The sequence below is a fragment of the Lemur catta genome, chromosome 1 (assembly GCF_020740605.2).
Source record: "Lemur catta isolate mLemCat1 chromosome 1, mLemCat1.pri, whole genome shotgun sequence".
NCBI lineage: Eukaryota > Metazoa > Chordata > Mammalia > Primates > Lemuridae > Lemur > Lemur catta.
The window spans coordinates 121,964,545-122,108,723 of record NC_059128.1 but is presented as its reverse complement, the minus strand read 5'-3'; the positions used below and the strand labels follow the sequence as shown (position 1 = coordinate 122,108,723).

General features: G+C 37.4%; 1 protein-coding gene across 9 annotated transcripts; it reads right to left on the bottom strand.

Annotated features, from left to right (window-relative positions):
* Positions 1-22,901: 22,901 nt before the first annotated feature.
* Positions 22,902-140,691, bottom strand: ARHGAP12 (Rho GTPase activating protein 12). 9 transcript variants are annotated; one of them, XM_045554177.1, is made up of 20 exons: positions 140,566-140,691; positions 120,668-120,709; positions 117,825-118,579; positions 76,425-76,703; positions 69,845-69,985; positions 68,605-68,685; positions 61,761-61,886; positions 58,041-58,115; positions 57,699-57,713; positions 52,412-52,473; positions 47,084-47,165; positions 40,460-40,561; positions 37,889-37,987; positions 35,200-35,302; positions 33,704-33,820; positions 31,934-32,032; positions 30,034-30,111; positions 29,794-29,928; positions 29,448-29,550; positions 22,902-23,115 (listed from the first exon to the last, which is right to left on the bottom strand). In XM_045554177.1, exons 3-20 carry the CDS (start codon positions 118,500-118,502, stop codon positions 23,112-23,114), a joined length of 2,379 nt encoding a protein of 792 aa, XP_045410133.1. In that variant the 5' UTR covers positions 118,503-118,579; positions 120,668-120,709; positions 140,566-140,691; the 3' UTR covers positions 22,902-23,111. The 9 variants fall into 9 exon arrangements, with proteins under 9 accessions (XP_045410133.1, XP_045410078.1, XP_045410087.1 ...); XM_045554122.1 differs by lacking the exon at positions 22,902-23,115 and adding an exon at positions 27,124-28,657; XM_045554131.1 differs by lacking the exons at positions 22,902-23,115; positions 140,566-140,691 and adding exons at positions 27,124-28,657; positions 124,517-124,541.
* Between the last annotated feature and the right edge of the window lie 3,488 nt (positions 140,692-144,179).

The following is a 144,179-nucleotide window of genomic DNA, read 5'->3' as shown; positions in this document are numbered from 1 at the left end:
AATGATTTGCCTGGGGTCTTGAAGCAGGAAGTGGGTGAGCTGGGACCCAGGAAGCCACTTGTGTCTGAGTGCCGGGCCTGTGTGCCTTCCTCTCAGCAGCTCTACCAACATTTTGGCCAGTCACCAGGTCATTTTGGGCCAACTCTTGTCCCAGGGTCCACTCTGGTGTCCACAAGGGAAAGGGGCAGACATGCCTGGTGGCACTCGGCAGCCCGTGGTGACCGGGAGCTGGCAGCAGCAGGAGCACCCCCCACACTGCTCTCGGGAGTTTACTCCACAACCCTAGCAGGGTCACAAACACAAATGTCCCTGGCCAGGTCTGAGCAAATGATATCAGATCCTCTCCAAGATTTGATAGGGGATGAGGCCGATGGCACTGAGATTTGAAAGTAGTGCGAGAGCCATGACAGGGACATGAGGAGCTAGAGGCAGACAGAGACATTTCTAAGTGCCCTGTGGCACAGTGAGCCGCGGGGCCGACGCACCTGCTTCCCTGCCCCAGAGCTTGGCCCACCGTGGCTGTGGGCACGGGGTGCACGTGAGTGCTCGCATGTGAGCATGCATTGTGAGTGTGCATGTGTGTGTGCGCGCGTGGGCATTGTCAACGGAAAAGAACCTGAACTCTGTAAAATAATTTAGAGGCCTATTCTGAGCCAAGTGTGAGTGACCGTGGCCCAGAGCCACACCCAGGATGCCTTCAGCAAGTGGGCTCGCTGTGGTTAGTTTGGTTTTACACATTTTAGGGAGACGGGAATTCACGTAAAGTCATAAATCAATCCATGGAAGTCATACCCTGGTTTGGCTCAAAAAGATGGGACATCTTGAAGGGGAGAATTACAGATTATAGGAGGGTTTAAAGATTCTTTGATTTGTAATTGGTTAAAGAAACGAAGCTTTGCCTAAATGCTTGGAATGCTTTAAGTTTAGATAAGGAAGTCTGCTAATCAGAGACAAGTCAGAAGACATAGATTCACAAGATCTTTTGGGTAAATTGAGGAGCTGCAGGTGTGGTTTGAGCCTTGTCTTGCATAGCCGTAGGCCTATTAATGAGTGACAAAGGACATCCCCAAGAAGGGACGGGGCATGATGAGGCATGTCTGACCTCCCTTCTCAGGGCCAACAACTCGGCTTTAGGGTGTTTCTGGGGTCCCCTTGGCCAAGAGGGGGTCTATTGTGCTGGCACATGTGACTGTGCAATGTGAGTTTGCACGTGCGAGTGTGCAGGAGCGAGCATGCATGTGTTTGCGAGCGTGTGCATGCATGCATGCATGTGTGTTTTAGAAGACGAAGATTCTCACCAGCCTGGGTTGAGGATTATGCGCTAGTTTGAATCCCTAAGGGCCAAACATGTGCTCTGTCCTCTCCCCAGCTCGGGGCCTCAGGCTAAAGTAGCCTATTTTATGGATGAGAAAAAAAGCCGGATGCAAATTTAAGAGGCCACCTGGAGAGTTGATTATGATTTTTAAGAGCTAATGCTGCCACCCACGACTCACTGTTTAGGAACGGCCTTTGCTCGCCATCACTGCCGTACACTGTGTGTAGGACACTGTGTGTTCATGGGCCACCCAGAGCACTGGCCGGCAGGGCCGGCTGCACTGATCAAGGTGCAGGGAGTGGCGAGGGCCCCACGGCTCTGCTGGATGAGATGAGAGCTGAGACCAAACAAAGGCAGAGAAGGCAGCTGCTCCCGCGCGCAGCTGTGCAGTGCCTATTGAAGGGGACAGATCCCGTTAAGTTATGCAGCCAGGCGCACACAAGGAGCCAGGCCCCCCCGTAAATCAACAAGAGGCCCACAGCTTTGGGAAGGTTCCCGCAAGCCTGGGGACCGGAACAGGCCCACAGGCTGGATGGAGAGGAAGGAAAAGGAGGAAGGGGGTGTGCGGTTATGCTACAAGGGAACACTGACAGCCACGCGCTGAGCGGCAGGTGTGGGGCAGGAACCCCAGGGACCCCCACTTCCCCCTCTAGAGCCCCTGGGAGAACTTCTGGACCCCTAGGGCGGCCTGACTTGAGCCCAGCCTGGAGCAGGCAGCCCGCCCCACGCAGACTTGGCCCCACTGTCCGGGCAGCCTGGAGGGAGGCGGGGGTGGGGCTCCCTCGCTGAGCGCCACCGTGGACTCTTCTGTAAAATGGGGGCACCAGGTGAGCTCCCTCAGGTCCTCCCAGCTCGCCCGGTTCTCTGGTTCCAAAACCGTGCAGCGTGGACGTGAGATTCCTCCTGGGCAGAAGGGAGACAGGAAGGTCCCTCCACTCCGGAGCGGGCAGACAGCAGGCAGGGCGCGCCTCCTCCAGGCTGCAGACGGGTTTCCGACAAGGCCGGGCCTGCCCCAGCTCACGATGAAGCTGACAGCGGAGCCCAGGTCTCCAGGGCCCGCCCAGTGCCCGATGCGCAAGGCGACCAGGTCAGGTCCTCCCTTGGTGGCTGCAGAGTTTCTGAAATGGCACTTGCTCTCTGAAATGATGAGGGCAAAATAAAGCCTAACAGGTTCATAGCTTAAGACAGCGGTGGTTGGGTGAAAAAGAAAAAAAAAAAAAATCAAGCCGTCAGCTGCAGCGCTTGAGGTTTGCTTTGGCCCCCCCCCCCGCCCCCCGCACCCCTGCGCACAAAAGCAGGAATTAATCACGCTATTCACGGAGCGGCCGCCTCCCCCGCCAGCACAGGCGACGCCTCCACGGGCGAACTCCAGCTCGGGAAACACGGCGGGGAGGGGGGGACAGCGGCCTGGACAGGGCGGCTCCTCACGGCCACCCGCCGCCTTTGCAATGCGGTGTCGACTCACGGCAGTCTGCTTCCTTCCTTGGGGTCAAAGTGGTTTTAATATTTAGAAAGGCAAATTCTCTTCTGACCATAAATGAAGATCTTTTCAGAACTAACGGGCCAGTTGCCTGACTGTGCAGACGTACTCACGCCACTGCGCTGTGTGGACACCTAAAAACGGTCAGTTTGATGTCATGTATATTTGCCTACAGGTTTTTCAAAAAAGGAAAATTAAAACTAAAGGGAATAAAGAAAGAACTGTTCAGTTGTTCTCGGAGGTGGCCCCTGCGCTCACAGAGCGTGGGAAAGCGCTCGGCCCAGAGAGGGAGCCGCCTGAGTCCCCGCCCGCCCGCGTCCCTGGGCTCCGGGCAGCCCCTGGCACGAGCTCCGCGGGGCCTGAGGAGGACCTAGCTGAGCCCCGAGCACTGAGGCCAGGCTGCTCCTGCACTGAGTCTTGTCGAAGAAGAGGCTGAGTCTCAGAAACCACGTCTCATGGCCACAAGCCCTGTAAGGACAGAGTGTAAAACAGCCATGCAAGCAATGCATTCAGCAAATGTCTAGAGTGCCTGCCTGCCGGGCCGCGCTAGATGTAGACCAGACCACAGCCTGCCGGCACCCCGGGGAGCTGCATGCAGCACCGTCCGTGTGGTCGTGGGGTTGACCCAAGGGCACCCGGGAGGGACACTGTCTCAGGGGATCAGGTGTGAGGACCTCTGCCGAGAGGAGCCTGCGGCATACAGTGCATGCCCAAAACACGTTATTTAAAAAGAATACATGGTGGGTTCTTCAGAAAGTTAACCACAGAAGGACCACGTGACCCGGCGATCCCACCCCCAGGTGGAAACACACACTTGTGCGCGGATGCTCGTGGCGCGTTATTCACAGTTGCCAAAAGGCAGAGGCGGCCCAGTGTCCATAGACAGATCAACGGGTGGGCAAGGTGTGGTGTGTACATGCCATAGCGTATTATTTAGCCATAAAATAGAATGAAACTTGGATACAAGCTACAGCATGGACGCACCCTGAACACATTACACCGAGTGAAATAAGCCAGGCACTAAAGGACAAACGTGTGGTCGCGCTCACCCGAGGTGCCCAGAGCAGGCAAACTTACAGAGACAGACAGTGGACTAGAGGTCACCAAAGCGGGGAAGAGCAGAGGGAAGTTATTGTTTGATGGGCACCGAGCCTCTGTTTGGGATGATGGAAAGTTCTGGAAATAGATGGTGGTGACGGTTGCACAACATTGTGAATGTACTTAGTGCCACCAAAGTGTACACTTAAAAATAGTTAAAATGCCAAGTTCTATGTTATGTATATTTTATCACAATAAAAACATTCCTCCATTACTTAACTCCTCAGGCGGAGAAATACACATAATTTGTGTCCGTTTTCTCACTCCCAGGTGAATGTGAGAAGAGTGCCACAGGCTGGCAGAGCTGCGGTGAACAAGCAGTTTGGTAGCCTTTGGATTTCCGCGACGGCATGCCAGACTTTCAGCCCAGGCTGCTCACTGAAAATAAACTCTTTAAAAGCACCAATAAGCTGACTAGATAGCAGCTACAGGCTGGAGTCTGAGGGGAAGGAGGAGCCCGGAGAGGCAGCAGGACCTCAAAGCACCCAAGCTGCCTCGAGCCTGAGCGCTGCTGTGGAGGTGGGCAGGCTCAGGCTGCAGGTTTACCACCTCTGGGGTGAGGAGACAGAGACCCAGGCCCGGGGGCCGAGACAGAGAACCTACCAAGACCCACCCCACAACTGGAGGCCTATGTGTGCACGGATGAATCACAAGCAAACCCACTGGGAAGACCCCCTTGGCAGCAAGCAAGGCAGGGAAAAAGGAAAGGGACCACCACGTGCCAAGCCACCGGCCCTCCAAGGGGTCGGCAACTTAGATTCACTGGCAAACTCAGGCTAAGACTCTGGTCCGAGGCAGCCCCAGATGGGCCCAGCCCACTTGGCAAGCACTGCGTCACGTGGTACTAGCAGCTGCCACCAAGATCGTCACCCCACCCACCACCACCACGCTGCCTACTTCCTTCTTTCCTGCCCGCCACCCTCCCTAGTGTCCCCCTGGGTCCTGAAGGAGCTGTGTCTGCCACCCTGGGCCTTTCCCAGGGGCTCAACATTCCTCCGCCACCAGACAATTCCCACTCACCCTTTGATCTCGGCCCCAGTGCATTTTCTCAGGAAAGCTTGCTCTGACCCCAAGTCTAAACCAGGTCCCTTTGTAAATTGACCTTTATAAACCTATATTCCTTGCTTTCAGAGTACTTAAATCAGTTTTGAATTATACATTTATAAGTAGAACAATTTGATTAATATCTCTGTCCCTCACTTGACTATAAACTCCTTAATCACAGGAAATGATAATATATATGGTCCTAGTCATCACAGCTTCCAGCATAGGACACAATTCAAAATTATTTTTGAAGTATTCAAAATTATTTTTGAATGGATGAATTGCAGGAGCTCAGAAGACTTGGGGTTTGTCCTAACTTTGCCACTTATCTTGTGCTTTTTGGCAGGCACTGAGCTTTCTGAAATTTAGTTTATCCCTCTTGTATAATAAAATAATAAGACCTACCCCAACTAACTCACAAGATTCTTATAAGAACCAACTGAAACCCAATATATAGAAAATGTAAAGAGTTTTATTATAGGATTGTAGCTGCAGCGATATCAAATTTTGCTATGTGGTTAACCCTTATTGGGTACTTGCTGTAAACCAGGCACCGTGCAAAGTGTTTAAAATACGTTTATCTCATTTCATCCTTATTAAAGGAGGGAACAGCAGACGTCCTCTTCTTTCCTTCCCAAATGCACTAGAATGAATTTAGAGTTCACCAACACACAGCCTTCCCTAGTACGAAGGCAGCTTGGCAAAAGTGTGGGTCTGCCGAGGAAGCCAGCTCTGCGAAGCACCCTCAGCCGCTGCGCATGGCTTGTCCCCGCACCTTGGTGACAGCGCCTCTTGCCCCATCTGGCCCGAGATCTGCTTCGGTTCGTGGTGGCTTTGCTCTTGCCCTCCACTCACAGGCATGCAGTGGAAGCAGTCCTTGAGTGTCTCAAGGTCACGGAAGGAGAAGCTGATACTAAAGAAGTTCTTTTTCAATTAACGAAGCAATTTTTAGATGATCCGTTAACCTTAAGACCAAAACCAGCTTTAAAATTTTCACCACTGCCTCCAGATCCAAAAGTATTTGTTTCTTAAGTTTTTCAATAGAACTACACTGCTACTACACTGCTAGTTATTTTGTTTTCTGTTTTGGTGGGGTGCAGTTTGAGACAGGGTCTCAATGTGTCGTCCAGGCTAGAGTGCAGTAGTGTGTCATAGCTCACAGCAACCTCAAACTCCTGGGCTCAAGCGATCCTCCTGCCTCAGCCTCCCGAGTAGCTGGGACTACAGGCGAGCGCCACGATGCCCAGCTAATTTTTTATTTTTTGCAAAGACAGGGCCTCTCTATTGCCCAGGCTGGTCTCTAACTCCTGGGCTCAAGGGATGCTCCCATCTGAGCTTCCCAAGTAGGTGAGACTTACAGGCGTGAGCCACCATGCCCACATCACTTTGCTCTTTGAAAGGCCTGCATGTGTTTATGGCAAAGTGGTTCTCAATTTCAATCACCATGGCGCAGGTGTTCAGCGATACTGAGTGAGGCCGTCGGCCAGTGATGCACGTAGGATGCCTCTAATATTCCTGCAGATGCTACAGAAGCAGAGTGACAATTAGAGGGGTTTTCACTATTGTCTTCTAGGACTCTAAGATTAATTACTATAAATAAGAAAAGTCAAACCAGAAAGAATTTGATGATTATTTTTGGAACATTTGACTAGGTTGTGAGTGGGTAGCTATTTTGTTTTGAATATATGCATACTAAGTTTATTTTCTGCAAAAGAGGCATTTCTAACTCTTAACTTAAGCTCGAAAAAATTACAATTCACACACACAGACATGCACACACAACTGTCTTGGCGTCCTTTCACCAACGATAATGAACAGAGCAGACAAATCAATCTGACAGGTAATTTACCATCACGGCTTGATTTCATCAGTCTAGCTGCAATGCATTATGAAGCAGGAAAATTAGACAAGTCAAGAGAATGATAGTATCAATGTTTAATGTTTATTTTCCATTACCTGGCAGCACAATTATTCTCAATGAAATATAGCCATTCTCTAAGAGAAAAACTTTCAGCAGTTGAGCTAATAAAAACAGTGGTATTGAAGTTTCAAGCAGATTCAGCAACTTGGAGAAAAAGCCCAGGTGCCTTTTGCTGACGATCGGTGTGCGAGCTGGAAAACCACTGCATTCAGGAGAAGTGGAAGGATACAGGGCATCTCTGGACAGACAACTTCTGTATTTCCTAAATGAAAGATTTTTTTTTCCTCCTTCCCTTTTGAATGTCGTGTAAAATGTAGTCCTTTTAAACTGAGTTGGCAGTTCTAGGTTGGTAATCCCAACCCAGCACAGTGCAGGACAAAGCTGTGGAAAATCTCAGGTCAGTATGGAATGTGTCAATAAATGTCACACGTACTCCGATGCCCTAAACCCAGAAACAAGTTTATCCAAAGACAACTGGGACAGAGTTTAATAGGTCCCACTGCCTCTCAGACTTTGCAGAAATTTAGTTTTCGAACACATGAAGTTGTTTGACATAAGCCTCAGATACAAATATTTCTTTCATACTGGGAAGTTTTTCTTCCCAGCGATCTATTCTGAAAGAATAGGGGACTATAACTCTGAAAAACAATTTAGATTCCTTATACTTCCAATGTGATTCAAATGTTCCTCATTTTACCATTCAACCAGCTACCACACAAACCAGCTTCAGGTTTAAGATGCTGTTTTCTCAGAGGTGAAAAAATACTAACTAAGAGAACATGGATGGCAGAAGGGGGTATAATGCAGGATCTCTGGCTTTCTGAGGTCGGTTCTGGCTCAGCCCGCCGCGGAGGAGGCGAGGACGAGCCGACGCGGCCGCAGGGAGCAGCAGCGACCAGCAGTGACCAGCAGTGACTGCAGTGCTAGTGACAAGTCTCCAGGGAGGGCTCCAGTCCACAGAAGTAAAGCCCTTCCCGGACGTGTCTTCATTCCATACTGTTGCCGGTAACACTCACTGAAGCACATTTAATTTCTCATCATACCCAGAGTCTGGGAACAATTTAGCTGAAACCAAAGCTTAACTACTCCAAATCTTCAAAAAATAGAGCACCGCATTTACATACACCGTGTTCATCCGCAGGCCACGCGGGAGACAGAATGTCCTGGTCCCGAGAGCGGCCACCGGTGATCAGAGCAGTCGCCGAACAGGAGAACACGGGGCCCTGTCGAGGAGCGGAGAATTTGGGCTTGTAGAATTTTTACATTAAATTGCATTGAATTCAAATTATAATAAACACTGCATTCCACGAATTTTACCCTCTGCTGCCGGATATAAACAAATCCCACAAGAACAGCGCCCCGCTGGCTGCCCGTGGCCACTGGCAGGAGCCGACGGGCGCCCCCCCCCCCACACCCGTGCACACCGGTGTCCCGCAGCCCGGACGGGGGTGACCGCCTTTCTCTGCAGGCCGCGCGGCCAGCAGCAAGGCCCAGGCCCAGGAGCAAGGCCCAGGGACAAGGACAAAATCGGAGACGCTGATCCATAGGTGACCCTAAGTTCACATGAAAAAATGAACCAGTAAATCAAGAAAGTTATTAAAAGAATGGGCAATGGGAGAAAAGGAAAGACAAGCTCTACGAGCTGGTAAAATATCCCACGAAGCCCCAATAAACAGCCCAGCAAGAGCACATGAATTGGTAGGACAGTGGTGTAATTAGAAAGTTCAAAGACGAACCAAAATACATACGGAAATTCAATTTATGATAAAGGTATCATCTCAAGCCAATGGAGTAAAAATGATTTTATGTTGGGATAAGAGGTAGGACAAATATTATATACACATATATATTCAGAAACAAAGTAAAAGATAAAATCATAAGAAAACACAGGGAAATTCCTTTATAACCTTGGAGTAGGGGAAGAGCTAACTGTAAGTCAAGATCCAGAAATTTTTTAAAAGAAAATAATAAATTCAACTATATAAAAATCAAAAATGTTTATATGACAAAAAGAAAAAGCAACAGACAAACGACAAACTGGCAAAAAAAAAAAAAAAAAAAAAAAATCTACAACTTGTATCATGGACCAGCGGTTCTCAAACATTTTCCTCTCAGGAACTGTTTGTACTCTTAAAAATTATTGAGGATTTTGAAAAATTTTGTTTATGTGGATTTTATCTATTGCTATTTACCATATTAGTAATTAAAACTGAGTATCAAAATTTTATTAATTAAAAATAAATCCATTTTGCATTAACATAAATAACATTTTGTGGAAAATAGCTACATTTTTCAAGGCAAAAATATGTCTATTGTTTTATACTTTTTGCAAATTTCTTTAATAACTGGATTAATAGAAGATAGCAGGATTCTCACATCTGTTTCCACGTTCGATCTGTTGCTTTGGTTGAGAATATGTCGGAAAATCCAGCTTCACAGGGATATGTGGCTGGAAAAGGGAGGCATAGGCTCACGCCTGTAATCCCAGCACTCTGGGAGGACCACTTGAGCTCAGGAGTTCCAGACCAGCCTGAGCAAGAGTGAGACCCCGTCTCTACTAAAAATAGGAAAAATTAGCCAGGTGTGGTGGCGCATGCCTGTAGTCCTAGCTAATCGGGAGGCTGAGGCAGGAGGATTGCTTGAGCCCAGGAGTTTGAGGCTGCTGTGAGCTGTGATGTCTCCACTGCACTCCAGCTCCTGTGACAGGGTGAGACCTGGTCTCAAAAAAATAAAATAAAATTTTAGTTTTCTCTTGAAAGCTTGAATTTTGCCACTAATGACAAATACTATTAGTCATTTTCTTTGAGGTGACAGAATCACTTCCTTTGTTTTTGAGAAAGTGTCTGCCAAATATCCAAGACTGAACAACCACAGATTGTCAGTAGTCATTTCAAATAAAAATGAGTTTCCCTGAAAAAAGTGGCTGGTTCAGTTGAAACTCAAGAAGTGTTTTTCCTCACGACAACTATCATACTACAGTAAAAATGTTTTCTGTGTATTTCACATTTCAGCACCGAGTCAAAATTTAATGAAATTAATAATTTTGCTGCTTCATCAAGGACATTTTTAAATGAAATTGATGCTTTTTTTCCCCACAAGTGCACGGTGGTGAAGAAGACAATGACTGTTAGTTTGATGCCATTTCTGCAACTCATGAAGGCACCAGCAGTTTTACCTACCGTTGCTTCTTTTATACCATCAGTGTCAATATTAATTCAGTGGAAAGGTAAATAATGTCTTACCTTTATTATGAAAGTAGTTTTCATCTTGTGGATGCTTTGAAAGGATCTTAGGAACCCTGAAAGGTCCACAGACGATATCTGGGGAGAGCCTGTCATAGACAAAGAGCTAATCGCCCTAAGACATAAAGAGCCCTTAGGAATGAAGAAGTAAAAGGTCCCCCAGTAGAAAAATGAACAAAGCAAGGAAGCGAATAGCAATCATCAGAATAATAAGTGATTTGGGCAAAAAAAATCATCAATGGATGCTAAACTCGTGAAAGTTGAGTGAGAAATGAGGTAATCACATAGTCTCAAAGTATCTCCTCCTAAATTATTAGTGTGTCTGCTGTAGATTTTATTTTAATGTTCTATATATGATTAGGAAGTCCCATTCTGTTATTAGGCTGCTAAGAGTTTTTATGATGTCTGGTGTTTGATTATATTAAAAGTTATTTCTGCATCTACTAAGATGATATGATTTATCTCTTTAATTATGTTAGTGTCGTAAGTTATGTTCATTGGTTTTCAAAGATTAAGCCAAACATTATTTCTTAAATCAGCTTAGCTTGGTTATGGTACATGATGCTTCTGATAAACAATGAGATTTGATTTGCTAATAATGTTCTGTTTAGGATTATACCTACCTATGTTTATGAGAAAGACTGGACTATAATTTTCCCTTCTTGTAGTGTTTTCGTTGGGTGTCAAGTTTTGCTGGCCTCAAAAAATGAGCAACTGTTCCCTCTTTTTTAATTCTCTGCAAAAGTTTGTTTACAGTTGGTGTTATTTCTTCCTTAAATGTTTGAGAGAATTCACCAGTGAAGCCATCTGGGCCTGGAATTCTCTTTGTGGAAAATTGTTTAATTATGAAGCTGATTTTTCTGATAAATATTGGTCAGATTTTATATTTCTTTTGTGTCAGTCTTGCTAAGTGTTTTCCTGGAATTTTTTCATTTTATCTAAATTTTCATATTTATTGGCATAAGTATTTCCATAAAGTCCTCTCACTACCTTTTAGATGTCTCTAGAGTTTGTGATGATATTCAGTCCTGTGTTTTCATTCTTAATATTAAATATTTTATATTTGTTCTCTCTCTCCAGAGATTTATCAATTTTATTATATTTTAATTTCAAAGAACCATCTTTGGCTTTACCAACCCCTTCTATTGTACATTTATTTTTCTATTTAATTGTTTTTCTTTTTTAAACTTCATTATTTCCTTTCTTCCATTTATTTGGGTTTAATTTGCTGTTGTTTATTTTCCTGAGATAAACTGTCATATTTTTAATAACATTCAGTTAAAATATTTTCTAATTTTCATTACAATTTCTTCTTGGACCTGTGGGTTATTTAAAAGTGTGTTGCCTAATTTCCAAGCATTCGTGACCTTTATCATTCTGATGCTGATTTCTTGCTGAATCCCACCGTGGCATGCTTCGGAGAGCACACTGCAGCCACTGAGATTGACCCAGTTGAGATTTACCCACTGAGATGATCAGTTGGGTAAATGTCTCTTGTGCACTTAAATAAATAAATGAACAGGTACTCTAATATTGCTGGGTGCAGTGTTCCACACATGTCAATTAGGGCAAATTAATTGGGTGGGTGGTGTTCAAATTTTTTATATCCTTGTTGATTTTTTTTCCAGTGTGTTCAATTAGTTAAGGAGAGTGGTGTGTTAAATTTTCCCACCACGATTGTGCATTTGTCTATTTCTTCTTCTAGTTGGGTCATTTTTAGCTCTCATATTTTGAGGTTATATAAATAAGTGCATATAATTTTTTTATTATTTGAAAACAATTTTTTTGAGACAGAGTGAGTTCTGTTGCCCAGGCTAGAGTGCATTGGCATCATCACAGCTAACTGCAATCTCAAACTCCTGGGCTCAAGGGATCCTCTTGCCCCAGCCTCCTGAGTAATTGGGACTACGGGCGCTTGCCACCAGGCCCAGCTAATGTTTCTATTTTTAGTAGAGATGGGGTCTTGCTTTTGCTCAGGCTGGTCTCAAACTCCTGAGCTCAAGCAATTCTCCCGCCTCAGCCTCCCAGAGTGCTAGGATTATAGGCGTAAGCCACCGCACCTGGCCCATACAATTTATTAATATTAATAAAGTTTTGTATCTTCCTGGTAGACTGGCCCTTTTATCAATATGAAATGTCCTTCCTTATCTCTTGCAATGCTTTTTGCCTTAAAGACTAATTTGTAACTCCAACAGCTTCCTTTTGCTAAGGTTTACATGATACATCTTTGCCATTCTTTTACTTTAAACCTTTCTGCATTTTAATATTTAGGGCATGATTCTTATAAGTCATGATTTTGTTTTGTCCAGTATGATAAACTTTTAAGTATTTAGCTTGTTTATATTTCATGTAGTTGTTTTAATGTTTGAACTTATCACCTTACTATGTTTTCCTTTTTTCTCACCTATCATACATTACTGTTTTTCTCCCTCTTATTTTTTTGCCTTTTTAATCTAGTGCTTTTTCGATATTTCATTCCTTAGTTTGTTAGCTATATATTCATGATTGCCCTAGAGGTTATGTTTCTTGACTTATTAAATCTGATAGAAACCAGTGCTTTCATGACTCCCTGTACAATGCCAGTACCTCGGAACATTTTGACTCTACTTTCCTCTCATCACGTGTATTGTTATTGTGACATATTGTAGCCACTGAGTGCACACACAAGCTGGCACACACGTGCACACACACCACGGTTCATACATATATACCTCTTCAGTACTTCTCATTTTTTCCTTGACTCTCCAGGCTTTCATCTAAGATCACTTTCCTTTTGCTTAATGAACTACATATATTATTTCATTTATCAAGAAATTGCTAACTGGCATTTAAATTGTATATCTGAAAAAAACTGCTAGTGATAAATTCTCTCCATTTTTATTCTTCTGAAAATTATCTTTATTTTTTCTTACTCTGTGGAGGTTATTGTTGTTGAGCATAGAATTCTAAGTTGGCAGTTTACTTTCAGCACTTCACTGTTTTTATTGAAAAGTCAGTTGTGAATTTATATTTTTTGCTCACTTGAAAGTAACATGGCCTTTTTTTGGTCTTTATTTTTTTGGAGTTTCCCTATGATGTGCCTAAGATGTGATTTTCTTTGTCTTTATCCTGCTTTGGTTTGTAGAGCTTCTTCGATCTATGGCTTAATGCTTTTTGATCTATTTTGGAAAATTTCCAGCCATTATCTCTTCCAACAGTGCTTCTGTCGTATTCTCTCACCTTCCCTGGAGCTGCCACCACATGTGCACTCAATTCTTTTTCACCATGTCCCATATAACTCATGCTCATGTTTTCATTTTTATCCTTTCATCTCTGAGTACAGGTTGGCTGTTTTCTTTTGTGTATCTTCTGGTTTAATTGTCTCTTTAGTTGTGTCTAATCTGCAAACTCATCTGTTGAGCTCTTAATTTCAGTCACTCTGTTTTTCAGTCTCAGAATTTCTATTTGAACCTTATTGTAATTTCTAGTTCTCTGCTCAAATTCTCAATATTTTCATTTAGTTTATTGAACATGTTAATCACAGCTTTTGGAAAGCCTGGTAACTGCAATACTTGGATCTCATGTGTAACTGTTTCTATTGCTTGTTTTTTCTCTTGCTTTTGGTTGATTTTTGCTTTATTCTACGCTTGGTTATTTTTCATTGCATGCCAAACATTGTGTATGAAAAACTAAGTTGGTTTAGTGTTCTGGATAATGTGATAGTCCTCCAGAGAGTATAAACTTAAAAAAAAATTAAATATATCTTCCCTTCTCTTTATTGTGGCCTAAGTTACATCAGAGAAATGCACAGATCTGAAGTGTGTAATCTGACAAACACATGTCCCACATCCCTCTCAAAATATGGCATGTCTCACCAATCCGTGTCTTGTTCCAAATACATTCTCTACCCCGACAATGTAAGTATCAACTGATGAATGTGCAAACAGTTGTGGTGTAGACACACAGCAGAATACTACTCAGGGATTAAAAAGAAGAGACCATGATACAAATACCTGGATGAATCACAAAATGTTGTGCTGAGTCAAAGAAACTGCACAGAAGCTGTGCAAGCTGTATGGTTACATTTCTATGAAACTCTAGAAAAGTCTACTCTAATCTGTACTTAAAGAGTCCATCAGTGGTTGTTTGGGACCAGGGATGGAGGATGGATATTGACTGAAAAAGGGGCACATGGGAGCTTTTGGGGGTGATGGAATGTCCCATGTATTCATGGTGGTTGTGGTTTACACAGGCATAGACATTTGTCAAAACTAATTGAACTGTACTCTTAAAATGGGTGTATTTTATTGTACGTAAGTTGTACCTCAGTAAAATTCATTTAAAAATGTTATCCAGCTTTTCTGCTCCTCAGTTGGAGGATTCATCTGATACAAGTTAATCTGCCACAGCCAGAAGCGTTAAGTCTGTTATTATAATTTTGCATATTGATTATCAGGCATATTGCTTAATCCTCCCAGTTCTGTGTCATCTGCAGATTGGATGCTTTAAGTCACTAACAAAAACTTTTGAACAACATGGTATTAAGACAAAGTCTTGGGTCACTCAATTATTCTTGTAGTAGAGTTTACCACCAAGCCACTTATCAACACTCTCAGTAGTTCTTAAACAGCTGCATATTTCTCTAAAAGTACCGGAAGCTAACTTATTTTTATGTCCTTATCCAAAGGGCATTATGTGCAATTTCACCGAAGGCTTTGCTGAATCTAAGATTGTATTTACAGCATTCCTTTCATTGACCAACTTTGTTTTCCCCCTCAAATTGGGAAAAAATTTGTTCATCTTGAGCCTTGTGAACATTTTCTCTATTATTTATCCAACATCATTGACACATGTTCTGGGATTCCATTTACAAGTTCTTCAAAAATCAGAAGCATGCTGGAATGCAGTGGGTCTAGTTTTACTGATGGATTCATTTAACATGTTCTTCTCTTTCCGTGGCTTTTCATGCTCTGTCGTCACATCTCTGCATTGCTTATTTCATCCCTGTTTGAAGCTGACTCTGCTTGCTGCAGATGTAGGCCTTTCCTGTACTTCTTGATCTGAATATAGTTTAAAGGCACTTTTTGTTGACCAGCATGTTCTTAAATTCACTAGGAATTTTAACGTTCCTAATATTTTTATAAACTCATAGTATTATCTGATTGTTTTGATTGTAAGCTCCACATTATCAACCTTAGTTCATCCTTTGGAATCTTAGTTCATCAGAGGTCTTCCTGTGCAAGGAAGCTTATTTAGTTACCGCTCTTCCCACTTGCCTCTCACTAACCGGATACACTCATCCCTCAATACCTGTGGGGACTGGTTCCAGGCCTGTGGATACCAAAATCCGAAGATGCCCAAGGCCCTGATATAAAGTGGCACAGTATTTGCATATAATCTGCACACATCCTCCCATACATCTTAAATTGTCTCTAGATCACTTATATTATGCTTATAATAGTAAATGCTAATAGTTCTTATACTGTTTTTGCTTCCTTTTTTTATTGTTGTATTATGTTTTGAACATTTTCAATCCATGATTGGCTGAATTTGCAGATGCAGAACCTGCGGCTACAAGGGGGTTATCTTTACTTTTCAAATGCTCCCCAAGAATTCACAGGACTATTTGTTCTTAAACTCTCAAGCTTTAAGGCCTCTCAAGCAGTCTCTCAGTTTGCTGAAATCAGACTCTGAGCACGGTTCACCAAACCAGGTATTCCGTTTCCTTGCTGTTATGCACGGGGACAAAGGGGTCACTGTCTCCCGAGTGTCCTGCCATTCCCAGACCACCAACTTGCTCTTCCTTATTTATTAAGATTATCCAAATTGCTGCCCCCTTAAAAAAGTGTCGGCAAGGTGGGACTCGATTCCAGACCTCTACTTGTACCAGGTGTCAGGATGGTTGAAGGCCCTGACTTCTACAGGTCACTTCTGCGTATGTCGTATAATCTACATTAAGTAGACATGACCCAAATCTTCTAAATAGTTGAGTGGCATCATGTAATTATCCTAAACTGCCACATACTTCTTTCAGCATCACTTCAATGCTCATGATGTTTCCAACCCTTAGGCTCATGTATTTCTTTACAAGTCAATGTCTCATTTAGGTTATCACACACTCTGTCTTTCCTATTCAATCTATTCCATTTGGACCTAATGCACCTATAACCATTTTATGGCTTTGAATTCTGCAAATCCTCTGTAAGCCTCTGCAATGTCTACAGGACATTTAGCTTATGACAAAACATGAAGCTTATTTGATTTTTTTGATACTCTGTGTATCGTAAATACCTGAAAGCAAAATATTGGGCCAAACAGCCTTTATTGTAAAGATTATTTCTGTGTTTTGCTGCCACCATGGTGCTTCTGTTACATGACTTCTTCCAACTTTCAATTCAGAGATTATATATAATTTAATAATGTATCTGGGAGGCCGAGGCGGGCGGATCATTTGAGCTCAGGAGTTCGAGACCAGCCTGAGCAAAAGCGAGACCCCGTCTCTACTAAACATAGAAAGAAATTATATGGACAGCTAAAAATATATATAGAAAAATTAGCCGGGCATGGTGGCGCATGCCTGTAGTCCCAGCTACTTAGGAGGCTGAGGCAGTAGGATTGCTTGAGCCCAGGAGTCTGAGGTTGCTGTGAACAAGGCTGACACCACGGCACTCTAGCTCGGGCAACAGAGTGAGACTCTGTCTCAAAAATATATATATATATGCATTGTCATATACAATTTAAGTCATCTTAAAGTTTAAGTCATCTATCAGTTCAGTTTCTTGCCAAACATTCCTTCTGGTCTTTAAGAGAATAGTCCCCTCCCACAAACCATCATTGTGTTATTGCCACACTAACAATGACAACTAACACTCTACACACTTACCGTGGTCCCAGGGTTGTGCTGGTAAATGTTTAATAACTAGCACAAAGTACACACACATATGTAAGTTTATAATCAATTTTACTAATATAAATAAAATATACAATACTCTTATTGCAAATTCTACATAACTTATTCTCAAAGAATCTTTTTATTTTCCCCAAAGTTTCGTATATACAGCCTATGACTGCAATTAATGAGTGTAATCTGCCATGAATGTTGGCTGATGATTTTATTTACACTAATAAGACAAAACAGAACAATCAACACATATGTCAGAATTTTCCTCATTTGTCAACGATGTATCTGGCTTTTCTGCTGAGTCAGATAATAGTTTCTGAATACTGGAAGCCTATTTCTCCAATTTTTTTTGTGTTATTCACAATATAATGGCTACCGACACATTTTTAATTTTCATCTGCATTAACAATTTTTCTGACTACTCTCTTAAGTCTAGACAAATCAACAAAACAATAAACCAATACTTGATTTGGTTTAAACACTGCCACCATAAAATGGCCAGTTTCAAACTGCCATGATGTCACTGAATATAGAATTGAGAAAAGATGTGTAACATACACCATTGTACAGTACTTGTACCACACCAATACCAAATAAGTTTAAGAGCACAGATAACCGTAAAAGGTAAAAAACAAAAAAAGAAAAACCTAAGTTTTGACTGTTGCCTTTGTTTTTAAATGATGCCCAAGTCTCAACTGAAAAATAAAATGACAGGCAAATTTACAGGGTCCCGCTCCATCCCTTTCTTTTCCTTACAATGTTATTTGTTGAAGAAGCCAGATCCTTTGACCTATAGAGTTTCTCACACTCCATTTTCTTGATTTCATGCTCATGATGTTCTCTCTCCCTTATATTTCCTGGAAGCCAGATTCAGAGTCTGATTGAGGTTTGAGGTTCAATTCCTTTGATGAGACCACAGAGGTCTTGTTTTCTTCCACTTGGAAGCACGTAATGCCAAGTTCCCCTTTTATGATGCTAGTACCCATTGACGCTTAATGCCTGTATTTATTAATTCAATGGGGTGGTATAAAATGGGTGATATTTATCATTTCTTTTTCAGTTATTACTTGGAAACTTTTTTTTTTTTTGGAGACAGAGTCTAGCTCTGTTGCCTAGGCTATAGTGCCGTGGCGTCAGCCTAGCTCACAGCAACCTCAAACTCCTGGGCTCAGGCAATCCTCCTGCCTCAGTCTCCTGAGTAGCTGGGACTACAGGCATGCACCACCATGACCGGCTAATTTTTTCTATTTATTTTTAGTTGTCCAGCTAATTTATTTCTATTTTTAGTAGAGGCAGGGTCTCACTCTTGCTCAGGCTGGTCTTGAACTCCTGAGCAAAAACGATCCTCCTGCCTCGGCCCCCAGAGTGCTAGGATTACAGGCGTGAGCCACCGAGTTGGCCAAAAACTTATCTATAGAGATACTTTCACTCATCTGCCATTCCGTTACCACGTGGTCAAGTGCATACAGGAAAGGAAGGACAAGGGTTCGACTTTATTTACCAGGTTTCAAGAAGATATGAATTCCTTCCCTCTCACTTATCCTAAGGTAACCGATTCTCTTTTTAAGTATCATTATGAATTCAGGGGTTTAAACATATTAATGGGTTTCAATTTATTGGAATTATTATTGAAGCTCAAACTATCCCATTTTTTGGCCAGTGGGATCCTCTACAAGTTGCCTCTAGAACCCTTTTGACAAGATTCTGGTAACGTTTGGTCATTTCCTTGCTGTGCGAGATCTTCCAGGATTATCTTGTACATTTCCTGTCCCACACCTGGAATCAGTCATATCTCTAAAAGCCTTGGTTTCTTTTAATGAGAAATTGTATTTCAGGGTCAAAAAATAGGGTGCTAGGGATGGTCCCTCAGTTGGTCATTTTTTCTAGGTCTTTTTAGTGAACAAATAAAATCATATACATGAACACATAGATATATAGATAAAATACCTCAAGTCACATTGATACTCCCAATTCAAATTAAAGACCACAAAAGTTTTACTTTATCACAGCTCTAACTCTTTTCCCAGACTCAGATCCTATTTGTCAATGACTCAGGGGGTGATAATAACCTGCAAGTACTAATTTATTTGCATATTACACACACGCCAGGCAGACTACCACCAATATGATTGCTGGAAACATTAAATTTTTGCCTATGTTCTCCTCATTTTTTCATCGTAAAAACTGTACTAAATCTTCATTTGTAAAGTATGCAGTCGTTATGGACTATGTTTTCTCCCTGGTGGGCCTCACTTCATGTTATTTCCATAAGCAATTAAATAGTTAATGCTCAACCAGCAGATCCTATGTTGATCTCTAAGACATGTGGGGAGTCTGAAACTCACCCTATGATAGATTCTTAAAGAATAGCTAATGGGAAGAGTCTTTCTTACACGCTGCTCAGGTGTTTGGGATAGACCCCAAATCCTCGGCTGATTCTTTCCTTGAGAACTTTAAATCCACTGCTCCATTTTCACTCGGTATAATGTGTTGCTGTTGAAAATTCTGGTGATAATCTAATATTTCTCCTTACAAATCACATGTCCTTTTCTAACAGATGGCTGAAAGATTCACTTCTATTTCTTTACAGTCCAGTAATTGTACTAGAATATATCTTGGTACTGGCAAAGTCAATGTTGGTTATTTGGTGCTCTTTCAAGGTATAACTTTGTTAACTTCAGGAAAGTTTTCTTGAAGTATAGTTTTTAATATTGCTTTTGCTTGCTTTGTTTTTTTAAAAAGCAATCCTATTTTCTTTGCCTTTTGTCAATGTCACTTTTTAATCTTTTAAATAAATATTAAATCTTTCAGTTTTGATTTTTAAACTTTTTGCACCTATTTCTTTCAAATCTTTATCTATTGTATTTATCTGCTACAATTCTGAAATATTACTTCTCATAATTTCCTGACGTCTGTCATCTTATTTCTTAGTTCTCCTAATTCTGATTTATGTTGTTCTTTCATGTCTCCTATCATTTCTTAAAGACTTTCAGGTCACTTTGTAATAGTACATTGAAATTGCAATTTTGTGTTCTTTTGTGGACATGTGTTTCTGACATGCTTCCCTTTTCCATAGGGATGCTATTCTGTTCCTTATTTTTTTAATATATGCTTTATATGGGATTTGACTTCAATATTATTTTGTTCATTTTTATGTGAAATTAATTTTCCCACACTTTGGAATGAGAAAGGGTTCAGGAAAGCGTCATTAACTTCACAGAACTCATGCTTCTGCTGTCTGTTCACTGTATTGAAAACTATGGCAGCTTGCTTTCCAGGCTTTCCTCGCTCTACTTCCCTTCCCAGTTTCATCTAGACAGCCCCGTTCGTCTATAGCCCCTATCTGCTTCGATTTTTATTTCACTCTCAGCAACTCTGCTTCCACGAGGGGCCTTCTCCTGGGTGGGAGCTCTGGCAAGGGGGTTTGAGAATTCCCGGGGCAAAGCTGTTGCAGCCACTTGACTCGATGGTCACGCACTGAGGTTCCCATTCTTGGGTGCGACCCCAACACTTCCTTCTTCCTTCCCTGCCACAGAAACCAGCGCCGTGCAGATCTCAGAGCTGCCAGTGCTTTGTTCCCATTTGCTTGTATCGTGGGGGTTTGTGAGGATACCGTGTACCTGGTTTTGCCGTCACGGTCATTCCGTTGCTGTTTTAACGTGTGAATTGAAAAGTCATGCTGTCGCCACCACCTTCCCAGACCCCTTCCCACGTACTTAGTTTGAATACAGCAAGTGTGGTGTGAATTACAGCGTGACCACTGCTACTGTTAAACCCGTGCTTTTCCTGACACCAGTGCAGAATGCACCACTTCACATTTGACTGTGTCCCGCCAGGTTGATCCATCTGCTGCTTAGAACCAGGCCTCAACGACTGAAACTGCCTCATCAAAGCCTTCGACACGTCTTGTATTTATCTGACAAACTTGTCTTCAACTCAGCAAGTACTCAAAAATTGTTACTCTCAACAAGTTGCCCAACTGTGTAGGAATAAACCTTCGCTCAATCTCAGCACACTTGGCAAGACCACAACACTTGTATCTGATTTGGAAGGCATGCTAAACAACTACTGAGATTGACCATTTTCAGTTCACCTACTCGTGTGTTAGAATTAAAGATACACCTTCCCAGTCTCTTATTCAGTGTGAGATGTTTCAATACTACCTGTTATTTAAAATCGCAATCTCATATTGTGTGATGCTCAGTACGAGTGGATAACGAGGTCCACTCACAATCGATTTGGCTAGTATCCACATGTGAAGAGACAGGGACATGACCAGAAAGAGCTGTGACAGATGTTGCCATATGTCAGAAATGTTACATCAGATCTGGTTCCCTAACATGAGGGCTGAATCCGGGAAATGTCATAGAACCACATGATCCAAGGATATTAGGATTCCCCCTCATGACGGAAAAGGTTTAGTTTCCTTCTCAGCATAGTGTTGGCTTCCCTGGAGGACTTTGATTCCTCTTTAAGTCCATCATCTCCAAGAAAACTGGACACTTTGGACACAGGGGCCTCAATAGGTCCTGCCACAGATGCTGTGAGCAGCCACCCAACACACTGACGCCAACAGCAACTGCTGAAATGAGGGCAGAGGGAAAGGGATGGAAGAAGACAAGACAGAACATTTTATGTTTCAATGAACTTACTGAGACCATGGGAGGAGAGTTTGGTGAGTCGGTTTTACTAGAGTGCGAAGCTTCTACTATGATTTGCTTAAGTCTGAACCCAAGCATTTTGTCAATGAGTTGGATTAGTCAGGGTAACTAACAAACTATTATACTCCCTCCCTAGAAATTTTAAGATGCTTATAATAGCAACCCTTTACAAAACACTTGAAAACATATCAGTAGCAGCTTCTTCAACGACAGCATTGTAAGTGTCTCCTATGCATGAGTACCACCTCTGAAAGAGTTTGGCCTGGGACCCTTAAATCAAATAATCACTTTAATAAAAGCAAAAACAAAAAAATGCTAATTCATGTCTATTCTATGGGATCTACATACCAAGTCATCTTCCACACTTTAGCAAGCATCTGGTGAAATCATGTGTAGACTTCCTGAGCTACTTCAAAACTACCAACAATTTCCTTGTATCTATGGCTAGATTTCAGCTCCAGTTTAAAGAGAAGTTTTGTTATGTAGGTTCTTCAAGATCTTCATTACTTCATAAAGGGATTATTAAAAATCAGAAGTAAATACAAGCTGAAGTAGCTTGAATCCCAAGGGAAAGCCCCAATTAGAACCATCTCTTTCATTCATTTAATTTCTAAAATAAAGTTTTAGAAAATCTTTCCCATGAATGTAAAAATTTCTAAAATTTAAATGTAAAACTACTGTGACACAAACTCCTGAAATGTTAATTATCTCACAGCATTCCTAAATTTCCCAAAGAGAACAACATCAATTGAGGCTTCTTCTAATTCATAGCTCCAAACTGGTCTTCCCCAAACTGCAAGCATTTTGATGGCATTGTATTCAAAGCTAAATCACATTCACCTCCCTTTCAGCCCCAATATGAGAGAGAGCATATAATGAGACAAATATTCAACTTTGGCAGACCTATGATAAAAATGCGTTTCTCTCCTTAAACTTTTCTAGTGTCATGTACTTAAGAAACAAGCATGAGAACTATGAAATATTATATGCTTTAGGTCATGTACTTTTGAAGGAATTTTGCAGAACATGTATTTTGCAATTGCTTATCCCTCCACAACCAACCTTCCGGAACAGCACTGCCCAGCAGACTTTTCTGTGGGGATGGGCATGTTCTCTATCTGCACCGTCCAATATGGCGGCCATTTAACTCCACACATCATTACTGACCATTTTGAAGTGTAGACATTGTGACTAAGTAACTAAATTTTTAAGTTCTATTTAATTTTAATTAAATTCTTTTGGTATTTACATTGCAGAATTTCCTTCCTTTTTAAGGCTGAATGATACTCCATTATATAATATGTATATACCACATTTTGCTTGCCAGCTCCTCTGCTGATCACGGTGAGTTGCCTCCATGTTGCAGCTATTGTGATAATTCTGCTGTGAGCGTGAGCGAAATGAAGAGCGTTCTGAAGATGGATGGTGGTGATGATTGCACAACAATACGAATGTACCTGATGCCACTGCTCACCTAAAAATGGTTAAGATGGCAAATTTTATGTATGTGTATTTCACCACAACAAAAAAAAATGTAATCGCCCTGTGTGGCTGGTGGCTACGGTAATTGCACAACACTGCTCTAGAACGTCCGTGGAAGCAGACATTCCTATTAAGAGAGACTAATGGACACAACGGCTTGCCTGTCCAGGAGTGCCAGTGGGTAGGAGCAGACCCACTGGTGTCTGATCACTTGCCAGGGGAGGGAGAGGGATGCTGGTTTACTTTCTACACAACCAGAAGTAGGAGAGACCAGTAGAAAACAGAAGCCACTCTCTGCCACCTCTACACTCATAAGAGATGTACATAATATACAAAAGAAGGAAAACAGGAGTTTTAATATGTCCCATAAACAAAACTTAGCTTGAAAACAGATTACCCCAACAGCAAAGTTACTTGTTTCTTCCTCAAATGATATCATTGGACATGCCAGAATGTGCTTCACATAAATGGATCACAAAGTTTAAATAGAAATAACTAATCAAAATGTTACTTCCCTTCAGGCTTAGGCTTGTCATTCTGTGCCACTGGCTGAGCAGGACTTTAGACATGTGCAGTCAATCTGGGCCTCGGCTCTTTAATCCATAAAATAATAAACTATGAATGAAAGGCCCCTACTGGCACTTTCCTGCTTTATCAATTGATGAGACTGAGTTTTACTTGAGCATCTAAGATTCCCATTTTTCTTCTCTAAATACAGTCATGCACTGCATAATGATGTTTCGGTTAAGGACAGACCACACATACAATGGTGGTCCCGTAAGATTGTAATACCGTATTTTTCCTGTACGTTTTCTACGTTTAAATACACAAATACTGATACTTCCCACCGTGTTACAACTGCCTGCAGCATTCAGTGCGGTAACCTGCGGCACAGGCTCGCAGCCCAGGAGTACAGGCTGCACCGCACAGCCGAGGTGTGGTGTCGGCTCCACCATCTGGGTTTGTGTGAGTGCACACTCTATGGTGCTCACGCAACAATGAAATCACCTAAGGACTCGTGTCTCAGAATGCACCCTTGTCATTAAGTGACACATGACTACATAAACAATCTCTCAAAATGCCCAGGAGGAAAAGGAGGCCTTGAACACTATGCTGAATCTTCACGGGTCACTCTACCATGACTTTACAGTGGCTTTTGTTTTTGTTGTTTGAGACAGGGCCTTGCTCTGTTGCCCAGGCAGGAGTGCAGGGGCAAGATCACAGCTCACAGAAAATTCAAACTCCTGGGCTCAAGCAATTTTCCTGCCTCAGCCCCCCAAGTAGCTAGGACTACTGGTGCACACCACAATGCCTGGCTAACTTTTTAAGAATTTATTTTATAGAGATGAGGTCTCACTATGTTGACCGGGTTGGTCTCAAACTCCTAGACTCAAGTAATCCTCCCACCTCAGCCTCCCAAAGTGCTAGGATTATAGGCGTGAGCCACCACATCCAGCCTGCAGTGGTTTTGATTTCAACCTCTGCAAAGACCCTGTTTATAATGGCCTCAACGGCATCATTTATCATTCGGATTTCACTATGGATTTCATCAACATTATAAGGTTTATGACAATATTATAAGTTTCAAAGCTACTAGGGGCATAAGCCACAACTATCAGAACTACCTGAAAGATCTGGCTACTATCATCAATAATTAAAATCTTTACCAAGGACTGTTTTTCTAAAAACATTAAAAGAGAGGAAGTAAAATAAAGGGAGGGGAGGGTTGATGAGAAAAAAATGAGAAGCCAGACTTTTGCAAATACATATTGTAGTGGTTTGTTAAACAGTTATCTTGTTCTACAAGTGCTCTGTTGATGAGAGCGCTATGAAAGTGCTTCTTTCCTTTTTTTTTTTTTCCTGTGGGAGAAGGGAAGCAATGAAGGAAATGAAAGAGTTCATTTAGGAGCCACAGTCACATAAGGCTAATTTGCAAAAGCTCAATCCAGCTGAATATACTTACGGCCACCACTGGTCCACAAGACTTCAGCTGAGCAGACTAATTGAGATTCTCCAGGAGAACGCCCTTGTCTTTAGTAGCTACAGAATGACTAATTAGGCATTCCGTACCTCCCCGTCTCCAGAATACTAGGTCTGACTCTGCTTGGCCTGAGTATGCAGCTTGTAAATTTCCAACAGATTCCAATGCACCATTATTGTAAGACTGTTGATTTTGTTTTGCACCTTGTTTCTGCCTTTTTTTTTTTTTTGGTCTCAAACTGAAGTTGCAATTAATAGGACTATATTAGCTGTATTATAATACTGTTTAAAAAAATAAAAACAAAAAACTATGCCCCACCTCCATGACTGTAACATACATGCTAAAGTCCCTATTAAACACCACCTCTAGTCTCACACTAGAGAACTGCTTTCTATAAAAGAGGATCATTAGAGCTGATGGCTGGAGTTCAGAGAGAACAGGAAACTCCAGAAAACCTTATTTTCTACCCATTTTCAATTCTCTATAGTGATGCACGATTTGAACATTTGACTTTTATTAGACCAGTGAGAGCCTGGCACTTGTTTGACTATTTTTATTTTCATCTTTACTAAAATGACATGTTGTAGACTTCTCTGTGTATTTTTTTTTAATGCCTAAAGATTTTGAGGAATTAGTGTCATGGGAAACTACATGTTTATTTAAGTATTTAATTAGAAGCCTCTCTCATGAGCTGGAAAGAATCTCTTGGCATGATTATGGAGTAACTATTTTCTTCTCACTGCTATCCTAATACCCAATATTGTGGGCTTGCAAAGAAGCATGGGATGAAACTAAAATAGTATAAAGGTCTCCATGTATCTACTATTATTATTGATAAGTTCTCACTTTATGTAACAATGGCATACACATTTACATACACATGTGCATATATGTTATAAACACATATACAGCCAGCCCATCTACTCCTAAGCCCAAAATCTGGCTGAATTATTACATTTGTACTTTTCACATAAGAAAAAAAAATCTATAGATTTGTCTCTAAAATGTAACATTTTTTCAGAGATATTTCATTCTTTCTCCAGAGTAAAAGGTAAATTTCTCATTGCTATAAAATTTAAATAAGAGGTTTTCTTCTAATTGGAATGTGACAAGGTATTTGAATATACTTTTTCTTTCAATTTCCAAGTACCTTTTTAAATGATGCTATGAAGGAAGGCCTATAACGTAAATGAAATTCCACTGACAATTTATTTCAGCTTTTAATATATTTTCTACTATAAAATCAAGCTGTCAAGACAAGAAAATATTACTGGTTTTGTTATTACAAAAACAAGTGAGAATTTTTAATTCACAAAGGATGAAAACAAGACATTGATCTCACTGTACATACAATATTACAATAAACTAATTAGCTGTAGACTAGGAACACATTTAAGACTTCACATACACACATACGTACTTTGAAACAAGAAACAAACACAGGACAATTTTAATCTTTGATATGTTCATGACCACCAAGAGAAAGAACATCACTGATTTGAGTCTAATTGTTTTCCTGGTATACAATCACAACATAAGCCAGCCTGAAAGCATTACTCTATTATTAAGGACATCTTTAGGCAAATATAAGCATTTGGATTTGGGGCTTTTTCTCCCCACCCAAAACCACCTCTTTAGCTATCAAGTAGTTTGGCTGTTATCAAGTTAACAAGATCGTAACAACAAACACAATATTTTTACCACAAAATTCAGGAGAGAGGATTTTAAGATAGATCATACAAAAAATATTTGTTCCTAAGGCAGGCAACCTGTAAATTATAAACGCAATCCTAAGAAAAAGAATCTTGGTCACAAACCATTCACTTTCAAATACTGATGAAGAAATAAAAAGTGTGAACTGTGGGTGGAGAGGTGTTGGCATGGAAGGGAGGAGAAAGAGTGTGAAATGAGAAATTATATTTGCCACAGGAAATAGAGGATTCAGTTGATTTTTTTAAATGAGGTATAAGAGTATGCCAGTAAATGCAAAAACAAAAACATTAAAAACCAAAATGCACATTTCCAATGGAAAAATCTCTAAACCTCTTATAGTTTTCTTTATTAGACATTTCATATACAGCAGTTAATCTAGAAAAATACATTTAAAAAAATCTTCAACAGACCATGCTCCCTGTAACAAAATTTTCCAAACCCTGTTTTATTATACAAATCAATCTACATTAGTATGTAAAAAGAAATTCTTAAATTTAGCAATGTCATTTTCCATCCAACATCCATCTAATTTACATATGGGTTTCCACTATTCATACTGGAGAGTTAGAATTCTATGATAAATTTTTTCTAACGTTTTCTGTACATATTAAATAATCTAAAAAAGTTCCCCTTGTAGTGCATTTACCATTTAGTAAGTCTATTCAGTATTTTTCCAGTACCATTTGCATTACAGTGATTTACCTGTAAATGTAATTAATATCTAAAAGTGCACACAGTTAACTTTCCCAAATAACGGCCTATTTCTGGAGGAAACCTAATATTCACAGAAAAGATTACCAATATTATGATTAGAAATGTAGGGTTAGAACGTACTGTGAGACTATACAACACGATCATATACATAAGCTAAAGGACATTAAGTCTTTAGCCTATATTTACATCAAATAATGTCTGTTTCCACAGGGTCATACCAAAACTCAGTCTGGCACTAGATACAATTAGGATTGTTAGCTACAATTCAGTATAGCAAGACAGCCCAAAATGCCCTGAACTGACATATGCTAACTAAACTCCAGTACCTCACAGTGTTTTAAGTAATGTTAGTGTGCTGCTCAAACAAGCAACTAGGGTGCCCAGGAAGGATGCTGTGCAACGCAGTAAAGACAGCAAGCCTTCATCAGGGTGTTATTTTGGGGTTACAGTGAATTTTAGCGCTTAGACTGCCACTGCATGCAGAAACCCTGAAAAAGAAATACATAGGTTTCAAAACAAATATACTTCATTTTGTTTAAAATGCCCAAGAGCATTTTCAAAATAACTGATAGTAAGTATTCTATCAAGTGATGAACCTATAGATGTTGAGAAGAAATTCTACGTTTCCCAGTTTGAGGGAAAAAAAAATGTAGTTTTCTTACCAAATCATCCAGTGTATATGACCGGTTAGAATTGTAAGTTTTGATTTTTACTGAAATTCAGAGTATGAAATGCAAACATTCAGGATAGAATGAATTCAAAATTACGCACAGTTCTATCAACTCGCAACAAAGCAGCAAATATGAGGGCCTCTCCCCTTCCCTTCTCATCCCTCAAAAAAGTGCAAAATCAAAAGTCACTGCTTGGTCCAAAAAATAAAATACATTGTGTACAAAGATTTGAAATCTGATGGAATCCAGCTTCTATTCCGCAGATTTTCTTCAGTAAGAATCAACGTCCGAAGATAGAACTTAATTCCAGAAGAATTAATTCTACAATCTGATTTTGGTACACAGTATGAACTGCTATATTACCAGTCTCTTTCTCTGGCTTTAATAGAGTAGGACCAAAAACAATTGCTATACTCTGATAGGTCATTCGGTTTTTTTCTCCATTTTCTATAACTCTAAAGGGGGAAAAAAAGTTGTTAAAAGAGAAAATAAAAAATAGAGAAAATTCTTCAAATTGTATTATAAACCTGACAGTTTGCATTTGGAAAAAAGAAATCATGCTCATTTTCCCAAGGTGGCACATAAACTATTTAACCAAGTAGAATTCAGTCCAAATGCCATGTGCAGCTTTATTTTGGATAAACACAGCTGAAAGATATAATCATACATACTCTAACAAACTTTAAAAGTATAATATTTTAGCTTAGTTTTTAAAATACAACATAGATTTAAATGAATTATAATTCAGGTAACAATGATTACTAGGTTGATGGAAAAATTTCATTAGGGCACAGAGATTAAACTTTGAATTTTACTCATTTTTTTTTAAACCTAACTGCAATCATTTATTTTCATACTCTAATGTTCTTTTTATCAGATGAATAAAATCAGTTATTAAAGTGACTAAATATGATAGCACCCTAGAGCCATGATGACTTTATTTTAGGGCAATTTAATATACCTCAATAACCAATCTCATCTTCACATTAACTTTAGCAACAACTTATGAACACCTACCAGTGCTAAGCACTATATAAATGCTTCAAATATAATATCTACTTTAATATATTCTTCATACCAAACCATTTTACCTATGAGGAACCGATACTAAAAGGAGCTGAGCACCTCTTGCAAGTTAGAGAGACAGCAAGTAGCACAGCTGGAATCCCAGTCTCAGTCTGAGTGGCCCTGATGCCGTGGGCTGCCACATCTATGCCCCATCTCATCGCTGTGCAGTTTTCTTACCTTTTGAGATGTCTAAAAAGAATCTGCATCGTATCTTGATTTGGCTTTGGCAACTGTCTGATCAGATCCTTAACAGCAGCAATTCGCTGTCTTGGTTCTTGTTCTGAAAAAAGATAATAACCAGATATTTTCCAGCAAATTCTTGTGAAACTGAAAGCAATGACCTATTTTAGAAGCTAATATTTGGTAATACACAGTGACACCTGGTGGTCACGTTTAAAATTCCTGGAGTAAAACAATCCATTGAAAAATCTTGTTTAAGATAAAATCAAACAGAATGTGGTGCCTTAATCTGTGCAAAGGATTTTCAATAGCTAGAAAAAACTGAGTGGAATTACATACTTACTAATTGCATTCACAAAATCATTAAAATGATTAAATGTAAAAAGAGGTTCTGGTAATTCTCGAAAAAACATTTTGAGTGCTCCAGTGATAACATGAATATCTTCCCATTTACTATCATTCAAGTCCAATTTCTCATCTGAAAAACAGTAGGAATGGGGCATTTTAAAAAATTACTTTAAGAGCCAATTCTAAAAGTTAGGAGTGATGAATCTGGATACAGTAATAGGGAACATTATCTTACCATGATTGACTGCAAATCGTAGCTTCTGGATCACTGCAAGGTTGCCACTCACTCTGTATATCCCATCAACATCCAGACCTAGGAGACAGTAATAATGTTTTTATGTTTAAAGTTCATTCTTTTGAAGATGTTTGCATGCTTCAGAATTCTTATTCATTAGCATTAGACTAAAATCAAATGGGCAAATATTCTTTTTCTTTAAATGGCTTTTTATAGATGCTTGGCAGGGGACAGGGACAGAAATTTACTCTGAATTCTGTTTAATAAACAGCAGTAATACTACTCTGTTTATCATGTAGACTGTGGATTTGCTCAAGGAAATCATCTCATTAAACTTGAATTACTAACAATTTAAGATAAACTTCTGCAAACACCTGGGAATAGTTCAAAAACCCAAAGGAAGCCTGTAGGTAAAAATCAGCCCACCCATATTCTTGCACACCATTTTATAATGTAAATGCATTAAAAAACTTTCTTAAAAGTGTTTTTTAAGACCAGCTTGAGCAAGAGCGAGACCCCATCTCTCTCTAAAAGGAAAAAAAAGTGTTTGGCATATTAAGTGCTTATAATAAATAAGCTTAACATAAGCTAACAACTAAACTAACGGTTCTACACAAACAACAGATAATTTGATGTCATTTATTATTTTCTTTGATATGTGGCACAGAATCATTTTAAATTCATACAGTTAAGCCTGAAAATTTCAGGTATTCATTAAATGATAATGATGCTCATATTTAACAAAGCAGATTATGAAATGTGCCATTAATTTAACTTCAAATAAAGGCAAGCAGCATGGTGTCTCTTGTCATGTCAACAAAAAGAGCCAATGAAACAAGAGATCTGTAACTAGAAGAAATTACAAATTAAATTACTTTTTTTTCCTTAAATGGGACAGTCTCGCTCTGTCACCCTGGGTAGAGTGCAGTGGCATCATCATAGCTCACTGCAACCTCAAACTCCCGGGCTCAAAGGATCTTCCTGCCTCAGCCTCCTGAGTAGCTGGGACTACAGGCGTGCACCACAATGCCCCAGCTAATTTTTCCTTTTTTTTTTTTGAGACATCATAGCTCACTGCAACCTCAAACTCCTGGGCTCCAGTGATCCTCCTTGCCTCAGCCTCCCAAGTAGCTGGAACTAGAGGCATGTGCCACCACACCTGGCTAATTTTTTCTCTTTTTAGTAGAAATGGGGTCTCACTCTTGCTCAGGCTGGTCACAAACTCGTGAGCTCAAATGATCCTCCTGTCTCAGCCTCCCAGAGTGTTAGGATTACAGGTGTGAGCCACCTCGCCCAGCCTACGTGTTTTAATTGTACAAAATTTTTGATGATGTACAGATACAAGTTAGTGTGATTACAGTCAATATACTGTTAGCTTATATAAAACTAGTATAAACATTATAGATGTTAAAATTAACCAAAATCAGTTTGTCTTATTTTACAGAAAATGACATATTAATAAAAGGATGTCTATTTAGATATTTATAGTTGATTTAACAGTTTTAAAATGTCTTCTCACTTTTACTATAACAAGGAACTTCCTCTTAGTAAGTAGACACAATATCCTCATACAATTTCAAATCATTTCTTAATAAACTCAGTTTCACAATTACTACCATCTTCATTTTAAGCAAATGTCAACTCCAAATGGCTTCAAAGAATACCATACACTTAATTAACCTTGAGTACTAAACATTCAATAGATCTCTGCAGAGGCCTTAATTTGAAACAGGTGCAAACATATAAGATCTTTGCAAACAAAATGCTTTTCTTAACATCTTAAGGCTGTAACGAACTTCTGGTTGCATCACTCAAAATCACAAAAATTCTAGGGATTCTGATGGCAAAACAAAGGGCTGGGTTGCTTCACGTAAAAGAAAAATCAAAATCATTCTCTTACCATGTTCTTCAACATGTTCGATACATAACTTCACAAACTTTGGCACTGTGCTATTCTCTCTCTGACATAGACTAGCAAGATTGGATCCAAATACCTGATCTGAAAAAGATTTATTTTAAAAAATGAACCACTTTTGCTAAAATTTAATTCATGAAAAGGTGAAAGAAACCATTCAGAATGCAACAGAAAACATCCAGTGTATCCAGGCCCGTTTACCATGACCTGTGCCCTGTATGATCTGCACCCTGCCTGCTCTTCAATTCCACTTTGAACAGTTCTCCTTCTTTACTGAACTCCATCAGCACCCCAACTCGTTCTTGTCTAAGAAGCTTTGTGCTTTCTCTCCTTTTTACAGACAGCAAGTGCCCCCCAAAGTTGGCTCCTCATCACTCCTGGTCTCAACTAAAATGTCACCAACTTATATAACTCCTGTGATTCAGATAACCCAATTCCCGTCACTCTCTATTTTACTACCATGTTAGATTCTTAGTATTTGGCACTATTTGAAGTTATCTTGCTTGCCTCTCCCTTGAGTGTAAGTTTCACAAGGGCAGGGACTGTGTAGCTCCCGAACACCAATCGGTGTTCACACCACCTCTAGTCTCATGCCTAGCACTTAGATATTTTTATAATTATTTAAACAAGCATATGCATGCCTATCATGTGCCAACATTTGATTTCACAAAATATATTTCAAAGGCTTTTCTATTAATCTTTCAACCCAACAGTTTTGAAATTCCACATTAGGGCTAAACATTCAGGAAAACAAACAAAATATTTGGAATGATGAATGAGGCTATAAAGTGACAACAGTTTCTTTTCTCAATGAATAGGCTTGGTGAACAAATTAACAGTAGTTTAATTCATTTATTTTTCAGGCTTTATTTTTAATCAAAAAAAGGCTCTAAACGCATGCAAACTTGTATGCTTTATTCAGGAATATCTGCTTATCCATAACTCTTAAGGTTGCTAATTTGAATTACTTAATTAGCTAAACTCATCCCAGAAGTCTTAAGTATCTTTTTAATGAAATTAGTTATGGATTTTAACTTAGATCCTTTGCAAACAGATGTTCTGGTGATGGTCCCATAATCAGAGACATAATATGTACATATTATATTACCTTTACCTTTATTTGTGAATAAATATCATCGTTTTGAGTCAGGTATTGGGAGATTTTTACCTTTGAAATTAAATATGCTTTTAAGAGCATATACAAGTACACATGATTTTGAAGAATATTTTCCCATTAAGAAAAAAATCTTGCTAGTATATTATGGTGCTTATAAATGAAATAACAAATGTATAAATTAATTAGGAAAAAACACCCTATACTAATTTAATAATTACCTTAAATGAGAGCCAAAGGCAAACAATCAAGAATTATTCATTTTTTCTTTCTACTACTTTGTTAGTGATAGTTCATTTAAAATTTCTAATTTCTTCTGATCTTTGCATCTCAAAACTAAAACTCTTGTCACAAATTCTAAAACTCTGCCACCCATGATATATCCATGCAGCTCCTCTGATACGGGGTTTCTAAAAATTTAGTTTGTTATATCTGTTCAATGCTTTAGTTAAACTTTACATGTGCTTTAAAAAATCAATTTTAATTACTTACATGTCTTTTAATCACTGTACTTGAAAACTTTATGAATAAAGAATGAGAACATTTTTACTGTTTGAAAATTTTCTGATACTTACTTTGAAACGTCTTATTTCTGATTTTGGCCAACATTCATTATTATAAACATTACTTCTCCTACCAACCTTTAATATAACCTTTTTCACGAACAGCTTGCAAAGTAGGGCGTCGTGTAAGAAACTTCTTTAAGTTTTTCTTGGTTTTTTTCTGTTCCGAAGAATCTATGCTAGATACTTTCATTGCTTAAGACAAACAGACAGATATTAAGCATTTCATAAAATAAAAATTTCTTGATAAAAGTTTTTCCACTTAACATGCAAAACATATTAACCTCATGTCAAAATTACAGTACAAATTCAGTTATTTTTAACTGAAATGTGGTTTAACATGAAGAATCACACTAACACAGACCCAATTTAAAAGTTATTATATAAACCAAACAAAACTTTTCATTTTTATCACTAAAAATAGACTGCAACTGTATCTTCTTTGGTGTATGGGCCAAGATATCCTTAAGTTATATGAACACATTCATTTCATAAATAGTACTTATCTTTATTGACTCTATTAGTTTTAGAAGGCAAAAAATAAAAATCCATCAAACACAAACCAAATTAAAAAATCTCTACCCTTAATGAACTAGGAGTCTGGAGATACATATGTATAGAGAGATATATAGCCACCATAACTATTGGTACTTTAAGCTAACTCAGTCTCATCATAATTATTGGTAGTCTGAGCTAAGATTGGGATCACCTGGAAAATGTTCTACATTGCCTTTAGTCCTTTCTTTTTTGGCTACAATATCAAAAATTCAAAAGGTATTCAAAACAACTAAATTTGGGGAAAGTTGACAACATAAAGAATATATTAATAAAGAATAATCAAATTTTTATGTGTTGACATTGCTACAAGGTGACAGTGTCAGTAACAGCCCTAAACTTCATTGGAATGTAGGAAAACAAAACCAGAACTGATCAGTTAATCTGAGGGCCAAAAAGTTCTCAGTTAAACATGTGGGTTTGTTAAAATAGGTTGAACGAAGGGCAGAGTCACAGCTAATGGTCTATTTAAACAATGTAACTCACAAGGGGCCAACAATAGAAAATGCTTTTCTTAAAATTGCTGGCTCTAGCTCTGCTCCTTTCTGTATATATGATCGAGATATGAACATACACATCAATGCATATGCACAGACATATCCTAGTCCACAGGCGCTGCCTCATGTTCAATAGGAAATTATGGTAAATATCCTATGACTTTTGACTTCCTAATGTTTACTATTCTTTGCAGAATCTTTAACAGTAACTATATATTTTTAAATCAAAAAAGTTCAGCTTCCTAGAGGCCTCATGAGAAGTGCACTACATTTTTTCTCTTGAAGTATCATAATACCTTAAAATTAATATGATGCCACAGGGATGCATCCCATGAGGTTGAAAAGTGACAATAATGAGGTAACAAGAAGAAAGAGTATTGATACACTGAGATTGCAGTTAGTTAAATCATATAACTTTTTTGTAACATTGGAGATTACACTCAGCTTTTATATATTTATTTTAAATCTCTGAAAAGCTAAGAGAACAAGCTCACTCAAACCATTAGCAAACAAAGAACTTACAACGAAGCTTTTTAGGCTCCTTCTGGTCCTTTTCTTTATCATGCTTTTCTATTCCTGGTGAATCTGGTATCTCCTCTTCGGCTGCTTCATCAGTTTCTACTGCCTAGTGATTAGACATTTCCCAAACACATTACTCCTAGTATTACTTTAGATGGAACAGGATTAATTCTCCCAATGACTGGTAACTGACTCTTCTGAATGATTTTAATAAACCAATTTGTATAGTGTATGTATGATTCAGACACTTGATAAATCTTTTAAAATATCTTTTCCCCCCAAATAGCATTATATTTGATTTCCAAAAAAAAGAAATTATTGCTGAAAATTCACAGGATATTGAATTTACACTGATGATGGGGCAATCTTGCCTCATTTTAATCAATTAGTGTCATTCGTGACACTAGTAACAGTTAAAAGGTCCAGCTATAATCAATGGTGATAAAACATGATGCAGTCACATTCTGCGACAACAGTATAAGACTCCTACTCATGGAGGTGACAACAGTATTATACTGTAACAACAGCATAAGATTTACACACCAGACTCATGGATGGTAGGAACTGAAAGAAATCCCAGAGCTCATCTATAGCCTAACGAAATTCCCTCTTACAGGTTAAAAAACTGAACTGAGTTCTCAAAGATAAAGATTTTGTTTTGTTTTACATGTTAAGTCTTTACTTCACCTGGAATTTATTTTTGTATATGATGTTAAGAAGGGCTCCAGTTTCTCCTTGGATTTCCAGCTATACCAGCACCGTTGACTGAAAAGTTCGTTCTTCCTCTACTGTGTTATAGCTAGCATAAATTATCCATAGGTATGAGTCTGTTTCTTGGTTTTTTTTATTCTGTCACACAAGTCTGTATGTCTATCCTTACATGAACACCACACTGTATTAAGTAATATAGCTTTATAAAGTCTTGACATATGACAGAGCAAGTCCTTTTACTTTCTTCTTCAAAAGTATTTCAGGTATTCTTAGCCCTTTGCATTTCTATATTTAATTTCAGAGTAAGTCTGTCGATTTCCACCAGAAAAACTACTGGGATTTTAAATGAGATTCAAAAATCTCAAATCTATCAATTTATAAATCATTTAGAAGAAATTTATATCTTAAATTATTGAATCTATTAATTCATTATACTTCTCATTTAATTAGGTTTTCTTCAACGTCTACTAAATGCTACATTTAGTCCTCAGTATCTTTTGACACTTTGGAAACAGTATATATTTTAAAATTTCATAGCCAATAATATGATCCTGTCTCTGCACTTGGCTTATTCCCTGATCCTGTAGACCTCAATTAAAAACCCAAACAAAACAAAAGACAACTTTCTTTGCAAGGCCTTCCCTGACCACTACATTAGGTTAGCCCCTATGTAATCTGTGTTTTTACAGCATGCTGTACACTCCCAGCATCATAACACTCCTTACATTTCATTATGTTAACTGTTCAGTTATCTGTCTTCAGTAATCTTCTGTCTTTGACTATAACCTCCACATAGAGAGGTGCAGTATCTGACTGCGAGCTATGTCCCCAGTGCATAAGGCACTCACAGATTAATATTTGTTAAATGAATGCGTGCATACTTGCTTTCAAGAGATAGTGAACAGATTACTACCACTAGAGCTGAAAGCCCATATTGGGTAGAATACAAGGTACATTTGAGAAAACAGATTGGGCTTCGGTTCTTGAATTTTAATGGAAGTCACAGAAGATTTCAAAGCAGTAGAAGATTATAAAATTGACATCAGGAAGTTTCATACAGCAATGGCATTAAGAATGGATTGGTAGGAGAGGAGATTAAATAAGGAAAACTGTTCAGGAGGTTACTCTTATTTTGATATACAGATATAAAGGCCCGTGCATAGTTTCGGGAATAAATGGCAAAGAAGGAACAGAATTCAGAAATATCACACAATATCACAAACTGCAAAGGAAGAATTTATATATAGCTTCATAACTAATCTGCTAGAAGAGGTGAAGTTCCCTTTTGCTTCTCATAAGCATTATCTTTCATTTCTGTCACTGACAGAATATGAGCCTCACTGAGGAGCCACACCCCCTACGGTGAGAGGTAAGAAGACAGAGTGTAAAGAAGCCAAGCCCCTGGCTGCTCACTGTTGTTCTTTCTAACACAGCTGCAGAATATAAACTTGAGATCCTTTTTAGTGGTTGTTATATAAATAAGAAGTTTACCAGAAACACTGGTACTGAATACCTTTGGGACAGCGGTTAGGGTGGAAGTGGAGGGGTGAAGAAAAACAAGAGAAGTGCCACTAGAAAAGTGCTAATGAAGGGACTACGGCTTCACTCACTCCACAATTTTGCACAGGGCCTCTTCTGCCAAACAGTACTATTTCCAGTGCATTCAGTCACTGAATAAATGCTATGTACTAGGCACTGCTGCCCCTTCATTTTGAAGTCTTTCTTTCTGCCTCATGCCTGATGTGAACATTATTTCAATCCACTGGCAGCCAATGTTATATAACTGAGAATATAAAAACCATTCGCCAGACCCTGGGAATTTCTAAATTGACCACCATCTTTCCCATCTCTGTTAAAAAATATATAAAGTGTCTTTTCACATATAAATTGGAATCTGGATGTGCAAAAAGCAATTAGAAAACCAAAACCAAACAAACAAAACAGCTCTGATGTAAAAATTTTACCTAAGTCAAATACATACCTGATTACTGATAGTACTACTAAGAACTTTAAACCAATCGTTAATAACAGTGTCATTGTCGGACTGAATTAGCAGTTCTGTTCCTTGACGAGTTTTCAGCTTCAGAGAAAAGAGGGAAGAAAAAGTACAGTTTGAGCTTGCAACAAAATAAATAAATACATTTAATTCAGAGTTTATAAAACCACCAGTAGAGTAGGTGCCACATATTGATAAGAGATGAAAGGCTAAAGTACTAGACAGCTATGGAAAACCTTTATTTTAGCATAAAATAATACTAGTTATTTTATAAAACATGAAGTTGTTTCTCATAACAAATTCTCAATAAAAATCTAATAATTTAAGATCCCAAATTCCATCATACAAATGCCATGTAACTTGCTGAAACTAGTATAGTTTACCATTCTAAAAATCAGTTCAAGTATCAAAGCTGCACATTTGAAATTAGAATTGAAACAATGCATTTGTAAAGAAATAAAATCTATATTTTTACATATCCAAGAAATTTGTTTCTGTCTCTCTGGTTAAAAAATAAATATAGAAAAAAGAGTACATAAAGGGTTAGACTGTCAATATTTCCTACTTGGTAGGTAAATATAATGGATTAGTACAAAGAGAGACACAGACAAATGTCAGAACCCTTTCAGGTAGAAGTATTACTAAATTAAGCGTCAAATCATGAACTGAAGAATACTATGCATTATTCTATATGAAGGGAATAACTAATTAAGGTACAATATCTTTGGTTCAAAGTTTCTTACACTTGGTTTGGGAAGAATTTTGAGGCAGTTGTGGAAAGCATTTCTCCCATTTTCGGATAATTGATTTGTTTCCCGAGAGGAACATATGGCAATGTTTCCCAAACAACACTCTGAGAGACATATGCCTCAAACATAGTTCCCCAAACAAAGTTTTAAAAAGGTATTCCTCAAAAAATAAATTTAAAAAAAGTAATATGACATTAATTTGGAAAATACTGGATTGAAGAAAATGTAACAAGACTCTCTCCTTCAAGACTTCTCAGGCTTTTTTGATATTCTAGGGTACACTGCGATTTCCTAAGATAGGAATAAAATACATACTGCTCCCCAGATTTATTTGACCATGGAACCCTTTTTATTCTGAACACCTATTGAAACTGCCAGGCTAATTCAGGAAACGGTGACTTCCTTTCATGATCTTTCTGGAGTTGGTCAAGCCAGTCAACCAATACTGGACGTTCACTGTACATGAGATACTCTCCTCTGTTAGAGGTTCTTATTAAGGGGAAAAACAACAAACACTGTAATCCTCTGGTGGGGAGAATCACTTACAAATGGTGATAACCCAGGTACACTGAAATAAATACTGTTTCCAAAGTATAAATAAAGAAGCAGCATCATTGTTACGGTGATCTGATGTTTGCCATGCATCTTGGAAGAGTAACATTTGGCAAGCAGAGACAGGCACAGGTCAGTACTTGAGGCAGAAGGATACAGAGTAAAATTCAGACAAGCAGAAAAACCTGGGCTCTGCCTGGAAAACAGCAATTAAGCCAGTGTGCCTAGACAACAAGGCAGGAGAGACCTTAGACGTGAGGCTGCAACGGGAGGTTGGCATCTGGAAGACTGTTTACACACACCAAAAATTCCTCAGATCTCTGTGCACACACCCTTCTGCAATGGGACTTTGTTGCTCCTCCATCAACAGGTGGACTCTTTCCCCACAACCCTGAATACCTGGCGAGCCTGTGAACTGTTTTAACCGACAGAATACACCGAAAGCAGTGAGTGACTCCCAGGGCCAGGCCCCGAGAAGCCCTGCAGCTTCCACTTTCACCCTCTTGGAGTTCTGACACTGCTATGCAGAGCCTGGGGCAGCCTCCTGAGATTGAGAGAGCGTGTGGAAAAGGAGGCCAAGCCAACAACTGGCACCAACACCAGACACGTGGACCAGGTCCTCTTAGACCGCTCAGCTCTAATCGAGCCACTGGGCCACTGAGGCCTCGTGAAGCGAGATCAGAAGCAGCACCCAGCTCAGTCCAGGCCAAACTGAGCAAACAAAATGGCTCTTTTTGTTAAGGCACTAAGTTTTGAGGTAGTCTGTTATACAGCAATAAATAGCTGATACAGGATCATATGTTACTGTGGAGGGGTTTAAAGGACAAAATGAAAAAGTTTTAAGTTTTTTAAAAAGATTTAATTTTTTGAGACCAGTTTTAGGCTCCAGCAAAACTGAGGTACAGAGATATGCATATAATCCCTGCCTCATACATGCATAGCCTCCCTCATTATCCATGCTCCCTGGATCGATATTTTAATATTAGATTTGGTAAGCACAAGGAACCATGTCCCTTTTATTGCTGCTAGGAAAAGGCAAGATTTGTGGAGCGAAGGCTTGTAACACAGTCTGAATCCCAATGACTGGTGCAAACACAGCTGGTTTTACACAGCAGCTTTTGCTTCTTATGATATAATCTGACTTCATCACCAACTTGTCTTAACTAGTCACAATGAAATACTATTGCCCAAAATAACTCAAAACATACAATTACTGCAGTTAAATATGTGAACTATATTAGGAAAAAATTATTACCTCAAGTACATTCTTTTTGCTGGATTTCTCCTTCGAAGCCATCTCAATCGTCGCCCCCTTGAGGTCCACCGTGAACTCCGGTTTGGATTGATTACTCCCAAACTTCATTTTGGAAAAAGGGAAACACCTTTACATGATAGATATTCATGTACATGTATGCGTTCACAGAGAATTAAGACCAATCTTATATTATCAACAATAAATCAAATAGGAGATTATCTTAAACTCGTGTTTCTCTACTGTAAAACAACAATTTCTACTTTAAAATTGAAAAATGTCTAGAAGATATGAATAGACAGTTCATAGAAAAGGAAATAAAATGGCTCAACTTCCATCATAATATATATAAAAACTTTTTTACCCATCAGAGTGGGGGCAAAAAAAAAATTCAAAATCATGTTGGTGAGGCTACAGACTAATAGGCCCTCATGCAAGTGGGATATAAAACTGGAATGACTCCTAGAAAGGGAAAATTGGTAATACTATATTTGTAAATTTACAAACATATGTATACATTGGCTTATCAGTTCAATTTCTTAGAATTTATCCTAGACTGCATATGAGTATGTAAAATGACATGTTCAAAAAAGCAAGGCAATACTCTTATATATGTATATAAAACATCAGGTAGATACCAAGTTCACTTTCCATCTAATTAATAAACTCTCCGAATGTGATTTTGTGCTTTCAGAAGTTATTTCCTCATTGACTAGTTATGTTGTCAACAACTAACAATGACTTATGAAAACAGAAAACTCTAAGCCCCACATTCTTTTTTTTTTTTTTTTTGAGACAGAGTCTCGCTTCGTTGCCCGGGCTAGAGTGAGTGCCGTGGCGTCAGCCTTGCTCACAGTAACCTCAAACTCCTGGGCTTAAGCGATCCTCCTGCCTCAGCCTCCCGAGTAGCTGGGACTACAGGCATGCGTCACTATGCCCGGCTAATTTTTTTTCTATATATACTTTAGTTGGCCAGATAATTTCTTTCTATTTTTAGTAGAGACGGACTCTCGCTCTTGCTGGTCTCAAACTCCTGACCTCGAGCGATCCACCCACCTCGGCCTCCCAGAGTGCTAGGATTACAAGCGTGAGCCACCGCGCCCGGCCACATTCTTTTATTCAGCCTTTGTTAGAAATTATACCTAGAGCCAGATGCCACAAAGCCCCAGCCACCTAAAGAGGAACTATGGAAAGGACAGGAAGACAACTGACGGCGGGACTGAGAAGAAAACAGCTAGCTGCTATATTTTGTTAACTAGATAAGGAAAAGATTAGCAAATAGTAGAAAACTTATGTTCAATACATACTTCCTCTGTATTTTGCCATCGTTAACTTGAATTTGTTTAGTCTGTTAACTAAGGATATAAAATACTATTCCTACGATATTGAAAAATTTGGAGGTTTTAAATCTAAGGGCTGCTAAATTGTAATCTAAAGATCATGAAGATTTGTTATAAATATTTCCTATATTTGATATAGGAAATTTTGTTTGCTAAAATATTTTCAAGTCAAATTATTCTTGTCATTAGAAACGGATCTCACTGACCAAGCTTGTGACGACTTACTCACTATTTGTAGTATCAGAAACTCTACTCAGCAGCTTCACATTTAAGAAAGAGTTTGCCTTAACCTGTTCCCTTTTAGGTCATCTTTTAAGCTAGCAGTGTGAATTTAAATAATGTACTTATTATAACAAAAGCAAACAAAACTTAGGAGTTATATGGAATTTATTAGTGAAATCAAAGCAAAATTTGGGATTTATATGGAATTTATTAGTAGAATAATAAAAATGACAATAAAAATTTTAACTGTATTCTACAAAGTCTTTGCTTTTTTAAGTACCTTTTGTTGTTCAAAAGGCAAATTAACCATAAAGCTACATGATGGGTGCAGATAACTTCCTGAGCAGAAATGGTATAGCTCAAAAGTTATAAAACCTGAACGTACATTTAACAAAATGACAAAAATCAATTATTTGATTTGTTATCACTGTATGTTGTATATATGGTTACCTGTAAGCAGAGATACAAATAACCAACCAAATACGATATAGCAACTAAATATAAATACAATGATATGACATGGAATGCTAAAACAAAAAAAAAGCAATCAATATAGGTGGCAAAATTTTGTTCTTTATTCTTTTCCAAAATCTAGCCCCACTTTACTGTAATCACCTCCCCACCAATGTATTCATGGCAAAGAAAACAATTATTGTGGCAAGGGACATGCAACAAGAACACATACAGTGACAGCTGAAACAGGATCAGACTTTACATGTGCAACAGCAGGCCGATGACGGATAGAGTTTTTCCAAGAAGAAAGCAGCGAAAGCAAGAAACCAGAGACTGAGCCCTGCTGGCAGAAGGACTTGATGGAAAAGGGAAGAAAATGATGATGTCATAACAGTGCATAATGGCAAAATGACACATACAAGAAAAGTATAACGGAACCAGACAGGACAAAAATGCAATTCTACATGCAGACACACAACACAAACAAGGCTAAACTTACAAATATTTTTGCAAAGGCCCTAGAATTTAATGCAGAATTCTTTTTGACTCTGTTATTACATAAATTCATGTTTTATTTTTAAGATGAATACTTTATAAAATTTATCTTAAACAGACTAGTCTTAGCCTATATTCCTAAGACTTAGAATTGAGAGGAGTCACATCTGGCTCTCAGCCATCCTGCTCAGAAATCCCTGGGCTTCCTCCTGGGCAATGTCATCTGGTATCACTTTCCAAGTTATCACTTGGGAGTAGACTTACCATCTAGGTTGCCTTCTCCAACCTCTAGGACAGTGGCTCCTCCTCTAGGACAGAGGCAATTTTGTCCTCCAGGGGACATTTGGCAGTGTCTGGAGACATTTTCAGTTGTCACAACTAGAGGTGGGGTGTCAGCCACCTGCTAAAAACCCTACTATGCATAGGATAGCCCCCACAACAAATAATTATCTGGCCTCCCAAAGTGACTACTTTTTCAAATTTGAAAGCATGCAGAAATGAATGTTTGAATAACTACCAATACTTGTGGGGTGATTTTTAAAATACTCAACGAATATGATGAATGATAACTGAGAGTGAGCACAACCTGTCATGTCATGTTGTAACTGTCCACTTGTCAGTTTTCCCCACCACAACGTAAGCCTTAAAGACAGGGACCATGACATTTATTTCTAACCCTCCAAGCTTAACACAATGCTCAGAACATAGCAGGCTTTTATGTCTGTTGAACAAACATACATACATACATTTCTGAGGTGAAATGAGGTGTGAGAAAACAACTGTAAGTTTATGTTACTGATAAAACAATCCAGAGGATAACTAGTATTTTCTAGAAAACAATTAGAAGGTATCTATCCTAAAGGAGAAGGGAAGGCTCCTAGACTTTTGATGATATAGCATTTATGTAAAATTTATCTTATAAAGTAGAATTGCATGCAGCATGTGTGCATTTCAAAATGAAATATCCATTCTCTGCAAAAAAAAATAAATAAATACAAGCATGAATAATTAAAAAAATATAGAACTTCAAATACTGTGGGTGATATGTGATTTTCCTCAACTTTCCGTCAAATGAGTATATGCCCTGGAATGACTGTAAGATTTGAACCTACTATTTCTTAAGTAGATCTCTTAGGTTTTTGCACTAAGTGTGAATGTAATTTTTAAAGAACTATATGTACTTCTCCTATAATGTGGCCCCTAACATAAATCATCCAAATTCAACTGAAGGAAAAGCTATCCTTTCCAACACCAAAGGAAAAAATTGGCTCTGTTAGAGATCAGCTTCAATATAGTATCTTCCTAAAATATCTTCCTAAAACTCAAGAGCAGTTTTCATTATAAGTGATTTTCAGTTATTTGGCTTGTATTTTAGCCTTAGAATCTCATGCTCAGTTAAGATATAATTCTGCAGTATAAACAGAATACATTTTACCTACAATAGATCTAGTTGGTGACTGAGCAGAGAAACAAAGCTAGAATTCTTCCAAATCCTTTTGAACAAACCTAATTCCAGAGTTAACAAAGATCTTATGTATTTCACCAAATTTTGATATTTATGAATAATGTCTATGCCAAAATACATTATACTCACTTTTTATTTAAATAATCTTACTTGCTTTTACTTAGGACACTTAAATTAGTTTTCACTCCCTTAAAATGTAGGAAGGGAAAAAGCAAGGCAGTCTGAGGCTTTAAAATTGTATAACCAAGCATTTTACCATACCTTAAATCTGTTTAATCTTTTTCTTTTCTTTTCTTTTTTTTTTTTTTTGAGACAAAGTCTTGCTCTGTCACCCAAGTTGGAGTGCAGTGGCGTGATCATAGCTCACTGCAGCCTCAAACTCCTGGGAGCATGCAATCCGCCTGCCTTAGCCTGCCAAGTAGCTGGGACTACAGGGGTGTGCCATCACAGCCAGCCAATTTTTTTCACTTTGTTTTTGGAGACGAGGTCTCACTACATTGCCTAGGCTGTTCTTGAACTCCTGGCTTCAGGCGACCCTCCCGCCTCAGCCTCCCAAAGTGCTGGGATTACAGACATGAGCCACCATGCCCAGCCTGTTTAGTTTTTACTGAGACTATAAAACACAGTGTGGCTGTGTTTTACTAAGTATGCCTACCTTAGATAATTATATTATTAATAATATAACAATATTAATAAAATGTCATTTAAAGGCAAAAACTCAAATAGTGAATCCCTAAAATAAAAAATTCATTAACAACTCAACAATTTCACAATTGGCTCACTCAGTGAATTTTAAACTATGTTTCCTCTGTTGCCAGATGGGAACACAGTAATACAATTGTAGCTGATAGAAATAACACACATCCTTTGTCAGTTATTAGTTTTAATCATGAGTTCCAAATTATGTAAGATCTTCTAGAGAGAAAACTATAAATAAAATGCAACCATCCTATACTGATGATTACGTACTGGGGGTATTCGTTCACCATCTTTAATGTAAAAGGCAGTTCTCATTTTCTTTAAGGCGCATACACACTTGCCTGTCTACACAGCGCCGCACTCACCCCACTGTTCTGTCTACTTGCTGTATCTGTACATCCCACAACCTTCAGTCTGTAAGTACCAGTAATTATCACATAAGTGACCATTACTCAGCTTTCTTCAGATACTTTTTTTATTACTTATTAATCTCTAATTGCTTCTCCATCCCTTTTCTTTCATTTTCTTCACTCAATTTCAAATAAAAGTTGAGCCATAAGTAGGAAGGAAGAAGTAATGACATAGTCCTCTAGAAATGCATGAACAGAAACAAAAAGCACCACATGCTTTACCTCAGGGGGAAAAGGAGAAAGACATAATCTTCAATCTACTTTAAGATAAGTAAACCAAAATTTCAACCTTTTAATATGAAAGCATATCACAGGTTATTTCCACTGCACTGGCTGAAGAGGGGGCAAATTAAAGGATTAGTAAAGCAAAACAGTAGAAATGTTCTAGAATGTTCACCTTCATTCTCAATGCATGGGGACTTTTAGGTTGCCATATCAGAGCAGCTGAGGACTAACATGTTCTGCACTCCTGGTTCAGAGCAATGTCACATGGCTGCATTATAAACGTAGATGACTAAAATTTGCTTAAATTTTATAAATGGATTTCTGTTTCATCAAACATAAGATCCACAGGTTTTGTGTTAATTTTAAAGAAACTCAGTAATTGTAAGAAAATACTAGTTAAGGTAGAAAATGAAGTAGACCAAATACATTTAGAACAATTAATTCCACTTTAAATTTTATTCGAGCATTAACACTTCAAACTCACCTACCAAAAATTTTTATAAATATCCAGAGTATGGACTCTGGAGCCAAAATGCCAAAGTTCTAAACTCAGATCTACCACTTAAGTAGTGCAAGACCCTGAGCAGTCACTTAATGGTTTTATACCTCATTCTCTCATCTGTGATGGGCAGGGAGAAGAGCAGAGCTATCCCAGAGCTACGAGGATAATACGCACATAATTCTCTGCCCTTGGAACAGTACCTAATACATACGAAACATTCAAAAATGTTAGCTATTGCACGTCACAAATTATAATTTTAGTATTCGTATTACAAACTGAGGGAGCAATGACAGTAAGCACTAAACTATTCAAAAACCTTCACAATCCCACAAGCAATGATGACATTTCTTTTTCTTCTAAGAACTGGCTGACATAATACATAGACATCGACACATGAGTCACACTGACTAGTATCTAAGGATCAGATCACAATTCAAGGTGGGGCTTGCCACATTACTGCTTATTTTCTAACTAAATATCTGAAATAGCAGAGTCACAAACACAGAAAAGCTTTAACATCCTGAAAATCAATCAAGAAATGTATTTGTTCTATAATGCCCAAGTAATAAGCCCACCTTTCAGTTCAGTGGATAAAACAGAATCTGTTGATTTTAATAATACAAATAACTAGACTGTTTTAATTAATCCCCTTTTTCTTTTATGAGTCAAATGTATCTTTAAGAAAATTTTATTTATTTTTATTTGCACACTATAGCTGTAACTAGAAGCACCTTGAAAATTACTTCCCGAAATTCAAGAACAATGCCATCCACATAATTTAAATGTATAAATCCTCCAAAGAGAAGAAATACTTACCCAACTTGTGCTACTTCCTTGAGTTTTGGTAAAAAGTAAAGATGAACCCTGCAACACTGCCCAAGAAGATAACCAGTTCTTTCTGTAATTATAAAGATGTCTGGTTAAAGCTCTATTATCCAGTTCTTCATTTTAAAAATTAGCTGCTATCAATGTTATCTACAATTTACAGTCATTATTGACATTCTGATTGTTTTTATTGGCGGAAATGATACTAATGGAATTTATATTTTATGCTTCCAAACTGATCATGAAGGCCCTCAAAACAAATGGAGTTAATCAGAGACATGTTATCAGGATTATGAATGATATATCTAATAATGTTCACATGGAACTACTCCAGCACAGTGATCAAGGACACTAACGTATTTTAAAGTCATACAAATGAAACACTGTATGTGGCAAGAGTTCTCATCACAATTAAAAATTAGACAAACATGCTTACCTCACTCACATAATTCTTTATAGATACAGACTCTTTTATATTTCTTGGTTATCTCCCTTCCCCTAACAGGGCTGCACTAGACAGGCAATAGAACTAGGTACATTATAAGTATACAAGAAATTACATTCTGACTGACCACTGAGGTTACTAAGATGAGGCTTTAAAAAGAACTTAATAAATTACAAAAGCAACACATACACAGTGAAAGGAAAAGGACTCCCATTTCTTTTCCTTCAATCCACACTCCAGAGGTAACCAATGTTAAGAGTTTGGTGTGATATGAAGCTTTTAAAGAAATTGTCCACTTATCTACTGTCCTATCTCTAGATACATAGCACCTCAAATATGCCATTATCAATGTTCCTATTAGAAACTTTAAAGCTGATTAATGTTATATATACCTTGGCCAGATTCCACTCAACTTCTCCCTTATCTTTACTTTTGTATTGATTTTATTTCAAAATATTATGAGGGTACAAGTGTTTTGGCTACATGAATTGCTTTTGTACAGTTGAAGTGAAAGTTGTAAGTGTGTCCATCACCAAATCGTGTGTATTGTACCTGTTAGTGTGATTTTACCCATCCCCTCCTCCCCGCTCCCACCTGCTTGATCTCTGTTGAGTTTTACTTCCACATGTGCACATGAGAATTGATCCATTAGTTCCCATTTAATAGTGAGTACATGTGGTGTTTGTTTTTTCCATTCTTGCAATGCTTCACTTAGGAAAATGGTCTCCAGTTCCATCCAGGTTGTTACAAAAGGTTTTAGAGTTCACTTTTTTATGGCTGAGTAGTACTCCATGACATATATCACATTTTATTAATCCACTCATGCATGAGTTGATGGGCACTTGGGTTGATTGCTAGCATGGATGAGGAGAGAAAGGAACACTTATTACACTGTTGGTGGGACTGCAAACCAGTACAACCTCTATGAAAAGTAGTATGAAGACACCTTAAAGAACTAAAAGTAGACCTATCATTTGATCCAACAATCCCACTATTGGGTATTTACCCAAAGGAAAAAAAGCCATTTTATTGAAAAGACACTTGCTCTCGAATGTTTACTGCTACACAATTCACATATCGCGAAGATGTGGAATCAATCTAAGTGGCCACCAATTCATTACCTTTAATTTTATACTTGAGATTTTTGCCTAAATGTTTCTCTCTCATTGTAGCTATAAATTATTTGAAGACAGAAACAGATTTCAGTTACTTTTGTATCTACCTCAGGCCTAGCAAACTACTTTTCAAACAACAGGTATAGGATCAGAGTTTGCAAAAAGGAAAATAAATTAAAATTGTCTTATAAGAGGACTCAGTTGTCAGGAGGCTAAAATAAATGTCAAATCTCTCTACTGCAGGAATTAATCAAGGCTCTCCTTCTAACCAAACATATGGCCTATTCTGTGAAAACTCCACAAGCACTCAAAAGGAGATTTATTTTCTCTTTTAAGAATGTAGAATTTAATACCTATCAATTAGGCCTGCCTTATTATTTTTATTACTTTTCGTATCTACTTGAACTTCATGGAGTAAGAGAAGTGAAATAAAGGTAGTTAACTACCACTACATTTTTATTTTTCCATTTATTTCTCATAACTTTTGTTTATGTTGTTAATGCTACTTTATTTGGTGAATGGCTATTCCTAATGATTAGAGCTTCATTGTGAACATATCCACAACACCTTACCTTTTTAAAGTACCCAATCTTTGAGATGTTTAATGCTTTCACCCTACTGAACTTTGTCTACTATTAAGATTTCTATTCCTGTTTTGCTTTTTATACCTTTGACTCGCCTTATTACTTTTTTAAAAAGTTTTCTGAATCACTTTTAGGTGTTTCTTTTGCATATAATATTTAGTTGGTTTTTACTTTATGCTTCAGTCTGAGCACCTTTTTCTTTCAATAGATGAGTCTACGTCCACTTCAATAAACTTTTTAAGCTTTATTTTCAAAATCAGAAAAACTGTAGAACTAGTAAATGTGTATCTGAGAATAAATATTGAATATTTAAATACTGAAATAATGATCATTGCCTCAAGGACTGAAGTACTTGTGTGACTTAGCTGCAAGGTGAATTAGTCACATTTTTTTCCTCATAGAACTCAATTTTCTTCCTGAAAAAAACAACTGAGGGACACACTATGGTTATTCAGACATGAGTATTTGGCAGGCAGACACTATCTCAAAAATAAAAGAAGTGAGCCTGTTACCTCAAGAAAACAAATGATAGTATTTGTTGACAATAAAAAATTAGAGTTTGCAATAACATGAATGCATCTCAAGGACATTATGCTAAACAAAATAAACCAGTCACAAAATCATACAAATACTGTATCATTTCACTCATACAAAGTATCTAAAGTAGTGAAAAATCATAGAAACAGAAAGTAGAAAGGTGGTTACCAAGAACTGGGGACTAGAGGAAGGGGGAATGTGTTTAGTGGGCATAGAGTTTCAGTGCTACAAAACAAAAAAGTTCCAGAGATCTGTTGCACAATGTGAATACACTTAACACTACTGAGCTGTACATTTAAAAATGGTTCAGATGGCAAACAATGTTATGTGTTCTTTATCACAATAAAAAAAATTAAAGCTTTCAAAAAGAAAGTAGGATTTTAGAAAACCCTGCATCTGCTATTACTGTGAGTGTGACAATTTCCCAGTACTTCATGACTTTTCTAATACTGTTGATTTGTGATTTTTTGATGTTATAAAATAAAATACACAAACATTTGAAAAATGAGCAAAGCTAGTGAGCCAGTCTTTTCCAACTGACCTACAAGACACCATGAAATTAAGCACAAGTAAAGATTCATTCAAGTGCAACACAGGCCAACGGCTTTTAATGTAGCTGAGTATGAACAATCATTGACGGTTTTTTAGGGTCTTCACTGCAACCAACCTTTAACGAACTGCCATTTGTAGAGTTCTGGAGTAGCAGAAAAATATGCACAATTATCTGAAAAGGCTATTAAAACATTCCTCCCTTTTCCAATTTTAGCTGTGTAAGAGAGGATTTCTTTTTTCATATAATTCAGCTAAAATATTATGTCAAAACAGAGTGACCACAAGCAGAGATGAGAATTTGATTGTCTTCCATTAAACCAAATACTAAAGATTTGTAAAAATATAAAACAAGACCTCTCTTCTTGTGGAAATTTTTTTGTCTTAGAAAATACAGGGCTTTTTCTTCATAAAAATATCATTCATGTTAATTTGTAATAGGTTATTTTTAAAAGAATAAATATTCTTAAAATTTCTCAGGTTTTAATTTCTCACAGTAAGTATCTATAACCTACATGGACAAAAGCTCTTTCAAATACTCAATAATTTCTAAGAGTTTAAAGGGGTCATCAGACCAAAAACTGTAAGAACCACTAATATACAAGAAATTAAAAGACTATTTTGCTCAACTCGATATAAATAAATTTGAAGATGATCAAATGGATGATTTCCTTAGGAAAACATAAATTATAAAAAGTTTTCCAAAAGAAGTAGATAATCTAAAAGACAGGAAAAACAACAATAAAAACAGAGAAGGTGTTTTTATTTAGAGCTATCTGCACTACATATGCCCAAGATGGAGAAAGAGCAAAATAAAGACCCAATTCACAAGTGAATTCTACCAACAGTTTAAGGAACACATAATTGCAGTATTTGTAAAGCTACTTCAAAGCACATAAAAGAAAAACTTCCAAATACCCAAATCTGTTCAATTAAAGCAAACCTAAAAAACTCAACTACATGTAAATTTAAACCTCTTAAACAACAGATGGATCTCATTTTGACTTTGAAATCATAGCATTTCAGGAGTTTTTAAAACTTGGGGTTAATGCAACTTGTCTTACAGAGAGTTAATTAATTCCCCAATTCATCAGGAGGTTACACATTAGCCAAAAAAAATCCAACAATCTAACAGAAAAACAGACAAAGGATATAAACAATAAAGAAATATAAATGGCTTATATACTGTACCCTACTAAAAAAGGAAGGCAAATAAAAATACCATTTTCTCTCTAATCTCTATTGGCAAAGACCAAATATTTTGACAACATACTAAACTGGCAAAAGGTGTAGAGAAATGCACTGCTGCCGGAGGCAGGAACTGACTCAACACCTTAGAGTATAATCTGGAGCACAATCAAAATGACCTTGCATGAGGCCTAGCAATTCCACTTTTGTCAAATTTATTCCACAGGCATATTTACATATTTGTAAAATGAACTGTGCAAGATGCTAAGTTAGTATCAGTTACGATACCAAATATTGTAAATATCCTAAATGTCCACTAATACACAGGTGTAAATACTTGCAAATAAATAACAGTTAAGTGAACTGATACAGCCAGACAATACACAACTATGCAGCAGTTTAAAACAATGTGGCAGCTATACGTACAATGAAATGGAACCATCTCCAAGACAAACTGTGAAAATACTGTGTTTAAGAAATGAAACCCTGTATATCTAAATATATACATATATATCTCCTATCTCTGGAAGAAAGCACTGGAACTCATGAGACTTAACACTGGTTGCGTCTGGGGAGGGGAACTGATGCCTGGAAGACTGCCTTTTCACTCAATAGTGTGACTTTGTTTTTTACCATGTTCATCTATTGATTACTGAAAAAAAACATTAAAAGGAAGCTAAGGCTTCCTCAGAACCTTCTCCCTTACTACCTCTGAATTTAATATTACTTAGGAAATACGTCGAGACAAAGGAAATTTCATAAATTTCATGACAATCTTACATTATCATATCAGAAAATAAATGATTAGAAATTAATTGTTCCTGCTAGAATATAATTATATTGATACTTTTTATTTCAATCAGATGAATAACGTAAGAACATTAATGATTTGTGTACTTACCGAACCTTCTTCCCATTTTCAGTAATTTTTGTTACATTTAATAATCCATATTTCTCTTGACCCTATGGAAAAAAGTAATAGTGTTTATGTATTATTCATATAGGTCCAAGTTCTTACATATGAGTGAACCAAAATGGTGCGGTACTCTAAAAGTTAGCTTGAAAAAAAAAGATTAGTCAGTATGTAACATGCTTAGTTCTAGAATACTTTAAGAATATAATTTTCTTAAAACTTTTGTAGAGTTATTTTCAGTAATTTACAATTAAACACTTTCACTTCTCCTTAAGTCATAGCAGCCATCAGGTACTTTGCTACCAAATTAGATTTCCTTACATGAACGAGTCAGCACTGGAAAAATGATTTATGTCTTCCTGTTCAAAGAAAGTGATACAGTGCTATAATGATAAATATTACAAAAAAGGAATGTTTACTTTGCTGTTATTTTACCACTATGTAATGTGAAAGTTATTCAATATACTGACACATTTGTCAGAATGTAAAAATAACTAGGTACAACAAATGCAGTTGACTGTGTGTATTTAATAAATTACTCAAAAGTAACTGGTACTATACAAGCAAAGAACTGGCCTTAATGTGGCATAAATGAATTCAGCATGTGCTTCATTAAACATATTATCTGACGGTGAGCTGGACTCTAGGCAAACTAGATTTATTAGCCAGCTGATGTCAAAAATAGTGACACATGCTTTATCATCAAACCCTATGAAGGCAAAAGCCATTGTACTAAAGTTAATGTTATTTTAAAATTCTTCCAGGTGGAAATAAGGAAGCACTTTGTCACTGCTTTAGCTTTCTATATTAAAATAAATTTAATCAAAATGAGTTGGCACCTGTATTAATCATCAAGATTAGTAAGCATTGTATGTACATGAGACAATGGTCAATTTTAATTCAACTGAAACACACACATACACACAGACACATATGAAGAAAAAAATATCCCTAATTCAGGATTTATTTCTGACTGATTCCTCAGCTATGTCTTCTCAGTGTATTTCAATCAGAAAATATAAATCTTTTTGGTATAAGAGATAAACATAATGTTGAGTATTTTCTCAGTAATGTCTAAAAGTTTTGCCTGGTCTGATAAAAACTCACATCTGCAGACAAAGCTGACAAACTGTTATGCCAATTTACATTTCTGGTATACTACAAACTTAGGAAATAGCTCATATGAAGTTTACTCTAGTTTTTTCATAAAACATAGCTTAGACCTCCTTAGATATGCAAGTTTGATATTTTTCATAAGAACTCTGCTGCCTCTTAATAAAAACACCAATAACACAATTTTAAGCAAACACAGGGTTTTATTTCCTTTTTTGTTTTTCTTATAAATATGTTGAGGACTGACTTTCAACAGATTGCAGCAAGGGAGCTGGACAAGATGTTAAATAAGAACATTCTCAATTTTCTCCTTCCACCATCAAAAGTAGAGAGAAAAATTTTTCAATGATATGAGAACTAAGGAATAGCATTAAGTGGATGAGCACTGGTTATATCAGCTAGGGAGCACAGGAATTGGAAGGGCAGAGAGGTGAAAATTAAGCCCATTAAAAAATGCCACAGCTGGAATTATGTAAAAAAAGCAGAGGCAGGAGGGAAATGCAGGCACCGAAACAGGAAGAAAAATGGATAGAATAGCAGCAGTGACAGACAGCTTAAGCCTAAGGATGTGTGGGCTGGGGGGGAGAGGAGACAGGAGGGGAGGGGAGGGGACAGCAAGCCTCAATCAGGGATTCTTACCTGAGTGAACAGAAGGACTGACACTGTTGCACAATCATGCATGTATATACGTTGTTCAAGGAAAGGGTCCAGAACTTTCACCAAATTCTCACAGGGATCAAGACCCAAGTACTAATGCTCTAAGTATCAACCACTCTAACTTGAACATAAAATAAGAACACTTGCCATATCCAAAATGTACAAAAACGAAAAGCAATTACCATACAGTGTGATAGCTGGGAGGGAAAGAAGGGCATCAGAGTCAGCTTGCCGGAGAACCTGACGCTGGAGCTAAGGAACAGACATTAGTTGGACGGAAGCAGTAGGAGGTGAAAATAAGCAGGACAGAGGTACAGGAGCTAAGGAGAGCATGTCACAGCTGAGGCCTTGACGTGCCCTCAGAGTATTGGGTGAGGTGAAGAAATGGCAAGAAATGATATCATGGAAAGTATGAACCAAGACAGAGTAGCACAACTGGGAACCAACTAGAATACTATTCTAACGATTGCTGTAGGAGAGAATGAAGGTCTGAGAGATTCGGAAGACAAGACTGACAGGGATGGGACGTGAGGGTAAGGGGGAAGATCTTGGGAAAACTGCCGAGCTTGACAACTAGGGAGATGTGGTGTCTCTGCTTCCAGGCCACTTTTTTAGAGATGTTTTCCTGGACCACTATTAAGAAGGGGCTCCTCCCTGGCAACCTCCCATATTTACTACTGCCTCAGTTTGTTTCTCTTGTTGTACTGTACTAAGGACTGAATGTGTGTGTCCCCCAAAATTTTCATGTTGAAACTAATCCCCAATGTGATGGGGCCTTTGGGAGGTGATTGGGTACTGAGGGTGGAGCCCTCACGAATGGGAATAGTGCCCTTAAAAGAGGGATCCCTTGTCCTTTCCGCCACAGGAGGACACAGCGAAAAGGCACTGTCTATGAACCACGAAGTGGGCCCGCCCCAGACACCAGATCTGCCAGTGCCTTGATCTTGGACTCCCCAGCCTCTCCAGAACCGTGAGCAAACAATTTCTGTAGTTTCAAAGCCACTCAGTTTATGATCTTTTTGTTACAGCAGCCTGAATAGACTATGACACACTTAATAAAGACTGCAATTATATATTTTTTATTTATTTATTGTCTATTCCATTTGGCTGTAAGTTGGGACCACACCTGGTATGTTGGTCAATGTATGGTCAGTGCCTAGTACTATACTAGCATGCAGCTGATGTTCAATACATACTTGAAGTAATTTACCAACAAACCAATAAAGAATAGAAGAAGGTCTGCAACAGAGAAAATAAAGCTTTAACTTTTAAACACCAAAGTTTTTAATTTGACATAAAAGTGATGAAGAGGCAGATGGATAAAATAGGTTTGGATACACAGGTGAGAGATTTTGGGAAAACATTTAGACAAATTTTTATTTCATACTTTCTCAACATAATATGACTCGAAATCAAACAATGTTTTTGGGTTGCTTACTAAGTTAAATTCACAAAAATTTAAGTCTATAAAATATGCCCAAATTCATGCATGAGTATTTGTCTAAATATATTTGATATTCCAAAGGAAACTTTATATTGAAAATAAGCACAAATGCTTTCATGGAAACTAGCAAATTATGGTTAAATTTTGACCAAAAATATTATTATTCTATCCTAATAAGGCAAGAAAACAATTTGCATTCATAGTAAAATAGGCATTTCCTAGTTTAGCCTAACAATTATTGTATACCAAAATAATGTAGTCAATCAAACCCTCATGTTCAATCACGTCAAAATCACGTAATAATAAGATTCTTTTTATTCAGAATAAGTAAACTTCCACAATGGTTCATAAAGTATTGAAAAAGAACCATGTGATGAAACATCTAGAACAGGCAATCCACAGACGCACAATGCAGACTACTGGCCCCTGGGGGCAGGGGACGGGCAGGGGGAAAGGGAGTGACTGTTTACTGGGTGTGGGTTTCCTTCTGGGGTGATGCAAATGTCCTGTAAGTAGACAGAGGTGATAGTTGAACACACTGTAAATATACTAAATGCCACTGAATTGTACACTTTAAAGTGGTTAATGGTTAATTTTAAGTAAATTTTATGTCCATAAAAAAATTTTTTAAGAGCTAGTATCACAAAAAACAAATTGAACATTCATGTTTTTAAAAAGGCCTTAGAATAGTAATACTCTATGAAAAAAATAAGCAAATTTGTCCAATATATTTTCTTTAATATTCATTAAAGAAAGTGTTGAAATGTCCTTTTCTCTCAAATGATTAATGCATTTTAATACCATAATTAGAAATGTAAGATCAAAAGCTCAAGTTTCCAAATTAGATATTTTAAAATTTTATTCCATATTCAGTAATTGGGAATTTTAAAATGTATATTCTCATAGGCACTTGGGACAAATCCATAGCATAGAAAAGTATATGATAGGTTTTTTAAAAAATACTGCCTAATTTATACAGATTTGAAGGGACTATGAAAAATAACAATAACTCATTTGAAAATTAAAATGAAGCATGAGAAAACATTAACATGCTTAAGATGTATACCAGGGAATGGAATTTTAAATCTGGTTTGATTAGAAGAGATTGAAGAGATGGGCAATTGGCAGAGATTATATAAGGTGACATCAGGTATCTAACACTGGTGATGATATCATTGTCACTTCTAAATTTACAGCTTCCTTTTCCTTATCACTAAGCCTTTATACCAACCAGTTTTTAACTCACAAAAAAGAGGGGGGAAATATCTCCTTGTAGTAGTAACTGGATGAGAGTGGAAAACAGAGGCCAAGATTAGGCAGAAGCCAGGCAAGTTTATTCATTCAACAAATATTTGCTGAACAGCCACTACACAGCACTGCAGTGCAGACTGGGGTAACAGTTTCTGCTCTAATGAAGCTTTTGTTTAGTAGGGAAGATGGACATTAATAGAGTTGGAGGTTCCTGTAAGAAGTAATGACAAGCATTACTCTATTTTATGTAATCAAATAATACGTAATTAAATACTATAAGAACATGATAAGAAAACTTCACCTAATCTAGAGGACTAGAATAAAATTTTGAACTAAGCCTCAGTGAAAACCGGGGGAGACATGTTTGGGGCAGAGGAAGGGATGAGTGCAAGGACCCTGGGCTGCAGAGTGGCTCCCTGGAGGAGCCAGGAAAGGGCAGTGTGGCAAAGGAAAGCAAGAAAAGCTGAGGATACAAGAAGTAGGAGATGAGGCTGGGAAGCAGTCAAGAGCCAAACCGAGCAGTCTCACAGTCCTTGTTAAAAATTTTGGACTTTTGTCTAAGAGAAGAGAAAAGCCATTGAAGGGGAACAGCATGATCAGCGATGGACAGGAAATAGAGTGAGTATAAACACAGAAATCAAGTAAAACCTCATCGCAGACAAGACAGTGTCTGAAGGTTTTCAATTTGGGGAACTTACAGTTGAGTTCCATTATCTCCAGTATTCATCTGGCATAGACGGGGCAATGTATTTTACAGCACAGAGCAAGAAGGTGTTTATGCCCATTAAGCAGAAGGGGAATGTTTCTTACCTTTGCACTGCTGGCCTGAGGAAGAAAGGGTAAAGTATAATTTGATAGTACTGTGTGGGAATTTTAAATTTTATTTTTAAAAAACAAATATAAATTCAACACTTAAAAATATGGCATGTAATTTAATTAATCATGTAAGATACCATATTTTGCACAAATGGGGGTTCTTAAATCAGTACAATCTGATTCTTAGTTATTTTGATTGTGGTTTTTTAAGAAAAACTAGTGAAATTTAATAGAAGCCCAAGAAATATTTCAACATTACATTTAGAGAACATTAATTTAATGAAATTGATTGAAATAACTGGACTATATTATACAGTATACTTCTATCATACTAACTGTATCTTGGTGCTTTGGAGAAGAGGGAGAAGACTCATTTTCAGGAAAGCAGGGTTTTGAGGCAGTTGGAGATTCCTACAAGAAATAAGTAATGAAAAAAGTTACTCTATATATTTCTGCCTCTACTCACAGTGGGAAAGTTTAATAAGGGAGACTAAGAAAACTTTTTCCTTGTTATTTTCCTTCTATATTCAGCTCCAAAACTAATATGGTACTGATTTGAAAACTACAGATGTTATAAAAAGTTTATGAAATATGGCACATTTTTATAGCAATTAAATTTAAATAATGCATACAAAATTTCTCAAAAGAAATAATGCATGTTGCCTTAAAATCATGATGCTACATCAGTTTGAATCTACCGTATTTAAAATAAGTAAAACCTAAACACTTAAAGACAAATATGTTATAGTCACAAAACTAACTTGCTCTTGGGATGATAGGTATGAACACCCAGGATTAGGCAAGGAAGAGCCACAGAAATAACTTGGTAACTGCCAGAATAAGAATTTTAGTCAAGAGCTATAGGAGAAATTAAATTAAATTGCTATTAATATTCAAGGTAATTTATAGCTAACTTTCCAATGGAAATAAGCAAGATTCTTTAAATGCAAGGAAGAAACTTAGGACTTAAAGATTAATGACTCACCAAAAAAAAAAAAAAAATGATTTAATGTCTAAGCCTTTAAGAACATCCTAAGAGCAAACCAATAACATGGTTCTTAAGCTGTCTGCTTTGTCATTATTAAAACATTGCATACGATTTCTACTACACATGTTGCTAGCACCTATTTGTGGAGGATAAAACTGAAAAATATTTTTTTCGTAGCAACCGCCTAGCTCCATATAAATTTTCTCCATTCCCCTACGTGCTCTGAATAATTTCAGGAAAAGAGAATTAGAAAAATCATATGCCATTACCTATTATTAATTTTTCTATCTAACCCAAAAAGTCCTTTGAACATTCATTTCCATACCTACAGCATTCTGATTTTCCACGCTTATGAAACTGGAAAAGGTGCTGTTAACAACCCTGGGAATTTGTTTTAAGTAACAATGCAAAAATCATTAACTCCACATTCATTCAACTGGAAAAATGTCTTCAGGTTTACAGCCTATACAATTTGCAAACACAGAAACTAGGCAGCAATGAGAGTTTACAGGAAAACCCTTGAAGGGACAGACTAACAAATCAAACATCAAAAAATCTCTACAAAAAAATTAAAAAGAAATTAAACTTAATGTCTAAATCTCAGTTTAGTCTCCAGTGTTTTTCTGACAACTTCAGAGCAATTTCTTGACTTCTGAAAGAGTATCTAATATTAAAATAGTCAGAAAGATTTAATAACCTATAAACTAGAAAATATGTAATTAAATAAAATGAATGGCAATTATGATTTATTTTTCATAGCATTATCAGTCCTACAGAAATAAAAACCACAAATGTAGTACTAATGTATATATAACAATTATAAATATATAAACCAAGAAATCATTTTACATGTGTAACTGAGGGGTAGTTTTAGTAAAAGCCATACATGACCAAAAACAAATAAATGTACTCACACATACACACACAGACATACATACATACCTATCTCCAAAGTTCTCTGCCAATTGACTTAGGACCTATGTCATCATGATGACATTTGCTATACAGTAAAAATGTTTCTGAACTTACAATTTTTCAACTTTACAATGATGCAAAACTGAAAGGCATTCAGTAGAAATCATACTTTAAATTTTGAATTTTGATCTTTTCCCAGGCTAGTGATTTAACAATTCTCTTGCAGTGCTGGGCAGAGGCAGCAAGCTGCAGCTCCCAGTCAGCCACGCAATTATGAGGATGAAAACAGATACTATACACTGGGCTGTATCACCACGTGATTTTGCCCAACTGTAGGCTAGTGGAAGTGTTCTGAGAACATTTAAGGCAGGCTAGGCTAAGCTTTGAGGTTCAGAAGGTTAGATATATTAAATGCATTTTAAACTTACAATGAGTTTATTGGGGCATAGCCCCATCATAATTTAAGGAGCATCTGTATCAGGTTTCTTTGATTATATTTCAAGTTATGCACATGTCATCCCTTATCATATTCTCACAACTCTGGGACAATTAGATGGAAGAAGAAATGTAGTAAGAACTTCATCCAATTTATTTTAAGAAACAGACTGAAAATGAATTGAGAGATTAAAAAGGAGTAAGAAATTTTAATATATATCACCAAAATAATCATCCTTATTTGTTCAGCTGTGAAGAGGCAGTGGAGTTGGTTCAACGATACTTTTGCCCTACAGCATTACATATGGCATTTAGGAGTTTTCTGCATATCCTGAATTGTAATCTGGTTCTGGGAGTTGAACGAATTTTTTCTATTAAAAATCTCTAAGAATCTTACCTACCTAGGTTAATCTCAATGATCATGTTTTCAAGTATATCTTCAATAGCACAGACTCCAGAGTAACATTCCTTGAATATGCCCCTTATATTCAATCACACAACATCTTTACAAAATAGAAACTAGAAATTCATCTGCTTTCATTGTTTTCTATTAGTCCCTCTTATACACATAATACGTGTACTGTTTTTACAGTTCCACTAACTTTTAAATTCAACAAGGTCAATTTTATAGTCACTTGTAAGTACCAAAACATTACACTTTTTGACTCATCAACTGAGATAATTTATAAAGAGATTTAAGGTTGAAAGTATCCAAGCACAGAGAAATATGCCTTAGTAGTGTTTATTCTATTTTCACTAAAAACACCAAAAAAAAAAAAAAAAAATGCAGGCAACCTGTAAATTATGTTACAAGAGAAGACTGATGCTCAAAAAAAAAAAAAAAAGTCCTCAGTGACAAATATGTTTCTTTTTGCAGTATTAGGATCATAGCTCACTGCAGCCTTGAACTCCTGGGCCCAAATGATCCTCCTGCCTCAGCCTCCCAAAACACTGGGATTACAGGCGTGAGCCAACACACCCAGCCTTTTTTAAATAATTCATTTAGTTTCAAGGTATTACTGCCACCTTCACATTTCAACATTAGTATGTCTCATGTTCTGCAAATTCATACTAAATTCCCAACCCATCCCAAAATGAAGCTACATTGTAAGGATGTAACTCCGAAGGAAGTTTTAAAAACATCCATTCTCATGTTTGCATCAAAATTCACCCCTACTCGAAACAGAGAACGTCACTTCTCAGATTGATAAAAGAAGCTTTGTGCAGACAGCATTTAGGGAAACAAAAATAGGATTCCAATGTTCCCTGGGATAGGGAAAATTAATTAAATGTCTTCAGTATGAATCCTCCTACAGGCTGAAGACAAAGAATAACAGAAATGTGACTTTAAGGTAAACAAAAAAAATGTGCCAACTACGGGGGTGGGGGGGTGTCAGTAAGCCACAGATAAGTCAATACATTGTATAAAAACCAAAACTGATTCCATGACAAATTGATGCTAAATACATAAAACAGTAGTCAGTATACAATTTAGTTAATGAAAAAGATAAATATTATAGTTACATTTCATCATACATTCAGATCAAAAGCTTAAGTTGGTTCAAAAGAAATCAAATGTTTTAGCGAAGAATCACATGTACCAACAGAAACACTACATAAAATGAAATAAATTTACTGCAAATGGTTACAATTCACTGTACTATAAAAGCACAAAGAACTTGCCAAATTATCAACAGATTCTCCCCTGAAAGTCCCACCTTATCATTGGTGTCCAATACGATGGTGCTATGTCTCCACTTGGTTAATACTATTGGTTCTTGCAGCCGCCTGTCCAGGCTCCTACTTTTAATTATTTCTCTTTGTTGCTGGGATGAAGCATTATACTAAAGAAAACAAAATATACTTCATAAATAATAGAAACAAAAGCAGAAATCTAAACATCTTGGTTCCAAATGACACATGACCTATGACCATTAAGCAAAGTTCATCACGTGACACCACCATGAATTTACTAGCCTCAGTTTTTCTCAACTTTGACCAGCATTTTGGCACAATTGAGAAGATCATAGATTTTGGTGTTGGAGAGACAAAATCAGTATTTTCTTTAGTAAAATATTTAATCTCCCTTAAGTTTCCCCAACTGTAAAGCAGATATAACAGAAATATCATCTTATGCACAGAGTTGCTCTAAAGATAAAAGAACCAAATATTGCCCTGACAGTAGGTTCTTAATAAATATTAACTATCATCATTTATAAAATGAGGCCATTAAATTAATTTTTTAAGGTTCCTTCTACTCCTAAAATCTAAAATAAGCATTATTTTTAAAACTTAAACCAAAAATTAAATTTAAAATTAACTAGCAAGTTCTTTATATATTCTGGATTCTAAACCTTTCTAAGCTATGTGAGTTGAATATATCTCCTAGTCTGCACCTCATCTTTTCCCCCTTGTTTACAGTATCTTCTACATGTAGAAGGTGTTTTAATTTTAATGTAGTCACATCTGTCAATCTTCCCTTTTATAGTAGGCTTTTGGGTCTCGTTGAAGAAATCCTTCCTCCTCTACAAAGATATTCCTTGATATATCCTTCTACAGTCCTTAAGGTTCTGCTCATTACATTTACATGTTTAACTGAAATTAATCATTGAGCTTGAAATAAGGTCAAGGATCTACTTTTATCTCAATTTTTTCATGTGAGCAACCAATAATGTTAGCAGCATTTATCGTATAGTCTGTGCTTACCCCATTGATTTGCAATGCCACATCTGAGCTTTCCATTCTGTCCTACTGGTCTATTTCTTTAGACAAGTGCCCCTACTCCCCCAACTTAATCACCATAACAGGAATGCCATCCCTTTCCCCCTCCTCCCCAATTCTACCTATTCAGGAACAATATTTTGACTCTTTATGAACCTTTGCCTGCAAACATAAGTTTTAGGTTCAGTCCCAAAAAAGTTGTGTGTTGGGGGGGGGGGTTGAACTTGCAGATTAATTTGGACAATTATTATAAAATTAACTCCCCCAATCCAAGACCATGGTGGAATACTGCACCATTTATTCAGGTCTTCTTTTATTCTGCTCTAAAAATTTTTCTTCACTAAAATCTTATAGACCCTTATTAGGCATGTTCTTAGTTACAACGCTTTTTGCTGCTGCTAATGTAAATAGGATTTTGTTGCTATCACATTTTTAAACTGACTTTTTCCTAGACAAATGGGTAGTTTTTATGTTGACTATATATCCAGCAACTTTGCTGAACTCCCATCAGTTTTAAGTTTGTAGATTCTCTTGGATTTTCTAATAATCAAAAGAACAACTGTATCTCTTCCTTTTTAATTCCATTATTTCCTTTTCCTTTCCTATTTAATTGTTGAATAGAAGCAGTGATAGAAGAATTTGAGTCTAGTTCCTAACTCTAATGGAGAAGCTTCTGTGATCTCACCATTAAGTATGAGATTTACTGTAGACTTATTTGATAAATAACCTTCAGCATAATGTGTCATTCACGACATTTGAAAGTGATTTTTCTCATAGAAGCATACTTGAGTCACAGTTTTTTATCCATTCTGAAATTCTTTTAAAAGATGTGTTTTAGACCATTTATACTGAATGTAATTATTTATACATTAGGATTTAAGTCTACCATTTTAGTATTTGTTTTCTACCATTCCTGTTTCTCCTTTCCTGCCTTCCTGTGGGCTACCCAAGTAATTTTTACTATTATATTTTAATGTATCTATAATTTCTTGATTCTCTCTTGTTACAGCTTTTAGTGCTTGTTCTCGGAATTACCATATACTTAATTTATCACAGTCTACTAGTATCAATATTTTACTACTTCAAGTAGAATATAGAAATCTTACCAATAATTACATCCCTTTACTCTCCCCACTTTATGATATACTTGTCTTAAATTTCATCTCTGCATGTAAGTACTACTTTAGAAATGTTATAATTTTTGTTTGAAATGTCAAACATAATTTTAAACACTCAGGACAAAAGCCTCCTCAGATATTCACCCTTTCTATTATTTTTATTCATTTCTGACATTCCAAGTTTTCTTCAGTAGCATTTCTCTTCTGTTTGAAGGACTTCCCTACTGCAGTTCCTTGAGAGCAAGACTGCTGGTGATAAATCTCTTAGTTTACTTTCATGCTGAAAATGTCTTTATAGGCCAGGCATGTGGTTTATGCCTGTAATCCCAGCACTTTGGAAGGCCATGGTGGGAGGATCGCTTGAGCCCAGGAGTTCAAGACCAGCCTGGGCAACACAGTGAGACCACATCTCTACAAAAAAGTTTTTAAAAAATTAGCCAGGCATGGTAGCATGTGACTGTACTCCCTAATCAAGAGGCTAAGAGGGAAAGATGGCTTAAGCCCAGGAATTAGAGGCTGCAGTAAACTATGATTGCACCACTGCACTCCAGCCTGGGCAACAGAGTGAAACCCCATCTCTGAAAAAGCAAAAAGTCTATTACTTTCATTCTTGAAGGATATTTTTGCTGGGTGTAGAATTATGGATTGACAGTTCTTTCAGCATTTGAAAAATGTGTGCCATTCCTTCTGGCTTCCATGGTTTCTGATAAGGAAGCCACTGCCATTCAAATTGTTATTACCCTATAGGTAATGTGTCATCTCAATGAGCTGCTTTCATGAATTTATTTTTTGGGGGGGAAATGTCTTTTCAGAAATTTGATTACATTGAGTCTCGATAGCAATTGCTTTGGGTTTATCTTGTTTGGTGTTTATTCAGCTTCTTAAATCTGTAAGTTTGTCTTTTACCAAATTTGAGACATTTTTAAGCATTATTTCTTCAAATATTTTTCAGCCTCACACTCATTCCTTTCTCCTTCTGGAACTCCAATGAAAGGAATGTCAGATCTTTCGTATTTTTCTACAGGTCTCTGAGGCACTGTTCATTTTTTTAAACTCTACCTCTACTCTGTTATTTGAGCCAACCAGTATTTTATTTTGGCTCTAAGATTTCCATTTGCTTCTTCTTTATGTCTTCTATTTCTTTGCTGAGATTTCTGGCTTTTTCACTTATCTTAAGTGTGTTCCTAAATGCTTGCTGTAGCATTTTTAGGACAGCTGCTTTAGAATCCTTATGGGATAACTCCCTCATCTGTATCATCTTGGTATTGTCACCTATAGATATTGTCTTCTCATTCAAGTTGAGATTTTCCCCTTTGTATGACAAGTAATCATAGGTTATAGTCTGACATTGAGTAATATAACACTTTATTTTCTATTTAAGCCTTCTATTAATAGTTTAGCAGACTGTCAACCCATTTAGGTTCAGAATACACATCTTGGCCTACGTTTACAACCATTAGTTGAATGTCAATTCAGTTTTTAAAATCTTTTTAGTGCTGTCTGGTCTGCCCTGTTTGTGTGCTACCCAGAGGCTAACTTGAGACCCGGGCAGTATTCCACACCATGGTTCTGTTCTAAAAGGTTTTGTTATGTTAATTCTGGTTGTTTCCATGCATAGGCCACTCTGGAGTTGTGCCTAGGATCTCACACACAGAGTTTTAAAATCCCTTTCTCTAGCTTCCTCCTCTCCGTAATCCCCCTTCCGCTCTCTCTTTGGGATAGAGTGAGGAGCTGCCTCGTTGCTGCTGTACAGTTAGTGAATGGGGAGGACAAATGACAGGGCTCCCTGCATGCCGCGTAGGGCTCCACCACACAGTCTCCGCGGTGCCCAGGCCGGGAGTGGGACAGGCGCTGGTTCATTAGTGCTGGTTAGGAACGGCTGACAGGGCTTCATTCAAGAAACTGCCAAGACCTTCTCACACTTTATCCTAAGTGGCAAATGGTAGCAGAAAATGAAATAACACCACAAAACTCAGGGTTCAACTCTGGTCATAATCAGTGCCCATTTCCACTACTGTGGAATACTCTCTGAGGTCCTGATATAACTCAGTGCCTCTCTTCTTTCTTTTACTCAAGCCATCTCCAGAAGTAAGTAGAAGATGAGCCTGGAGTTCTTCTAACCAAGGGACGTACAGGAGTTCATAAGAAACTAATAGGAACGTTTAGCCACCAGTAAAGTAAAGGCTCTAACCTGCTCCTGACATAAGTTCATCTTGGGAGCCTCTCCCCTGCTAAGACCGTGACCTGGGACAAATCACTCAAAGCAAGCCTTGTGATTGATCTCACGACTCCAGGGAATCAGAAAGCACTATGAAAGAGCATATAGTACATAAGATTCCTCTATATCTCAATATACCTTTGATATTTGAGGTACTGGCAGGAGCTACAGTTCAAATCTGTCAAGTGGAACAAAAAGTTTAATGTCATATGTTTAAATTATTTAATTAATATTATTAATAAAATAGTCATCTTCTATAACCTTTTTCAGTAAACTAAACTTTCTGCAGATTTTTTTTCTGGTTTCTTCAAGTCAAAATCAGATTTTGTATTTATAAGGCTAATAGAACCAATCATTACTATATAGTTTTCAATACTGAATAATTATATCCCCAAAATATACTCTTATCCCAGCATATAAGTTATTACATATTTTGGCCATCATGATCCATAAAATTATTCTTTCCAAATTAATCACTAAATATGAGAAAATTATTTTTTATAAATGGTACTGATTTTTAAAAGCAATATCTGAGGTATTCTATAACTTCTTCCCAGTACAGTTATAAAAAACTTGTTAATCTTATGTATACCTCTTTCTCTCTAAAAGTTGTAACAGTTCTATTAAGCTTGAGATATTATTTTATCACTTAAAAGTTTTATGGAGAGACAAATTTGAAAAGTAAAATGTTGGGTCATTTAGTTGAATTTATAAAATTCAACTAAAAAATTGTTGCTAGAGTATTATCCAATGGTTGTGCTATAGTTCCTAAAACAAGAATATTACAGGGTTCTGAGTGCTTAGCACAACCTCAAAGTTTTAAAGGGTAAATAAATACGGTTTTATCTTCAGAATCAGATGCTAAAAGTAGAAATTAATAATGAGGAAAATGAAAAAATCCACAAATGTTTTACTGAATTGTGTTTCATAATTTTAAAGAATGATGAGATAAAAGCTCAATGCTGAAATATGTGAGGAATGATTTGTGGCACTTCTAGAGATACTTTTATTTGGAACTTTCTTCATTCATGGTATTTCATGATTAATGAAGTAAAAATAATGTAATAATATCTTCATAACTCTTCATATGGAAGCTTTTGTAATTAAAATATAAAAACTATCTCCACTAATATTAATATGTTAAGCTGAAAATAGTATTTTTAAAAGCAATTATATAAATGTAAATTTTAATGACTTCCAATTTGGAAAGTTATTAATTTAAACAAAATCATTAAAAATACACAATATTCTGCCGAGCTGCGCAAAAGAGAACGTACCTATATAAAATGTGTGATAAGGATCAAAAACTGCTTATTTGAAGATTTGACAAGGGTTTTTTTTAACTGCAGAAAAAATTCTGGGGCTTGATAGCCAGGTTAACCAAAAAGAACCAATATTTTCCTTATCCACCTCTGAACTCCAACACCCACCAAGTTTCCATTATAGCCAGCCTACTTTGTTCTACAAGATCACAAAATTTTAAAAGTTGTAAGAGTTATAATGGACCTCTTCTGCTACTGGCTCAACTCGGACTCACAAGGGTGTTCTTAAAAATCAGTTAATTACAGGCTGCATATCTTATCCTAACTCGTATCAAGGCTTATAATTTCACAAAATAACTAAAGGCCAGATAGCATTCACATAAAGAAGAAACCACTATTAGCAAAGCACTAGTTTATTAGATTAGTGTTTCTCAACCTTCAATAAGTTTAGTATCACCTAGTGATTTTTGTCTCTATCCATGTACCATTTATACTATTAATATTTTTCTTTAAATTGACTTACTTGGGGAAAAAGACAAATTTCTTTAAAAACTAAAGTATATGTAATAATTGACACCACAGATTTGTCTAATTATAGTTGTTTTCTAAACATTAAAATAATATACCAATTAAAATTTAAATGTTTGCCCAGATATCACTTAAAATTATCTCAAGTACCAACAAGGACATGTATATGACCACTTTGAAACCTACTGCCCTTAGGTAAACTCAGCCCTGGGGTACCTGTCTGGAAAAGAGATGTCCAGCTAAGTCCTAGGACATATTATCACCACATGCTGCCTATCTCAGCCAGTGAGCAACTCAATCGTAACACACATTTACATAGGTGATAAACTTCACTATCATATTACTTTTTTCTCTTAAAAAAAGATTACATATAAGATGAACTTCATATAGAAAACTCAACATATTCAAGATAACCAGATATAAGATGGCATTACTAGCACTGAAGGGAATTCTTATTTCTGGTAATAATGAAAGACCATTTCAAGTTAAACCAAAAGCATTTCTGAATGAGAATAGTCAGTATCACACAGTGCCGATCACTGCACACCTTAGAAAAATTTCGCCGCTCACAGGACTTTCAGCGAGTTCTGAGAAAACGGAGTCTTGCTGCTTTTTAAAAGTTGAATAAAAATTTAAAAATAAATCTGCTGAAATCATCTTCATATATTACTTCATCTATTATTTTAAAGAGAAATTCAGCGGTAAGGTTTATTACCTTTGGCAATTCCCATTCCGACCGAGATCCATCTGCACTGTAGTAATACTGTCTACCTTGATCGTCAACATGCTTGAGCCACTATGAAAACAGAACAGGTGGTTCTTTTAAAATTTATATAAAAGTGAGTTTAAGCTGCTACATTAGAGATATTATTAAATTTAATTCTAATGAATTATATGGAACATTGCAAAAAAATTCAAATAAACCTGTTATACTAATAGACTTGCATTTTAAGTTTGGTAAGAATAAATATACTCAATATTAATTTATTATCAATTTATTTTCTCTCTCTTTCCTCCGATTTCTGGCTAGTGGTTCAAGCATCACTTAACAGCAAGAAACATATAACACAAAGATACACAGATGAAAGTATGCAGTAGAACACAGGTACGCGCCCCCATCTTGAAAACAAGTTGGAGAACTTAACAAAAGGGAATTGTTTCTCAATCATTCAGTATAAAACTAAATAATTTAAGCCCCATTTCATGCAAACCCTTAGGAATTACCTCTGTTAGCCAACATAATAAAATTTAAATAGCAGTAACTACAGAACTTCATGAAATATAATAAAAGCAATATGAGGGAAAAAAGGACTAAATATTGCTAATACAAACATATGATCTAGATTACAAAATAAAGGAAAACTACTGCTTCTTTAAACTGAGGCAGGAAGGAGGGATAAAAGTCTATCCCTGTTTTTTCCTAAGGGTCTATTCTCTAAACTAGCATAAGCAATTAGTTACTTTCTCAAACAATACCAGATGTAATACACACATAAAATTTCAATATTCATTCCCAAGCTAATTAATCATAAAATACTAGACTCATGGTTTTTGTTTTATACAAATTTGATTATAATAGAAAAAGGAGTTATAGGCAGTAAGGCAGTGGACAATCATGGCATGTTGAGAAAACTATTTCCAAAAAACTCTTCCCCAAGAAAAATATGAAGAAATATGCTTATTGAAGAAATCTAAACAAAATGACAGTCAACAGATCTACTCTTAAAAGGTCTGTCTTAAATGGGTATCAACACCACAAAAATCACTATCACCGCAAGCAGTTTAAAACCATGAATTAGTAGTTATACTGTATTTCCATGTTGTCAACTGACATGATTATAAAATTACAATGGAGAATATTTCCATGACTTTTTAATACTACTACAACTTCAGTACACAACTATTTTATGAGAGAATTCTGCCAAGAAACACTAGATGAGAAAAAGAGAATGTACCTTTTCATTAGTATAGTCACTGGTATACAAGGTATGCCCACGTTCGTCCAACTCTTCTGACCAACCCCTTGGAGGAGAACCACACTGACTATCTGACTGGCTGTAACAAATGCTGTGGTAGTTTTCTTCTGATGAAAGCAGCTATAAATAGTCAGAAACATAAGGATTTTTCTTCTTTGAATATAAATACACAGCAGTTGAAAATCTAAGAAATTGACTTTATTTGACTAAGTATTAAGATATCTTGAATATATTTGAATATTTAATTTCAAAATAAATTGATGTCTTTAAATGGTAGATTGTAAGTAGGGAGGTAAAATTCATAGTAGTTATTTTATCAATTAGTGCAACCCTGGAAAAATTTACCACAATAAAATTGAAAACAATGTTTTCAGACTAAAGAGACAAAATGCTATTTCATGCTGCTTTTGAACTGAAATCAAGTTAAAAAATGACGGGTCAGTAAATGTACAGATGTCTATGTGTAAACAAAGGAGGGGATGAGAGATCTTCATTAGACTGAGCTCCTTGGAAACTCTCTTCTGTGTGTCACAAGCACCTGGCCAAATGTATGGCAAATAACAGTGCTCAATAAATATATCTGGAACTATTTTTTTTAATTGTGTGGGAGGAGAAGGTAGAGAAAAGACATTAGTTTTGTGACACTACATTTTGTGGTCTAATTTATTGGCAAGGTTTCCTAACTCACTCAATCAGATGCTTATTAAAACTGTGGGAAACTGAACTTCAAAACAAGAAAAAACTAATATTGAGAAAATTCAAATACACTACAGAGAGAAAAATCAGAAATTCAGTATGGAAATAATATAGGTATACATGATAAACTCCAGATATATAAGAGAAGCAAACTAGAAGATTGAGAAAATTCAACAATTTTTTATGCCTCTTAACAAACAAGAGGCACTATAATGTGACTGAGTAGCTATCTGCTTACCGTACTTAAACTTCATTCAAGAACTATCAGGTTAACACTCATGTGCAAATGACCCTTCCTATCACTTCAGTAAAATAGTTTCTACAATTAAATCTTATTCGGTCTATATTTTCTATCACCATCATTTGGCCTGAAACACTAAGATGGGTAGACGCTCCACACTGTAATTAAAGACATAAACAGCCTAATAATACGTTCACAAAAGCTCACAAATAACTTTGCAGAAGCACTGCATAAAAGTGAACTGTATTATGTTTTGTGACATAATTAAAAAATTAAACACCTAATTTAAAAATCAAGAGTTTATTTTTATTTAAGACAACTTAAAAATGTAAGATGTATGAGAAAAGGGCAATAAAATCTTCAGAAAGAAAAAAGGCAATCTAATCAGTAAAATTATAATTTAAGAGATAATCTAAACTACTAAATCAGTGAAGTAAGCAAGATGTTCTCTTCTGCCATGAAAAGTAACCTCTAATATCTTGATATGTTTTATTACACTAAAGAACCAGGACTAGCTTTAAAATCTTGATATCTACTGCTAAAAAAGAGCTGTTTAATGGCCATTAAACAAAAATGAAGATTATTTTTGGTAAGCTTTCTCCAAAGGTTGACTATTCTATACTAGATAACCCCATTAAGGAGGGTCACTGGCTCTGTAACTCTGGAGTCTATTCTGCTACAAATGTATTCTAGTAGCAGTAGGAGGGGCTACAGCAGACATTCCATTTATAGGAGAATGGCAGGGAGCTTCCCTAACTGATCATCTGGATGAAAACAGCTAAAAAATGTTACATGAAAATTGTTTTAAAAAACCATAAATGAGGGGAAAAAAAAGATTTGTTAAGAAATACTCAGAGGTCAAAAACTAAGTAGAAACAAGAATTCAGAGAGGTAGGTAGAATAAAAAGACCAGCTTTCTCCTTTAAAGGCATTTGCCAAACCCCAAACTAAAAGGTTAGTTTTCAAAGGCATGAAGAAGTGTTGTAGAACTGGACTCAGGACTACCAAAGGCAGGGAGGCTAAAAGGACACCCACTATACAGAGCCAGGCTCTCCACAAAATTATACCCACAGATTATGAGTGAACCATAAACAAATCTTGCCCCTTTGTTCCACACCAGGAAAATCACAAGAATCTTCCCCAGTAATCAGGGGAAATCAGGGCACTCTTCAGCCACTAGCCAGGGTTCACACAATCGAAATTACTACTACCCAGGTGGCCCATAAAAACTAAAGCTAAAGATTTAGTTTGAAATATTCACAGGATATTATTAATAGTTTCGCCAGGGACCTGGCAGAAGCAAAACCAACTCCTCTCTGAAGGAACCCACTTTCAACTTTAGCATTAAAGACTGCTACTTAAGAATTTCTAAGAACTATAATCTCACATTAAAATACACATACACACATATAAAAGAGGAAAAACAAAACACCATGAGTTAGCAGAAAAACAGAATAATCACACCCAAAAACTTTACACATACTAGAATTAACAAAAACAAAATAAGACTAAAGAGAGATATAACAAATAAATGCAATATATGATCCTTTACTGCATCCTTCATTGTAGGGGGAAAAAAACTATTAAGGATATTACTTGACAACTGAGAAACAATGAATTTTAACAATGTATAAAACAGTATGCCAATATTAAATTTCTTGGGTGTGATAAATGTATTGTGGTTTTGACAGAAAAAAATTCTTATACTTAGGAAATAAAATGTTTTTATTGTATGCCTCAAATGGTTAAGAAAATACATACACGTGTGTTTGTGTGTCTGTGTGTGTGTGTGTGTCTGTGTGTGTGTGAAGGGAGGGATAGAGAAAGCAAAGTGGCAAAATTTTAACAATTGGTAAATCTAAATGAAGGCTATATGATTTATTAATGTTCATTATACTATTCTTTCAACCTTTTTGAAAACTTTTCAAAGTAATAATATGGGGGAAATTCTCCAAACAAATAAAAATAACACTTTTCTTAAAATTCAAGGATTGGTTTAACATCAAATGAAGATGTAGACAAAGAGAAAAACAGTGAACAGAAGCTAGATCTTGAAATATTTAGAATGATGCACAGAGAGACATAGATGAACAGAGTGAGATTAACACTCATCTCATCGAAGTTCTAGAATAAGAGGAAAGAGAAAATGGGGGCAGGGTCTATATATAGATAATAGCTAAAAATTTTCCAGACCTGATCAGACAGGACTCCTCAAATTCAGGAGTCCCAACAAAACCCTGACAGGAAATAAAAAAGATACCTTCACCCAGTCACATCACGGTGGAAGTACAGACACAACATGTCAAAAAAGTTGCCAACAAGGAGAGAGAAATTATCGCTAAAGGAAAGACAATGAGAATGACATCTGAATTTTCAGCATCAACAATGAAAGCCAGAAAATGAGAATAAAATCTTCAATAAACTAGGAAAAAAACACTCACCTTAGAACTGTATGCCCATTTAAAATATTCTTCAAAAATAAAAGCAAAATAAATAAATTTCCAGACAAATAAAATCTAAGATTCCCTAACTAACAGACTCTCATGAGGGAATTTAAAAGCATGTACTCAAGACAGAAGAAAATGTGAGAAAAGCAGGTGGTAAAATGAGGATTAATTTTCAGAGCCATGTACGACAACAAGGAGGAGGCTAAAAACAGAAATAAATATATGACAACAATAGCACAATAGCACGTACAGCTCTTGTGTGGCTTTAAGAAGCAAGAGGACACTGCTTAGCCCCAGCCTCTGCAGAGACTGGCCATGCACACTGAAGTGGGGCGTAGTGCTGCACAGCCGTAGTCTCAGCTACTCAGCAGGCTGAGGCAGAAGAGTCTCTTGAGCCCAGGAGTTCCAGGACATAATGTGCTGTGATTATGCCTGTAAACAGCCACTGTAATCTAACCTGAGCACACAATGAGACCCTGCCTCTAAAAAATTAAAAAAAAAAATTCCTAGGGCAGTGTCTCTCGAGAGCAGCACAGTTGACATGTAGGGCCAGATCGCGCTTCACTGTGGCCAGCCTGTGTACGATTGGACATTCAGCAGCATCTCTGGCCTCTACCCACCAGACGTCAGTAGCACTGCCCCCACTGTGACAATCAAAAAGTCTCCAGACTCTGCCAATGTCCCTGGAAGGCAAAATCACTGCCAGTTAATCACCACTGTTCTAGGGTAACCACTAAAATAATAAGCTTCTGAGTGAAGATGGAAGAGTGAACACTGCCTCTCTCTCAAACCCCACTAAAATAACAGATGTGAAATACGCTTAAAATGATGTAAACTTACAAGAACAGGAAGCAGACAAAGAGAGAAACAGTCAAGCAGATGAATAAAAAATTGAATTATCCACACAGAAGAAAGCAGAACCTAAGCTGGCATGGTGGGGGCGGGGGAGACCTGAGGGGAAGATGAACCCAGCACGTTTACAGAGCAGAACCTGCAAAGGGTCAGGAACTGATGGCATTAGACACCTCTGGAACTGGGGGGGTGAAAGCAGAGATACTAAGGAGACTAAAATCACCAGGATACGCTTCTTCATGGCTGACTATTAGCAGAAATATGGGGATTTATTCCCTCTGAAGAAGGAACAGTAAGATTCTGAGCTGGGGGACAACAGACACAACTGGGACATGGGTACCAACGGAAACAGGAGAGTGTGAGGCACCATATGCAAACTGAATGCCAGCATTAAGACCTGGGCAGCCCTTACCTTCTAGGCAGCAGATCTAATAAAGACTTGTATGGAGACTGAAAAGACCTAAGGGTTTTAACACTGGAGACTCCCCAACAAGCAGGTGACACAGATCACCATTAAAGGCAAGTTCAAAATGCCTTGCAAGTGTGAGAAAATTATTTCTAACCTAGAATTCTATATCCTGGCATGCTCTCAATTAAATATAAGAGAAGACTACAGATACTTTCATACACACACAGTCTCAACTTTACTCCCATACACAACTTTTCTCAAGAAGTTACTGGAAGATGTGCTCCAGCCACTTTGGAAATATTTATTTTTATACAATTTTTGCAGAGACTAGCAGTGTAAGCTAAGGCATATATACAAATCACTCTTGTCTATTTATTAAAATACAAAGCTAAGAAAATGTTAAAAGTTCCTGTGTATACTTTAAATTCCTTCAAGTTAGGCTATAATTTAGTCTTTTTCTTAATTCTCCCAAATTATAAGACTTTATTATTGATACACAGGATAGTTTATTTTCAAATCTTCTGTATGTACAATTCAAATAAAATTTTCCTAACTTTCTTATTATAGTTAAACATGAACCATTTCTCTATTTTTGGTTCTCACTTGAACACTAAAAGTACAAGCTGCTACCTAACCAAAGCTGTAAATAACCAACTGAAAAATAGGATAAGAAGGGGGCCAGGGGTTATTAACTACAAAAACTTTTAGGGCCTGCAAAACACAGGATGTGTTACCTGATTTTTCCAGCTCCTATCTACCTGGAGCTCTGCTTTTATTTTGTACAAGGCAGCTGCTTTCCATAAAAGCAGAGTGTCCTATGCAGGTGAAGAGCCTCCAGTCTACCAACAGCAGGAGTTCACTCCCTTCCATCAATCGTACCTAAACTTCTCCTGCACATCTAAATAGCCCAAGGCCTCTCCAGACCACTGAGATGAGTGTTTCTCAAGTTATAGCTGGCCAATTCACTGTACCACCTTGCAAGAGGTATGGAGGAAGGTGAAACTAGAGGGGAGGAAAATAGTATTAATACTTGTTAGAGAAAATAATGATTTGGGTTTTTTTTTTTTTTGAGAGACAGTCTCCCTCCATTGCCCTGGCTATACTGCAGTGGCATCATCATAACTCACAGCAACCTCAAACTCCTGGGCTCAAGGGATCCTCCTGCCTCAGCCTCCCGAGTAGCTGGGATTAACAGGGGTGCACCACCATGTCTGGCTAATTTTTCTATTTTTACTAGAGATCGGGGTCTTTCTCTTGCTCAGACTGGTCTCAAACTCCTGACCTCACACAATACTCCCACCTTGGCCTCCCAGAGTGCTAGGATTACAGGCATGGGCCACCTCGCCCAGCCCAAAAATAATGATTTTAAAGTGAACTGTAAGATTTACAGAATGATACAATTATAGCAAAGGAATTATAATTGCTTCCCTTACATAGAAATAAAAAATTGATCCTGTATGTCTGACTGACAGAGAGAAAAACTGAGAAGTAGCTTGGTAGCCATACTAAGCCAATAGAGAAAAATATCTGTTTTAATTAGTTAAATAATTTTGTTTCCGTTTATTTGGCTAGGTCACATCCTATATTTTCTTTCCTTCTTTTTCTAAAAGATGTAACTGGCTTGTGCAATAACAATAATGGAATTAGTATCTTCTAATTCATAAGGAAACACACTGGCACTAGACAACTTTAATACAGTTCTGGAACTAGCAGGCACACTACAGGGTTAGCTACTATTAATATAATAAAGCTAGCATTAATATAATAAAGCTTAGAAAGAATTTTTAGCATCTTAGAGATTCAAATATTCTACCATGCTGATACCAAGAAATAAACCTATTCACCTGTTTTGCTTATGAATAATGAAAAGAGAAAATTTGGTAACTTGCAGGTTGATTCCTTAACTACTCATACCTCTTGATCTCCTGAACTGTGGAAATCTCCCAGACTTTGGAAATCTTTGCTTATGCTTGCATCCCGAGCCCAACGAGGTGGTTTCCAAGTTCTTTCCTGTGTTCCTCTATTATAGTAGTAACAACGCCCTGAACTGTCTTTATGAGTTTCCCATTCTCCATTAATCTGAATTGCTGGGCTCCCAGGAAGTGGGGGAAGAGCAGACTGGGATATTTTCAGTTCCTGTAGATTAGCATAGACTGGAGAATCTGGCCTTCCTTGATTTGGAGGTGTAGTTGCCTGTGAAATAAAAATTTTAAAATTTCAGGTTTAAACTGGCATAACAGTTTTATGTTAAAATTAAACAAAACAGGACAATTTAGAAACATACATACTATTTTAAAACATTTATACAAGTGTATATATTAAGGAAATAATGATTTAACAGTTTTAATATTTATAGTTTGACTGAAAAATAACTTGAAAACTTCAAATAGAATTCAAAGTGTGCTTAACACTTTACTTGAAAGAACACTTGACTAGAAGCAAGAGTTGTGGGTTCTAGTTCAAGATCTGGTACTAACAAGTTGTATGACATTGGAAAAGATCTCTCTACCTCTCTGAAATTGAAACTTTTAATCTCTGTAAATGAGGAAACTGAACTAAACCACCAAGGTGTTCTTTGGCTCTCAAATTCTACAATTTTAGGCATTTTTTAAAATATGAAAGTCTCACACAACTGGTTGAGCTTTTTATTCAGAAAACTATCAAAAGAAAGATTTTATATGCTAAGCTCTAATATTAAAATGAAGAATATAAGTGAAACATAAAAGAGAAATAATACGTTAAGAATTTACTATATTCTATTTCTTCAGGAAGTAAATTCTTAGCTTAAGTATTATTTTTTGGTGGCTATAAACAAATCATTATAATAGCTCAAATATAATTTCTCAGTGGCTATAAACAAATTGTTTAATCGCTTCCTAGTTTCCTTATTTGTGAATTTTCTAACAGTGGGGAAAAAAATTAGCAGTAACTCTGATTTACATATTTAATCTTAAACTACAGCTTTACTTTTATTTTTAAATGTCTCACTAGATGTCAGTCAAGAGCAAACACTTCATATCCTTTCCATAAGGACACTGGAAACTGTATTGAGTTACACAGAATTCCAGTTTCTGAAGAAAAAAGCACACATCTGAAAACACCTGTTTATATTATGTATTCATATTTGTTTATCTATCTTCCTTCTACAACAGAGTTTCTCAAGCTTGGCTCAACTGGCGTTTTGAGACAGCTACTCCTTTGTTGTGAGAGCTGTCCTGTGCACAGCGGGATAGCAACCAGCTTCCTGGCCACCACCCACCGGACGACAGTACCACACACACTGGTACATGCACAGCCACCTCCATGATGGCGACCAGAAAGTCTCTGGATGTTATCAAATGCCTCCTGGGAGCAAAACTGTCCCCGGTTCAGAAACTCTGCTTTATCACGTAAACCCTAGAGTTATATCCAGATGTTCAATTACTTTTGTAATGTATCCAGAGTTTTATGAATGCTTAAAAATATCAACTAAAAAAGGGGAATGTGAATGGAAACAAATTAAAGTACTTCAACCTTTAAAAACAGTATTTGCCTATACACTAATTTGAGTGAGTCTAAATCACAGAATACGCTTTAAAAGAAAAAACGGTAAAAATAACCCAAACATGAATACATGTTTGTAAAAATGGTTACCTTTGGTCTTTTTACACATGGTAGCTATGCAAGTACTTGTATTCAATAATGCAAATTACACTATTTTCCTAAAACTGTTAGCTTCAAATTTATTTATTTATTTTATTTTTTTTGAGACAGAGTCTTGTCCTGTTGCTCGGTCTAGAGTGCCATGGCATCGGCCTAGCTCACCGCAACCTCAAACTCCTGGGCTCAAGTGATTCTCCTGCCTCAGCCTCCCAAGTAGCTGGGACTACAGGCATGCGCCACCATGCCCAGCTAATTTTTTCTATTTTTAGCAGAGACGGGGTCTCCCTCTTGCTCAGGCTGGTCTCAAACTTCTGAGCTCAAGCGATCCTCCTGCCTCGGCCTCCCAGAGTGCGGGGATTACAGGTGTGAGCCACCGCCCGGCCTGTTAGCTTCAAGCTTAGACTACCCCCAAGCAGCATTTTTCCCTGAAGAAAATCTATCCATGAAGACAGATATCCATTTATTTCTCCTACAGACTAATTCCATATCCTAGTGAATTAGTCATAACAACGCTTCTCTGACAAAAAACAAATTGCAAACAATTCTATATGGTAATTCTTAGAACGCTGTCTAGAGAATATTTATTCCACAAGTATTAAAGAAGGTCTTACTTTACACCTGATACTTGACTAGAACTTGGGGAAATAAAGATACCAAGAAATAGCCATTTTCTAAATCATGTTTGTGAACAAATTCTACTAAATATTTAAGAAACAACTAATTCTTATTGTTTAAACAGCTCAAATTTAAAGTTTTTTCAACTGAAAAAAAATTGAAATACTTCAGCCTTCAGCACAGTCTATAAGGCTAGCATAATTCTGAAACAAAAGCAGAGAAGAATTAAATGAAAGGACACTATGAACATATCTCACTTATAATTATAGACAAAAATATCCTTTATAAAACATTAGCAATCAAATCCAGCACTACATTAAATAAATCAGGGAAAAGATGTGATGTTAAGAAAAATCTATCTTTAGGAAATCTCATTCTGTAATTCTTTAGATTTACAGATTAATATGATCATCTCTACAGACACCAAGAAGCATTTGATAAAATTCAACACAGATTGAGGATAAAGCTCTTAGCAAGTTAGGAATAGGTGATGCTTCCTATTTAAAAATTTCACTTTTTAAAATTATTAATATTTAAACATTCATAGTTAACAAGACAGATGAAAAGCACTTTCATTAAAGTCAAGAATAAATACTAAGATGCCAACTATCAGTGCTTCCACTCAACACTGTATTGGAGGCCCTAACCAATGTACTAAGACATGGAAAATAAACTTATAAACACAAAGAAGGAAAAAAACCCTGCAATTTAAAATAACCAATAGTTAAAAACCCAAGTCCATGAAAGCTACTGAGAGATTAATAAATTGGCCAGATACATGATCATCTAATCCACTTCCCATACATGAGCAACAACAAATTAGAAGATATAACAGAAAAAAAAATCGTATTCATAATAAGAAAAGAATTGTTAAACATTTACAAATAAGCCTTAAAAGAAACGTACAAAATCAAATGAGAATATCTGTAAACTTTCCTTGGGTACCTAAAATGAAACTTAATAAACCTTTGTTCCTAAATGAAAAAACTAGGTTTTATAAACATGTTAATTCTCTAAAAATTAACATATAAATGTAATGCAATATTCAGCAGGCAGTATAATTAGTACACATAGTAGCACTTCATGACATTTGTTGAAGGAATGAACAAACATGAACAAAAGTATGCAAACGCAAACCCTTGAATAAAAGCAAAATTAAGGACTTGAAACTGGTTAGATGTGACAGAGAGAGAAAACACTAGGAAAACATCTGAGTTTCTAGTTTGGAAAAAAGGATGGACAGCTGTGTTCTTACTTAAAATAGAAACTATCTACAAATGAGTTGAGCACTGTGTACTCAGCTAGGTGCTTAGGTTACAAATACAAATTTTTAAAAATTCATCTCTTCTAGGACCTCAGAATACAGTAAAGAAAAGTGAAACAAACAGATCATTTAAATGCATAACAGACATAATATTAGAGCTACACGTGCATAGGACACTATGGGAGCAAAAGGAAGAGACCTAGAAATAAGTGACTAAGCCTTAGAAACAAATAAGTAAGAGTTAGCCATAAGAGTTGGGGAGACAGGAGGCAGCAAGAACAGAGCTGGGCAACAGTGTGGTACTGTCTGTGATGCTGACTCACGGAGTATGCACAAGGAGCAGAAAGAGAAAGACCTAAGGAGAAGCAAATGACAGAACAAAGAGACTTGTTAAAAAGAACAGATGTTATCCAGCAGCATTTAGGGAACTACTGAAGACTTGAAGCCAGAAAATACATTCTGATTTAAATTTTTAAAATATTATACATTTTAGAGGGATACAATTAGGAGGCTGGTACAATTGTACAGACAGAAGATGAAGAGAGCTGCAACAGGACAAGACCGTAGGAACGGAGAAGCACGGACAGACTCAAGAAACAATCAGGTTAATGTGTAAATTGATGTTTATTTATAAAGTATAGCTTGCTTTTGTTGTGTGTGTGTTTTTTTACTATAGATCAATGTCAAGATGAAAAAAAGGACAGAAAGAGAGGCAAAAAGGAGGTCCCCTTCAATTGTATTAGGTTGATAAGCCTTTTGAAAATCCAAGTGGCAATACTAATAGATTGTTGGATATGTAGATTGAGAACTCAGTACAGAAATAAAGGCTAAAAATACAAATGTTAAAGCCATCAGTATATAGGTGGGGCCAATAACTTAAAGTATGCACAATAAGAGGAGGAAGAAAGAAAATCCTGAAAAATATTGAGCAGTTGCTTTATGAATTAAAATGAGAATATAGGTTTAAAGTTAGCATATGGTCTAGCAATGGTGACATCTATTGCTATTATAATTATTATTATTGCAATTAATATGACTAAAGGACCAGACTAAGTGAACGAAACAGAAAGGAAAGTCAGAAATAGTAGGTCTACCAGGAAAAGGTGGTAGCTGAAAGTCAAGAAGGAAATTTTCGGCTGGGCATGGTGGCTCACGCCTGTAATCCTAGTACTCTGGGAGGCCGAGGCGGGAGGATCGCTCAAGGTCAGGAGTTCGAGACCAGCCTGAGCAAGAGCGAGACGCCATCTCTACTAAAAAATAGAAAGAAATTATCTGGATAACTAAAAATATACAGAAAAAATTAGCTCGGCATGATGGTGGCAAGTGCCTGTAGTCCCAGCTACTCGGGAGGCTGAGGCAGTAGGATCGCTTGAGCCCAGGAGTTTGAGGTTGCTGTGAGCTAGGCTGACATCACGGCACTCTAGCCCTGGCAACATAGTGAGACTCTGTCTCAAAAAACAAAAAAAAAAAGAAAATTTTCAAGCAAAAGGGAACTTAACAGTATCAAATCCAAAGACTTCAATATAGGGGCTCTGAAGCAATCCATTCACTTCAATTAAGAAGTTATTTAAAAACTTCACCTATCAGTCATGAGGATCTGAGATTACATTCCTGCCATAAACAATTAGAAAAGTGAATAAAACACAGGAAATAAGTATTTTGAAGCACTGTACAACAAGCAGTGCTGTAATCCACCAGAGAAAGGAGACAAGCTGAATCCTACTACTATCCTTTGTGCCTGGAGGCAGTTTGCAGAAATCAGTCCAGCAAGGGGAACAGGAGAGTCTAGCGAGCTCAGTGAGTGGGCAGGACAAAGGTTTGTGTTTATTATTTAAATTAACACTGGGAATAATAAAAAAATGAAAATAATTATAAATATCAAATATTGAGAAGAGACAAAAAAGGAGAAGCGAATTGTTTCCTAATTTTTTTTGAATCAGGGAATCTTCAAAGTTGGATGGCATTCTTCAAAATTCATAAACCAAGAAATAGAGGTATGAGTTATGTCTGAAATCTAAGATTTAACAGTAATTCTAAGTAGAAGCACAGAGAGTTAGAAGAAGTTTATTGACAATGAAAGGTAAAACTTTAGTTTGAAGTAGAAATAAGAACCTTGTATTTGGTTTTGTTTTGTTTTTTGTTTTTGTTTTGTTTTTTTGAGACAGAGTCTCGCTCTGTTGCCCAGGCTAGAGTGCCATGGCGTCAGCCTAGCTCACAGCAACCTCAAACTCCTGGGCTCAAGCCATCCTTCTGCCTCAGGCTCCCAAGTAGCTGAGACTACAGGCATGTGCTACCATGCCCGGCTAATTTTTTTTCTATATGTATTTTTAGCTGTCCAGATAATTTCTTTATTTTTAGTAGAGATGGAGTCTCGCTCTTGCTCAGGCTGGTCTTGAACTCCTGACCTTAAGCGATCCTCCCGCCTCGGCCTCCCAGAGTGCTAGGATTACAGGCGTGAGCCACGGCGCCAGGCCTAGAACCTTGTTTTTTATAAATAAATTAACTCCATACTTAAAATCAGCTTAAATCTTCAATTTCCAAAGTATGTGGAAAGAGGACATAAAAGGACTCAGTATTTGTAAATACTCTGATCTCTGGCAAAAACAAACTATATGTTTACTATTAACTGCCCCAATGACTGGGAAAATTTAAGGGAATTACCATTCATGGATTATCAAAAATTTTCCTCAAGAAATCCTAAAAATATAAGTTCTTGGTATGAAAAAAAACACTATAAAATATCAAACTAATTTTTACATATACAGAAAATACATATTAACTATAACAAGGGATGGTTAAGTAATATGCATCATTTTGTCTAGTGAAGCAAAAATATGTTTTTTTTTAAACATATACTCTCAATGCTGGTGAAGGTGGGCTGTAACAACGCAAGTTTACTGCTGGTAACTTTGATTAGCAGAACCTTTATGGAAAACAGTTTAGCAATATGTTTCAAGAGCTTTTAAAAATGTTTTTAGGACCCTTAGCAAAGGAGGAAAAGGTCCTAGATATGGAAAAACACTTTCCTAACAAAGATGTTCATTCCAGTGTTATTTATCAGAAACAAATCAGAAACAATCTTTAAACATCTAACAACAAAGGGAAGGTTAAGTAAATTATGATCCAATAGATGCGGCAATACTATACGAACACTGAAAATGCTATGAATGATTTCTCAACAACACAATAAAAAATTTATATAGGGTTAAGAGTAAGAAAAGTGGAAGAAAAATCTATACAGTAAAGTTCCAATTAAAATGTTAAAGAAAACAACTAAAACATTATCGGTTTTCTCTGGATAATAGTATTAGGTATTTTTTTTCTATGTACTTTATTTCCCAATTTCATTGTAGTAAGAATTATCACGTTTAAAGTTTGATTGAGGACAAGAATCTGGGGCAAGATAGGTTTGTGCCTAGTCCACTGGACCCATTAAAAGTGACAACAATAGCACTGACACTATATAAACTAGTATTTCTTCAAGGGTGGTCAAGGATTCATCTATATCAGAATCGTCTGATGGTATTTATAAAAATTCTTGAGCCTTATCCCAGAGTTACTGGGGGTGGAGAGTAGTATCATATGTGGTATTTATGTAAACTATTATTCAAAAGGCACTGATAAAAAACTCAGTCTTCCTTAGTGGACGTAGGGCAAACTAGTCCCCTTGGTCCAATAAATTTGTATTATAAAAAACATAAATACGTAAAGACAATTCTTAAAGTCCATACCACCAGTTGCTTCTTACTCTGCAGATGAGTCAAAGAAGGAAGAGTTAATAAATAAGCAACAAAAAGTACTTCCAATATATGAATCAAATAAAAGTTAGTTTTCTAATATTTGTAAGAACAACCTTGCTCATGAATTGTCACCAGCAAAAATAAATGGGTTTTTCATACTAAAAAAAAAAAAAACTCTCTAAAAGGAGAACAAAAAAACAAAGTTAATTTTATGGGCTATATCTGTTATTAATTAACAACTGAATTGGGATCGGTACCTCTGCACATGACCCAATTTTATATTTAAAAAAAGACTTGGCCTGTTCCACTTTATCTATAGACAGACTAAAATAATCCTTCCATTATCCACTGAAGGGAAAAACTGGGGAACCACATATATAAAAAGATATAGATATATTTAGATTCTACCTGCATCCTTACTTTACTAATACCAAAAATATTGACATTTGTCCTCTTTTACTTTTAACATTAGTTCAAGAATTGCTTTTATAATAAACTTCAGAGAATGGCAGAATCCATATTAACAAAGGAGCTATACCTCTTGCTTTTTAATTAGTTATATACCTCACTATAAAGACAGGATTACATTTATATTACTGAATAGTATACATTCAGCGTATAATGATACCTTTGATTTAGATTTATGGAAGAAAAAAATGTACTGAAGTATCAGGCTCCAAAATTGAATTTAAATTATTTTTTTAAATCTACTTTAATTCATACAGGAAAAAAAAACATTTACGTGTCCTTGTAATTTAGCTGCTTAAACAAACTCTGCTTTACCATAATTGTTTATCATTAGAATATTGGGCCAGTTACCATAGTAGAGGATAAAAAAGAAAAAATTGGCCAACAAGCTAATATTTGGCTAAAATGGGATTCTGATTTCTTTAGTTTCATAACTAAAAGTTGCATATCAATTTTAACTGGAAAATGTAACTTTCTAAAGTTATCTTTTTCACTTAAAGACAAATTTGAGAAAAACCATACTATCCTTTGTTTAACAATTTTGAAATGTAAAAACTTACAAATGCTAATGTTCGTATCTTAAAAGCATTAAATGCATTGTGATTCCAAGCTTACAGAGTATACTGACATCTCCAATGGTTTACCTACTAGGTTATTAAGTATGAAATGTCTGATTTCCTTAAGTACCAAGTCTGACAGTTGGTGTCTCCTGACATTTCACTTTGACACTTCTTGTTTTATTTTTATTGTGAAAGTACATTCTTAGTCTTTCAAACACATGTTTTGGCTTGTGATTTATCTTTCAATTTTTTTTTTTAGAGCAATTTTTGTGAAACCATGGATAAGTCAAAAATTCGTGTTATTTTCTAATATGAGTTCCGTCATGGCACAGACAGCCTGAAATAGCAACAAAGTGTTTGGGAAGGATGTGGCTAATGAATGCACAGTACGTTGATGGTTTGAGAGGTTCTGTTCTGGTGATTTTAACCTTGAAAATGAGCCAGATGGGTGACCCGAGACCAAGGTGAATAATGATGAGCTGAAAGCTGTAGGGAAAGCGAATCCTTCGCAGCCTACATGTGAATTAGCAGCAAGGTTTGACGTTACTGTTCCAACACTATTGAAACAAATGGGCAAGGTAAAGAAGTTGGATAGATGGGTACCGCATGAATTAAACAAGTGTCAGAGGAGACATCATCTCGAAGCTTGGCTTTCTTTGTTGTCACGATATAAAGTTGAACCATTTCTACACTGTATTGTTACATGTGAAGAAAATGGATCCTTGACAATTGCAAGTGTTCAGCACAATGGTTGGATAAAGATGAAGTGCTGAAATACAGTCCCAAACCGAATATTCATCAAAAAAAAGCTAATGGTGTCTGTTTGGTGGTCCAGGGCTGGTATTATCCACTACAGCTTCATGAAACCTGGTCAAATTGACTACAGCGGACACCCAATTGGTTGCAACCAATTGGATGAAATGATGAGGATGCTTGCACTTAGGCACCCAAGATTGGTCACTAGAGACAGGCCAATCCTCTTGTGAGACAACACTTGACCACATGTCACACAAACAATGCTCCTCAAACTACAGAGGCTGGACTTGGAAACTCTCTGTCATCCACCGTATTCACCAGACCTTGTACCCACTGACTACCAACCACTTCTTCCAGGCTTTGGACCACCACTAGCAGGGAAAAATATTCAATTCTCAACAAGCTGTAGAAAACAGTTTTTCACAATTTCATCGCCACTCGCTCTCTAGGCTTCTTTGCTGCTGGCATAAACAAGCTACCATTATGATGGCAAAACTGTGTCAATAGTTTAGGTGCATACTTTGATTAATTGTACTGCTTGTTTGAGGTACAATAAACTACACTTTTGATTCAAAATCAGACATTTCATATTTAATGACCCAGTATTTACTAAAATTTAAGTAATAATCATGAGCGAGGCATGAGATAAAAATAGGACAGTCCCCGTCCTAAGGAGCCAACAGTTTAGTAGAGAGGAAGAGACCAGCACAGCTAAGTGCGACGGAGAGAAGTGTGTACAGAATGCTCTGGGGGCACAAAAAATCCCAGCACTGAAGAGGGAGAAGAGGTGAGACCCTTCAAGAAAAGGTTCACAACAGACGTTTAACTGGGTCTTGAAAGGAAAGTAGGAGTAAGCCAAGAGAAGTACACGCAATACCTATTTTTCCTGACATAACACAAAGTGGAAAGCAGCCTTTCAATAAGGAAACATAACTGGTAACCAAGTGAATTCAGTATTGTGGTATCTTTAATAAGTATCAGTTTTCACAGTGAAACACATGCTTTTCCTTAGTGATTTTTTGGAAATGGTTTTATAGTTACTGTAACTCAAGGCTGCTCAACTACTATAAGGTTGGATACCTTATATTCAAATACTAAAACCTGTTAGCCCCCCACCTTGCAACAGCTTGTTTCTGTCCTCTCGCTTTCATCACCTCAGCTACAGTCTAAACCCCCTAGACACCATCACAGCTCCGTCGTCATTTCTCCCTCCTTCCCTGACACAGACAATAATAAAGCAGGTCTCAAGTGGAAAAGCTGTGAGGTCTGACAAATGCTTATTTCTAGAAAGCCATACACAAACATACTGATGAAGCCAATGACGGTGTTACCAACATTCATTAACAGCTGCGGACTGACGGCAGTGCAGTGGTGCCACACCATAAACTACTGATACAACCACTGGTAGCTAATCACTATCTATGCCTAGAGGGTGGACAGGTAAGAGCTGACAGCACAGTGAAAAGCCCTGGGTAACGGGTATGGGAGCGCATAACTAGGAGTGTATCACAGGTAAAAGATTTGCCAAAAAGGAGCAAAAGACAAATTTCTCCTTCAAGATCAAGCCCACACCTCCCCAATCTGATTTTTTTTCGTGCCCTCACAGGCATCCTCTCCTCAGCCTTGCTACTCCGTTGCTCATATGACACTGCACTCTAATCCCAGATTTACCTGTGTGCCTTTCCTTCTAGAACTCAGTTCTCTTTCAGGCAGAAATGCCTGTCTTGTTTGTCTCTCCATCTTCAGAGCCTGCACAAATAAGCACTCAGTATGTTCCTGCGTGAAAATTACTTTTATACAACCAAAGGAGTTATCCTGAATTCCATACGCTAAAGTTAATTCTCTACTCGTGTTTTTTATAGTCTCCTGGGAAATTTTACCTAATTCTATTGCTTCAGTAAAACCAAGCTTTCTCCCTCAAACATCCACCTCTCTTCCTGAGCTGCAGACATGCATTCTGAAAGCCTGACCAGCATGGATACTCAACATAGACCTCAAACTCAGTACATCCTCTGCCTCAACCTTCATCCATTATAAACTTACACAGTCGCCAGTTCAAATAGCAGTACCACCAAGATACTACTCAATCAGGTATCTCAAAGTCATCTGTGTCTCCTCTCCATACCCCAACAAAGTACTAGTAATTCTCCATCCTACTATATCTTGAACTCCTTCCTCCTATCCCAAGATGACTACCTTAGTCTAGGTGCTCTTACTTTCTTTTCTTTTTTTTCTTCCCCCAGACAGAGTCTCACACTGTGGCCTGGGCTGGAGTCCAGTAGCCTCCTCAGAGCTCATAGCAGCCTCCTCAGAGCTCACAGCAGCCTCCTCAGAGCTCATAGCAGCCTCCTCAGAGCTCACAGCAGCCTCCTCAGAGCTCACAGCAGCCTCAGACTCCTGGGCTCAAGCGATCCCCGTGCCTCAGCCTCCCCAGTAGCTGGGACTACAGGCCTGCGCCACCATGCCCGCCTCTTCCTTTCTTTTGCTTCACGGCTGAAATCGACTGTGAGGAACTACTGTCTCCTCACTCCCATTTCTCTGCCTTGTCCAATTGACTTTCCGTAGCACCAGTAGTTATTCTCTAAAAGCACAAGTCTGATCTTGTTACTCATCTGCTTAAAAACATCAATGAAAATTTCATTAACTGTAAAAAAAAAGTCTAGAAACAGAATTTAAGGCTCTTAAACACTCCGGACCCAAACAATCTTCTCTGCTTCATTTGTTGCCATTAGCCCTATGTTCTGCGCTCCAAAAACCCCATGTGCTACTCAACAGTTCTACTATTTAATGTCATCCTATTTTTCTACCACACCTTCAACTCTTTACATTATCCCTCCATCTGAAATATCCCATCTACAACCACCAATTAGCAAACCACACGCAAACCACAAAGAGCTAACAAACTCTTTGAAACGCTCCCCTATTCCCCAAAGGCAGAATTCATAGGATTCCTGTGCATCTAGAGCAGCACTGTTCAACCAAAATATAATATGAGTCAGGTATGTAATTTAAAATTTAAATTTTCTTTGAGGTTTCTAGTAGCCACATTAAAAGGTAAAAAGAAAAAAAAGGATAAAAGTGACTTCTCATAATATATTTAACCCAATATATCCAAATTATCATTTCACCATATAATCACCATGAACATTATTGACACATTTTATATTTTTGGACTATTTTCAAAATCCAATGTATATTTTATAGCACATCTCAATTCAGATCCTAAATTTTCATCATAAATACTTTATCTGTATTTAGGTTTCTTAAAATTTACAGTTTAGAAAGTAATTCACATACCCAAATTATTCCAAACATTCTCAAAAGTTTCCCAATAAATGAATCCATTTATTAGTTTTAAAATTTTAACTTATATTAATTAAATAAAATGAAAAATTGAGTTCTTCAGTCTCACTAGCCTCACCCAAGTGCTTATGCCCACACAGGGGTGGTGGCCAGCGGCTATGGGAACGGACAGCACCAATCTGCAGCACTTTGTACTCACCGGCACGGCTGCCTCCATCAGACTACGTTATCATTAATTGCTATTTTTCTGTCTCTCCCACTGAACTGTAAGCCTCTTAAGAGTTAAGAACAAGACTATGTCTTAATCATCATGCATTCTCAAAGTCTAGAAACAAATGATAAAGACCCCTTCTCCAGCCCTCAAGCAAACTCTGACAATTCTTTTCTTTTTTTCTCAGGAACTGCTTTCCCAATCCATAGATAGCCTAGTTCAAGAAGTAGAAAGGTAAATGAGATAGCTGCTCATCATGCATTGATGAAAACTCACTATTAATCTGTGTTAAAAGTATTCATCCAGATATGGCTGTCCTTCTTGGTCAGTAAAGCAAACAAAATTCTTCAATAGGCCATTAGGCCGAGATAGCAAGACTTAGTTACCATTTTATGCTGAGGAAGCAACACCCAATGACCTGGTACCCTGCCATTCATCATTACAAATCTCTCTCTCTGGGGACTTGAATGGTAACTCTATCATCAGCATTCAGAGAATGACTAAAGAATACTGTGTCACTGAAATTTCTAGAGATTAAAAAGTTAATGATACAATTACAAATGAAAAAAATACATGTGTGTTCACTTGTTGAACGCATACACAACAGGAACAAGTCTAAGTTTAGAAGAAGCTAAGGTTTCAGGCGGCAGCAAAAAATTATGAATTTCAAAAAGATACAAAATTAAACCATAGTTTTATGGTACACATTTAAGTGGCTACTATACTATCCTTTCTCTCTCTCATTTTCTGATAACTAAGTATTCATTTTTTGTTTTTTTTTTAATTTCAGAAGAGTCTGAAATAAAAATTACCACCCAAGGTAAAGAATTTATAAATTGTCACTTCAAATGAACATAGTAAATGGGTTTCTACCTTGCCCCACGTACCAATTCATTAACAAGTCTACATGAGAACAACATAACACAGCTGCTTGGGTGATCTATTATTATATTAAATCCAATCTCAGTATGTAGTTACAAGTTTTCAAGCATTATTCCTTTAAAACTGTCTTTAAAACCTTATGTCTATCACAAAAAAATAAAAAATAGGTGATTTTCCATCATTTTAATGGTCATTTTACACCAAAGCAAGAAATACTTAAGCCTTGAATTCCTTAAACAAAAGACATTCAAAATAGGTATTTTGACATATATAGTATGAATCTACAATTGTAAAAAATATACATACATACATACATGTGTGCAAAATAACAGATGATGATATGTAATCTTCAGTAACTTATTTCTGAGTCATGGAATTATGGCAGGGTGTTTTTTTGTTTGTTTATCTGTACTTTCTAATTTATTCTACAAAGAACACATTTATTTTGAAACAAGATTTAAAAGAAAAAAGACAACTATTTGTGGAAGAGAAAGTGCCATTAGTTTTAAACCCATGTAACAATGCTAGAGTATCCTGACGAAATTCTATAGCTAAGCTATAAAGGCACAGAACACTTAGGATATCGATGGAGCTCAATATTTAAAACTTCATGTTTACCCAGAAAATACAGAGTAGCCAGGAGGAAGGGCTCGCCCAAGGTCATAGATGATTCTGGCTTCATTCTAAGCCAGAAATGTAGTCACTGAGATAAGAATTATTAATATAATCCCCATAACAAGCCACAACACAAAGGATACAGTTCCCATGAGCAAGTTTTCCCAACTGCTAATGGGTAAGAAAAGGCAGGGTAGGGCAGGATGGGTGAGGTAGGATAGGATTGTTCTATAATAACAGTGGTCAAGAGTCTACCACCCTTTTGATTGAGCAGTTCATCCTAAAGTTCTATAAACTAAGGCCCGTCCAAGGCACTAATCATTCCCAGCCCTTCTCTTTAAAAAAAAACTAGTGACAAAATATACATAAAATTTACCATTTTAGTCACTTTTATATGTACAACTCAGTGGCATTAAGTACACTCTTACTGCTGTCAACCATTACCACCATCCATCGCCAGTGCTTTTTGTATCTTACAAAACTCAAAGTCCATATTCACTAAACAGTAACTACCCCCCCCTCCCTCCGGCCCCTGGCAACCACCATTCTACTTTCTGTCTCTATGAATCTGGTTACTCTGGGTGCCTCATAAGTGGAATCATACAGTATTGATCCTTTTATGACTAGCTTGTTTCACTTAGCATGATGTTCTCACGATTCACCCATATTGTATCATGTGTCAGAATTTCCTTTTTAAGTCTGAGTAATACTCCATTCCACATTTTATTAATGTATTCATCTGTTGATGGATATTTTGGGTTGCTTCCACCTTTTGGCTATAGTGAATAGTACTCCTATGAACATGGGTGTACAAATATCTCTTTGACTTCCTGCTTTCAATTCTTTTGGGTATATACCCCAGAGCCCTTCTCTTTTTAAACTCAAATAAAATTTACCTTTAGCTTTAAAGGTCATCATTTAAAAATAAGTGGAAAATAACATGTTTTCTAACTTCCCAACATCTTATACATGCACTGAAGACCATTAATCCAAAAGAGAAGGGGAAAAAAAAAAAATCAATGAGCAGTTAAGTTTAAGCAATCTAATTTAGTTCATTTATACCTCTTTATATATTCCCATCCTCAGGAGAGAAATACATAATATTTCAAAGTGCAGGAAACAAAAATCCACTCAATAATATATTCCGGCTCTATACAGAGTTAGTGCTAGTCAAATCTGCAGTTTGTTTTCCCAGGTCTTTAGTCTGCTTTTTAGGGCACTTTGAACCTCTCTTCCTAAACCAGCTCTTAGTTCATAATTTTTAGAAAGGTTCTAAAATGTCAAAAGATATGTGCTCCATAAGTTAAATTAACTCCTGATCTTCATCTAAAGACTCACTATCCTGTTCCAAGGATCACCTGAGACAAGTGTGGGCTCCTTTCGGTTCCAAAATCAGTTATTTATATGCTTGTTCCTTTTTATCAGGTATCTGAACATTCACAGAAATCAAACAGACAAATGAGAAAATCTGTGGCAGAGATCTAAATTCAGTTAGGATTTACTGACTTCTTGCCCAGCATTTCCTTGAGGGACACTGCTGCTCTTTAGAATGAGACATACTGAAAGTGGCACTGAAAGTGCTTCCTTTTAATAGAATAAAGTAATACTCACAGGAAGGAACTAGTCTGGTTGTCAGTTTTCAGTCTTCATACTCTATTTTAGTGAATACACTAACATAAAAACTGTATACATACCAATAATAACATGTGAGAACAAGTAATTGTTATAAAAGTATCTGTAACATTTTTCTAATTATATATAGTTACTAGAGGAAGGCTGACGTTTATCGATTCCCATTTTAAGTCTTTAAATCTGAAGCTGAAAAGTTAAAAAGATCCCACTCCTTCCCACTTGACTGTGTCTAAAGAACAGCTGTATAGTAAGTTATTGTAACTGATAAACAGATTGTTTTCTCCACAACTCATTTTAATTGCATGAGCAAAATTGTCAATGAAGAGCAAATTACTTTAACTGAACAATAGATGATTTTTCTATAAAAACAACAAATTCTAATTCCTACATTAATGTTACATTACTTGAGTGTTGAGCAATACCATTCACATGATGTGGGTGCTTAACAATGCTGTTCAAAATAAGCATGATAAAATAAAGAAAATCTGATATACTTAAATTTTAAAACCATATTTTCCTGACTAGAAGTGATTAAGCTGCACAAAATGATATTAAATTGTGAAATATAGATACAAAAGGCAAAAAAGTAACATTTAAAAAAAAAACTGTGAAGTAGAGAATAGGATTAAAAAGAAAAAAAAACAAAACACCACCACTATAGTTTTCACTGATGCCCTGAATGAAGCTGTGACCCTAACAGGTGCCAGTGGTGACCTTTCACACCGAATTCTCCACTTTCAAATGTGTTGTACTTCCATATTTCATGCTGAAACTCCTAAACCTCCTTTAATAAATAAAATCTGAACTGTTTTATACCAGCTAATCAACTTTGTGAGCAATCACATAATAGACATTTCTGTTTCAGAAGCTTCAGATATCTGTATAGCAGTGCTTCTGCAACTTTGTATTTGAGTATTTTATTGTATTTTACACTTTATTAAAATGAGGCAAAAAGTGAAAAACTTTTAAAAGTACAGCAGTTCCCTATCTTCCCTTGTAGTATAAAGATAAGCAAACTATGGTCCAAATCCAGCCTGCTGCCTGTTTTTGCACATAAAGTTTTATGGAAACACAGCCATGCTCCTTTGTTTCCATATTGGCTGTGGCTGCTCTTACGCTACAATGGCAGAGGTTGAATACTTGCAACAGAGACCACATGGCTCACAAAGCCTAAAATATTTACCATCTGGTTCTTCAGAGAAAATGTTTGCCAACCTCTGTGAAAAAGCTCTCCCCATTTTAAGCTAGATTTTGTTAAAACCAAGTACCTAAGAATTAGATGAATATGTACAGTACTTTGTTCTTCCCAAGTAAGTGCTTCAAGTAATTACAAAATTTCCATCCTTTCAACATTCCCACTCTATTAATATAACCTCAGAAAGGATGAAGAGAAAATGAAATCTTCTTCAGCTACAGAAAAACAGAATTTAGGCCGGGTGTGGTGGCTCACATCTGTAATCCCAGCACTTTGGGAGGCTGAGGTGGGAGGATCACTTGAGCCCAGAAATTCAAGACCAGCCTGAGCAACATAGCAAGACCCTATCTCTACAACAAATAAAAAAAAATAGCAAGGCATGGTGGCACACAGCTATAGTCCCAGCTGAGGCAAGAGGATTGCTTGAGCCCTCGAGGCTGCAGTGAACTATGATCGCATCATTGTATTACAGCCTAGGAGACAGAGTGAAATTAAAAAACAGAACTTGGGTTAAAATGTCACTTTTATAATAACAGTGAGTTTCAACTGTTTCAATTTACATGTAAGTTTTATTATCTATTTAAAATACAATAAATTTCTCTTGTTTAACTATAGAAATTGGCTGGGCATGGTGGCTCATGCCTGTAATCCTAGCACTTTGGGAGGCCAAGGCAGGAGGACTGCTTGGGACCAGGAGTTTGAAACCAGCCTGAGGAAGAATGAGACCCTGTCTCTATAAAAAATAGAAATATTAGCCAGGTATGGTGGAGCGTACCTGTAGTCCCAGCTACTTGGGAGACTGAAGCAGGAGGATCACTTGAGCCCAGGAGTTTGAGGTTGCAGTGAGTTGTGATGAGGCCACTGCACTATAGCCCAGGGGACAAAGAAAGACCTTATCTCAAAAAAAAAAAAAAAAAAAAGAAAGAAAGAAAGAAAGAAAGAAAAAGAAAGAAACTACAAAAATAATTATCACAAACAACTTGAGTGGTTTTCTTTAAAAAGGGAAAATTTTATTTTAAAAAATGTAACTTTATTAGTAACTGGCTCAAGTCAAATAGACACAAAAATTAAATGTAGAATTTTTACCTTTAATAACTGTTTAACTTATTTAACTTAATCTTCCCCAAACATTTTTCCTCTGACCTTAAATTTTACATTATTTATTGCCTCATCCTACTAATTAACTACATCCTAACAAATCACCTAATATGCTCACACTTGGCTCCAGTTTAAAAAAAAAAAAAAAAAAAGTCAATACTATCCAGTGATCCCCAACCTTTTTGTCACCAGGGACCATTTTCATGGAAGACAATTTTTCCACAAACCAGGGATGGGGGGATGGTTTCAGGATGATTCAAGCACATTACATTTATTGTGTACTTTATTTCTATTACTACATTGTAAATTTTATGCAATAATTATACAACTTACCATAGGTTGGGGATGCCTGCATAGACTTTCAGGCTGGCCCTAAGCTGGCAATTTTTAAATTAAATAAATCCTGTAACTAATATCGTCACTACCTACATTGCTAGAATCCTATTGGAATATCCTATATATTCCAAGTTCCTTGATGGTTATAGTGATGGGTCCTACATTCTTTACAAGGTTTCTGGCCATTATCTGCAGGTACTTTTAACCAGCCCCAGCAGTCAGGGAATGTCCAGTTAAATTAAAATTTTTTCCCATAAGGAAATAATAAGGAAGCAACAGAAATAATACACTGTTCTATTTAGGGATGTGGTATTCAGTCCTAAGCATGGCTCTGCTAAAGATAAACTCTTTGTTCATCATCATATTCCTAGAATCTTACACAACACAAGGTACACAGCTGCTGCTCAACATTGATTTAATGAATACATGAATAAATTAATTATTCAAATAAGCCTGAGGTCATAGTTTTTGCTTTGTTTTTTTCCACTGGTGTTTTTCTTCTCCTTTCCAAATAAAAAAATGATTAAAATATTTAACAAATATGTATGAAAAAAATATACAATGGTTCTCTGAAAGTCCCTAGTTCAAGTTGGGTATTCAAAAACTTTTGTTTAATTTGATGGGTTCAAACTTTTCTGAAATAAAGGGAAGACACGGTAGATTCTATTTTCAAACACCCTGTCTTGTTATGGTCTCAGAAAAATGCTTACCTAGAATACATAGCCTTATATTCACTTCATGTAAAATAATCATATATATATAACATGTTTGTATCTGTATCAAACTATCCCCAGTAATTAAGTCAGGTCAATAATTGTATTTCTATAATTTTTATATTTATACATTCACTTGCTAAGTAAATCATACTTCCTAAGTAAATAATAAAACAGGTTTTAGCTCTTTTTACTTTCTCTTATTTTTAATTAAAGTATCAAAAAATAAATAGCTCTATCTGAAAGCCTGAGATCAAGCATCAAGAGTACATCTATACATAACAATAGTAACCACTTATGCAGAATATTTTGTGGACCAGGCACTATTCTAAGCACTTCTATTAATTCATTTAATCTTCATCAAAACCATATGACATAGGTATTACTACTTTTCCCATTTTACAGATGAGGAGATAGTTCCAGAAACATTCAGTTGCTTGTCTAGGCTCAGACAACTAGAACTGATCAATCTTGACTCTGAACAGAGGCAACCTGATTCCAGAATCCTTGCTCTTTGCCTCCTTTATACTACGCTACCTCTACACTTTATATAAAAATTGATATTTAACATTCAATTTTTACAGAAAGAAACCAATTATAAGCTATAGAAAGTAAACCATGCCAAAATTCAAGTCTTCTTTGGATGTACATTACAGACTGAACTAGAAAAAAGGACTTGAGCTAGTGAATAAAATAATGTTCCTGCTTGAGCATGTACAGATTAATTAGGGAAGTAAAACTGAGAAGTCCTATTCTTTAATGTCCAGGTCTTTTGATTCCACTAGTTGCCACTTATTCATTCAAGTAATGTTCACTATGTCCCTGATGGGATAGGAAAAAGTAACAGACACAATCTCTGTTCTTGAGACGCTTTGCAACCCATACGTGGAAAGCAATACCCAAAACAGTCAAGTATACGTCCCAAACTTTACATCATGAGTTCCAAAAAAAAAAAAAACCCGAAAACCTGTATCGTATCAGTTTTCCATAAGAATATTAAAATTGACAAAGAACTAACCATCAAATATAACATAAATGTAATGATCAATATCATGTTAAAAAAAATAAAAACTTGCCTAAAGCAGTAACATTGTACCTATAGGCTGAAAAACAGGAATAAATGTCCTGGGCCTACCTATGTTTAAAAGGCCCAACACAGCATGCAAAATACATAAAGCATACACCCAAACAAATCAATTCTAAACCAATATGCAAACTATACATTTATTTTCAGACTTTTTGCTCGCTGCCTCAAAAGTTAAAAAAATCTCTTTTGCGTGGTCTCAAATATAAATCCACAAAGTTTTGAACTTTTCCTTTCAATGAAATTTCCTTTAGCAATAACAGAACAGTTAATATTTATTAAGCATTTACTCCAAGGCACTTAACTAACTTATCTTGCTAATCGTCTCAATGCCCAGGAATTAATTTATTCCTCTTCATGAGGAAGTTGTTAACCACGATTCAAAACCACGTCTATTTGATTCCAAAGTCCAGGCTATTACACACTACCTATATTGTCCCTACCAAGTACTAAAAGCATTAGTAATCATTTGTTAGAGCTGTGTTTTAAAAATACTTTTGTTACCACAGTATAAAATATTTTCATAACTGGTACATGAAGAATACTCTAAGAGTTTACAGAATAGTAGAAGTGTTTCAAATTTAGAGAGTAGGAAAAACAAAATTTTTGTTTAGATGTATTTTTTTAATCAGATGAAAAGAAACCAAGAATAAACATCTACATTTTAAATATCATACTTGCCAGAGCCTACTTAGCCAAAACTGATACCTGGAATTTTTCAGTATTTCCATTATAGACAAATTAGGCAAATGATAGCTAATAGTATAATTATTTTTCTTCTCCAAAAGTAACATTGAGCATGTCCTGAAGACACTACAAACTAGCAAATATAATACTGTAGAGAGAAGTAATAGTAAAAATAATGACTACAAAAGTCTGATTTTTCAAAGAAAGGGTTAATAATCTTTCATGTGCTACTTTTGCTAATGCTGGAGAGTGGACTTAAATACACAAAACTATGTGCTCATTAAGCATAAAAACTATGTGAGACTTTGCATTTTATCTGGCACACAGAAAGCCTTTCATAAGTGACAAACAAAAAATAAATATTGGATATCCCTGTCTTACCAAGGGAAATTCAACTAGGCAAAAAATTCTGTCCCCCAGGAAAAGTGATTGAGGTTTCACTACATTAAGAAATATTTACTCTCTTAAGACTTACATTAATTATCCCCTTGCCAAAACTTGCTTCAAATTTTAGTTCAACAAGCTAAATAGATAAAACGAAAGAAACAGTGTCAATTCACCTAATATCGAAGTATTGAAAACAGTTCTCTAATTAAGTTATATCTCACACTGCATGTTATGCCCGAAGAACAACCCATACAATAGGATAGACTTTTTTTTTCAAGCTTTCCATTTTCCAAATTCAGCACACACACAAAAAAAAAAGTCTGACCAGAAACTACGAAAGATCTTTCTTTCCTCTTTCCATCCTTACTAGAAATATAAGTCTTTCACTTCTTGTCATTCTTATTTTTGCATAGTCAAGGTTTTCACATACTGAAACTATTTTTGCATTGTGCTTTCCTTGCAAGAATGTGACTTTATGTATAATTTTAAAAATATGTATAAACTAATTCTATGCTGAAAATTTTCTAGTACTCAAATGTTACTATAGTTTATAATATTGCATATATGTTTACACCAAAAATTTGAATTAAATTCTATGTATAATTAAAAGACCACTACTGGCTGGGCACGGTGTCTTACACCTATAATCCTAGCACTCTGGGAGGCTGAGGTGGGAGGATCACTTGAGCTCAGGAGTTCAAGACCAGCCTAAGCAAGAGCAAGACCTCCATCTCTACTAAAAATAGAAAAATCAGCCAGGCACCATGACATGTGCCTGTAGTCCCAGCTACAAGGGAGCTGAGGCAGGAGGATCGCTTGAGCCCAGGGGTCTGCGGTTGCAGTGAGCTATGACGATGCCACTGCACTCTACCTGGGGCAACAGAGTGAGACAGTCTAAAAAAAAAATTAAATTAAATTAAAATAAAAAAGACCACTACTATCCAAATTAACTGACAAAGATATAACAAAGAATTCATCTACAAGTTGCCTCTGTAACTGTAAGAGTTTACATTTAATTAAATTTAAAAGTATTTGATCGAATTTTAAAACATTTTATCACAATTTTTATTATCATCAATTAACATCTACTCTGAATCTACTACATGAAAGTATTAAATTCTAAGGAGAATAATCTTGCAAGGCCCCAATCAAATGCCCTTTTCACCTAGCCAAATGTAGATCCTGTCACCAAAACAGCAATTCTTAAACGTTTTTGTCTCAGAGCCCCTTTACGCTCTTAAAAATTGCTTAGGACTGCAAAGAACTTTTGTCTATGTGGTTTATATCTACTGATATTTAGTATTAGAAATTAAAACCAAAAAATTTTTAAATTATTAATTCATTTAAAAATAATAAACCCTTTACATGTTAACATACATACATATCTCTGAAAAAGTGATTAATCTCCACCCCCGAAAAGTGTCAGTGAGAAAAATGACACTGTTTTACATTTTTACAAATCTCTTTATTGTCTATATCCTCACACCTGCTTCTATATTCAATCTGCCACAATATGCTGTTTTGGTTCCAGTACATAAACAGTGGCCTTACACAGACATATAGATGGAAAAGGGCGAAGTACTTTAATGGCCTTTTCATATAAATGTGAACCTTCTTCTCTGACACTCCACCAAAATTCTACAGTGGTAGTTTCTTAAAGATTAGTTGCAATGTGGAATCTAAAAATCGTATCAATTAACTATTCATACTTTGTCCCATTAAAATCCCCTGGTCTATCTTGCACTTTAAATGGCTCTCTTACCCATCATACACTGATCATTTGAAAAATATTCATTCACTGAGTTATGTTTTATCAATCAAATGTTGATACATTTCATTATACCAGATGAAAAAATGAAAAACAAAACAAAAACCTTTATATCTCCACTGCTTTCCTCAGGAACGTCTTGAGATTAAGAAGCTCTAAGCTCACAGTAGCAAATCCAAGTTTTCAAAATTCCAATTTTCACAAGAAATTTTGAATTTTATCATTTGCAACAAAAACCAATTGTTTTCTTTAAAGTGATGGGCTTACTTTGTTCATTTTTGAGAAAATGTCTAATGTCCTAATAAGAATAGTCAGTTTTTCAAGGAAAAATTATGAAAAAAGTGAGACAACTCACAACTCAATCAAACAAGAGTGTCAGAATTTTACTGTAATTGTTTTTAAGTAGACTCTGAAGTTCTAAGCACTCCTCTGACTTCTTAAACTAGGAATATGAAACTATTTCTTCAATGTTAAGAAGAGAATATCACTACCTACATTACAAAGCAGCTGTGAGGCAATAGCACATGCAAGTACCTATTCCAGTGCTGGACATGTGGAAGATGCTTAACCATGAGTGAAGATGCTTCACGCTCCTCTATGATATGTTACTTTAATGAATCCCCTCTAGTTTTTTTCTTTTTCTGCCTCCTCATAAAAGCCAAGTTGTACCTCCTGCTTCACCTACTTTTCAACAACTTTAAGTTACCGAATTCCACTCTGTTATGCTGTAGAAAACAGGTAAGTAAGTAGCATTCAACCATAGGTTACAAAAAGAGGGCTTCAGAAATGGAGAATCTTTCGCAGATTCTAAGACACTCATCTTTCTGATTTAGAAGCCTATTCCTATACCTCTTTAACCAACCTACATTCATGATTTTTCAAAACTCTGATCTTCAGTGTTATTATACCAGGCTACAAAATAATTCTTGTGGTAAAATTATTTGAGCAGTCATTCTGAATTTAAACCATCTGTCTGGCATTTGCTGAAGCAACTGCTAAGGATATTCTATGCATACAGATGAGATTTTTCTCAACAAAAATGCAAAAATGTTTCCACATCTGTTGTTTTTGTTGATATGTCACCTAGATTAGCAAATTCTTCCCTAGAAAGAAAACAGGGTGAAAACACAGAACATTTTTAATGTACACATTTTTTAATGACTCTATTAAGATTATGCCAGCTTTTCAACCATATTTTCTACTGGCTGCTCTCCTGTGTATATACATATACACATGCAGACAAAGAGAACTTCTGATACCCCAATCAACTGACATTGTGACTTCCATCTTTAAAATATTTTTTTTAAATCATAGATTTAAGTGCATGAATATTCCAGTTTATCAGATTCTGTCTACAGATGTGAAAGAAATTTCTACACAGTATCCAAGAATTTTAAAGCATAGAAAGTATATTCACTCCATATTCCAAAAGATACCTATATCCCAATGTACAGCAAGTATTTATGCCATATGCACATTTGTTGGTTCTGACTGCTTAGCATTCCCCTTTTTGAATACCAGCACACCACCATTACTTTCTTTGGTTATCTGGTCTCCCCTCCAAATGCTGTGATGGAACTGCCAATCATACTACCCTGCACACCTCATAGCTTTGTTAAGGGACTGGCACAAAATGCAGTTCTGACAAATCAGAGTGGTCAACCTAGCTACCAGAATAATTGGCCCAGAGATGAGCACAAGACCTCAGCGGGGTTGAAAAGTCCCTGCAAAAGATTTTACATGTAACTTTCAGGCTTTTCTCTTGGATATGCAATTATGATGATAAATCATAGAGCAGTCAGTGGCTATACCCTGTGTATCAGAATTCTCCAGAGAAATAGACCCAATAGGATATTGGGTCTATTTCTAGACCCAACACACATATTATATATACGGGGGGAGAGAAAATGATTTATTTTTGAGATATACTTATTTCAAGGAATTGGCATACACAATCATGGAGGCTTAGCAAATCCAAAATCTGCAGGAAGATCCAGGGAAGAGCTGCATTTCAAGTCCAAGGGTGGTCAGCTGGCAGAATTCCTTCTTGTTCAAGGGAGGTCAGTCTTTGTTCTACCAAGGCTTTAAACCAAACTGGATGAGGCTCACCCACATTATGGAGGGTAATCTGCTTTATGCAAAGTCCACTAACTTCCACATTAATCTCATACAAAAAACATCTTCACAGAAACATCCGGAATAATGTTTGACCAACATTAGCACCATGGCCCAGCCAAGTTGACACATAAAATTAACCATCAGAAGTTCAACCCTTGTCAACTGTAGACCTATCAAATCAGTATAAATAATGGGTTATTTGCTATATTATTTATTGTCAAGAGGCTGTTGGCAGAGATAGATACACAATCTTTGGCATTAATGACTTTATAATCTGAAGAGAGAAAGACATGTACAAACTCTCATTCAAAGACAATATTTTACTCTTCCTATTTTATAGCACATAGAATTTCTCTCTACCTGAAATCTGGATCTTCAAAACTTCCTATGCTGAACCAGAATAAGTTTGGGCACTCTATTCCTTGCAACCTCCCTCCCTGGAATTCACAGCAGTTGGTGCCAGTGACTGTCCTGATACAGAACAGGTACAATGTGAGAAGACCTAGAGACCCAAAGTCAGAAAAAGAGGATATGGCAGACAACTACTATTTTGTCTGCCTGGCACCTCTCCCTAATTCTGGGAATAACAGCATGTCTACTACTTCTTTGAGGGAACTGTTTCTCCTCAGATTTCAACTAGGCCATAAATAATCATGGGCCAAGCCAAGCCAAGCCAAGCCAAGCCAGACTCCTCCTCTGAGATTTTCTCAATTAGAACTAAGGAAAGAAAAATAGATACTCTAATAAAAAAAACTAAAAGGCTATGATCCTGGAAGTTGCAACTTGTCTACAGCCATGTGGAAGAAATGCATTTGCGAGAATGACATAATCATGGAGACAGAATCAAGAGATGAGAGACTGGAGAGATAAAAAGAAATCCTGACAGCCAACAAGGCCCTGGTTCCAATCCCTCCTAATGTCTGAATGAGTAAACCCTTCCTCTGCTTTGGACTCATGAGCCAGTACATCCCCTTTTGTCTAAGCTACTCTCAGCTGGGTTTCCAGCACTTAAAACTAAGAGTTCTGACTAATGCACAGGGACTACAGCAGAAAAAAGATAAATGCAAACTAAAATAAAGCCAAATGCATCTAGGAATCATGAGGTAGAAGGATAGGTAGAGTTCAGAAGAAAGGTTAAAAAAAAAGAGAGAGGGAGAACAACTTGTCTTAAAAAAGGAAAAGGACAGAAAAGGGTCAAAGACGACATTCTTGACCTGATTTGAAGAAGAGGTAAAAGAAGGTAAATGTAAAAGGTCTTTTATCTGGGCTGTGAGCCAAGGAACTGTATGTATAAATATAAATATACACGTAGGCATGTTCTTGGAAAGACAGTCTTTTGCTAGAGCCTCATAAAGTCACAACCAGTAACAATTAAGGAGGGAGGAGCCTGATGAGATCATCTATGTTAAAAATAAAGCAGGTTTTTCGTTCTAGGAGAAAGCTAGTTATAATGAAGTATTTACTTTTACTAATAATATGAGCAGTTTCTGAGAAAAGACCCCCAACCATTAGAACCAGGTGTTCTTTTCCTGGACAAGAGAAGGTGAGGAGTAAATCAAGTCATTCTAACAGGCCTCAATCAATTTTACCTGTAGGTTTGACCTAAATGTAATTTCAGGCTAGTCTAGCTCCTCTCTCAAATCTCCTTCTACTTGGTCATTTATAACTAAATTGCCTTTAAAAAGTTTTATCAATTTTTTCCTGCCTAAAACTCTCTAAGACAAGTTGGGTTTCTGGATACCTTGAAATTATAGCAAAATTTGGTGCAAGTGTACACTTCTTAAGAAAAAGGTTCACAGTTTTCATCAAATTCTGAGAGTTCTGCGAATTTCTAAATACCTAGCTTGTCAATCAAATGAAAACAAATTTAAAAACTATTATTCTTTCCTATTTAGATTAAGTAGAGAGATTTGATAAAAAGATGACCTTAGGAAGCAGAAACAGAAGGTAGAGATTTCAAGATGTTATTTGGGGGAGGAAAATACAAAAAAAGGGAAGTTCAAGGACACTACATAGTTTAAATACTTCACAATTTTGCCTAAATGTGGCTTTCTTTTTTCACAATCGTGTTTTAATCTGATTTATAAACCAAAAACAGTCAAACTACTGCCACCAAAAAAAAAAGCATTGTTGATTTTGTCACTCCCACGGATTTCACTAAAATACTACTGAAATAAAATTCAATTTTAATACAAATAACTCTCCATTATGTGGAGATGGTGATCATTTTGGTGGATTTTTAGAATCTTTTTTCTTTCCTTCTTACTCACCTTTAGTATTTAGTACATGCTATGCTCAAAGCAAAGGATAATCAAGAGAATGGAATGGAACTAAAATGCTAACCAATCCATATTACTACTTACTAGGGTAAGGTTACAGACTAAGGAAAAGATTAATGAGGGAAGTGATAAAAACTAACAGCTACGTTATTATTCCATCTGCAGATTTCACATTAATACATTACCTGTACATAGGCAACATTTATTAAGGGCTTACTGCAAATATATTCAATTTCTTACAAATCTATTTTTATATTGAGTCATTTTTCCTTTCAGTCATTTAAATTAAATGTCAGTTCTGTTTTACCAGCTTTTTCATTTTTGTTGTCTGAAGTCACCAGATACACCTACTTTGGCTGTCTCAAAATAGTCAATTCTTTTAAATAATTTTTTCAAGAGTCAAATACTTTTAATACCAGGTTATGCATTCTGGGGCAGGGAGGTCTTGAAAACCCAGAATCTGGCAGTAATTTACCCAGCCAGCCTTCTAAAGCAAAGCCACTGAATATCAGTCAGTTCCTTTGATTAAGGAGTGTTCTGTCAGCCACATTTCTGAATGATCCTACTTCAGTTTCTGTGCAAAAAATACATCTTACCCTCTCAGATACAGGGGATGTGAAGAAAAAATTATACCACAAATTCTACTAATTAATAATTGTTATAAAGAGTAACACAAAGCTCACCTTTGCACTCAAATAAGTAAAGGAGTTGCTTTATACTTTCTAAAAACATTTTTAATAACTTTGAAAAGTGTTTAAAAATCCAGTAACCACTTAAAAATTTTATATTCTGTGACTAATGGATATAAGAAGCATTTTAGAATACCTTTTCATATATATAAACTAAAACATCGAATTGAAAAAACTACGGGATCTTACAGAGCAGAAAGATCCTTACAAACACTTGTGCTTGCTCAGTCTAATCTCTAAGATGACCTGTATCTATGTGACTAAGAAGTGAACAGAACCAATGTAGTGCCAAGTGCCTCCTTTTGTGCCAGGGACACACACAAAAAGGATTTCATTTAAACCTAATGACTCTAAGTTCCATTTCTAGAGGTGAAACAGCTGAGGCTCGGAGATTAAGTGGCTTGCCCAAGGATCCGCAAAGCAGTGGCACACCCAAAATCTGAAAATCTACTTTGGTCCTAACACGAGTTCAGTACCCGCATTGTCCTAAATAAAAAAAAAAAAGGTAAAATAAACAACAATTATACTAGTGGTCAAAAGAAAATAATTCCAACCTACAAACAGGTTGCTTTCTAAGGCAAGTGAACGTCAACCATACTTTACCAAACAAAATTATGAGTACTGAGAATTAGGTTTTCAGACAAAATCACCAAAACTTATTCAAGCCATTATATAGCAGAAATCACAAGTACTAAACAAACAAACAAGACTGAAAAATCTCCTAAGATTCCTAACTTGAGAAATGTTCTAAACAATAAAAGAATTAAGTAGGGAGTTTATGGTGAGGCTGGGCAGGTGACAAAGCAGCATTTTAGAAAATTTTAAGAAAGCTAAATAATGACTCCACGGGTTCCAAGAGTCTTGGGTGGGGGTGGGGAAGACTTAACAGAAAGATCTGTGGGCAGTGGGCAAGGATCTGGATGAAGGGGCATTACCAGCTGCTGCTATACAAAGCCAATGTATACTTGTTTTAGATTCAGCATCATCTATGTGGAAACAGACTTAGGAAAATCTCTAACAAACATTAAAACAAAAAGGACGTTATACCTAATCCTGAATTAGCCAGAAAATCCAATTAGTCTAGAAAAAATTACACTCCTCAAGCATTCTTCGTGACTGAAATTCTATTTTATAACAGATTTTTTCAATATTCTCTATAGTGAAATATGATCCCAACTTTGTAAATATACGTATGTATATGAACTTAAAATTTATATTTTTAAATACAATAAATGTCTATATTAGCAGTCCACACAATTTAGGAACAAAGACTAAAAAGAAATACTTAAATGATTTTCAATTAGACATAAAGCTTAAGTCTTTAACAAATTCAAGAACTCATTTTGTGAACCCATTATACTATGATAGTAACACCCTGAAATGTTGTTTGATGAGTTGTTTCACACATAAAATTTTCCAAATTAATTTAAGATTAGGCTTCAAATGCCAGAAATGCATTAGTTTATCATTGTCAATGAAGAAACTCTTTCTACAAATATATCTGCCAATATAAAAAGCTAATGCAGAACATAATTTAAACACTTCTAGATTCATGGTCATCATAAAAGCTCCTCATTGGCCAGGCACTCGCACCTGTAATCACAGTGCTTTGGGAGGTCTAGGTGGGAGGATCACTTGAGGCGATATGAAATAGGAGCATCTGGATAGCCCAATGAAAGAAAGCAAACTTGTGATTTAAAAACTTCTCAAAAAGAAATCTCCAGGCCCAGGAAGATTCACTGGAAAACAATAATAAATGTTTAAAGAATTACCACAAATTCTACATATTCTCTCACACAAAATAGGAGGGAACACTACCTCATTCATTTTATGAAGCTAGTATCCTGATATCAACAGCAAATAAAGTACAAAAAACAAAACTACAGACCAATATATCTCATGGATACAAAATTTAACAGACAGAATTCAACACTATATAAAAAGAATACCCAAATGAGATCATTCATTTGACCATGACCAAATGAGGTATATTCCAGGAAAGCCAGTTCAGCATCTGAAAATTAATCAATATAATCCACTATATTAATAGGCTAAAAAAGAAAACTCATATGATCCTATCAATTGATGCAGAAAAACATTTGACAAAATTCAGCATCCACTCATGATTGGAAAAAAAAAAACGCTCAAAAAAACAATAACAGAAGAAAACTTTCCCAACTTGATGAAAAACATCTACAAAAAACATACACTTAAAAGTATACTTGATGGTGAAGTATCAAGGCAGATGCTGAGGTTGGTTCACACTCTGCGTTGAGAGAGAGAGAGAGAGAGAGAGAGAAGACAGTGGGCCCGAACAGCACCTTTGCAGTTAGTGTGTGCAGAGCCCTTTTCACCAGATACTGCATTTACTTCGACCGTAAGAGACTAAGGGACCCCAACTTCCACCACCAAGTGTCCCAGATGCTTCTGACTAAGCTCCCGACAACTAGGAAGAGTTTTAAGTGCTGAGGGCTTAGCTGAAGATGATGTGCTGTGACAAACAAATGTCAACATAATAAAATTTCAGTTAAAAATATTTTTAAAATTCTTAACTCAGAAGTTAAGCAGCTCTGGGGGAATAAGGGCGAATGTGCTTGTTATGGGCTATACTACACTGAAATCTACCAAAGTTAATGTTTATATAGATCCATTTGTTTGTTTTATTTATTTTTCCCAGTGAAAAGTATATTTTCATAGAGAGCTTTCTATTTTATAAATACACTATGTTACTGAAAAAAAAAAAAAGAGGCTGAATAAACTGAAAATCAATAATTTCTTGGACCCATCAGAGAACCGAGGTCACATAGCAAATTAATGCCCCAAAATTTGGAGACGAGGCAAATCCAGAGTCACTGAGGAGATCTGCTTACCTGGAACAGAAGCTGCTAGAGCTACAAACTGGTAGGAACACGGAAATAGTAATTCTAATGAATTGCCAGGGGGGAGCAACAGTCTTGAGAGGAACCCTACACTTTTTATGGGTTTTACTTCCCAAAACACCACTAGCTTCTCCCGTAAAGAACCAAACCCATGGCACTGATAGCGGGAGGGAAAAAATAACCACTGTGAAATAAGCCCAGATTGTTTTCAAAGGCTTACTTTCTAGGGTAGGAGACCTTACCAGAGCCCTATCCAATCTGGGGAAAGGACAATTCCCAGACTCCACCCACCTCTATGTAGCCTTCCTGTCTTACTCAAGGGAAGCCAAGAAACACTTGTGAATTGCACAGCTCAATGACATAGACACACTAAAAGACTGAGATTTAATCTTAAGATTACAGAACACTACCTCTTCCCCCACACCTTCCCACCACACCAACAGGGTTCCAGCGCACTAACAGTGGATTACCAGGGAAAAAGCTGCAAGCAGCAGATGTGAAGAAGGGGCTCTTAGGCCCCAAAACAAGAGACAAAAAGGCCGATACTGGAAGAATTTAAAACATCTGGTACCTACAACACATAAAACATTAAAGACAGTCTAGTTTCTAGCCAGATTAACCTAATACCTCACAGTAGAGGTCTATTTATTTCAGTCCTATTACTTGATACAACATGTCTGGCTTTCAACCAAAAATTACAAGGGAAGTCAAAAGGTAAGGAGAAAACACAGTCTGAAGAAACAAAGAAAGCATCAGAATCAAACTCAGATATGGCACAGATGTTAGAATTATCAGACAGAGAATTTAAAATAACTACTATTAATATGTTAAGGGCCATAAAGGAAAAAATAGATATTAATAACATACAAAAACAAATGAGTTATGTAAGCAGAGAGATAAAAAAATCTTAAGAATCAAAATGAAATGCCAAAAGTTAAAACATTGTAACAGAACAGAAAATGCCTTTGATGGTATGATCAATAGACTGGAGGTGGCTGGGGAAAGAATCAGTGATCCTGAAGATATGCCAAGAGAAACTTCCCAAACCAAAAGTGGGATAAATACTAAAAAACCTACATACAGACATACCATACTCAAACTTCAGAAAACTAAATAGGAAAGAAATCTTGAAAGAAGCCAGAGGAAAAAAACACCTTAACTACAGAGGAACAAGGATATAAGAATTATAGACTACTACTCATCAGAAATCACACAAATAAGGTGAGAGTGGGGTGAAATATTTCAGGTGTTGAAAAACAAATCACCAACTAGATTTTTATACCCAAAGAAATTATGCAGCAAAATAAAGCAGAAATAAACACTTTCTGGAACAAATAAAACTGAGAGAAAGGGAATTCAGGACCACCATACCTTCCCTGCAAATGTTAACATTGTGAAGATGGCATTACTCCCCAAATTGATCTACAGACATAAAGCAAGCCTTGTAAGAAGGACCTCAGGTGGTTTCTCTGTAGAAACTGACAGGCTGATTCTAAAACTCATACGGAATTGCAAAGGGCCCAGAATAAGTAAAACAATCTTGAAAAAGAACAATAAAGTAGGAGAACTAACACTTTCCAATTTTAAAACTCACTACATAGCAAGAGGAACCAAGAGTCTGATACATGCATAAACATAGATATATAGATCAATAGACTAGAACTGAGAGTCCAGAAATGAATCAATGTGTCAATGTGTCTATGGTCAACTGATTTTCAACAAGTGTCAAGACCATTCAATGACGTAGACTCTTCAACAAACGGTGCTGGGAAGGAGGGAGGAAGGAAGGATGGAAGGGGGAGAGGGAGGAGGGGAGAGGAGGGGAGGGGAGGGGAGAGGAGGGGAAGGGAGGGGAGAGGAGGGGAAGGGAGGGGAGAGGAGGGGAGAGGAGGGGAGGGGAGGGGAGGGAGGGAGAGGAGGGGAAGGGAGGGGAGAGGAGGGGAGGGGAGGGGAGGGGAAGGGAGGGGAGGGGAGGGAAGGAGAGGGGAGGGGAGGGAGGGAGAGGGGAGGAGAGGGGAGGGGAGGGAGGGAGAGGGGAGGAGAGGGGAGGGGAGGGAGGGAGAGGGGAGGAGAGGGGAGGGAGGGAGAGGGGAGGAGAGGGGAGGGGAGGGGAGGGAGGGGGAGGGGAGGAAGGAATGTTGGGCCCTTACTTCACACCATACATAAAAAGTAACTCAAAATGGATCAAAAACTTAAATGTAAGAGCTAAAACTGTAAAACTGTTAGGAGAAAGCAGGGGAGTAAATCTTTATGATCTCAGATTTGAAAATGGATTCTTAGCTATGACACCAAAAGCATAACTAACAAACAAAAGGTAAATTGGAGCTCATCAAAATTAAAAACTTCTATGAATAAAAGGGTGTTACCAACCCAAACATGGTGGCAGACACCTGTAGTCCCAGCTGCTCAGGAGGCTGAGGGGGAAGAATTGCTGAGCCAAAGAGTTTGAGGCTGTAGCGTATGGTGACTGCATCTGTGAACAGCCACTGCACTCCAGACTTGGCAACAAAGCAAGACCATGTCTTTAAAAAAAAAGGGGAGAGGGGCATTATCACAAAATTGAAAAGACAACTACTGAATGGGATATAAAGAAAATATTTGCAAATCATATATGTGATAAGGGACTTATATAAAGAACTCTTATAACTCAATAATAAAAAGACAAATAACCAAACTTGAAAATGGGCCAAAGATTTGAATAAACATTTCTCCAAGGAACACACACAAATAGCCAATGAACATACGGAAGATGCTCAACATTATTATCATGAGGCAAATGCAAATCCAAGCCACAATCAGACATTTCACCCCACTAGGATAGCTATAATCAAAGTCAGATGGTAGCAAGCACTGATGAGGATGTGGAGAAACTGGAACCCTCACACACTGCTGATGGGAATGTAAAATGGTATAGCCACTTTGGAAAACAGTCTGGCAGTTCCTCAAACAGTTAAACATAAATTTACCCTGTGACTCCACAATTGCACTTCTCGGTATCTACCCAAGAGAAATAAAAACATATGTCCACACAAAAATTTGTATACAAATGTTTATAGCAGGATTATTCATACTAGTCAAAACGTGGAAACAACCAAAATGTTTAAAAAGTGACAGATGGATAAATAATACAGTATTATTCTACCATGAAAAGGAATAGAGCACTGACACATGCTACAACATGGATAAACCTTGAAAACATTAGGCTAAGTGAAAGAAGTCAGTCACAGAAAACTACGTACACTATGATTGCACTGAAATAAAAGGTCCAGAAAAGGAAAATCTGGAGGGACAGAGAGTAGATTAATGGTAGCTTGGGGCTGGGGAACATAGCGAGATAGTGTGGTAACACCTAAAGGGTACAGAAAACTGTAAAACTCTAATGAACAAATCGAAAGCAGTCTACATAATACATAGTCTTTGACCATGGATTAGAAGACTCAACAGTGTTAGGATGTCAATTCTTCCGAACTTGATCTATAGATTCAATCCAATTCCAATCAAACTCCCAACAAACTATTTGGTAGGTTTGAACAAACTGAATTTAAACTTTATATGGAAAGGCAAAAGGCCTAGAATTTCCAACACAATACTGAAGTAGAACAAAGTAGGAAGACATATACTACCTAATTTCAACACTTATTGTAAAGCTACATTAATCCAGACCGCATGGTATTAGCAAAAGAATGACACATAGATCAATGAAACAGAGTAAAGAGCCCAGAAATGCACCCACACAAATACAACCAACTGATCTTTGACAAAGGCACAAAGGCAATTTAGTGGAGAAAGAAAATTTTTTTCAACAAACGGGGGGATGGGGGGGGTGCGGAACAATTAGATGGAAATATGCAAAAAAAAAATGAACCTAGACAAAGACCTTACACCTTTCATAAAAATTAACTAAAAATGAATCATAGACCTACATTTAAAATGCAAAACTATAAAAACTCTAGAAATGAAACAGAAAATCTAGGTGACCTAGGGTTTAGCGTTGAGTTTTTAGATACAAGAGTAAAAACATGATCCATAAAGAAGATAATTAAGTTTTGGACTTTATTAAAATTAAAAACTTCTGCTCTGCAAGAGACACTGTTAAGAGAATGAAAAGACAAGCTACAGACTGGGAGAAAATATCTGTAAAGCATATATTGTCCAATAAAGGATTTTTGTGCAAAATAGACAAGGAACTGTTAAAACTCAACAATAAGGAAAAAAACCCTTAACTCAGCAAAAAATCTGAACAGGCACTTCACCAAAGAAGATATTAATATGGTATAAATAAACCTATGAAAAGATGTTCAACATCATTTGTTATCAGGGAATGTAAATTAAAACAATGAGATCCTACACAACCATTAGAATGGGTAACCACCCCCCTCCCAAAATATACAACATCACATGCTGGTAAAGATGTGGGGCAAGAGAAACTCTTACTCATTGCTAATGGGAATGCGGAAATAGTAAAGCCACTCTGAAGGACGGCAGTTCTGATCTGAAATTTATGTCTAGAGAAAACACCTGCAGATGAATGTTTTAGCAGTTTTATTAGTAACTGACAAAAACTGGAAGCAATCAAGAGATCACTCAACAGATGAATGAATAAACAAACTGGTACATCCATACAAAGCATTACTCAGCAATAAAAACAAATGAGCTATCAGGCCATGAGAAGGCATGGATGAATCTTAAGTACATACTCCTAAGAAGACAATCTGAAAAAGCTACCTACTGTATGATTCCAATTAAAAAACATTCTGGAAAAGACAAAACTACAGTGAGAGTAAAAGGGTGAGTGGCTGCCAGAGGTTGGAAGGGAGGGGAAGGAGAATGAATAGCTGAAGTACAGGGGATTTGTCAGGGTAGTGAAACTATTCTGCATGGGATCGTAATTGTGATACGCAATACTGCGCATTTGTCAGGACCCACTGAACTTTACGACACAAAGAATGAACCTCAATGTACGCAATTTTTTCTTGAATGTAGGAGTTCTGAGGTGGGGTGGGAATCCCAGAATGAAATGCAGTATATGACAAAACCACCTAACTTTACTACAAATATATGAAACTACCTCCCTAAACCAGGTTGGGGGAAAATGTGCTAATCCTACAAACTTTGAAAATGAGTGGAGTCTGGAAAACTAAAGTACTATATTCTAATACTATAGGTACGATATTGTAGTTGAGAAAGTTGTTTTCCACAGGGATACAAGTTAACCACTCTGACATTCCTATATATGTATACCAGAGGCTCCAGGGGAGAATTCTTTCTTTGCCTCTTCCAGCTGCTGGTGGCTGCTGGCATTCCTTGGCTTCTGGTCACACTGCATTTATTTTCAGCCAGCATCTTCAAATCTCTCTGTTTCATCTTCACATAGCCTTCTTCTTCTGCGTGTGTGGTGCCCTCTGCCTGTCTCTTATAAAGACATCTGTGATGCAGGGCCTAGTACAATCCCCTCATCTCAAGATCCTTAACTTAATCACATCTGCAAAAACCCCTTTTCCAAATAGGTTCCAGGGATTAGGTCCCGACATCTTTGGTGGCTATTATTCAGCCTATTACAATACTTAAAACAATTTTGAAAAAGACTAAACTGGGAGGCATCTGCTTCCCTGATTGAGACTTACTATATAGCTACAGTAAATAAGGCTGCATGGTACTAGATAAGGGCAGATATGAGTAAAACAGAATGGAAGACCCAAAAATAGACCCACACAAATATGCCCAATTGATTTTTGACAATTGATTTTGTATCCACAGGCAACAAAAAAAACCTTGATCTAAGTCTCACATCTTACACAAAAATTAAACTTAATCTTGGGCATCATAGCCATACCCCATTTCTACAAAAAATTTAAAAAAAAAATTAGCCAGGTATGGTGTGCACCTGTAGTGCCAGCTACTTGGGAGGCTGAGGCAGGAGGATCGCCAGAGCACAGGAGGTCGACACCAGCCTGGGCAACACAGCAAGACTCCGTCTCAGGAAAAATAAATAAATAAACAAACATATCTAAACACAGAAAAGATACAGTAAAAACACAGTATTATAATCTTATGGGACCACTATTATATATGCAGTCCGTCACTGACCAAAATGTTATGCAGTGCACAACTCCACACACACATACCCTCTGTTGGTTCTGTTTCTCTGGAAAAGCCTAAAACAGCTATAAGTCCTCAGACTTGACAAAAAAACATGATCCGTAAAGGAAAAATAAGTTAGACTTCATCAAAATTAAAAACTTTTGCTCTGCAAAAGACCCTATTAAGAAGATGAAAAGACAAGCTACACACTGGGAGGAAATATTTACAAACTATGTATCTGACAAATGACTATACATACATAAACTATATAAAGAACTCTCAAAACTCAACAGAGTAAAGCAACAAGCCAATTACAAAACGGGCAAAAGACATGATGAAACATTTCAAAGAGGAGGACATAGGGCAAATAAATGCATGAAAAGATGTTCAACATCATTAGCCATTAGGGAAATGCAAATTAAAATCAAAATGAGATATGTATCACAATACACCTAGCAGATGGCTAAATATATAGTGACAACACCAAATGCTGGTGAGGATGCAGAGGAAATGGATCACTCATAATTGCTGGTGAAATGTAAAATGGTACAGTCATGCTCTGTAAAACACTTTGGGAATTTCCTAAACAACTAAACATGCAACTAGTTTAGGACCAGCATTATACTTGTAGGCATTTATTCCAAAGAAATGAAAAGTCATGTTCACACAAAAACCTATATAGAAACGTTTACAGCAACTTCGTTTGCAATAGCCAAAAACTGGAAACAACACAGACGCCCTTCAGTGGATGAATGGTTAAATACACTATGGTACATCCATACCATAGAATACCCCTCAGCAAAAAAAAGAACCAACTATTGATACACACAGCAACCTGGATCAATCTCCAGAGAATCATGCTGAATGAAAAAGCCAATCCCCAAAGGTATGATTCCATTTATATAATATTCTTGAAATGACAAAATTACAGCAATGGAGAACAGACCAGTGGTGGCCAGAGTGAGGGGATGGGTGGGAGGGGAGTGGGTATGGCTATAAAAGGGCAACAGGAGAGATCCCTGTGATGATGGAAATGCTCAGAATATTGACTGTACCAATATCAAAATCCTGATTGTGATATTACAGTATAGTTTTGCAAGATGTTACCACCAAAGGTAACTGGATAGAGGGTGCAGGAGATCACTCCATATTATTTCTTACAACTGCATATGAATCTAGAATCACCTCAAAACGAAAAGTTTAATTAAACAAGGCTGATCAAATAGTGATATAAGTCAAAAAAATTAAAATCTGGCAGGGACACAGGAGCTAGAGGTGTGAATACTGACTGGGAAGGGGCTCAAGGTTGGCTACAGAGTGTATACGTAAGTAAAAATTCATCAGGCCACACACTGATGATTACTACAGTTTACACAATTACATCGTACGCCTCAGTAAAAAATATTTGATTATTAATCTTGTTGACTGTGATAATAGATTAATTACACATAAAATTTTTTAATTGCCTGTAAGTTTATCAACAATGAAATCATGAGTGTCTTTTAGCAGATGCAGTTTGGGTGGCGTGGTAAAGCCAGAAGTCACACCAGAAAAGGTTACAGAGTGGGAGGGAAGTGAGGAAATGCAGAGAGGCAAATACAATTCTTCCAGAAGATGCCAATAAAGGAAAAGGGCAATAAACTGATACTCACAGAGGAAGGCAGGGCTGATGAAGAGCTTTACTAAGATGGGAAAAACATAAGCAAATTTAGATGCTGATGGAAAAGACTTGGCATCAAATCCAAAGCCATATGAGCACAATACTATAACCTTTAGCACAAGGTTCATTAAATGTGGCAAAAGTATAAAATGTGGGACGCTTGCATCGTACTGGAGGAAAAGGTGATTGCTGACACAGATGTACTTACAGATTTGGAAATAATAGAAATGACAATAATAATGGCAGCTACATTTTATGGAATATGTATTGTGATAGCCAGCCCCCAATGTGGCCTCAAAGACCCTCAAACCCTGATATTCACAGCCTGTGTAGTCTCCACCCACACAGAAGTGGGCTGAGATGCAGAGTCAATAGGATGTGACAGTGTGACTTCCAAGGTTAGGGCATAAAAGACAGTGCAGCTTCTACCATGTTTTCTCTTTGATTGTTCCGCCTGGGGAAAGCGAGCCACAACACTCAGGCAGCCAAGAAGAGGCCCAGCTGACACCCTGTGAGTGGGCCATCTTCAGAAGCAGCTCCTCCAGCCCCAGCCTTCACAGGACTGCGACCTCATGAGAGACCTCAAACCTTCAGAACCACCCTACAAAACTGCTTCTGATTTACTGACCCACAGAAACTGAGAGATAGTAAGTGGTCACTGTTTTAAGCCACTAAATTTGGGGGTAATTTATTAAGCAGCAATAGATACCTAATGCATTTAATATGTGCCTCAGCAACCTGTGGACCCCCACCTTGTAAGATGCAGAAACTGAAACGTATGGGAGTTAAACAATCCTCCCCAATTATCACACAGCTGGCAAGTGATAGGGAACCAGATTCAAATCTAAAGCCAGCACTATTGACCACTATGTGGTACATGCTCCCCAAAGTGCCCATCCATGGCTTTAATTTTTGCTATAAAGTGGAAAGCAAGGTTATCTTACAAGAGCAGGGGAAAACAAGTGAATCAGAGAACTGAAGAAAATGGAAAAGATCTGAAACAGTTGCCATGGAGAGTCAGCTGGAGAGAGGGCTGGCTGGAGAAATCTAATAGGATTTCTAAACAATGTTACGGCCCCAGGACAGGACAGGTGCCATCAACTTCCGGAGTGCAGTGAACTTAACTGAAGATGACCATAATGAAGAGAACACAGGATCACTTGTATACATAAATATAAAATGTAATCTGAAGTGTGAAATAGTGGTGATGGCTGGATGGAATAGAAAACATACATCTTTCCAAGGCCCACTAGTTCCCTAAGGAGGAATGCACAACAGCACAATTCCAGGAAACATTATATATCCTATGTCAGACTATCACATAAAGACTGTTCTTCAGAACAGCCTACTAAGACACACAATGATAAGCTGATGGTGCTACTTCATGTAACTGCCTCAATCTCAAACACCAGAAATTTTTCTAGAGAATCTTCCTTTTTTCCTATTTCCATTCTAAAATGTTACAAGAAAAATTACAACCTACAAAAAGAATGTACTTCCATGACAATCAGACCACCCCTAAGAGCAGCCTCAAAATAATACACAGATTTAACCTGATGAATAATCCTACAACACAAGTTTAGGACAAAAATGTATTAATTAGACTTTTCAACTACATTCCAGTTTCAATTTCACACATGTGCTTTTAAAATGACTTCACTTAAGAAATATAGTGGCAAACACCTAATCTCTAAAGAAAGTTATATTAAAAAAAAAAATTAAACCATAGGGACACAAAATTTTTTCCAGGCTAATCTTCAATGCAATCAAGTGTGGATACTTTTAGACACTTAAGAGACAAAGGTATATGAATGGAGGTAAAGATTTGTGAGCTGTATATTTTTTTTGTTATTCAAGGTTAATAAACAAGTTTAAAAGAACAAAAGTTAGCAATTAATATCCCAGTGACATCTTTCAACATTATAATTAATATATCTTAAAGACTTCTTGGAAACAAGTCAAAATGAGTACAACTAGAAAACAGTAAAACTTTTGATGAAAAAGAAACATCATCATTCTTCTGCCTTATGCATAATCTATAGAGAGAAAAAAAAATTTCCACATTTAAGTATGTTTACTCCTACAAGAATTATGAAAACAGGGCGGGCACGGTGGCTCACGCCTGTAATCCTAGCACTCTGGGAGGCCAAGGCGGGTGGATCGCTCGAGGTCAGGAGTTCGAGACCAGCCTGAGCAAGAACGAGACCCCATCTCTACTAAAAATAGAAAGAAGTTATCTGGTCAACTAAAAATATATACAGAAAAAATGAGCTGGGCATGGTGGCACATGCCCGTAGTCCCAGCTACCTGGAAGGCTGAGCAGGAGGATCGCTGAAGCCCAGGAGTTTGAGGTTGCTGTGAGCTAGGCTGACGCCACAGCACTCACTCTAGCCCGGGCAACAAAGCGAGACTCTGACTCAAAAGAAAAAAAAAAAAGAATTATGAAAACCATAAAGTAACCCTTTATGAACTCCACAAGTTATTTCACATATATTCTACCTCTTTAAATCAGGATAGGACCCATCTATTCTGAGCACATAAGGCAAAACAAACAAGTCTTAACTTTCATAAAGATTTTAATTTAAAAAAATCTATAATTAATATTTTTACTAAGGTGGTGTAAGTCTTTCATCATCCTAGTTTTAATCTTACCCTTATCTGTTCCGTGGAGCTGCTGCTCAGTTCATCGCCAGATTCTGAATCCTGGTGAATCCTTTCCGAGCCTTCTCCTGCCGAATCACAAGACTGTTCCTGGGAGAAACTAGTTTTCTCTATGTCCAAGAACTCTGGGCCGGGAAAATGACCAAATAAGCGTGTCCTATTCTGGCTGGAAACTTTAGGAGAATGTGAGTCACTGTTAAATTTTCCATTATTATGGGTCAGGTCCAGGCTTAGGTTGAGAGTCTGACCTGGATTATAACTGGGTCCAAAATTCTGATTTGCATCACGAATGAGACCTGTTCCTTGAACAGACGACGATGGCTTTCCAAAACTTGAAAGCTCAGGCAATTTGTTCACATTTTCTGTTGATCTCTGAAGATGCAGACTCTGTACCACTTTCACAGAATTATTTGGCAGTCCAGCTGCGGGCTTAGTAGGCGGCATCAGGGCCTTGCGGGTTACCTCCTTCACGTACTGGGCTGGCACATAGAACGCTTTGGAATTCTCATCTGGCTTGACCTGCCACCAATCATCATTTGTCTTTTTCACCAAGATGTACCGCTCCCCTTGTTTTATGACAATCTTTCTGTCCTTTGCTTCATATTCATAATCATATTCTACTTCGATATACACTTGTCCTGGAACAATCCTTCCGCTTCTGTCAGCCATTTTTACTCAGTAATATTCACCTCTCAAAAAGGATGGTATGCCACATTATGGCTTTATGGCTTGTTGGATTAACACAGCTATTTTATTCAAATGGAAGAAGAGAATGAAGAAAAAAGTTAATGTAATCTGGATTTTATATTTACTCGCAAATATAAAATTTAAAGGCCATTTAAAGAATATTACTTCAAATCTCAAACCCCAGAAAATAAACATGCATCTGTCTAATACCATATGTGCTGTCCTACATTAATAACACTTTCATTCTAATTATAACCTACATTTTTCAGTCATTTATGAACAAAACTAAAACCAATGACTGGAACAGTAAATACAGTAACCAGCCGGACATAAGACTACCAAAATACGAGTTGGGAAGAACTTTGCTTCCTTTCATGACTACCTCAAACCTTCTTTACCTTCTGAGAAAGGCTCACTAGTAGTAACAAGGAATCTGTATTAGGCACTGAGGGCCAGGCAGTCAGCTGGGTTCACCATACGTACTATGTAATGCCCTTTTTCAGCTGAACTTCAGTCACCATGTATTAATATTTTACTCCTTAGTTTCCAAAAAGAACAAGGGCATTAGTGAACTTTTAAAAAAAGCTAAAATTACTCAATTGTGTAAGTTTAATAATACTTAATGTAAATGATAAAAAGACCAATATTATAATTGAGCAAAACACAAACACAGATACAGAGAAACCACTAGTTTACTTGATTTCCCTTTTACCTCTACTCAGCAGGGCCACAATCCCTTTCAGGTTGAATCTCATAAATGCCAACAAATAATTAGTCTTTTTATTCATACGTGTTAAAAAATCCACCCTACTCCCCAATTCAAAGGCTGTTAGAAATAGAGCTAGGCCAGGCATGGTGGCTCATGCATGTAATCCCAGCACTTTGGGAGGCTGAGACAGGAGGATTGCTTTGAGGGCCAGGAGTTCGAGACCAGCCTGAGCAAGAGTGAGACCACCTCTCTACAAAAAATAGAAAAATTAGCCAGACATGGTGGCTCAAACCTCTAGTCCCAGATACTTGGGAGGCTGAGGCATGAGGATCACTTGAGCCCAGGAGTTTGAGGTTGCTGTGAGCTAGGCTGATGCCACTGCACTCTAGCCTGGGCAACAGAGTGAGATCCTTTGGGAAAGGGGAAAGGAAGGAGGAGGGAAGGGGGAGGGAAAGGAAAGGGAAAGGAAAGGAAGAAAGAGAAGAAGGGCAGAAAAAAGGAAAGGAAGAAAGAAAGAAAGGAAAGGAAGAAAAAAGAAAGAAAACTGGCTTGAGTAATCTAGCATTCACTTTTATTTCTATACCAATTCCAAAATATTTTAGTACCTTACAGAACACAGCACTACAGATTCAAAATGATCACAGCAGCTTAACATCGCTACAACTTGAACAGCCTCCAGCTGTTGTGGGACAAATGTGTTTCACAAAAACACATGATCAAGTCCTAAACCCAGGACCTGTGACTGTGGCCTTGCTTGGAAACAGGGTCTCTGTAGATGCAATCAAGGTAAGACAAGGTCTTATTTGATTTTGGGCTCCAAAATCCAATAACTAGTGTCTCTATAAGGACAGGGAGATTTAGAGACACAAAGCAGACATACAGAGGAAGAAGACAGTGGTAAGACAGAGGCAGAAATTAGAGTGAAGCAGCTACAAGCCAAAGAGCACCAAGGACTGCCAGCAACCAGAAGCTGGAAGAGGCAAGGAAGGATTCTCCCCTGGAGACTCAGAGGGAGCACAGCTCTGCCAACACTGATTTTGGACTTCTAGACCCCAGACCTGTGAGAGTCTGCTTAAGCCACCCAGTTTGTGGCACTGTGTTACAGCAGCCCTAGGAAACCAACACATTCAACCCGACACTCAAGCACACTAAAGCAAACTGAGATACATCAAAAATGTGTAAGCCCAAAGTTGCAGGACAACATACCAGTTTTCTTCGGCACACAAGTACTGAGCATGTTACTCTACACTGCAGATACAGTAGCAATCTTCCCCCTGAGGACAACATTCTTCTCTGTGGTGCATAGAGCCCGTAAGCCCAAATGGTAAATAAGTTACTGATAAAATTTCAGTAGCTAAACTTCACTTTCTAAACAAACTATTTGACTAAAAAGTTTAACACAGTAATATTATGTCAAAAAATAAAAATAAAAACTTACCTTAAAAACAGAAGATCTAAATATCCAGCATTACATTTAAACCTATAAAAAAAAAAGTTCATTAACTCTAACCAGGATTGCTTAAAGAAGGCTAAGAATATAATGTTGCTTACATTTTTGGAAGCAAAACATTTTTATAACAGCTATAAGGAACACAGGACAGTTTGATACATCATGATTGTGGGCAGCTCCATCCTCCAAACATGTACAAACAAAATCAGCAAAAGCCACAATCAGCAAAAGCCACTGCCGTCTGTGTTACACTGCCCTCTCCTAATTCATGTCTACATTGTTACAACTTCATTCTGCCCCTTATTTTCTTTATTCTGACAGAAATATCTTTTTAACTTCTGATTATATGAGAAACAACTTTTGTGAAATTGTTAAGATGACAGAATTGTTTTTCAAGTTTATGGTGTTGAGCGGGTAAAGAGAATAAAAACATACATTAAAAGTTATTGGGAGGCCAGGCATGTTGTATCCTAGCACTCGGGGAGGCCAAGGCGGGCAGATCATTTGAGCTCAGGAGTTCGAGACCAGCCTGAGCAAGAGCGAGACCCCATCTCTACTAAAAATAGAAAGAAATTATATGGACAACTAAAAATATATACAGAAAAAATTAGCCGGGCATGGTGGCACATGCCTGTAGTCCCAGCTACTCGGGAGGCTAAGGCAGGAGGATTGTTTGAGCCCAGGAATTTGAGGCTGCTGTGAGCTAGGCTGACGCCACGGTACTCCAGCCTGGGCAACAGAGTGAGACTCTGTCTCAAAAAAAAAAAAAAAAAAGTTATTGGGAGTCCTAGCCAGGCACGGTGACTCACATTTGTAATCCTAGTACTTTGGAAGGCCAAGGTGGGAGGATCGACTGAGGCCAGGAGTTCAAGACCAGCCTGAGCAACACAGTGAGACCTCATCTCTACAAAATATAAAAATGAAATTAGCCAGGCATGGTGGCACACACCTATAGTCCCAGAGACTCAGGAGGCTGAGGCAGGAGAATCACTTGAGCCCAGGAGTTTAAGGCTGCACCTGAGTTATGATGATGCCACTGCACTCTAGCTCAGGCAAAAGAGTGAGCCTCTATCTCAAAAAAGAAAAGTTATTGGGAGTCCTAACACATTTCTCCACAGATTATTTTCTAATTTTTAAATAGGAACATATACCTTTACAATGGAGAGATCTGGCACCCGTGAGTTTAACTAAATGATCAAACTTAACAACTAATAAGACAAGTGACAAGAAATGCCCCCTAATGTGATGCAGTAAAACATACACAATGTCACCTACATTGTATTCTTGCCAAAAGTATGTTTCACCTCAAGCAATTATTAGGAAACAATCAAACAAATCCAGAATGTGAGAACCTGAACTCTTCAAAAAAGTCAATGTTAAAAAAAATGAAAAAAGGAAGGGAGATTCTTCTAGATTAAAAAGGACTACTGGCCGGGTGTGGTGGCTCACGCCTGTAATCCTAGCACTCTGGGAGGCCGAGGCGGGTGGATCGCTTGAGGTCAGGAGTTCAAGACCAGCCTGAGCAAGAGCAAGACCCCGTCTCTACTAAAAACAGAAATAAATTATCTGGCCAACTAAAAATATATATAGAAAAAATGAGCTGGGCATGGTGGCGCATGCCTGTAGTCCCAGCTACTTGGGAGGCTGAGCAGGAGGATCACTTAAGCCCAGGAGTTTGAGGTTGCTGTGAGCTAGGCTGACGCCACGGCACTCACTCTAGCCCGGGCAACAAAGGGAGACTCTGTCTCAAAAAAAAAAAAAAAAAAGGGGATTATCGACAAATAACAACCAAATCCACTTGCTGGTCTAGTAAGTACCTAAAACTTATCACATCCAAAAATCTATTTCCTATCTCTACCCTACCCCAGCCCTGCCAAATCTGCTCATCCTGTGGTCTCTCCCATCACAGGAAACAGAAATTCTAACCTTCCGATTATTCAGCCTTTACTTTTGTGCATTACCAGGACATTAGTCACTATGTGCTTTAATCCTTTACCTACATAAATTTTTCACTACAGCTATCCAAAATTTCACACTGAAATACTTATCCTTGGATGATTTATTTCCCCCCCCCCAGGGAAGTAATACAATAACTTAAGAAGTACCTTTGAATATATGGAGATGAGTGAGGGAACATGCAGCTACTTTCCAGCAGGTTACAGGGGCTCAGACATTGGGTGATTGGTTAGACATGTATTCATAGGGATGGAGGAGAGAAGAGTATGAAGAATAACAAGTAAGCTGTATGATTTCAGGCTAGTGGGAGAGGAACTGTGGGCTGGGAAACAGCGGGTTAAAGGCCAATCCACACTGCCAGGCCTCAGGACCACACCTTTCCCAGTGACTGTGAAGATCAGTATGAGGGAGGAGTCAGGGAGACAGATAAGGAAGTCACAAGACATCTATACAGAGAGGGTAGTTAGATACCAAAGCAGATGAAATAAGCAAGCGTGGACACAATGGGCCAAGAGAATAGGAGCCTAGATGGATTTCTAGTTGACGCTGGGGTGAAGGGTGGGGAAAGAAGCTGGGAAGCCCCTAAGAGAAACTCTTAAAATTATGGATGTATAGAAAGTCATGTAGCAAGAATTATGTATTATAACCCAAGGTCTAGGAAAAGTTAGATAAAATAAAAATGAAAGGAAAAGACTTATTATAAATTATGAATTCAAAAAGAATAAAAATATTAGCCCTCTGTTAGATGCATAGTTTGCAGATATTTTCTCCCATTCTGTAGGCTGTCTCTTCACTCTGCTGACTTTCCTTTGCTGCGCAGAAGTGCTTTAGTTTGATACGATCCCATGTGTCAACAGTACACTGAGCTCCACAGAGACAGTAGGGGCACTGGGCAACTCTGCCTGGCTGAGGAAAAATAAGTAAACACTGGCAGAGGAGAGCCTAAAAAGCCAAAAGGCAAAATGGCATCATAGTCTTCTTTGTTGCAAACTTGTTGGGAGGAACACAAGAAGCAGGACCAGATGCTTCATCAACTTCTCCGAGTTTTCAAAGAAGCGCTCAGAGAAGTGAAAGATCATGTCTGCTAAAGAGAAAAGAAAATCTGAAGGCATGGCAAAGACGGACAAAGCTTGCTATGAAAGAGAAGTGCAAAACTTTATATCCCTCCGAAAGGGGAAACAAACAAGAAGTTCAAGGACCCCAATGCACCCAAAAGACCTCCTTCGGCCTTTTTCTTGTTTGTTCTAAGTATTGCTCAAAAATCAAAATAAAACATACTGGCCCATCCACTGGTAATGCTGCAAAGACACCAGGAGAGACTTGGCGTAAGGAAAACCTGATGCAGCAGAAAGTTGTCAAGGCTTAAAAAAGGAAGAAAAAGAAGGAAGATGAGGAAGATGAAGAGAATGAGGAGGAAGAGTAAAAAAAGATGGTGATGACAAATTAAGTAGGTTCTAGGCTGGGCGAGGTGGCTCATGCCTGTAATCCTAGCACTGTGGGAGGCCAAGGCCAGAGGATCATTTGAGGTCAGGAGTTCAAGACCAGCCTGAGCAAGAGCAAGACCTGTTTCTACTAAAAATAGTAAAAATCAGCCGGGCGTGGTGGTGTGTGCCTGTTGTTCCAGCTACTCGGAAGGCCACTTGAGCCTGGAAGTTTGAGGTTGCTATGAGCTAGGCTGATGCCACAGCACTCACTTTAGCCTGGGCAACAAAGCGAGACTGCCTCAAAAAATAATAATAATAATAATAATCCCATTTGTCTATGTTTGCTTTTGTTGCATGTGCTTTTGAGGTCTTATCAAAAAATTCCTTGCCCAGACCAATGTCATGAAGCATTTCCCCTATGTTTTTTCTATAGTAGTTGCATAGTTTTATGTCTTACATTTAATTCTTTAATCCCTTTTGAGTTGGTTTTCCTGTACAGTGAGAGATAACGGTCTAGTTTCATTCTTCTCCATGGGGTTATACATCTGGATAAGGAGTTAACACACAAAAAATGTTAGGAAACCAATAGCAAAAAAAATAAAAAATAGGCAAAAGATCTGAATACATACTTCTCAAAAGAAGACATACAAATGGCCAACAAGTATATGAAAAAATGTTCAATATCACCAATCACCAGGGAAATGAAAACCAAACCCACAATGAAAGATCACCTCACCCCAGTTAGAATGGCTATTATCAAAAAGACAGGAAGTGTTGGTGAGGATGTGGAGAGAGAGGAAACCTTAAATACTGTGGGTGGCAATGTAAATTAGTACAGCCATTATGAGAAACAGTATGGAGGTGCCTCAAAAATTTAAAAATAGAACTACCATATGATCTAGCAATTCCACTACGGGGCATACATCCAAATGAAACCAGTATGTCGAAGACACATTTGCACTCCCATGTTTATTGTAGTACTATTCACAATAGCCAAGATATCAACCTAAGTGTCCATCAAAGGATGAATGGATAAAGAAAATATGGTGTGTATATACACAGTGGAATACTATTCAGTCATTAAAAAGGTGGCAATCCTGCCATTTGCCACAACATGGATGAACCTGGAGGACATTGTGTTAAGCGAAATAAGCCAAGTGCAGAAAGACAAAGGACTCTAAAATAAAGTTGATCTAATAGTACAGAGTATAATGGTGGTTATTGGGGGCTGCAGTAGTTGAGGAGTAAATGAGGAGATGTTGATTAAAGGATATATAATTACAATTACATCAGAGGAATTAATTTCAAGAGATCTATTGTACAGCAAGGTGACTACAGTCAATGACAAATTATTGTATTCTTGAAAACTGTAAAGAGAGTGGATGTTATATGTTCTTACCACAATGGCAACTATGTGAGGTAATTCATCTGTTAATTAGCTAGATTTAACCATTCCACAATGTATATATCCTTCAAAACATTATGTTGCACATGAGAAAAACATACAATATTATCTGTCAGTTTAAAATGAATGTGTCGAGAATGCAAGGACGGAATAATGAAACAATTTACATTTACAAAGTAGAAATTTAAACTTCCTAAAAATGATACAAAAAATAAAGCAGGGTAAATTCCCTAAAAACAGAGAATTAAAATGATTATGGAGTAGCACTAAAAACTTAGATCTAAGTAAAATTATCTACAAATGTGTGAATTATCTATGCCATTTTTATTTAAAAACATAAGCTGTATTAAATAAAAAGTTTATAGTTTTAATTTTGGTTTAACTGTCCCTTCCTCTATTCCCCAAACCTGTGGATTCTTCTCTTTAGAGAAGGATGATTTGCTGTTTATCCTGTTATCCTCTCAAGTTATCTCATTCAACTCCAACGCTCTCCAAGCACAACACCCCTCTAATGAAATACACTGTACACTTAACCACCACATGCCTCCATCCATATTCATCCCATATACTTACAATGGTTTAAATGTAAATTATTTCATTATTCCATCCTGCATTCTCAACTTACAACTACCAGGTACCCAGCCACCAGCACACAGGAGGTTCTGCGTATCTACTACCTGGTACCTCCTGCTGCTGCTCTTAGCAGTCTCAAAAATGCTCATGCGGCTTCTCATGCCTCTTACCAGTCTTCTTCCTCCCTCATGTTTCAACAGTGTACACACACACACACACACACACACACACACATACACACACACACACGCACACACGCCTGCTTACATCTTTTACTTCTCTGCCTCCAAGTCAGATTCAGAACTTTTTATCATGTCATTTTATAATCTAATACCCACCTCCTTTCCATCTGCCAATTTTTAAATTTTCTTTCCCACGTAAACTACTAAGAAGCCTACCACAAATTACACCGCTCAGCAAATGTTATTTTCCTCCCCCAGGACATCTGTTTGAACTGACTAATCTCTCAGTATGATATCCTTACTAAGTATACCAAAAAAAGTAAATAAACAAAATCTTAAATATAGTAAATGTATCCATAATTAATGAGTTTACAATTTAAGTTCAATCCAGATATGTGCAACCTATTTAGCAATTCTAATACCTTGAAATAATATTAATATAGCCTCAAACACAAAATATTAAGCAACTTAAAAATACCACAGTTTACAAATGACATTTGTAGTAAAAAAATTAATTAATTAATTAAAAAACAACTGCACAGTTTAAGCATTGATGCTTGGCATTAAATCCTCCAACTAGTTTTTAAAAGTACTTGTTTAAAATTAATACTTCCTAAACAGGCCCTACTAAAGAAATCAATTAATCTTAATGAGCACAACAAAAAACTAAGAAACAATTCCACTGTAAGTTCCAGAGAAGAAATTATTCCACCAAATAATTCTGTGATTGTACACTTAACAAAAATCATAGGCCACTATTAGGCATTTAAAATTTTTTCCTTAGGCCAGCCGCGGTGGCTCACGCCTATAATCCTAGCACTCTGGGAGGCTGAGTCGAGAGGACTGCTTGAAATCAGGAGTTCAAGATGAAATTGAGCAAGAGCAAGACCCCGTCTCTACTGACAAGAAGAAAAGAAAAAAATTTAAAAAAACAAAATTTTTCCCTGATGCATGATCCCTGTTTTCTAAGAACGAACAGATATAAAATAAAAGATACATATTGTCTGAACTTAAGCAGGCTGCCAAAAGAAGGAAAGAAAAATACAGATGCTCTGGCCACAAACAATGGCAAAATTAGGAACAGCAGAAAGCATATAGGAATTAACTGAGTAACTGGAAAGCAGTAGGGAATACAATCAAGGATAAGGTGATAAAGCAAATTCAAAACCAAGATTTAAATCTGAGACAAAAATTAGGAAATAACAAAGGAAGCATTTGGAGAAGTAAGCAGGTTTTAATAAAAATGACATTTGCATGTGGTATTTTAAAGATTTCTGTCATGAAATGGGACAGACTTACTAACTTTTTCTTGGTTTGTTATAAGAATGTAGAAAGTGCTACAATTCAAAAAGTTAGAAATATGACCTTGGGTTTGGCAATGAGTTTCTGGATACACTACACTATCCATGAGAGAAAAAATTAATCTATATTTTATTAAACTGAAAAATTTGTCCTCCATGAAAAAGACTGTTAAGAGAATCAAAACACAAACTATGATAAGAAAATATTTCTAAAATACATATCTGATTAAGGACTTGTATCCAAAGTATATGAAGAACTATTAGAGCTCAATAATAAAAACCCAATTTAAAAAATGCGCTAAGGAGCCAGGCATGGTAGCTCACACCTATAATCCCAGCACCTTGGGAGGCTGAGGCAGGAGGATCACTTGAGCCCAAGAGATCAAGACCAGCCTAGGAGACATAGCAAGACCCTGTCTCTATTAACTAAAACAAAACAAAAAAGGCCAGGCATGGTGGTTCCTATCTATAATCCTAGCACTCTGGGAGGCCGAGGTGGGAAGATTGCTTGAGGTCAGGAGTTCAAGACCAGTCTGAGCAAGAGTCAGACCTCATCTCTACTAAAAACAGAAAAATTTGCCAGACGTGGTGGCAAGCACCTGTAGTCTCAGCTACTTGGCAGGCTGAGGCAGGAGGATCACCTGAGCCCAGAAGTTCAAGGCTGCAGTGAGCTAAGATTGCGCCACTGCACTCCAGCCTTGAGAGATTATAGGCGTAAGCTACCATGCCTGGCTCCTTAGCGCATTTTTTAAATTGGGTTTTCATTACTGAGCTCTAATAGTTCTTCATATACTTTGGATACAAGTCCTTAATCAGATATGTATTTTGGAAATATTTTCTCATCATAGTTTGTGTAGTCCCAGCTACTTGGGAGGCTGAGGCAGGAGGATCACTTGAGCTTAGGAGTTTCAGGTTGCTGTGAGCTAGGCTGACGCCCGGGCACTCTACTCAGGGCAACAAAGTAAGACTCTGTCTCAAAACAAAAACAAAAACAAAAACAAAAACAAAAACAAAAACAAAAACGAACCAGAGACAACGATTGCCTGGGGTGGAAGCGGGGTTGGGGAGGTCCCATAGATGAAGCACAGGGGATTGTTTTGGGTCAAATGATTTTGTATAGAGTAATACTATAACGGTGGACATTATGCACTTGTCAAAACCCACTGGTCTTTATAACACAAAGCCTGAACTTCAATATGCACAAATTTTTAAAAATCTTTGGGGAGGAAGGGTAATTCCAAGACAGAAAGCATATGTGACAAGAGAGTCTAAAGTATTAAAAATACATACATGAAACAACCTCACTAAATGGAGTCAGAGAAAAAAATGCTGACATGTTACTTTGTAAATAAGTGGAATCTATAAGAATATAGGCAAAAGGAACAGCACAAAAGTATTATGTTCTAGTTTATAAAGTTGTTTCCCTGGGGGTATGAGTTAAAAATTCTGATACTGCTCTACATGTATCCTGGAGCGCAACATTTAAGGAAATGCATGCTGGGAGCCAGGTTTCTCAACGTTGGAGTGGGAATATACAGACAGGCAAGGGGAGGAGGCTAGAATGGTGTGTGTAACAACGGATTAGACTTGGGAGACATTAATATGAACTCATTTTTGTCTTACCACAGATACAGATGGTTATATACAGAAATATTACAGATATGTGCATACACACCGCTTGGTATACAGACACATATTTTCTTGCTGTCAATAAAAATAACACCCTAGCAGCAACAAGCAGACCTAGCACTCAGATTTGGTTTCTAATACATCCTCAAATAAAGGAACCAGGCTCTTTCGAGAAATGGCTGATTCCAGGAAGGGGCAGAAAATATTACCGTAAGACAAGCACAGAACACCTTGTAGTGACATGTTGACTTTCCCCCCACTCTGGATTTAAATGCTTATTACTAAACTACTATATTCTGAAACTGTAACTCAAATTAAAATTGATACCATGCATATCTGGCTGATACTCATATTAACATCTTACATTGTGCTGCCCCATGTTTAAATAATTTAAATCAACTTATATTTCTTTTGTTCTTCACTTTTAAACACTGCATTGATGGCCAAAGTGCCTGTTTTTCTCTTCAAAACATAAAGCACAATTATTTAAGAGGTACTAGTGTTCTCCATTAGGGTTCTCGATTATGAATGGTTGTTTTTAAAGTGATCTCTAACACATGCAGACGCAAATACTGACCCAGGTAGACACACAGGAGGGCAGACAGTGAGGAGCTCGCTATCTTCAAAAATATTTCACAAACTCAGTACTTAAGTAAACAGCCCTGATCAATCCCTTTCAGATCAAAAAACACTAAAGATTAAGCTGGGTTTTAATTCCTTCAGATCTACTTGCACACACTAAGAGAGTGGTAATGTGACAATGTGACATACCAAGAAGATAACCTATAAAAAACTCATGCATGGCTGGATGCGGTGGCTCACTCCTATAATCCTAGCACTCTTGGAGGCTGAGGCGGGCCGATCGTTTGAGCTCAAGAGCTTGAGACCAGCCTGAGCAAGAGCGAGACCCTGCCTCTACTAAAAATAGAAAGAAATTAGCTAGACAACTAAAAATATAGAGGAAATTAGCCAGGCATGGTGGCGCATGCCTGTAGTCCCAGCTACTGGGGAGGCTGAGGCAGGAGGATCGCTTGAGCCCAGGAGTCTGAGGTTGCTGTGAGCTAGACTGACACCACAGCACTCTAGCCTGGGCAACAGAGTGAGACTCTGTCTCCAAAAATATAAGTAAATAAATAAATAAAATAAAAAACTCATTCATAATTAGTAAAAAGTCTAAGGAGCAAAAACAATTTTTTCTTGCGCCAATAGGTTAATGTCCTTTTCCCTTCACACTCTATTATTTCATCAAAAGCTACCTATTAATATATCCAAAATAGCTCTGCATTACTAACCCTTAAAACCATGCTTCTGTGGTGACCATTCTGCTTTTACATTTCTCAGAGTTCTCTTTGCATGCTTTTAAACATACTCCAATCAACAGATTCTTCCTTCTACACCCCTCAATAGCACAAAGTCCCATATTTCAATTTCTTAATAAGAACATTCTAAAATAATCAGTTTTTTAAATACCAAGAAGAAATTAACTTTTTGTTAATTTTGATCTTGCTTTTCATAAGCATAATTTTGATCTTGCTTCTGTGACATCTCATCCAGCCCCTTTTACAGTAACAACACCTTGACTTCCCTTGGGGAAGGCACCCACACCCATGGTTTCAGCCTATGCAGGTACACAAGTCGTTTATTAATAAGAAATCATTACCCTGGTCTTTATGAAAGTTCAATAGAACTTCCAATCCTCTACTAATTTATTCTAGCAGAAAACTTCATTCACTCACAGCTCTACTGCTTCCCTAGGCATCTTTCCCTCACCAACCTATTCAGATATTTTTCTGAAACTATACACATTACCCTCTTAGAAAAAATCTTTTAAATGGTTACTTAGATTCAACTACTTTCAAAGTTCACCAAAATCCCATGCTTTAAAAAAATATAACCCAATAATTAAAATTAAAACCAAAACAAGATATCATTGTATACTAACTACAATAAAGTTATTTAAAAAAAAAAAAAGAGAATACAAAGTAGCAAGGATACCAGCAACTGGAAACATTAGATAGTGCTACTGGGAATGCTAAATGGTACAGTCAGTGCAGTAGTTTCTTATAACTTCCTATAGACCACATTCTGGGCCATAAAACAAGTTTCAACAAATTTAAAAGAACTCAAATCATACAAAGTTCTCTGACCATAATAAAATTAAACTATAAACTCATAAAAAAGACATAGTAAAAACCCCAAAATTATTGTTGGAATCTAAACACCACACTTATATTTAAAAAACACTCAAGAGTTAAAAATGAAATCAAATAAGAAATCTGAACTGAATGAAAATGAAAATATGAAATCTCAAATTTTGTGGAACGCAGCTGAAGTAGTGCTCAGTGAAACTTTATAGCACTGAATGTCAATATCAGAAAAGAAACAAGGTCTCAACTCAGTGGCATAAGCTTCAACTCTAAGAAACTAAAAAGAAAAGTAAATTAAATCCAAAGTTAATAGAAGAAAGGATATGATAAAGATCAGAGCAGAAATCCATAAAATAGAAAACAGAAAGATGTCAGAGGAAATTAATAAAAGCAGAAGCTGGTTCTCCAGGAAGATCAGTAAAACAGCTAATCCTCTAGCCAAACTGATCAGGAACAAAAGAGAAAAGAAATAAATTATCAATATCAAGAAGGGACCAAAGGCACAACTATAGACCCTAAAAACATCAGAACGAAAATGAGAGAATATTGTGAACTTTATGTCAATAAACTGAAAATAAGATAAAATGGACAAATTTCTTAAAAGACACAAATAACCAAAGCTTGCTTACAAAGAAACAGATAACTTGAACACTACCATATCTATTAGAAGAACTGAATTTGTCTTTAAAAGCTTCCCACAGGCCAGACACAGTGGCTTATGTCTGTAATCCTAGCACTCTGGGAGACCAAGGTGGGAGGATCACTTTAGGTCAGGAGTTCAGGACCACCCTGAGCAAGAACGAGACCCCCATCTCTACTATAATAAAAATAGAAAAATTAGCCAAGTGTCCTGTGCACGTCATCCCAGCTACTTAGGAGGCTGAGGCAGGAGGATTGCTTGAGCCCAGGAGTTTGAGGTTGCAGTGAGCTACGATGATGCCACCGCACTCTCTAGCCCAGGGAGACAGAGACTCTGTCTCAAAAAAAAAAAAAAAAAAAAAGGAAAAGAAAAAAAAAGCATCACTGGTGAATTTTATCCAAAATGTAAGGACCTTAATGTTAATTCTGCACAAACCTCTTAAAGAAAACATCCCAACTCATACTATGATGTCAGCATTATCCTCACACCAAAACTAAAGACTTTATTTAAAAAAAAATTTACAAACCAATATCCCTCATGAACACAAATGCAAAAGTTCCTAATTCAACTGTAGCAAACTGAATTCAACAATATTTTTAATTGTAATGTATTATTAATACGACCAAGAGCAGTACAATGTCAAACATTCAAAAATCAATCCTTTCAATAGCAAGAAAATGAACAACCTGATTTTTAAAAAATGACCCAAAGACCTTAACAGACACCTCATCAAAGATGATATACAGATGGCAAGTAAGCACACGAAAAAATACTCCATATCGTATGTCATGAGGGAAGTGCAAACTAAAACAATGAGATACCCCTACACACCTATCAGAAGGCTTAAATCCAGAACACTGACAACACCAAGTGTTTGCGAGGATGTGGAGCAACAGGAACTGCTGCTCACTGCTGATGGGAATGCAAATGCCACCTCAGAAGACATTTCGGCAGTTTCTTAGAAAACTAAACGTACTCTTACCACACTATCCAGAAACTGTGATCACTGATATTTACTCAAAGGAGTTGAAAACTTATGTCCACACAAAAACCTGCACAGGGATGTTTATAGAAGCTTTATTCATAACGGCTAAAACTTGGAAGCAACCCCCAGACGCAGTGCCTCAGGCCTGTAATCCCTTGCGCGGTCAAGGCAGGAGGATTGTTTGAGCCCAGGAAATGAGACCAGCCTGGGCAACAGTGAGACCCTGTCTCTACAAAATAAAAATAAAAATTAGCCAGGTGTGGTGGCGCATGCCTGCCCCAGCTACTTGGGAGGCTGAGACAGGAGGATTGCTTGAGCCCAGAAGTTTGAGGTTGCAGTGAGCTATGATGATGCCACTGCACACCAGCCTGGGAGACAGAGTGAGACCCTGTCTCAAAAAAACAAAACAAATTTGGAATCAACCAAGATGCCCTTCAATAGGTGAATGGATAAACAAACATCCATACAATGGAATGTTATTCAGCCCTAAAGAGAAATGAGGTTCAAGCCACAAAAGATGCGGATGAAATTTTAATGCATGTTACACTAAGAAGCCAATCTGAAAAGCCTACATACTGAAGGACTGCAACTATGTGACATTCTGGAAAACGTAAAACTATGAAGAATGAGTGGATGTCAGCAGTTGGGCAAGAGTGATGACTAGGTGCAGCATAGGATTTTTAGGATGGTTAAAATACTATGATGATACTGTAACAATGGATACAGCTCATTACCCAGTGTCCAACTCATAGAATGTATAGCACCAAGAGTGAATACTAAAGCAAATTATAGACTTTCAATGATAATGATGTGTCAATGTAGGCTCCCCGATTGTTATAAATATACCACTCTGGTGTGGGGTATTGATGATGGAGAAAGCTATACACATGCGGGCAAAAGGGGCATATGGAATACCACTATATCTTCCTCTCAATTTTGTTGTGAACCTAAAACTGCTCAAAAAATACTCTTTAAAAAACATCAATCCATGTAATTCAGCATATTAACAGATTTTTTAAATATCTATGTCATCTCAATAGTCAGAAAAAGCATTTGATAAAGTCCAATATCTATTACTGATAAACATAACTAAGAATTAGACAAAAATTTCCTCAACCTGACAAAGGGCATCAAGAACTAACATCATACTTAGTGGTGAACAACTGAATGCTTTCTCACTAAGACCAGGAAGAAGGGAAGAAGTCAGTTCTCTCCACTTCGTTCCACACTGGACTGGAGATTCTAGCCAGTGCAAGACAACAAAAAAAGGAGAGTGATGTATACAGCATAGAAAATATGTAAAACTTTTTGTGTTCACAGATAACATGATCACTTATGTAGAAAACTATAAAAAAGCTACTAGAACCAATAAGTGAGCTTAGAAAACTGCATTACATATAAGGTAAACATACAAAAATCAAGTGTATTTCTACATACTAGGCACAAGAAGTCAGAAATTGAAATTTTAAAATACGATACACAACAGTATCAAATACAATGGAATAGGACAAAAGACATGCAAGACCTGTAGAGTGAAAATGGCAAAACATTACTGAGAGAAATTTTAAAAGACCTAAATAAATGGGAGGATAATTGTGATCACAGATCAAAACACTCAATATTGCTAAGATGTCAATTCTCCCACAATTCACTTATAAATTCATTGCAATCCAACTCAACATTCCAGAAGACTTTTGTTTAAAGAAACTGAGAGGCTTAGTTTTGAATTCTTTGGGATTAAAAGAAAAAAAAAAAAAAAAGCAAAAAATTTACAAGCTGATTCTAAAATTTACATACAAAACCAAAAGACCTAAAATAACCAAAACAACTTTTTTTTTTTTTTTTAGAGACAAAGTCTTGCTCTGTCACCCCGGCTAGAGTGCTGTGGCATCATCATAGCTCACTGCAGCCTCAAACTCCTAGGCTCCAGTGATCCTCCTGTCTCAGCCTCCCAAGTAGCTGGGAATACAGGCATGTGCCGCTCAAGCCCAGCTAGTATTTCTATGTTTAATAGAGACTGGGTCTTGCTCTTGCTCAGGCTGGTCTCAAACTCCTGACCTCAAGCAATCCCCCCACCTTGGCCTCCCAGAGTGGTAGGATTACAGGCATGAGCCACCGCATTCGACCCCAAACAGCTTTTAAAAACAATAACAAAGTCGGGAGACTTACATTATCTAATACCAAGAATTATTATAAGACTACAGTAATCAAGACAGTGTAGAAACTGGCATACAAATATATACATAGATTAATAAAATAAAATGCAGAGTCCAGAAATAGACCATGCATGTGTGTTCAATTACTTTTCAACAAAGGTGACAAAGCAGTTCAATTGGACAAGGATAATCTTTTCAACAAATTGTAAATGAACAAACGTACAGTCGTTATGTAGAGGGGAAGGGGAACTTCATTACTGCATACCATATAAAAAATTAACTCAAAATGGATCACAGACTTAAATATAAGACCTAAAACTACATAACTTCTTTTAAATAAACATAGGAAAAATATTAGTGGCTACTGATTTAGCAATGATTTCTTTTAGAAGAACACAAGCAAGAAAAAATCAAATTGGAGTTCATCAAAATGAAAAACTTTTGCTCTTCAAAAGACACCATTAAGAAACAGACAAGCCAGAGACTTGGAGAACATATTTGCAAAACATATCTCAACAAAGAACTCGTATCTAGAATATTATATAAAGAACTCTTACAAATCAGTATGACAAATAGCCCAATAAAAACCAGGCAAAAGATTTAAACAGTTTGCTCCGAAGATGATCTACAGATGGTAAATAAACTCATGAAAAGATGCTCAACCTATATAGTCACCAGAGAAATGCAAATTAAAACCAAAGAAATACCATCACACATCTGTTAGAATGGCTAAAACTGATCATACCGGTGTTTTTGAGAATGTGGAGCAACAAAACGCACACACAAAGCTGGTGGGGATGCAGCATAGTACAACCACTTGGAATAACTGTAGCAGATGCTTAAAAATCTAAATACCCATCCACCACACGCTCCAGGGATTTTACACTTAGGTATTTACCCAAGAAAAATGAAGGAATATGTCCACACAAAGCAGCTTTATTTGTAATAACTAGAAACTCAAATCAATCAACAAGTGAATGGATAAATTGTGGTATATCTACACAATGGAATATCACTCAGCAATAAAAAGGAACAAACTACTGATACACAAAACAAACTGGGTGAATCTCAAAGTAATTTTGCTGAGTGAAAAAAATCCAGACAAGAAAGAATACACACTGTATGTGCCCATCTGCATAAAATTCTAATTTATAGTGACAGAAAACAGATCAGTGGCTGCTAAGGAACAAGAGGAATGAATTACAAAGAAGCTCAAGGAAATTCTGGGAGGGGATAAAAGAAATCTTGATAATGGTGATGGTTTCACAGGTATGTACATATGTTAAAATTCTTCAACTTGCACACTTAAAATATGTGCAGCTTGTTAAACAGCAATTATACCTCAATAAAACTGGTTAGCAAAACCCTAATAATGCAAATTAAAACAACCTGGTAACACTACCCACCTACCAGAATGGCTTTTAAAAAATACAAAGACTATTTTGTACACTAAGGACACCAGCAAGTGGAACTCTCATTCACTGCTGCAGGGAACGCAGAATGGTACAGCCACCTCAGATGACAATTTAGTAGTTCCTAATGAAGTTAAACATACACTTACTGTAGGATCAAACAATCCCTCTTCTAAGTATTTACCCAAGAGAAAAGAAAACGTAAGTCCATACAAAGGTCTTACATGAACATTCATAATAATCAGAAATTGAAAACTGCTCAAAAAGGCCTATCAACCAGTGAATGCCTAAACAATTGTGGTAATCTACCTGTAAAAGAGGAACCAATACAAACCTCAAAAGATTCTTGTGAGAATGGAAAGAAAAGATGTAAAGAACTTACATAGTAAATTATAAAGCATGACAGAGTATCACATTAATCATTGCTTACTCAAGAAAGCAAAATTTGTGGTAACAGGAAAATACTCATAAATCATACAATATGTAGCCTGTGTCCAGCATGTTTCACTTAGAATACTGCTTTTGAGAGTCATCCATGTTGTTGTATGTACCTATAGTTCACTTTTTTATTGCTGAGTGTTAGTGTATTTTAATGTGTGTATATTATACCTCAATAAAACCAAATTTTTTTAAACTCAATATTAATATATAGCCAAATGTAGGTCATTTTCAGCCAACTTTTAAAGAGCTATCACTCCTACCCTCATAACGTATTCTAAATACTGCTGTGGTACAGGAAAAGAGCACAGACCTCAGTCAGAGGCCTGAAGTTTAAATCTAGGCTTTGTCATTTATCAGCTCTCAGACCCCTGAGCCCCTTAACTGATCTGTAAAACAAAGGAAACAATGCAAACCTCAAAAAATCATTGAGAATGGAAAGAGAAAAAGAACTTTGTAAATTTAAGACATGATCCAGAGTATCCATATTAAACACTGCTTACTCAAGGAAGCAAAAGTTGTGAGAGTAGAAAAATACAAATGCACTAAGCACTTATAAAACGTCCTGTCTCTGACTCTTGCTAGCTGGGTGACCTAAGACAAGTTATTTAACCTCTCTGAGCCTCAGTTTTTTCCATCTATGAAATGGAGTTTATTAATAATGCATGCCACATATTGGGAGAATTAAATAAGTATGTGTAAAGTACTTGACATAGTGTCTGGCACATGACAAGTGCATAAATTTTAGCTCTTGTTACAAGAATACTAGAATTATTGCCCTGCCAGACCCAATCCTAGCCTCCATCCTGCCCACCCAAACTACAGTAGCATAATCACTGATTCTCAAACTTTCAGTGATCAACGGAATCATCTGAAAAGCTTCTTTTTAATAAACTTTTTATTCTACAAGGGTTTTAGATTTACACAATTACTGCAAAGATAGTACGGAGCGGTCCCATATAGCCTGTACTCAGTTCTCCCTATTAACATCTTACATTACACATTAGTATGGTGCATTTGTCATAGTCAATGAACCAATACTGATACATAATAATGTTCATATCTTATTCAGATTTCCTTAGTTTTCCCCTAATGTCTTTTTTCTGTGCCAGGATCCCATCCAGAAAACAACACATACTTTTTGTAGCCATATCCTGGAGAGCTTTTAAACCACAGATTACTGGGTCCCAGCCCTAGATATTCCAATGACAGTAGGTATGAGGTGGGAGTCCTAAAATTTGTATTTCTAACAAGTTCCCAAGATTTGCTGATGGGGCTAATCTGAAAATACACTTAGAATAGCACAGGTCTCAATTTTAGACTGCACAACTCCTGTTATATACAGTATCCACTAGCCAAATGTGGCTAATGTAAATTAAGATATGCTATAAATGTAAAATACACATGAGAACTCAAAAACTTTGTGCAATATAAAGGCGGTAAAATATCTTACTAATAATTTTCATACTGATTATACATCAAAATGATATTTTGGATATACTGAGTTACAAAATTTATTTTTCACTTGTTTACTTTTTATAATGTGAGTACTAGAAACTTTAAAATTACATTATATTTCCATTGGACAGCAGCAGTCTCCGGTCTGGGCAGAACAGCACCCATACAACCTGAAGTACAGGTGATTCCTATGCTCGTTAAAGTTTGAGAAATACTAGATCAACAGCGGAGGGGGGCTTAGAGATAGTACCATTTGGCAGTTCGGTTCAAATAAAAAACTAATCAATTGCAAAATAAAACTGCAGGATATTCATTAAATCAATGAAGTCAATGAAAGTAACAGAGAAATGGCTGAATCATAGCAAAGCCACTGAGGCACAATCAGACCACGTAGCCAAAGAGAAAAACCACAAGGATGATGGCCAACTTGGTTCCTCAAAAGAGGATGATCTGAAAAGCACAATTCAAAGTACAACATTGCTATGTGGTACCATTATATCTTTCACACCTGATTCACTCTGCAAAACAGTGCATATTTGCAATTATAACAAAAATTGTTAAATAAAAGATAAAAGTTTAATTTCACTTTTCTCTCTCACAATTTACTACAAAAGTGAAATGCCCATTTTCTCACGTAATAGCACTATTTTGATGATTTTACAGATGACCACGATTCAGTTTTATTTTAGTCCATTTAAAAGTTTTATCACCCTTATTATTCTTAATAATGTCAAAGTACTTAAATTTATAAAGTTCACTTTCTATCAGCCTATTTTAAAAAAAGCCACTAAGCAAATACTTCCTAATTAATCAAAGAAAAGCCAAATAATTAACTACAATGATCTGTTTTTCTACAGCATCTATGTATTTTCATTTGCACCTCACAAATGGTGTACTGGTATAAACCTAAAAATAGGTAAAGTGTTGATGATTATATACGAACAAATAATCTATACAGGTGATATTATTTTAAGAATCAATGAATGACCAATCTTTTCCAACTTCTATGGTTGACAAAGTACAAACAGAAATCTAGCAACAAATACGGGGGCGTATACGTACACACACACACACACACACACACACACACACATACAATGTTACACTTTTATTTATTTTTTCCCGACTGGCAAACATCTTCAGAGCAGTCTGGCTCTCCAGGTGGTCTCGCTTTCACTGCCTGCTCTTGGACACCGCTACGGGCTCTCAACACCCCTCCCCCCGCTCTAAAACGTTGCCACGGCAATTTTAAAACAAAGAAAAATACTGCGCCAGGAGCCAGTCCGTCTATTAAGACCAGACCGGTACACAAAGATGACCCGTTTCGCAGCACACCCTCCTAGAGGTCAGGTAAGAAACACTGGATGTGGACAAATAAATACGTCTCTAGGCCACTGTTTCCTGACTTTTAAGTATGAAAGAGGCGTGGCTAGCGACTGGATACTTAACACTTTCACTGCCCCATTCCGAGTATGCATTCGGAACCCGGCCCCACCTGACCTCGCAAGACGCACTCCTGGACGGTCGACGACACCTCCCTCCGTGTCCCCACCGACCGCACAGCCAAGCGCGGTCGGCGTTCAAAGCCTTGCCACACCGGCACCGGGCTGGCCGAGGACTTCCGCTAAGGGCGCACTCCGGACGCTCCGCGCGCCGGCCCTCGCGGGCGTGTGAGGCCGCCGCCACGGTGCAGGGCGTGCCTGCTTCTCCGACGGCGGCCGTGCGGCCAGTACCCCTCACGGGCAGGACGGCCGCCACCCGGGCGCGCTGCTGAGGAGGGCGGTTCGATTCGGGCACTCTGAGGAGACACCCGGAGAAGGGGGGCACGGACGTCCACCCAGCGGGGCGGGCGCCTGCGAAGCCAGCAGGCAGCAGAAGACCCGCGTGCGGTCCGCGGCGCGGGAAGGCCTGGGGCTCGGGGGTCCGCAGCCCGCGCCGGCCTCTCGCGCGTGTCCCGCCGCCTCCCGCCGGGGGCGCTGCCCCGCACAGGAAGTCCGGAAGCCGGCGGCAGAGGAGCCGCAACTTCGGGCCGTTTAAACCCCCTCGCCCGCGTCAGCCAATGGGCGGCAATGGCCGCCCCACGCCCACCCACCCCCACCCCCACCCCCACCCCCAGCCCCAGCCCCGCCGCCCTCGCGGGCGCGGCCGCCCCAAGCGCCTTTGTGCAGCGCCTCGCCCACCTGCCTCCGTCCGCGCCAACCCGCGCCCGCCTCCTCCCCGACCGCGGCGGCTTCGCGGCGGGCAGCTCCCCCTTCGCGTCGCACCGCGGCCGCGCGACGCCAAGGCCGGCCGGGAGAGCGCTCGCAGGGCAGCCGGGCGGCCAGTCGCGCAGGCGAGTCTCCGAGGCAGGGTATGTTCCCGGGCGCGTCGGAGCGCGCCGGCGCGGGGGCGGGGGCCCACGTGATGGACGGGGGCGGGGCGGAGGCTCACGTGATGGCCCGGGGGCTGGGGGCGGGGCCGGGCGCGCGGGGCTCGGGTGACTGCCGGGCGCGGGCGGGGGGCGCGGGCTCCAGGGGGCGGGGCCGGGCTCGGGTGACCGACGGGTGCGGGGGGCGGCGGCGCTTCTTGAACCCGAGCGGGAAGCGTCGGGCAACGCTGGTGGGGAAACCGGGAGGGCGGCGGCGCGGGTGGAGCGCGGGAAGACGCCGGGGGAGCTGCAACCGGGCCTAGGGCGGTCGGTCAGGGGCCTGGAAATCCCACTGGGACTCGGAAAAGTGTCACCACTGCTCGGGGGGCGAAACTGGACTCTGGGGAAGGAGCCCGTGAGCGGGTCTGCGCGGAGCTGCCCTTCGCCGGCCGCCGCGCCTGCTGTTTGCGGGCCCCGCGGGCCGCGGCCGGGTCACCCGGGGCAGTGGACAGCCCGGAAGCCGCAGCGTCGCAGGTGCTTGGCGACGAGCCTGCGGCAGAGGAACTGCTGGGCGGGAATCGGAGAGACCTGGCTCCTGCCCTAGGTTGTCCCTTCACCCTTCGGAACGTCAGCTATCCAATAAGAGCGTTGACTTAAAAAGCCTCCTGGTCCTAAAGTGCAATGTCTGTGACAAACTGCTCCTTCATGGACTGAGTGTTGAGTGTGTCTATCATGGTGCCAGGCTGAAATAATAATACACACCAGAAAAAAAAAGCAAGGATGTGCTTCAAATGCCACTCTGGAGTTGGCTTTTTTTCATACTTGAAGATGCCACAATATCTGGCTTCCTGATCACAAGCTGAACTTCCAATTGTTCTTTAAAGGATACAAAGAATCTATTGGCAAGATTTTAACAGCTGTCGTTTACAACCTTCTTATTAAATTAAATCTACTGGAGGGGGTGGCGCTAAAGTTTTAAGATATTCTCCTTTTAGAAAGGAAAGATGCTTAAAATGAGGCTTTCCAAAAATAAGCCTACTGTCTTTGTCCTTTCATTTGCTACTCCGCTTGCTTGGCACCCACCTTCTTTTCTGTCTCCCTCAAGTTTCTAACATGCTCCCTTTTCCATGCCTGTGTTCAGCACCCGGAGAATTGCTGCTGTCTGTTTCTGCAGCTACTGTCCATGGAATCCCCTTGTTATCTCTTTCTAAAACCAAAACAAGGACAGACTGCAAAAAGGAAACTTGCCCTGATAGGAATGTGCTGATAACCTTATCTTCTCTCTTCCCCAAACCTGAATTGGGCACCGTTGGTTTCAGCAAGAGACAGAACTAAACAGTTTGTATACACTTACTAATCTGCCTGTAACTCCACTTCCTATTTCACAGCCTAATCTCAGATGATGCCACAGTGCCCACAGTATGCTGATCACTACCAACAAGCAGATGGAATCAGATATAAGGAACTCTCTTGCTAGTGTGGTTTTGAAAGAACCTAATGGTGAGCTATGAAATCACATGCAAACTTGCCTCTAGTTAGTTTTTAAATAACACTTGTAGCGTATGTCTGGTGCTTGTGCTCAGGATCTCAACAGAATTTTCAGAATTTTGACATTTAACTGGCTTCTTATGAAGTAGCAGAATTCCAACATGTAGAATTCAAATGGAAGCTACACAGACACACGCAGAGATTTTAGTCTGATTTGTTCGTGTGTGTATCCCAAGTGCCTAAAAGCACTTGGCATATGGTAGATGCACGAGAAATTCCTGTTGAATGTATTTTGGAGTGAAAATGTGCTCTATAAATTGCTGCATGAACTTGTCCTACTTCTTTAATAAGTAACCTACTTTTCATTGTGTATTTCTAAATAAAAAAGCATAAAATTATACCTTGCATCACTACTTTGGCGAGGCTATAGAGAAATGGGACTTTGGCAATATCTATCAAAATTACAAATGCATATATACTTGGAACCTCCTATTTCACTTCTAGAGATTTATCCCACAGATATATTTCCACACATGAGAAATGATAAGGTATTTTTTATTGTTAAGAATAGCAAAAGTTTGGGAGCAACCTAAATATCGACAGGACACTAGTTAAATTATGATATACTCACGCATTTTTAACATGCAGCTGTTAACCAAAAGAAGATAAAAGTTTTTCATATTTTAATATTAAGATCTCCAATGTTTTTTATTGTTAAGTGAAAAAAGCAGAAAATGGTGCAGAATAAGATAGTAGCTTGTGTATGCATTAAACTAGCACAAACTAACTTGGGGAATGAGAACTCACTGGAGGGAAGGTACAGGAGTCAGACTTTTCACTGTATTCTTACTTAAATTTTTTGATATTTGAACCATGAGAATGTTATATCTATTCAAATAGTTAATGTTTAAAATTTCTCTGGCATCTTTATTTTGTTATTAAAACACCCAGGCTTCCTTTGTTTTATAAAAGTTTACCTGATTAGAATTAACATATCAAGTAAACTAGTACTCCTAGGCAAACTTTTCAAAAACTCAGAGTTGTTTTCATTAAGTTCAGATTCCTGAACAATATCTGTTCCTTATTGTAATCATTTAAGATCCAGATAGTTCATTTAGTTTGAGGCTTAGTATACCTCTCATCAAATGTATATAAATTTTAAAAAATATTTTTCTTAAGATCTTCACTTAAATGAGCTTTAACAAATTGGGTCTTCTGTTTTAAACAAATTAGATTTTCATGGATCACTTGTCTGCTAATTAAGGTCAAGAAAAATGTATTTTGGAAAAAACACTAAGGGCATATGTTTCCCTGTGTATCTTGTTCACAATGTCAACTGCCTCTTGTTTCCGTGGGTTACACAGATGCCCTGTAAATGGTTTTGCTTAATATGTTTCAGTATTTGTTTATATTTATTTATGGGCTTAATTTCTAGAAATCTCAAAAAGAATTATAGTCATAACTACAATACCAGTCAAATTTACATAACACTATCTCTTTAAGGATTTTAAGAGCTTTATAATATTATGAAATCTCACTGTTTTCACTAGGTAAATGCACATGATCAGTTTTTTAACTTATACTCTTATTAAAGACAAGTCCAGGCATAAAGAATTAGTACTTGTGGACAGGTGAGGTGGCACACACCTGTAGTGCCAGCACTTTGGGAGACCAAGTAGGAGGATCCCTTAAGGCCAGGAGTTGGAGACCAGCCTGGGCAACATAGACCCTGTCTCAAAAAAAAAAAAAAAAAACTAGTGGCATGTGGTGACAAGTGCCTGTAGTCCTAGCTGTTTGGGAAGCTGAGGCAAGAGGATCGTTTGAGCCCAGGAGTTCAAGGTTGCAGTATGGTATAATTATACCACTGCACTCCAGCCTGGGCATTAGAGTAATACCCTATCTCTAAAAAAAAAAAATAATAATAATAAAAGAATTAGTACTTGTCAAAATTGATTGTAC

Excerpts from the sequence above, each read along its gene's own strand:
- ARHGAP12 (XM_045554122.1), bottom strand. The coding sequence starts at position 118,502 with ATGGCTGACAGAAGCGGAAGGATTGTTCCAGGACAAGTGTATATCGAA. Across the intron at positions 35,303-37,888 it reads GTAGTACTATCAGTAATCAG|GCAGTAGAAACTGATGAAGC; the intron begins GTATGTATTTGA and ends TCTAATCACTAG. Across the intron at positions 30,112-31,933 it reads CGAACATGTTGAAGAACATG|GTCTGGATGTTGATGGGATA; the intron begins GTAAGAGAATGA and ends ACTGTCTCCTAG.